The sequence below is a fragment of the Anomaloglossus baeobatrachus genome, chromosome 1, assembly GCF_048569485.1.
Source record: "Anomaloglossus baeobatrachus isolate aAnoBae1 chromosome 1, aAnoBae1.hap1, whole genome shotgun sequence".
Classification (NCBI taxonomy): domain Eukaryota; kingdom Metazoa; phylum Chordata; class Amphibia; order Anura; family Aromobatidae; genus Anomaloglossus; species Anomaloglossus baeobatrachus.
The window spans coordinates 951,358,566-951,500,858 of NC_134353.1; the positions used below are offsets into that span (position 1 = coordinate 951,358,566).

Consider the following 142,293-nt stretch of genomic DNA (forward strand, 5'->3'; position numbering starts at 1 on the left):
TTATGCCGATTATTGAAGGGCCCCCGGTGAGAGTAGGGTATATATTCCCCCGACCTCCGCGGGCGGAATATATAAAACCTCCCCGAATCTCACTGGCCTCCCCACAATAATCCTTGGCACAACTCGCTGCCACCAACCGCTTCACGGTAACTATTAGCCGAACACACGGACGTGGGATTCAAGATCGAGATAACAGAACAGCCCAAGATTAATTATATAATTTAATCAGCCTAAAGCACACTAGAACTACAATATATACAATAGGGAATCTACAGAATATACATATGTCAGAGTACAGTTACAGATAAAGCATGGTTTACAAACAGGTATGCAATTCAATCAGTTACCTTGTGCGTCTGGCCACAGGGGGGCGCTGTAGACCAGGTTTCCAGGAACTCCCACAGATGTTTCCTGCACGTGACCCCCAGCGAAAGAACGCTGGAAAATGGCCGAAGTAGGGTTATCAACCTGGGCAAATCCAGGTCCCCTCCTACCTTCGTGACCTCAGAGGGAGCACTGCTCCACCCCTGGCTGGAGTTATGGACAAAATCCACAACATGGAATATGGCCATAACTTGGCCTGGGAGCGTCGTAGGCGGACGCCAATGCTCTCATTGTGACAGTTATGAATTTAGCTACAGAATGAGAGGTTTCATGACTTGTCTACTAGTTCCACATTGGCTGATATCACGCCTGGGGTATTTCCCAAGCTCCCGCTCCCATAAAAAAGGTGTGCCAGCATCGTCCGCATGCGAAAACACCATTTTTATGGTTGCCGTATTTATCGGAAATATGGCTTGCGAGATATGAACCATTTTTTACTGGAGTCGTTCTGTCTGGCTAGTTCCAGAGCCTTATAATGAGATACAACTCTTGTTACAGGGTGACGGCAGGGAGTCATCCTGTGTCCTTTGTTCCCACATCACCTAATTTCCATATCACAGGAGATGGCCATGGGATGGGTTGCTAAACAAGTTGTGTGAAGGAAAGGGGGGGTGACACCAGGAGAGGGCTTCCTGACATAACTTGAATATCATGATTTATCGTCATATCTCCGGATTTACCTCACACCTCCCCCCTTTTGAGGGCGCTAGGGGGCAGCACACTCCGGTGTTCCCCCGTGCGCCCGTCCGCGACCTCTCCTTGTCGGGACAGCCCGTCTGCGTTACCGTGGTCACGGCCCCTTTTGTGGCGAATGGTGAAGTTGTATTGCTGGAGCGCAAGGCTCCATCGCAACAGTCGCCCATTCGTCCCAGAGACGGTGTGCAACCAGCTGAGGGGGTTGTGGTCCGTCTCCACGATGAAGTGGCGCCCGTATAGATAGGGTTGCAGACGCTGCAGGGCCCACACTATGGCCAGGCACTCCTTCTCCATTGTGGAATAGGCCACTTCCCTCGGTAACAGCTTCCTGCTCAGGTACAAGACTGGGTGCTCTTGGCTCGCAGAGTCCACCTGGCTGAGCACCGCACCGAGGCCGAAGTCACTGGCGTCGGTCTGTACTACAAACGGCCGCGTGAAGTCGGCTGCCTGTAGCACGGGCGGGCTGGACAGGGCGTCCTTTAGGGCCCGGAAGGCTGTCTCGCAGTCCATTGTCCAATCGACTGCAGAGGGCAGCTTCTTCTTGGTGAGGTCCGTCAGGGGCTTTGCCAGGCTACTATAGCATGGAACAAACCTCCTATAGTACCCAGCGGTCCCCAAGAAGGACATCACCTGCTTCTTGGTCCTGGGGGTGGGCCAGGATGCGATGGCCTCCACTTTCTCAGGCTCGGGCTTCAGTGTTCCCCCGCCTACCCGGTGACCGAGGTACTGGACCTCGCTCATGGCCAGCTGACACTTGCCCGGCTTGATGGTCAAACCTGCCCGGTGGACCCGCCTGAGCACCTGTGCTAGATGCTCTAGGTGATCTTCCCAGGTGGGACTGAAGACGGCAATGTCATCCAGGTACGCGGCCGCGTACCCTTCAAGTCCCTTGAGCAGGGTGTTGACCATCCGCTGGAAAGTGGCAGGGGCATTCCTCATCCCGAATGGCATCACCGTGGACTCGTACAGTCCAAATGGGGTAATAAAGGCAGAGCGTTCCCTGGCCTTGCGAGTCAGGGGGATCTGCCAATATCCCCGGCTCAGGTCCATGATGGTCAGGTACTGAGCCCCGGCCAACTGATCGAGCAGGTCATCGATGCGTGGCATTGGGTACGCATCGGCGACCGTGACAGCATTGAGCCCCCTGTAGTCCACGCAGAACCGAGTGGTTCGGTCCTTCTTAGGGACGAGGACTACAGGCGAGGCCCAAGCGCTGTTGGATGCCTGGATCACCCCCAGCTTCAGCATCTCGTCAATCTCCTGGCGCATGTGTTGCTGCACCTCCAGGGAGACCCGATATGCTGAACGCCGGATCGGGGGATGATCCCCAGTGTCCACGTGATGGACAGCCAAGTCAGTCCTTCCGGGCTGGTTGGTAAACAACCCCCGGAAGGGGTGTAGGGTGGCCCACAGCTGGGACCGTTGGTCCTCCAAGAGCTGGTGGCCAACCTCCACATCCTCAATGGATCCGCCTGCCCTAACCTGGGCTAGCATATCCAAGAGGGTTTCCGCTTCTCCCTCCTCGGGCAGGTTGCACACGGGGAGCGCACATGCCTCCCGCTCATGATGTGCCTTCATCATGTTCACATGGAAGGGCTTCCGCCTTCCACGGGCAGGGTCCAGGGTGACCAGGTACGTCACAGGGTTGAGCTGCTGGTACACGAGGTATGGGCCTTCCCAGGCTGCCTGAAGCTTGTCCTGTGGTACGGGGACCAGTACCCACACCTTTTGACCCACTTGGTAGGTCCTCTCACAAGCGTTCTGGTCGTACCAACGCTTCTGATCGGCCTGGGCTTGAGCCATATTGTCGTGTACCAGTTGCGTCAAGGCCTGCATTTTGTCCCGGAAGCGCATGACATACTCGATAACCGACACTCCAGGGGTGGCCAAATCCCCTTCCCAAGCCTCTTTCACCAGAGCCAGGGGGCCCCGCACACGTCGCCCGTACAGGAGCTCAAACGGTGAGAATCCTGTTGAGGCCTGTGGAACCTCCCGGTAAGCAAATAACAGGTGTGGGAGATACCGCTCCCAGTCACGCCCATGGGAGTCGACCAACATCTTAAGCATCTGCTTTAAGGTGCCATTGAACCGCTCGCACAGGCCATTAGTCTGTGGATGGTACGGGCTGGCCACCAGATGTCGCACCTGGACCTGCTTACAGAGGGCCTCCATCAGCTGGGACATGAATTGGGTCCCCCGGTCAGTGAGCATTTCCTGGGGAAAACCCACTCGGGAGAAAATCTCCAGCAATGCGGTGGCCACCTTGTCAGCCCGAATGGACGACAAGGCCACTGCTTCTGGGTACCGGGTGGCATAGTCCACTACCGTCAGTATGAAGCGTTTCCCGGAGCTGCTGGGGATGGCCAGCGGGCCCACCAGATCCACAGCCACCCTCCTGAAAGGCTCATCGATGATTGGCAGAGATACTAGTGGGGCTTTGGGGTGTGGCCCCGCCTTCCCCACTCTCTGACAGGTTTCACACGAACGGCAGTAGGCAGCCACATCGGCCCCCATTTTTGGCCAGTAGAAATGCTGGTTTAACCTGGCCTTGGTCTTAGCGATCCCTAGGTGTCTGGCCATCGGAATCTCATGTGCGATCCGCAACAACTCCGTCCGGAACGGATAGGGTACCACCAACTGTCGGTCCCTGGGCCACGCCTCCGGTGAACCCTGCTGGACCGTGGCCCGGTACAGCCGTCCTTGGTCCCAGACCACTCGCTCCGGGTCCGAGTCCGAGGGAGGCTGGGCCGCCTGCTCCTTAAGAGCTTTCAGGCTGTCGTCAGCTTCTAACGCTGCCTGAAACCCCTGACTAGATGTGGCCAGAATCGACGAGACTGTCACATCTTCAGTCAGTACCCCGGGACCTGTGTCCTGGCCTCCACCTGACTCGGCTGCCACTTGGTCAGAAGGGGAAGAGCTATCGGACCTCCGGGAGGCCCCTTGGCTTCCAGCACTCCCACTGCGGGTGACAGCGGCCACAGCCGCTGCGACCGTGGGTCGTGCCTGCTCCTCCTCCGTTCCTGACCAAGTCGCCGGTTCAGGCAGACCTACCTGGCTTCCTGACACCCCGGTTGTGGGGGAACCATGCACCGAGATCTTACCTGGGAGCACTTCCGCTCCTGGACCGGCCCCAATCTCACCTGCCTGTTCCCCTCCTGCAGCAACAGAACCCCGCTGTGAAATCTCTGGGGACCCCACATTTGCTGTGGTAGCCCCCACCCCACACACTGGTCCTCCCCCTGCAGCACCCTGCTCTCTGCTTATCCCTGCAGAGGGCAACAGATCCCAGCTCACAGGCTGATTACTTGTAGAGGCATTGTCACACCTTTCTCTGACCCCCTCCCCTGTCACAGCTGCAGCTGTGTGTGTGTCTATGGTGTCTATGCAAGCAGAAATATCAGAGTTCACTCCCTCCTCCCTTACATCATTCATAGATAACACATTAACATTGTCCGGAGGCATGTCAGTACTGGCTGAAGGTTCAGCCCTTGGTTGGGGCCCAAACTGGGAGGTTATCTGCCCCAAATCTGTCCCAAGTAGCACGTTTGCGGGGATCCGATCAGTTACCCCCACCTCCCTCACCCCTCGCCCTGCGCCCCAGTCCACATAAATGTCAGCAACAGGCAGCGCCGGGTCAATGCCTCCAATCCCGGAGACAGCGAGGGTTTTTCCAGGGATCAAGTCTTGGGGGGACACCATCTCAGGCCGCACCAGAGTCACCTCCGAGGCGCTGTCTCGCAGTCCTATGGTCACAGACCGGCCGACGGTGACAGGTTGGAAGCTGTCCAGGGACCTACCACCACCCCCACCCACACAATACACCTTGGGCGGCCCTTGGGACGGGGACGGAGCCGGGGCCTTGGGACGCTGAGGGCACATGGCCTTGAAGTGTCCAGGTAGGTTGCACTGGTGGCACCGTCTTGGTTCTGCCACGGGCCTGGAGAGGGGAGTTGAGGGGGACACCCCCTGCAGTCTAGGGGCAGGTGGGGCAGTCGCAGAATTCATCTTACCCCCTCTCCAGGTGCTGCTGGTGGCTGCTCTCCTGGCTTCAGGAGCCCGATTGTTGGTGTAGTCATCGGCCAGGGCAGCTGTAGCCGTGGACCCCTTTGGCTTCTGGTCTCGGATGAACTGGCGGAGATCCTCAGGGCAGTTCCACAAGAGTTGCTCCGTGATGAACAAGTCCAGGATCTCCGGTCCGGTGGAAAGCTGCAGGCCTTGGGTCCAGTGGTCGGCAGCTCGGGCAAGTGCCCGCCTGTGGTCAGCCCAGGAGTCCTTTGGTCCCTTCTGTAGGCTCCGGAACTTCTTGCGGTAGGACTCTGGGGTGAGGTTGTACTGTTGGATCAGGGCCCGCTTGATGGTGTCGTAGCCCTGATCTGCCTCAGCAGGCAAGTCCCCAAGGATATCCAGGGCCTTACCCCTTAAACGGGGGGTCAGGTATTTGGCCCACTGCTCCTTGTCCAGATGGTGCTGCAAGCAAGTCCGTTCAAAAGCAGTCAAGAAAGAGTCCAAGTCTCCATCCTTCTCCAGCACTGGGAAGTCCTCAACACGGACCTTTGGAAGTTTGGTGTCTTGAAGGTCACGTGTGGCTGATGAGGGCCGGAGCTGAGCTAGCTGCAGCTGGTGGTCACGGTCTGCCTGTTGCCGTCGCTCCGCAGCCTCACGCTCTGCCTGGCGCTCTTCACGCGCTGCCTGCCGCTCTGCCCTGCGCTCTGCCAGGAGTTCCTTGTAGCCCTCCTGGTCTCCAGCCTGGAGAAGGGCCATAGCCATTTGAAGAAGGCTATCCGAGCCTCCCAGGCTCGGTGGAATGGCACGTGGTGATCTGCGGCCCGCTGCGGAGCCTGGTGATTCACTGTCCATTGCAGAGCGGAGGGCTGGCATCTGGCTCGTTGAGGACCCTTGGGCGAGCTCCTCCTCATTTTGTCCAGCAGTGCCAGGTTGTGCGATGTCCTCTGCAGAGCTGTTCTCTGGCGTCGGGCTCTTGGAGGGCTCGTGGACAACCTCCTCATCGTCTCTGGCCTGAGCATCGGCCATTCCTTTGGCTTTGCTCCTGGTGCTCTCAGCCATTCTTGCAGACTTTGGTCACTGACACAGAACTGACACCTGATGCCTCCACACACCTTACAGTATCTGCACTCTGACACTCTAGTGTTGAGCTAGTCTGAAGACCCCAGCAGCCACAGCTGCTGCAGGCAGTCTTTAGTGTCTGGGAGTATGGGTCTCACACTCACACACACTATTATCTCGATCCCACCGCTTGCCACCAATATGTCACAAACCACCAGGGGGGTCACTCAGAAATCCCCCGCGCTGGCTACCAGTACGTCACAATCGGGGGGTAACAAGTGGGGGTCACCCCTCCTTTATACCTCCCGACCGACAGACAGAGCACGTGACGCGCTCTCTAGCGCCCCTCTTATAGTCAGGCCAATTATGGAATTGCCCGACAATAAGCAAGGAGGCCGCTATACTACTTATGCCGATTATTGAAGGGCCCCCGGTGAGAGTAGGGTATATATTCCCCCGACCTCCGCGGGCGGAATATATAAAACCTCCCCGAATCTCACTGGCCTCCCCACAATAATCCTTGGCACAACTCGCTGCCACCAACCGCTTCACGGTAACTATTAGCCGAACACACGGACGTGGGATTCAAGATCGAGATAACAGAACAGCCCAAGATTAATTATATAATTTAATCAGCCTAAAGCACACTAGAACTACAATATATACAATAGGGAATCTACAGAATATACATATGTCAGAGTACAGTTACAGATAAAGCATGGTTTACAAACAGGTATGCAATTCAATCAGTTACCTTGTGCGTCTGGCCACAGGGGGGCGCTGTAGACCAGGTTTCCAGGAACTCCCACAGATGTTTCCTGCACGTGACCCCCAGCGAAAGAACGCTGGAAAATGGCCGAAGTAGGGTTATCAACCTGGGCAAATCCAGGTCCCCTCCTACCTTCGTGACCTCAGAGGGAGCACTGCTCCACCCCTGGCTGGAGTTATGGACAAAATCCACAACATGGAATATGGCCATAACTTGGCCTGGGAGCGTCGTAGGCGGACGCCAATGCTCTCATTGTGACAGTTATGAATTTAGCTACAGAATGAGAGGTTTCATGACTTGTCTACTAGTTCCACATTGGCTGATATCACGCCTGGGGTATTTCCCAAGCTCCCGCTCCCATAAAAAAGGTGTGCCAGCATCGTCCGCATGCGAAAACACCATTTTTATGGTTGCCGTATTTATCGGAAATATGGCTTGCGAGATATGAACCATTTTTTACTGGAGTCGTTCTGTCTGGCTAGTTCCAGAGCCTTATAATGAGATACAACTCTTGTTACAGGGTGACGGCAGGGAGTCATCCTGTGTCCTTTGTTCCCACATCACCTAATTTCCATATCACAGGAGATGGCCATGGGATGGGTTGCTAAACAAGTTGTGTGAAGGAAAGGGGGGGTGACACCAGGAGAGGGCTTCCTGACATAACTTGAATATCATGATTTATCGTCATATCTCCGGATTTACCTCACATGCACTTACCGGATTTTGCCGTGGATTTTTTGCGGTTTTGCTGCATGTTTCGCTGCAGAAAATGTTCATAACATCTCTGCAGTGAATCACCAGCAAAACCTATGAGCAAAAAAAATCCTGTGCGCACTATGCGGAATTTGACAGCTGCATGTTTTGCTGCGGGATTCCCGAAGCAAAAACAATTGCATGTCACTTCTTTTCCGCACGTCGCTGCGGGATTTCACTCCATTGACTCCAATGTTAATCGTGAAATCCCGCAGGGAATAACGCAGGCAGCAAATTCTGTGCGGTTCACTGCGTTTTCCTGCGTTATTCCCTGCGGTATTTCGCGGTTTACCTCCGGTAATGTACATCGCTGCCTGCGGTTTTGCAGGGAAGTGATGTCATTACAGGAAGAGGAAGCGGAGCAGAGAGTAAACACACACACATCACACACACAGACACATCGCAGACACAGAACACATAGACACAGAACACAGACACATAGAACACACATAGAAATCAAACGGAAATATAGAAAACAAAGAACGTGGGCTCCACTGCATATTTACCGTCCAGCCGAGGTAAGCACACAGCGGCGGCCCGGCATTCTCAGGCTGGGGAGGGAGAGGGGCAGGGTTAATGTCCCCTGCCTCACTCCCACCTCCCACAGCCGAGAAAATCAGCCGCAGCTGCCCCGGCACTGTCGCATGCATTATGCGGCAGCACCGGCGTGTCCCCGGCTCTTCCTGCCGCCGTGTAGCAGTGGCAGCAGGGTAATACAAGGGGTTAATGGTGGTGGATCACCGCCATTAACTCCAGGCTTGATCATGGCAGCGTCTATGTGACAGCTGACATGATCAACCCATAAGTAAAGTGAATAAAACACAGACACCGAAAAATCCTTTATTTTAAATAAAACAAACAAGCCTCATTCACCCTTTTATTAACCCCTCCCGCACCAAAGCTCCGGCGTAATCCACAGCTCCGACGTCCTGCGCTGCTTACATCCAGCCGCGACTGTCACAGACACAGCGCTGAATGAATGCAGCAGACAGGAGAGGTAATTACCGGTCATTTCCCACGGCCGGTAATGTGAACTCACTGCCGACCGTGGGAAATGCAGCGATCTGTCCTCTATCTATCTATCTATCTATCCCTCTATCTATTCTTCTGTCTATCTATCTACTATCTCAGAATTAAATGACTTTTTTTTTTCAATGTGCTTTATTGCATTGAATGCAATAAAGCACATCCCAACCCGCACGCGGCAAAACCGCGGCAATACCGCGAACAATACCGCAGTGAAACCGCGGCAAACCGCATGCGTTTTTTTACCGCGGGTGCGGTAATCTTTGAGAGCATGCGGAATTTTCTCAAGAAAATTCCATTTCCCAGTGCGCACATAGCCTAAAAGGTGCTTCACACATAGCGAGATCGCTACCGAAATCGCTGCTACGTCACGGTTTTGGTGACGCAACAGTGACCTCATTAGTGATCTCGCTGTGTGTGACACTGAGCAGCGATCTGGCCCCTGCTGCGAGATCACTGCTCGTTACACACAGCCCTGGTTCATTTTTTTATTGTTGCTCTCCCGCTGATAAGCACATATCGCTGTGTGTGACAGCGAGAGAGCAACGAAATGAAGCAAGCAGGGAGCAGGAGCCGGCATCTGGCAGCTGCGGTAAGCTGTAACCAGGGTAAACATCAGGTAACCAAGGTGGTTACCCGATATTTACCTTATTTACCAGCGTCCGCCGCTCTCACGCTGCCTGTGCTGCCGGCTCCGGCTCTCTGCACATGTAGCTGCAGTACACATCGGGTTAATTAACACGATGTGTACTGTAGCTAGGAGAGCAGGGAGCCAGCGCTAAGCAGTGTGCGCGGCTCCCTGCGCTCTGCACATGTAGCGACGTTATGATCGCTGCTGCGTCCCTGTGTTTGACAGCTAAGCAGCGATCATAACAGCGACTTACCAGGTCGCTATTACGTCACAGAAAATGGTGACGTAACAGCGACGTCGTTGTCGCTGTAGCTATGTGTGAACCCAGCCTTAGTATCAAATACAAATATTAAATTCAGGTACCCACAGATAGCTAAGAGGGGAGAAAACAAGCGAAAGACAATTGCTCATTGAGCCCACCAGGGGCGATCGATCCCATCCTAAAAATCCCTGCTGCTTCTTTTTTTATTCTTAGTAGGAATTTATCAAAGTCCCCTCCTCTTACATTAGGTTTGAAAGTTCAATCATGGAAAACCCAATCTGCTTAATATCACCAGAATGTACGCTATTAATCTGCCGTGCAATGGGAGTGTCTCTACCATTGCGTATGTCCGATAAGTGTTCGCCCACCCATTTACTAAGTTCTCGGAAGGTTTTGCCCACATAATCTAAAAGGCATGTACAGGTGGCCCTATACACAACCCCAGATGTCCTACAATTGCCAAAATCCCTTAAAAAAAATAGGTTTTAGGCCTGAAACACACTTCCGCATAAAAAAACGTACGTGTCTCACGTTCCGCTTTTCAGGTCCGTGTTCTGTTTTTTATGGGTGTTTCTCCGGTACGTGTGACATCCGTGTGATGGCGTATGCTTGCCGTGTGTACATGTCTGATGTCCGTGTTGGTGTAAAATATGTACGTGTGGTGTCCATGTGACTTCCGTTTTTCTCGATCCGTTTTCCATTGCAAATTACGTTCGTAACACTAGAACTACTGGACTTGTGACACCTATATAGAAATACATAGTGCAAAGTAGTCAAAATGACTACCTCAGTAGTTCTAGTGTTAATGCATCATCATGAGATACTGCTGTGTTTAATTGGTTAATTACCTCCCATCATTGTTTTTTTGGTCTAAACATTATTTAAACTCATTTTAAATGGATCCTTTCACTCATTATACAGACTCCAAAATGTCTCTATCAAATGAAGCAGCAATGTATTTGCTATGGTTGATATATCGGAGATTTGGTGTTAGGCGACATATGCTTGAATATAACCCAACTGTGGAAAAAAGGATATGGATCCACCCCCTGGTTATGCTTCGGAAATTGCATGGACATTTTCACACTCTTTATGTTGAAATGAGGAAATTTCCCACAAAATTCCATGCCTACTGCCGTATAACCATAACGTCCTTTGATACCATCCTGGGCCTTGTGCATCACCATCTGCAGCATCAGGACACCTGTATGCGTCTCAGCATCTCCCCAGAGGAACGCTTGTTGGTGACTTTACGGTATGTGTTATATTGCCTATTTACACTTGATAAACTTGGTATTTAATGTGGAGTAATTTACAAATATTCAGTATAGACCCATATGTAAATGCTTTATCCTATTTTGTGTAGCTGTCATTTAAATTTAAAAAATAAACAAAACATAAAATCATTGTAATGACATGGTTTGTTACATCAGTCATACCTTTCAGCCATATTATGAATAAAAACAAAGATAATGTAGATCTGATCAAACTTGTCTATTTAACATAAATTAATTAAATTTTCCAATATGGAAAATAATGCATTTCCTTTGTGTTGGTTTATTACATGCATACATCAAAAATAAAGAAATGTTTGTATCCTGACACTGTAATTCTCATTTTAATAAAAAAACATGTTCAAAATAAGTAATACACATACTATTATCATTTCCTTGTCATTTGTAAATTCCTTGCAACTGGACAATCCATCAGCAGTCTCCATTTTGAATATTTATTGGGAAGATCGACAATTGGCCTAATAATACTGCATACCTGCACTGTATGTGCATCCTTTGAGGAAAGCTGGATACCTAGAATGAAAACCAAAGTTACAAAAAAAGGAGACGTACCCAAAGACTCATAATGTCTATTATTAAAAGCAAACCCCGCCAAAAGTAGGTAATCCCCCCCCCCATTCAAGTTATTTGTGAGAACAAAAGCACCTGAGATAAGTTTCCAGTGACTGATTAGTCCCCTCAGAAAGACAGTTCTGTCCCAATCCGACAACAAAAGGCCTTTCAAAACCTGGAAATAAACAGTGAACCTCGCTCAGACACAATAATAACAGTGGCCCAATGCAACCTAACTGTAGTTAATAAACACATTTATCATATCATGGAATGAAGGCAATTGAGGAAAAGTGATGAGATTTCACTGGCGGGAGAAACAATCAACAATAACCCAGATGACGGTCATACCTGCAGAGGCGGGGAGATCAGTAATAAAATCCATTGAAATGTGCGAGCAGGATCGATCTGGAATGGGAAGAGGGAAAAGCTTACCAGCCTGGGAGGAAGCGACACCTTACTCCTGGCGCACACCTCACAGGATCAGACGAAGGCCTCAGCATCCTGAAGTAAAGAAGGCCACCCAAAATCCCGTTTAACCAAATGCATGGCTCCCTTTACCCCTGAGTGGCCAGTAAAAACATAATCATGACAGTCCTGGATAATATGAAGCCTAAGGTTGACGGGCATGAATAACTTATCTTGTAGGTTATCAGTAGCCAAATGTTGTTGTCAAGGTTAAAAATGACGATGAGGATGGTGAGACTCAAAAGGTCTCTCAGGATCTGGCTACTGTTTCAAATCAATGTCATGTGTGCACACGAGAATGAAGAATAACTGGACAGCAAGTCAGTTACATCTATCTCCATGACTGGCTCTTGACCAAGTGATCTTTATTATTTGAAAAAAACTCTAGACCGAGCAGTAAAGGGGTGTAAACAAAAGTTTTAGTCCAATAAAGTATCGCAGGGCTTCATGACGTAGAGAGATCTACACATCCTCCTTGGATTAGTCAGTCCAGGCTCCAGGAATTTCTTTTGTCCATCTGTCTCATGTGCAAAACAGGAAATGGCAGCCATCTTCAAGCTGTATATATATATATATATATACAGCTATATATATATATATATATATATATACATACACACACACACCAGTATATACTGCGTCTTAAGGAAAAATCGCTGAATATGCAATATACATATATACATGTTAGTAAGAAACAAAAGCATTCACAAATATGTGTGTTAGTTCACATCTACTGAACTGTATAACTGAGTCTATGAAATGGCTGAATTAAGTATTTTTGGATACTCAATTCTTGTCCTCAACAGTCCCCCCTAAAGACTTACTTCTGCCATTTCTGAATTCTAAGGGTACTGTGTTCCCTTAGGAAGAGAGGTAGAAAGATCTGTTGAAAAACCTGCATAACTGAACGTTGAAACATGGGCGGAAAGGGGAAACGGGTTTTCTTCACCGGTTTGAGACCAAGGACTCCTAAGAGAGTCCTCACCCTTTGTAGTTGGACTTTCCCATGTCTCAAGGTTCTGTAAGTCCTCTCTTCTAACTGTTCTGGCAATGCTGGTCTAAGACTGTACAGGGTTTTCTGAAAAGGATAAGTATGAGCAGAACGCTCAGTGCAGCTCTGGTTGATCAACCCTTCTACAATTCGAGGCGTGGATCCATAGATGTTTCTGCGGATTGGATCAGCTCCTCTAGTGTTGACTCATGGCTCTTTCTTGCTTGTCCTTTAGGATCAATCAGTCTCCTGACCGAAAACCATATGCTAATAGCTCTGATTTAAGATCTGGAATTGGAAAATACACCTGTTTATCACACTATTCAATCAATTATATAAAAATATACATGTCTGTGCTAAACCAAAAAACATCTTACATAAAAACCTGTTTATTACGAAAAGAAAACAAAACATATACATTTTATACACGATTTACTAGTTTCCACTTTTCTATAAAAATATACACTTTTGTAAACACATTTTTTTTTTTTTTACATACCACCTTCATGTGCTTCTCAACAATAATATCGTTTTCTGCACTGGAATGCCTCTGACCAAACCTGGAGAGAAATTTAGACAACACGCACAGACTTGCATACAACGTGCTCATGATATACATCTATAATCAGTATGCAGTCTCTAAAAAATGGGTAGAGTAGGTGCAGGGTGTTTCTGCGGACTCTTTACAATTCTCCTCCTCACTTCGTTCTAGGCACATGTCTTACGAGACTGGGTGAGTCTACCCACCTGGGTACTGAACCCTGGTGTCACCAAAGCACAAACTGACAATTGTCTTTCACAGATGTTACCTGGGCCATCATTAAGAAGAGCTCTCATAGCAGAGAAAGCTTACCACCCTTTGTCCACAGACCTTCGTCAGTCAGCTGGCTCCCTGCATGTCACACTCCATTCCTTGTTGATTTGCTTGTTCCTGTAGGGATTTAAGAACACAAGGAGTGACAGAAGTCACTGATGTGACCGATGTCACCGAGGCATGGTCTTTATGCATGGTGAAAGACTCTCAACTCTAGGCCCGTTTACTGCTTCTTGGTCAGCTGCACCTGTGCGGGGATCTCCATCCAATTCCATCAGCTCAGATCTAGACTTTCTCTTTAGCATACCTAATTCATTTGACAACAGGAAAAATCTACAACCTACATACACATCTAAAAACTCTTACCCACTCCTGTTCTACCCATCTAGAATACCAAATTATTGGCCCAATCACAACAATGCTAACTCTAGAGTTGAAGGATACCAATGAAAAAACCAGAGTATATAGCGAAACAAATTTTTAAAAAAAGGATTTATTTTATTGAAAATATCTTTTTAAAAATACATTTTATAAGAGAGATATAGGAAAAAAGGGGGATTTTTTGCCACAAACCAATCCCTCCAAGAACCACTTGAATTCACATATGTGTGTATCACAGTAAACCACAAAATATTCACTAAAATTTGTAATTTCTCAATACATATAACATGCTAAAAGCAGGAAAACAAAACCCCTAAGAGAGAATTTTTGCACATCCGCAATGGGATATATTTTTTTTGTGCAATTTCAAGAAAAGGGATATGAGAACCAAACAGTGGTCTGTAAACCTCAAAAATAGTAAATAGTGCTAGCACTTTCCCATAAAAAATATAGTATCAACAAGCAGATAAAAAATATATATATATTGCCAATATGGCTTTTCCAGACAAAAGCATTTATATTAGGATGGAATTCATAAATTTACTTGCCCATATAAGAAAAATAATGCCTATAAGGGAAATATACACAAGAGGGCAGTAAAATTCCAATACAACAATATGTAGCTATTTGTCTTAGAAGAAATATACAAATGCTTGTTTGAATATAGAGGGAAAAATGCCAGTCACAAAAAATATAAGAGGAAAACAAGATACCGGATCCACATGCAGTCAGGGAGAATACTGATACCAGACTGCCGAATACCAACGGAGAGTGGATGGAGGGATAATTACCCTGACGGCCGTTTCGCCTAGGGCTTCTTCGTGAGGGTAGTGAGGGGTGTACAAGGTTGGAGTTTTATATCACTCACCTAAGTGGTAAACTCGGCGCTCATGACCGCGATTCCGGACCGGAAGCACATGCTGCGGCGTCCGACGTCACTTCCGCCCGCTCTAAACAGAGGGGAGGGAAGCAAATTACAGGACGCGTAGGCATGGTAACGGTCACGTGAACCGCGGGCAGAGCGCGCACCACAGGAAAAACAGTGTGCAGCATGAATCGCCGCCCCACTCCCAAAGGGGAGAGATGCAGGGAAAGAGGCAACACAGTGTTGATATATATAACATTGAATAATTAGAATATGGAGTACCGTATATAGACCATACATGAAGAGAAAAGTTACAAAAACCATATAGTGCGATTACAATACAGAACAATACAAATAAACAAGATGCAAGCATGTGCATATATAAATAATTATAAATAGTGTGAATGTGTGCAAGTGATCAACAGATGTGATAGTGAAATGATTATAAGATCATATATAATTAAATAAATAATGATATATGTATTTAAACAAAAATAATATATCTCATGAGAGATTCCCTATGAGATATAAATGTGTAATATAATTAAAAAAGTGAAAAATAATAATAAAAGTGAGTGGATATATAAAAAATATAAAAATATGAAATGAATATGATACATAAAATTGCAAGAATTATTATAATACATATACATGCATATAAATCCACCCTCACATACACATAAATACACACATACAAAAAACACATGCATACACACATATATATACACATACACACATACATACATGTACATATATATATATATACACGTACATACATACACACACATACACATATATATAAAAATTAAAAGTGATATTCTATATGTGTTAATTAATAAAGATATTTCATTTTATATAAATCCATATATGGAACAAAACCGTGCAATTATGTTGTGCACATATAATACACATAATGTTAATAATACCACACAGATATTCACTCAATCGTACGCATCTGTGCACACACACACATGTGCACACATACACACATACAACATGCAACATAGTGTGTAATTGTTCCTCTACACGTAATCAGTCTTCCTTAAAGTCACTATTCCTCCAAGAAAAAATCTAAAAGAAAAAAGGAAAAAGATGAGAATTAAAAACAAGAAAAGCAATGAAAATTAAAATATTTTTATTGAGTTAAAAACTATAAAAAGATAAAAAACGACACCCTACTAGATCAGTGGTTTTATAAAAATGACGCAAAACTGAGTACTTCGTTCAGACCGTTTGGTCGAATACTATCAATAGTCATGATCCATTTTGTTTCTAATTGAGAGAGCTTTTTCTTCATATCCCCTCCTCGTTGATCTTGGGGAATACAATCCATACCAAAGGCCCGTAAAAGGCTGCCATTACAGGCATGTGTCAGTTTGAAATGTTTCGCCAAAGGTTTCAAGGTGGAAATGTCACCAACATCTATAGCATGGTTGATATCCCTGACGTGTTCTCGTATTCGTACTTTGAGAGGTCGGGAAGTCAGTCCTACGTACATCTTCTTACAAGGACAGAAGGCGCAATACACCACATGTGTTGTGTTGCAAGTGATGTGTCTAGTAATCCTAAATTCTCGTATTCCATTTGCAGATGTAAAATGAGTATTCCTAATCATATTAGGGCATGCAATACATGTACCACAAGGATAAAAGCCCCATTTAGGTCCCTTGGATCCAAAAATCACAGACGGTTTCGATCCCTCATAGTTGCTGTGTGTTAGCAAATCCTTTAGATTATTAGACCTCCTATAAGTTATATTAGGTCTATTCATGGTGCATTTACTCAAGGTGTTATCTGCCCGAATGATGGGCCAAAATTTTTGAAGAGCTTCTGCCACCTCCTTCCATCTGCAACTATAGGTTGAAATAAACCTTACCTGCTGTATGGATTCTTCTCGTCGCCTGGGGCAAAGTAACTCATCCCTATTGCTTTTCATAGCACGCTGATATCCTCTCTTGATAGATCTTCTGGAATATCCTCTGTCATGGAATCTGGAAGCCAAATCTTCAGCCTGTTTTAAAAATGTAGATTTAGATGAACATATCCGACGTGTCCTGAGAAATTGGCCTGTTGGAATGCTTTGTATTAAAGCCTGTGGATGGGATGAGGTTGCATGTAAAAACGAGTTTACTGCTGTAACTTTTCTAAATACCTCAGTCTGAAGCATGCCCTCATCATCCTTCTTCAGGCGAACATCCAAGAAATCGATGGTAAACTGGTCATAATGGGAGGTCATCTTTACATTAATTTGATTTTTATTCAATTGTTCCGTAAATGTCAGTAAATCCTCCTCACTACCCTGCCAAATCAAGAAAACATCGTCAATGTATCTTGTCCACATTAACACAAATTCTGTCCCTGATAACGGATGTGACTGAAAGATCTCCCTCTCCCACAGCCCCAGGAACAAATTAGCATATGAGGGCGCAAAAGACGCCCCCATAGCTGTGCCCTGGAGCTGTAGGTAGGGGACATCCTTAAAGAGGAAGAAATTATGCTTGAGGGAGAAGTCAAGCAGAGAAATCAAAAAAGTCTTGAAGGATGGTTCCAAATTCGTGGTGTTCAGAAAAAACCGGACAGCTCCAATGCCATCCTCATGGCGAATTGATGTGTATAATGACTCTACATCGAGTACAACCAGCCACATATCATCCTCCAAATGAATGTTTGACACTTTGTTCAAAAATTCATTGGTATCTTTCAAGAATGAAGGCAATGACTCTACCAAAGGTTTGAGATGAAAATCAAGGAACTTACCCACAATCTCACACATACTGCCATTCCCTGAAACAATTGGCCGGCCAGGTGGCATATGTAGATCCTTATGGATTTTCGGTAAGAGGTACAAACACGCAGTACGTGGAGAGTTCAGAAAAAGACCTTCTTTGGTTTCTTTGTCTATCACACCATTTTGGAAAGCAATATCCAAAATTCCAAGTAATTCCATCTGGAAGGAAGAGGTGGGATTAAAAGTTAGTCTTCGATAGCATTTACCATCCCTCAATTGTTTAAATGCTTCATTTTCATATAGATGGGTGGGCCACAAAACAATGTTCCCACCCTTGTCCGATGGTTTGATAACAACATTTTTAAGATGTTTCAATTCATTAAGGGCCTGTCTCTGATTCATTGAAAGATTATTCCCTATTCTTGAAGTAGATATCTGTTCTAGTTCTCTAGTAACAAGTTGAACAAAAAGTTCTATATTGGGGAACAATTTAAGAGGCGGAAATTTTTTTGCTTTGGAAAAGACAAATTTACCTCGTTGTGGTGATGAATCAGATTCATCACATAATTCTTCAAGAATATCGATGGCTTCTTTTTCTTGTGTACTCCAACATATTTCATCGCCTGATCTCTCATGAAGTTTCTTGAGTACTAGCTTCCGGGCGAATAAATGAAGATCCTTCACTGTGGAGAAAAAATCAAAACTAGATGTTGGTGAAAAAGTCAAGCCGAGGCTTAAAACCTCGGTTTGTGCCGGAGTTAATTGGATGTCAGATAAATTAACTACCTGTAAATTGGTAGTGGGAGGGTTATGTTTCTTCTTAGAAGACCAATTATGATTTTTAGCCTTCCGTTTACCAAATCTCCGAACATTATTAGATCTCCAATCAGAAGATTCAGAATCCTCCTCCATAGATGAAATTGATGAAGCGGTGTTATTTTTCACATTATTACCTTGATTATTTGACTGGCGTGGTTGATACCATTTATAGACACGCTTTTGTTCGTAGTCTTGTATATCTCTTTGAAGCTTGCCAGTTTTCTGATCCTTTATCTCTTTCTCCCATATCACAAATTGTTGTTCCATCTCAGTCTTCAATGCCTCCATAGATGTACTAGTCAGACCCTCTACAAGTTGCTTTCTATTTTCTTCTATTTCAAGTTCCACATCCGCAATTGCTTTGGAGTTAATTTCTATTAATAACTGAATCAGGGATCTGGAGCAGGTATTACAAACCTCTTCCCATCTCAGACGAAAAGTGGAATCCTCAACAGGAAAAGATGGTAAAATCCTCACACGTAAACCTCTTGGAATAAGATTTTTAGCCAGATAATTCTCTAAAAAAGCTCTACTCCACCAAATACGGAGACGTTTCTTAAGGAGATATTTATATGTACTCCTAGTTTCAGCAATGCGCCCACTACCACTGAATATATTCATGGCAGCATCCCCTTTAAAAATGGAGTCAATACTTGATCTCCAGGATTCTTCTCTAGACTTAAAGTCCATTTTTGGCCAAATACTGTAAAAAATACAGAAAGACAAGAATACCAAATTATTGGCCCAATCACAACAATGCTAACTCTAGAGTTGAAGGATACCAATGAAAAAACCAGAGTATATAGCGAAACAAATTTTTAAAAAAAGGATTTATTTTATTGAAAATATCTTTTTAAAAATACATTTTATAAGAGAGATATAGGAAAAAAGGGGGATTTTTTGCCACAAACCAATCCCTCCAAGAACCACTTGAATTCACATATGTGTGTATCACAGTAAACCACAAAATATTCACTAAAATTTGTAATTTCTCAATACATATAACATGCTAAAAGCAGGAAAACAAAACCCCTAAGAGAGAATTTTTGCACATCCGCAATGGGATATATTTTTTGTGCAATTTCAAGAAAAGGGATATGAGAACCAAACAGTGGTCTGTAAACCTCAAAAATAGTAAATAGTGCTAGCACTTTCCCATAAAAAATATAGTATCAACAAGCAGATAAAAAATATATATATATTGCCAATATGGCTTTTCCAGACAAAAGCATTTATATTAGGATGGAATTCATAAATTTACTTGCCCATATAAGATATGCACATGCTTGCATCTTGTTTATTTGTATTGTTCTGTATTGTAATCGCACTATATGGTTTTTGTAACTTTTCTCTTCATGTATGGTCTATATACGGTACTCCATATTCTAATTATTCAATGTTATATATATCAACACTGTGTTGCCTCTTTCCCTGCATCTCTCCCCTTTGGGAGTGGGGCGGCGATTCATGCTGCACACTGTTTTTCCTGTGGTGCGCGCTCTGCCCGCGGTTCACGTGACCGTTACCATGCCTACGCGTCCTGTAATTTGCTTCCCTCCCCTCTGTTTAGAGCGGGCGGAAGTGACGTCGGACGCCGCAGCATGTGCTTCCGGTCCGGAATCGCGGTCATGAGCGCCGAGTTTACCACTTAGGTGAGTGATATAAAACTCCAACCTTGTACACCCCTCACTACCCTCACGAAGAAGCCCTAGGCGAAACGGCCGTCAGGGTAATTATCCCTCCATCCACTCTCCGTTGGTATTCGGCAGTCTGGTATCAGTATTCTCCCTGACTGCATGTGGATCCGGTATCTTGTTTTCCTCTTATATTTTTTGTGACTGGCATTTTTCCCTCTATATTCAAACAAGCATTTGTATATTTCTTCTAAGACAAATAGCTACATATTGTTGTATTGGAATTTTACTGCCCTCTTATGTATATTTCCCTTATAGGCATTATTTTTCTTATATGGGCAAGTAAATTTATGAATTCCATCCTAATATAAATGCTTTTGTCTGGAAAAGCCATATTGGCAATATATATATATTTTTTATCTGCTTGTTGATACTATATTTTTTATGGGAAAGTGCTAGCACTATTTACTATTTTTGAGGTTTACAGACCACTGTTTGGTTCTCATATCCCTTTTCTTGAAATTGCACAAAAAATATATCCCATTGCGGATGTGCAAAAATTCTCTCTTAGGGGTTTTGTTTTCCTGCTTTTAGCATGTTATATGTATTGAGAAATTACAAATTTTAGTGAATATTTTGTGGTTTACTGTGATACACACATATGTGAATTCAAGTGGTTCTTGGAGGGATTGGTTTGTGGCAAAAAATCCCCCTTTTTTCCTATATCTCTCTTATAAAATGTATTTTTAAAAAGATATTTTCAATAAAATAAATCCTTTTTTTAAAAAATTTGTTTCGCTATATACTCTGGTTTTTTCATTGGTATCCTTCAACTCTAGAGTTAGCATTGTTGTGATTGGGCCAATAATTTGGTATTCTTGTCTTTCTGTATTTTTTACAGTATTTGGCCAAAAATGGACTTTAAGTCTAGAGAAGAATCCTGGAGATCAAGTATTGACTCCATTTTTAAAGGGGATGCTGCCATGAATATATTCAGTGGTAGTGGGCGCATTGCTGAAACTAGGAGTACATATAAATATCTCCTTAAGAAACGTCTCCGTATTTGGTGGAGTAGAGCTTTTTTAGAGAATTATCTGGCTAAAAATCTTATTCCAAGAGGTTTACGTGTGAGGATTTTACCATCTTTTCCTGTTGAGGATTCCACTTTTCGTCTGAGATGGGAAGAGGTTTGTAATACCTGCTCCAGATCCCTGATTCAGTTATTAATAGAAATTAACTCCAAAGCAATTGCGGATGTGGAACTTGAAATAGAAGAAAATAGAAAGCAACTTGTAGAGGGTCTGACTAGTACATCTATGGAGGCATTGAAGACTGAGATGGAACAACAATTTGTGATATGGGAGAAAGAGATAAAGGATCAGAAAACTGGCAAGCTTCAAAGAGATATACAAGACTACGAACAAAAGCGTGTCTATAAATGGTATCAACCACGCCAGTCAAATAATCAAGGTAATAATGTGAAAAATAACACCGCTTCATCAATTTCATCTATGGAGGAGGATTCTGAATCTTCTGATTGGAGATCTAATAATGTTCGGAGATTTGGTAAACGGAAGGCTAAAAATCATAATTGGTCTTCTAAGAAGAAACATAACCCTCCCACTACCAATTTACAGGTAGTTAATTTATCTGACATCCAATTAACTCCGGCACAAACCGAGGTTTTAAGCCTCGGCTTGACTTTTTCACCAACATCTAGTTTTGATTTTTTCTCCACAGTGAAGGATCTTCATTTATTCGCCCGGAAGCTAGTACTCAAGAAACTTCATGAGAGATCAGGCGATGAAATATGTTGGAGTACACAAGAAAAAGAAGCCATCGATATTCTTGAAGAATTATGTGATGAATCTGATTCATCACCACAACGAGGTAAATTTGTCTTTTCCAAAGCAAAAAAATTTCCGCCTCTTAAATTGTTCCCCAATATAGAACTTTTTGTTCAACTTGTTACTAGAGAACTAGAACAGATATCTACTTCAAGAATAGGGGATAATCTTTCAATGAATCAGAGACAGGCCCTTAATGAATTGAAACATCTTAAAAATGTTGTTATCAAACCATCGGACAAGGGTGGGAACATTGTTTTGTGGCCCACCCATCTATATGAAAATGAAGCATTTAAACAATTGAGGGATGGTAAATGCTATCGAAGACTAACTTTTAATCCCACCTCTTCCTTCCAGATGGAATTACTTGGAATTTTGGATATTGCTTTCCAAAATGGTGTGATAGACAAAGAAACCAAAGAAGGTCTTTTTCTGAACTCTCCACGTACTGCGTGTTTGTACCTCTTACCGAAAATCCATAAGGATCTACATATGCCACCTGGCCGGCCAATTGTTTCAGGGAATGGCAGTATGTGTGAGATTGTGGGTAAGTTCCTTGATTTTCATCTCAAACCTTTGGTAGAGTCATTGCCTTCATTCTTGAAAGATACCAATGAATTTTTGAACAAAGTGTCAAACATTCATTTGGAGGATGATATGTGGCTGGTTGTACTCGATGTAGAGTCATTATACACATCAATTCGCCATGAGGATGGCATTGGAGCTGTCCGGTTTTTTCTGAACACCACGAATTTGGAACCATCCTTCAAGACTTTTTTGATTTCTCTGCTTGACTTCTCCCTCAAGCATAATTTCTTCCTCTTTAAGGATGTCCCCTACCTACAGCTCCAGGGCACAGCTATGGGGGCGTCTTTTGCGCCCTCATATGCTAATTTGTTCCTGGGGCTGTGGGAGAGGGAGATCTTTCAGTCACATCCGTTATCAGGGACAGAATTTGTGTTAATGTGGACAAGATACATTGACGATGTTTTCTTGATTTGGCAGGGTAGTGAGGAGGATTTACTGACATTTACGGAACAATTGAATAAAAATCAAATTAATGTAAAGATGACCTCCCATTATGACCAGTTTACCATCGATTTCTTGGATGTTCGCCTGAAGAAGGATGATGAGGGCATGCTTCAGACTGAGGTATTTAGAAAAGTTACAGCAGTAAACTCGTTTTTACATGCAACCTCATCCCATCCACAGGCTTTAATACAAAGCATTCCAACAGGCCAATTTCTCAGGACACGTCGGATATGTTCATCTAAATCTACATTTTTAAAACAGGCTGAAGATTTGGCTTCCAGATTCCATGACAGAGGATATTCCAGAAGATCTATCAAGAGAGGAAATCAGCGTGCTATGAAAAGCAATAGGGATGAGTTACTTTGCCCCAGGCGACGAGAAGAATCCATACAGCAGGTAAGGTTTATTTCAACCTATAGTTGCAGATGGAAGGAGGTGGCAGAAGCTCTTCAAAAATTTTGGCCCATCATTCGGGCAGATAACACCTTGAGTAAATGCACCATGAATAGACCTAATATAACTTATAGGAGGTCTAATAATCTAAAGGATTTGCTAACACACAGCAACTATGAGGGATCGAAACCGTCTGTGATTTTTGGATCCAAGGGACCTAAATGGGGCTTTTATCCTTGTGGTACATGTATTGCATGCCCTAATATGATTAGGAATACTCATTTTACATCTGCAAATGGAATACGAGAATTTAGGATTACTAGACACATCACTTGCAACACAACACATGTGGTGTATTGCGCCTTCTGTCCTTGTAAGAAGATGTACGTAGGACTGACTTCCCGACCTCTCAAAGTACGAATACGAGAACACGTCAGGGATATCAACCATGCTATAGATGTTGGTGACATTTCCACCTTGAAACCTTTGGCGAAACATTTCAAACTGACACATGCCTGTAATGGCAGCCTTTTACGGGCCTTTGGTATGGATTGTATTCCCCAAGATCAACGAGGAGGGGATATGAAGAAAAAGCTCTCTCAATTAGAAACAAAATGGATCATGACTATTGATAGTATTCGACCAAACGGTCTGAACGAAGTACTCAGTTTTGCGTCATTTTTATAAAACCACTGATCTAGTAGGGTGTCGTTTTTTATCTTTTTATAGTTTTTAACTCAATAAAAATATTTTAATTTTCATTGCTTTTCTTGTTTTTAATTCTCATCTTTTTCCTTTTTTCTTTTAGATTTTTTCTTGGAGGAATAGTGACTTTAAGGAAGACTGATTACGTGTAGAGGAACAATTACACACTATGTTGCATGTTGTATGTGTGTATGTGTGCACATGTGTGTGTGTGCACAGATGCGTACGATTGAGTGAATATCTGTGTGGTATTATTAACATTATGTGTATTATATGTGCACAACATAATTGCACGGTTTTGTTCCATATATGGATTTATATAAAATGAAATATCTTTATTAATTAACACATATAGAATATCACTTTTAATTTTTATATATATGTGTATGTGTGTGTATGTATGTACGTGTATATATATATATATATATATGTACATGTATGTATGTGTGTATGTGTATATATATGTGTGTATGCATGTGTTTTTTGTATGTGTGTATTTATGTGTATGTGAGGGTGGATTTATATGCATGTATATGTATTATAATAATTCTTGCAATTTTATGTATCATATTCATTTCATATTTTTATATTTTTTATATATCCACTCACTTTTATTATTATTTTTCACTTTTTTAATTATATTACACATTTATATCTCATAGGGAATCTCTCATGAGATATATTATTTTTGTTTAAATACATATATCATTATTTATTTAATTATATATGATCTTATAATCATTTCACTATCACATCTGTTGATCACTTGCACACATTCACACTATTTATAATTATTTATATATGCACATGCTTGCATCTTGTTTATTTGTATTGTTCTGTATTGTAATCGCACTATATGGTTTTTGTAACTTTTCTCTTCATGTATGGTCTATATACGGTACTCCATATTCTAATTATTCAATGTTATATATATCAACACTGTGTTGCCTCTTTCCCTGCATCTCTCCCCTTTGGGAGTGGGGCGGCGATTCATGCTGCACACTGTTTTTCCTGTGGTGCGCGCTCTGCCCGCGGTTCACGTGACCGTTACCATGCCTACGCGTCCTGTAATTTGCTTCCCTCCCCTCTGTTTAGAGCGGGCGGAAGTGACGTCGGACGCCGCAGCATGTGCTTCCGGTCCGGAATCGCGGTCATGAGCGCCGAGTTTACCACTTAGGTGAGTGATATAAAACTCCAACCTTGTACACCCCTCACTACCCTCACGAAGAAGCCCTAGGCGAAACGGCCGTCAGGGTAATTATCCCTCCATCCACTCTCCGTTGGTATTCGGCAGTCTGGTATCAGTATTCTCCCTGACTGCATGTGGATCCGGTATCTTGTTTTCCTCTTATATTTTTTGTGACTGGCATTTTTCCCTCTATATTCAAACAAGCATTTGTATATTTCTTCTAAGACAAATAGCTACATATTGTTGTATTGGAATTTTACTGCCCTCTTGTGTATATTTCCCTTATAGGCATTATTTTTCTTATATGGGCAAGTAAATTTATGAATTCCATCCTAATATAAATGCTTTTGTCTGGAAAAGCCATATTGGCAATATATATATATTTTTTATCTGCTTGTTGATACTATATTTTTTATGGGAAAGTGCTAGCACTATTTACTATTTTTGAGGTTTACAGACCACTGTTTGGTTCTCATATCCCTTTTCTTGAAATTGCACAAAAAATATATCCCATTGCGGATGTGCAAAAATTCTCTCTTAGGGGTTTTGTTTTCCTGCTTTTAGCATGTTATATGTATTGAGAAATTACAAATTTTAGTGAATATTTTGTGGTTTACTGTGATACACACATATGTGAATTCAAGTGGTTCTTGGAGGGATTGGTTTGTGGCAAAAAATCCCCCTTTTTTCCTATATCTCTCTTATAAAATGTATTTTTAAAAAGATATTTTCAATAAAATAAATCCTTTTTTTAAAAATTTGTTTCGCTATATACTCTGGTTTTTTCATTGGTATCCTTCTACCCATCTAGAGAAGTATTTAATACGTCACTGCCTCCTGTATCGATAAGAGGGGAGATAGTGGCTTAAATTTAACTACCTCATGTTGTGTAACCTGTAGCATATCCAGTGCAGAATCGACCACCATCTGGTTTCATCTATAAAAACAAAACTAAAAGAAATATAGATTAGATCATTTTTATAACTTTAACTCTGACCATAATACAGTTAGTGGTCATCTATACTTCACATGACTGAGAATACTAAATAAATAAACAAAGAAATAAACATATAAAACAAGATTTTTCCCATTTCAGTTATCAGATATACCTCATAGTAATATAATAAACATAGCTTGTGGGAAAAAGGTTAGCTTCAAAACCTATCTAATATGCCTGCTGCACCCTCGAAGAAACTGGAGAATATAATTAATACCTTATTCCCCCCTTGTTTAATTGTTTATTTACCAATATGGCAAAATTCAGAGTTTTTATACTGGTATTCCCTAAAAGAAAAGATAAAACAGCAGGTAATAAATTAGCTACATACTAAAACCTAAAATGAACAAACACTGAAAATAACCTATATCTTACAACAATATACATTGCTGGGGAATTTTAAAACCTTACAATAAACACTGCATCCATAAAGAAAAGAAAAACCTTTCATAATAGAAATAACTGAGACATGATTAAATGACAGCTGTGACTGGGCGACTAACCTGCAAAAATATATAAATTGTTTAGAAATAATCATAAAAACAGAAAAGGTGATAGTCACAAAATAAAAATATATTGTTCAAATAAATCGCCATTAAAAAACAAAACAACACAGAAATTAAATCGCACATCCCATGAAATCTAATATTCCCTATTCAGGTATAAGCAGTAAACTAAAAATGGGAAATCCTGAACTCTAAGGGTTAAACTAAACTTACGTCACTATTGGGGAAAGACACATTCCATTCTTATCTCTGACTATTTATCAATTCAGTAAAAATTTCACTTACTTATCTTTGACTTGCATGTATGAGATAGCTGAGTAAACAAATATACTATTTATACTTATTCAAATGTGTTAGTCATTTATACCACAGAACACCTCCCACCGGGGATGAGTGGAGAGCTTTGAACAAAGAGCCATTGCGAGGGGCGTGGCTTATGAGGTATACTGCCATCAGAGGTGCAGCAAGACGGCTGCCACAGGAAGTTCCAGGCACCTGACTTCCGGGTGTAGCATCCATGTTGTGACTCCCTGGGTGTACTGGGAGTGGCTGGAACTACGTAGTAAACCAGGGATACTTTTAGTGCCTGTAAATTTGCATTCCAGCATACAAAGGAGAGCTTTGATTAGCACCAGATATGATGACTTCTAAAGGAAAACAACGAAGCACAGCAAGAGAAAAACATTTAGTGATTCTACAAACAGCAACACACAGTGAATAGGGTCTTTGTCCTCCAGTATACTCTCACTGGAGATTAATCTGAACTTCAGTACATGGGTTGCAGCCTGCCATCTAGTGGTACTCCAACGATTTTACACAAGTTTTTACAATCTTTTATATATTTTCCCACTTTTTTTTTTTTTTTTGTAACTAGGGCGACAGCGTTCTCAGCTCCTACTAAAAACAATCTCTTCTTGAACAGAGTATACAGTGCTCTAATTGGATTGGCCAAATCCAACTGAACCCTTTTCCCTCGTCCCCTGCTATGTAATAAGGACACACTTAGGCGTCCAACGTAGAATACAAACCGTTCCTCGTACGTTCCTTTTTCCGGCATCTCACATAGCAGTGCATGAGTTAATATTCAGGGGAAATACGCTGATTCAAAACACTTATTTACCACCACCGGAATCCCTCAACCTCTTTCCCGTGTATAGAAGACGCACATTTCGGCGTCCAACACGTGGATACTAATACCGTTCTCCACGTGTTCCTATTACCGGCTATAAACACAAGAATCGATGTGTTATAAAAAACACTGGGGGACACGCCGATTCCCTTATCTCTTTGTTCCAAAAACAAACCAACAATTACAAAATGCTGAAAAACGCATAAACCAGTTAATTTCTCTCTAATCCAAACCAAAATAACACTTGTCTTTCTTTCAAATCATTACAACTCCTCCGTTTGCTTTACTATACAAAGGCTGCAGCCACCTCCTGTATGTTAGCCCACTGACCCCTCCTTTCTCCTCTCTGCAAGCAGCTATGGGTATATGACACCTTCTTTCTCCCTTTCAATGCAAAGACCACGGCAGTGGGGGATTACTAACACACACTGACCCCCCTTCTCCTCTACAGAACAAAGACAGCAGCTGCGTCTGTGTGGGCTTCCACTTCACCCCTCCCCCTGCCTCTTCACTCCTAGCAGCAATGGGTTTCATCAACCCCCCTTCTTTCTAACACACACAGACTTTCCTCCCTGCTGCCCTCTTAGCAAAAAGACAGGGACATAGCTGTGTAATTCGATCTCCGCTCTGTCTCAAGCAGCCGGTGGACATATGGCCCCCACCTTTTAGCTTCCTCTGAGTGTAAGAATGTAAGCTGCTTCTGTGGGATTCTGCTCCCCCCTCTCGCATTCTTTGTTCTCAATAGAAAGACTGTCATGGATGTCCCTGGGCTCTACCAGACCCCCGCAGTCTGCCTCTTCGCTCTCAGTGAAGAAGAAAAAAACTGCAGGCGCTGGACTTTTCTCCACCGTCTCCATAGGTAGCAGCAGGCAATTAACTCTTTGAGAACCAAACAGAGTAATCACAAGCCTGATTAACCATACACTATATACAAATCAACAGCTACTCAAAAAGCCCCCCATTTCTACCTTACTTACAGCAAATCAATAATACAGACAGCCAGATCCTTTAATACCTACGCCTAGCCCCTATGGGGGCTGGGTCCTTCTCTAGGTCACCGGCGAGTGACAGTCACACCGTTAGGTCTCCGGTGCACTACCATTCTCCGGACTAGTGACCACCCCCTTTCGCCAGGTGTCTCTCGAACCACAGGCAAAACAGCACACACAATGTATATGATGCTTACCGCGGAATGGAGGGGGATCAATCCTATCGAGCGACACCTGGATACTTCTGGAGTAGCCCCCAGATGTCCGGAAAATGGAAGCTCTGACTCACCCTTCTCGGTGGCCCCACGTTGGGCGCCAACTGTCAAGGTTAAAAATGACGATGAGGATGGTGAGACTCAAAAGGTCTCTCAGGATCTGGCTACTGTTTCAAATCAATGTCATGTGTGCACACGAGAATGAAGAATAAATGGACAGCAAGTCAGTTACATCTATCTCCATGACTGGCTCTTGACCAAGTGATCTTTATTATTTGAAAAAAACTCTAGACCGAGCAGTAAAGGGGTGTAAACAAAAGTTTTAGTCCAATCAAGTATCGCAGGGCAGGGCTTCATGACGTAGAGAGATCTACACATCCTCCTTGGATTAGTCAGTCCAGGCTCCAGGAATTTCTTTTGTCCATCTGTCTCATGTGCAAAACAGGAAATGGCAGCCATCTTCAAGCTGTATATATATACAGTGCCTACAAGTAGTATTCAACCCCCTGCAGATTTAGCAGGTTTACACATTCAGAATTAACTTGGCATTGTGACATTTGGACTGTAGATCAGCCTGGAAGTGTGAAATGCACTGCAGCAAAAAAGAATGTTATTTCTTTTTTTATTTTTTTTTTTAAATTGTGATAAGTTTATTCAGAGGGTTATTATTCAACCCCTCAAACCACAAGAATTCTGTTTGGTTCCCCTAAAGTATTAAGAAGTATTTCAGGCACAAAGAACAATGAGCTTCACATGTTTGGATTAATTATCTATTTTTCCAGCCTTTTCTGACTAATTAAGACCCTCCCCAAACTTGGTCAACATGGGAAAGACAAAGGAGCATTCCAAGGCCATCAGAGACAAGATCGTGGAGGGTCACAAGGCTGGCAAGGGGTACAAAACTCTTTCCAAGGAGTTGGGCCTACCTGTCTCCACTGTTGGGAGCATCATCCGGAAGTGTAAGGCTTATGGAACTACTGTTAGCCTTCCACAGCCTGGACAGCCTTTGAAAGTTTCCACCCGTGCCGAGGCCAGGCTTGTCCGAAGAGTCAAGGCTAACCCAAGGACAACAAGGAAGGAGCTCCGGGAAGATCTCATGGCAGTGGGGACATTGGTTTCAGTCAATACCATAAGTAACGTACTCCACCGCAATGGTCTCCGTTCCAGACGAGCCCGCAAGGTACCTTTACTTTCAAAGCGTCATGTCAAGGCTCGTCTACAGTTTGCTCATGATCACTTGGAGGACTCTGAGACAGACTGGTTCAAGGTTCTCTGGTCTGATGAGACCAAGATCGAGATCTTTGGTGCCAACCACACACGTGACGTTTGGAGACTGGATGGCACTGCATACGACCCCAAGAATACCATCCCTACAGTCAAGCATGGTGGTGGCAGCATCATGCTGTGGGGCTGTTTCTCAGCCAAGGGGCCTGGCCATCTGGTCCGCATCCATCGGAAGATAGATAGTACGGCCTACCTGGAGATTTTGGCCAAGAACCTCCGCTCCTCCATCAAGGAACTTAAGATGGGTCGTTATTTCATCTTCCAACAAGACAACGACCCAAAGCACGCAGCCAAGAAAACCAAGGCCTGGTTCAAGAGGGAAAAAATCAAGGTGTTGCAGTGGCCTAGTCAGTCTCATGACCTTAACCCAATTGAAAACTTTTAGAAGGAGCTCAAGATTAAAGTCCACATGAGACAGCCAAAGAACCTAGATAACTTGGAGAAGATCTGCATGGAGGAGTGGGCCAAGATAACTCCAGAGACCTGTGCTGGCCTGATCAGGTCTTTTAAAAGACGATTATTAGCTGTAATTGCAAACAAGGGTTATTCCACAAAATATTAAACCTAGGGGTTGAATAATAATTGACCCACACTTTTATGTTGAAAATTTATTAAAATTTAACTGAGTAACATAACTTGTTGGTTTGTAAGATTTATGCATCTGTTAATAAATCCTGCTCTTGTTTGAAGTTTGCAGGCTCTAACTTATTTGCATCTTATCAAACCTGCTAAATCTGCAGCAGGGTTGAATACTACTTGTAGGCACTGTATATATATATATATACATATATATATATATATACACACACCAGTATATACTGCGTCTTAAGGAAAAATCACTGAATATGCAATATACATATATACATATATACATGTTAGTAAGAAACAAAAGCATTCACAAATACGTGTGTTAGTTCACATCTACTGAACTATATAACTGAGTCTATGAAATGGCTGAATTAAGTATTTTTGGATACTCAATTCTTGTCCTCAACATTGTGATTTAACTATTTACCATTCAACATTGGTAGCAGCAATCACCATTTCTGGGGGTATAATAGGGTATAGACTAACGTCCTCCCACTGGACGGGACACAAGCTTCAAAAAAAGAGCATCTGCATGAGTATTCTTAGACCAAGGAATATAAGAAATGAAAAAATGAAATTGAGAAAATAATAAGGTCCAACTGGCCTCTCTGGGATTAAACCTATTGGCATTTTCCAAGTAAATTACATTTTTATGGTCAGCGAGATCCACGAACGGATGTCTAGCCAACCAAGAAAGTGCCTCTTTTCCTTGAGAGCCCACTTAATGGCCAACAACTCCGGGTTACCCACATCATAATTTAATTCAGCAGAATAAAATTTCCTAGAAAAAAAAAAAGCACAAGGCTGAAGGTGGGTGAGAGAAGGGAACCCCTGAGATAATACTGCATTACTTCTACTTTTCATGCATCCACTTCAACAACAAATGATCTATCAAGGTCAGGTTGAACCAGGACTGGGGCAGAGGTAAATGCCTCCTTGAGACAAGAAAATGCCCTGGCAGCCTCAACCCCCTACCCAAACAATCTTAGAAAATCCCTTGATAAATCTTATGTAGTAGTTAGCAAAACCCAAAAATCACAGGAGGATGACAAGATCACCCCAAAAAATCCAATCTTCTCCACCTCAAAGGAACATTTGGGTAAACTAACATACAAAAAAACTGTCTTGGAGCCTTCTGAGGACAATACAAACATGGACCTTGTGCGATGACACATCTTTGGAGAAACTTATGATATCGTAAATATATACAACGACGAATACCACCAGAATATCTTTAAAGAGATCATTAACCAAAGCCTTAAACACTGCAGGAGCATTGCAAAGACCAAAAGAGATTATGAGGTATTCATAATGTCTTTCAGGCATATTAAAGGCTGTATCCACTCATTCCATGACTTAATATGCACAAGGTTATAGGCCCCCTTGAGATCCAATTTAGTAAAGATCATGGCCCCAATGAGTTGGTTAAACAAATTGAGGATGAGAGGAAGGGGATACTGATTTCTAACCGTAATCTTATTTAGCTCCTGATAATCGATGCATGGTCTTAAACCTCCATCAAAAAAGAAACCAGCTCCCACTGGAGATTTTGAGGGACAAATTAAACCTTTGACAACATTATATCTTACATAATCCCTAATAGCTTCCCTCTAGGGTTCAGAAAGATTAAGAATTCTACCCTAAGGCAGGGGAGCTCCCACAATCAATTGTATCTCACAATCATAAAGCCGATTTGGTGGTAATACCGAGCTTCATTCTTCAGAGAATACCTCAGGATACTCCTCCAAGTACCAAGGGACCTAAACTGTGGAGCACCCAGCATGAGAAATTTCCTGGAGGCATTTACCCAGACACTTCTCACTCCAACTAATGATGTTACCACTGACCCAGTTAATATTGGGTTGTCACGGACCCCGGGCCAGGGTGGTCACTTGGCCTAACCCGCTCGGTCGCGACCCTGTCAATCTGTGACCTGTGACGAAACCGCACCTCGCAGCCCCACCCTGACATCTCTAATACGTCTGGGGCCACTTGAGACGTCCTCGTCACTTCTGCCAAAACGCGACGTTCCACACCTCCAAGGAGTGCGTAAGATCCGCTTGGCACAAGGCAGCACTGACACCTCCTCTTCTCACGGGAACAGAGAGGCATGGGGAGTGGAACTGAGTCCGCCGCGCAACACCCAGCTTTCCCACAGCCCTGACAGGCTGACAGGGAGTTTCCACTAGCCTTCAGTGAAACAGAATTCTGCTGGTCTGGTACAGTACAGTATTATTAAGGAATAACGTTTGGAACTCCATTCTATGTCTGAACTGGGTGCAAAAAACCTAAAAAACATCACTATGGGGAGATAAGGTATGCACACCAGTGACTATGGAAGGGGAATTCCCCTTCCATAGTCACTGGTGTGCATACCTTATCTCCCCATGGTACAGTACAGTAGACTGCCACCAGTTCCTCGTTAGATATAGGCATGGTCTTTTAGTTAGATATGACCATTATATTTCTGCTTATTATTTGGTCTATGCATAGACAGTAAATATGATATGTCTGTGGGCTTCCTTCGGCGAGTTTTTAATTATTGATAGCTATGCACGTCACACAATTTTGCCGAAAATAGGATTTAACTACCTACCGGTAATGATGTTTCCAGGAGCCCATCATGACAGCACCACAGGAGTTGCTTCCTCCGACCTTTACAGGGACAGGAACACAAAACATTAAAAGCCCCTCCCCTCCCCACCTCTCCAATGGCTTTTCCAAGTAGCACACCAGGATGGGTATAACGCAATTTTATTTGCTCATGATTGTTACATATAATGTTAATGCACACCAACCAGAAGAACGTCAGGAAGGGAAATAAGGGTGCTGTCATGATGGGCTCCTGGAAACATCATTACTGGTAGGTAGTAATTGCTATTTTCCAGGACGCCACATGACAGCACCACAGAATACCAAATTAATCTACCCTTAGGGGGGACCACGGCCTGAAGAATTTGCCTACCAAATGAGATTTCATGGGAAGTAAGTATGTCTAATTTGTAGTGTCTGCAAAATGTGTTTGGGCCAGACAACGTGGCTGTTCTGCAAATCTGGTCTAGAGAGGCCCCGGCCCTTTCTGCCCATGTGGTAGATAGAGATCTAGTTGAGTGGGCACTTAGTCGTTCTGGCGGGGCCTTCCCCACCGCCTGATAGGTAGAGGTTATGGCTGCCCTAACCCACCGAGATAGGGTTGCCTTTGATGCTGTTGTCGCGGGCGGAGGGGTTGGGAACGCCGCTCGCCTGGGGGTTCGCTGGTGCTCGGGTCCGGTGCTTCTGGTCCTCGGTGGCTCGAGCACGGGACCGGACCCGGGGGCTCGAGCAGCGCCTCCTCGCCCACGAGTGAAAGGGGAGGTTTGTGGTGGGATGTCAGTCGTGACGCCACCCACGGGTTGTGGTGATGGTGGGCACCACCGCTGCTGGTGACGGGGAATCCCGGGAGCGATGCCGGAGAGCAGCTAAGGTGTTGAACCCTCCGTGGGTAGGGGCTGTTGGTCCCGGGGCCCCGGTTAGGGAGTAGGGAGGAGGTATAGGGGCAGCGTGGGTGCGGGTGCAACGTTGCGGTGCAGCGCGGTGCCAGATTGCGCTGTTGTACTCACTCAGGTAGACAAGGACAGAGTCTCTGGTAAACCAAACGGCTGGATGGACAGGGCCCACAGTCGGCTGCGGTGTTTTCACTCTCCCCGGACGGGTTGATGGTGGCTGTCGTTTCCTGCACCTATGTGTGTGTGTTTGACTCCTATGGCTTCCCACGGGTAGTCCGCTCCCCAGCGTGTACGTGTCGGGAGAGCCCGTTTTGCCCGCAGGCGCTGGCCCTTGGATCTCTGGCCCTTGGCGGTGGCTCTTATCCGGACGGGTTGGGCTGTTGCCTTCTGACTGGACTTGTTTGGGAATGAACCTCTGAGGTCCAGACCGCAATCAGAGAATTTGACCTTTACAACGGCTCCTAGCCTAGTCGGGGTCTGAGTACCCTGCCTTGGTGCTTGGCTTCAATCTGCTCCCCGATTCGGTACCGGCGGGCTACCGCCCGACCCCGGTCCTACGGTTCTGCTGACCTTCACCAACTCCTGCAGACGGCCACCACCATCTGTCGACCTTGCTGATTGTGCCTGGGCTCCGACCCAGACACATACAGTCTTTGCTCCACTCACTTCCACCTCTCCACTTCAACTCCTAAACTTGACTGACTACTTTTCCCGCCTCCAGGCCTGTGAACTCATCGGTGGGTGGGGCCAACCGCTTGGCTCCGCCCCACCTGGTGTGGACATCAGACCCTGGAGGGAGGCAACAAGGATTTTGTTTGACTGATGTACCTAACCAGGGGAGGGTGTGTGTGTGTATGTGGTGTTATTCTGTGACCCCTGGGGTCCAGGGCGTCACACTCCCCCTAGGTAAAACGTAGACCGTCCGTGGGCTGCCCGTCCATCACCAATTTTATTTTTCTGAAAAATATAAAAATAAACTGTACGCATATTTCAAATCTTCCCTTACGGGAGGCATGGTACTTTGAACGTTACAAACGGTAATAAAAACACTTTTAATAACAACGGACGGGTCCCGGTTCTTCCGCTTTCCCACCCAAACAACCTAAACTTTGATGCTGCCCCTAAGAAGCGGGCAGCACCCCTTTTCCCCGGTCCAGAAAACAGAACCTGGTTCAGGTTGCCCAAGCGGGAACGGGTACAGTGTCTCGCACCCGGCTGTCATTCAGGGGGCCCCACGTCCAGGGGGACCCCTGACCCCAGAGGATGGTCACCGGTCCCGGTGGTGACCGGACCCCAGCCTGCTCTACTGCGGGTCCTTCCTCCAACCTGCCTCTCCGGAGGCGGTTAACAGAACTCCAGCCCGGAATTATTTACAAGCCCACAAGTTCGTGGGTGGCCTGCTAGTTCTCGGCCATGTTCATGAGCAGTTTCTCATGTGGGCTGCTCCAGGGAGGTAACGTGGCAAAAAGGGGACAACAACATACTGATGGTCCCAACGGGGACAACGGTTCTTCTGCAAATCAGGTCAGAATGCAGCTACCACCGCAGCGACCCGGATTGGCCGATGGTCAGACGATCAATCAGGTTCCCCATTCAGGTGCAACGGGTTCCGGGGCTGTAGGCCGTTACCGGGAACGGTGGCGGAGGCAGCGTACTTGGGACCCCTTCCTCCATCAACTGCATCATCTCGGTCTCACCTGCTGCGGCGTGGCCGGGTCCCGACTCCCACTCTATCAGGGCCGGCTCGGGGGCCTGCGTTGGTTGATCGCGGTGCTGCACGGCCGGGGCGGCCCCTTGCTCATTGGCCCACACCATGGCAACCATCCTGCGTACCTCCGCCTTCCAATCCAGCAGCTGCTGCAGGCTCTGCATCCTCACCTTCATACAGAACCGGCCTAGCTCCCGCTCCAACCAAGCAGTGGTCCCGATGGGGAGCTCGCCCGGGCCGCAGTCTTCAAAGGCTACTCCTCCTCTGCTTCTTCCAAGCCCCGCCGCTCTAGTGGCGGGCGCCCCTGCGCTCCCTTCCGGGAACGCCAACATTTTTCCATCTGCACCCCCCCTTGGTTCTCTCCAGCACCTCCTTCTCCTGGGAGCGGGGCCTCACTTTCGCGCCTTCCCTGCTCGGGGAAGACGACTCGAACGGGAACTTTCGAACTCAAGATGGCGGACTTTCAAATTTTTTGCGGCTGGACACCTCTGGCGGGGGACTGCAAGGCGCACTTCTACTGGTAAGTAGACGGGTAGGATCCTGTTCGTGACGCCAAGTTGTCGCGGGCGGAGAGGTTGGGAACGCCGCTCGCCTGGGGGTTCGCTGGCGCTCGGGTCCGGTGCTTCTGCTCCTCGGTGGCTCGAGCACGGGGCCGGACCCGGGGGCTCGAGCAGCGCCTCCTATCCCACGAGTTAAAAGGGGAGGTTTGTGGTGGGATGTCGGTCGTGAAGCCACCCACGGGTTGTGGTGATGGTGGGCACCACCGCTGCTGGTGACGGGGAATCCCGGGAGCGATGCCGGAGAGTAGCTAAGGTGTTGACCCCTCCGTGGGTAGGGGCTGATGGTCCCGGGGCCCCGGTTAGGGAGTAGGGAGGAGGTATAGGTGCAGGTGCCGATGAGGAGAGGCAGCGTGGGCATGGGTGCAACCTTGCGGTGCAGCGCGGTTCCAGATGGCACTGTTGTACTCACTCAGTTAGACAAGGACAGAGTCTCTGGTAAACCAAACGGCTGGATGGACGGGGCCCACAGTCGGCTGCGGTGTTTTCACTCTCCCCTGACGGGTTGATGGTGGCTGTCGTTTCCTGCACCTATGTGTGTGTGTTTGACTCCTATGGCTTCCCACGGGTAGTCCGCTCCCCGGCGTGTACGTGTCGGGAGAGCCCGTTTTGCCCGCGGGCGCTGGCCCTTGGATCTCTGGCCCTTTGCGGTGGCTCTTATCCGGACGGGTTGGGCTGTTGCCTTCTGACGGGACTTGTTTGGGAATGAACCCCTGAGGTCCAGACCGCAATCAGAGAATTTGACCTTTACGGCGGCTCCTAGCCTAGTCGGGGTCTGAGTACCCTGCCTTGGTGCTTGGCTTCAATCTGCTCCCCGGTTCGGTAGTGGCGGGCCACCGCCCGACCCCGGTCCTACGGTTCCGCTGACATCCACCAACTCCTGCAGACGGTCACCACCGTCTGCGGACCTTGCTGATTGTGCCTGGGCTCCGACCCAGACACACAGTCTTTGCTCCACTCACTTCCACCTCTCCACTTCAACTCCTAAACTTGACTGACTACTTTTCCCGCCTCCAGGCCTGTGAACTCCTCGGTGGGTGGGGCCAACCGCCTGGCTCCGCCAAACCTGGCGTGGACAGACCCTGGAGGGAGGCAACAAGGATTTTGTTTGACTGATGTACCTAACCAGGGGATGGGGTGTGTGTGTATGTGGTGTTATTCTGTGACCCCTGGGGTCCAGGGCGTCACACTGTTGTACCCCAATTTTTTTTCCCTGAACTGAATGAACAAGGTAGAGTCTATTCTCCAGTTCCTGGTAGCCTCCAAGTAGCAAAGCACTGTCCATCTCACATCGAAGGAATGCATATGCTGTTCCTTCTGGTTCCTGTAGTCATGACAAAATGATGGTAAAGCAACTTCTTGTTCAAGATTAGCTGAAAATACCACTTTGGGGCAAAATCACTGTCCGTCTCACATCTAAGGAATGTATATGCTGTTCCTTCTTGTTCCTGTAGTCGTGACAAAATTATGGTAAGGCAACTTCTTTTTCAAGATTAGCTGAAAACACCACTTTGGGGCAAAATGTTGGATCAATTTTCAGAATTATTTTGTCATCCAAGATCTGTAGATATGGGTCTCTGATGAACAATGCCTGGACTTCTCCAATTCTCTTAGCTGTTGTTATTGCCACCAAAAACACTGTTTTGAAGGATAATTTTTCCATTGATATTTCGGCCAAGGGTTCAAATGGATGATCACAAAGACCATTGAGTACCAATGTCAGATCCCAAGGAGGCACTGTAAATCTGATTGTAGGTCTCAGCCGCTGAATGCCTTTTACAAATCGTGCGAGCCATGGATTGGAGGCCAATAGTGTGTCTTAGAAAACACTCAGTGCTGAGATTTGGACTTTCAATGTACTAGGTTTCAGTCCCCTGCAGAATCCCATTTGAAGAAAATCCAAGATTTTAGCAATGTTTGGATGAGCACTGTCCTTGGGTTCTTCTCCTAAAAATTAGCAGAATTTTTTCTAGATCTTCCTATAGATTGTTCTCCAATTCTGTGGCAGCGCTCCCCGTAGTAATGATTTTAAAACCTCTTGTCCACAAATGGAATTTATTACTCAAACATACGGAAATAAAAAATGGATACAACGCTTTTCGGCGGGAACAACCGCCTTCCTCAGGTATCAGATTTCCGTTTTATTTCCCCACCCTGTACTTACTCCCCATAGTACACAAAAATGAGAGAAATCCACCGGGAAGACCGATAATATCCGGCATTGGGAGCTTAACTGATAATGTTTCCAAATACATTGATAGTCAGTTACAGGATTTGGTTGAAAGTTTGCCCTCATATTTGAAGGAACATCCGAATTCTTGAGAAAGATTGATGGTTTGTATATCGATGATGACATGCTTCTCGTCACTTGTGACGTAGAAGCACTGTATACCAGCATTCGCCACTCTGATGGTATCCAGGCAACTAAATTCTTTTTGCAAACTGGCAATATGGAGGATGTTCAGGTGGATTTTCTGGTTGGATTGTTGGATTTTATATTGCATCACAGTTTTTTTACTTTTAATGGCTCCTTCTTCCTACAGCTCCAGGGAAATGCGATGGGCGCGGCTTTCGCGCCGGCGTATGCAAATTTATTCCTGGGGCTGTGGGAAAGGGAGCTGTTCTCAGATGAGTCTGTGGTATCAATGGAGCGGGTCATATTTTGGACCCGCTTCATTGATGACATTTTTTTTATTTGGAAGGGCTCATCTAGAGAATTGGAAACATTCTTTTGTGCACAACAACAAATTGAATATCCGCCTGACCTTTCATTATGATCCAGTCAGAGTTGATTTTCTGGATGTCATCGTCAAACGTGACCCTCTTAATCTTCTCCAGACGGATGTTTTCCGCAAAAAAACAGCTGTCAACTCTCTCCTCCATGCTGGCTCGTCACATCCCCGCCATATCATAAAAGGGATACCCACTGGACAATTTCTCCGGATTCGGCGCATATGTTCCAGTGAGGATGATTTTGAATTTCGGGCTAGTGAGTTGAGACAGCGCTTCAAAAACCGTGGATATTAGAAGGAGTTTGTTGATAGGGCCTATGAGATGGCTAAAGAAGGGAATTTTGTTACTTACCGTAAATTCCTTTTCTTCTAGCTCCAATTGGGAGACCCAGACGATTGGGTGTATAGCTACTGCCTCCGGAGGCCACACAAAGTATTACACTAAAAAGTGTAAGGCCCCTCCCCTTCTGCATATACACCCCCCGTGGATCACGGGCTGCTTCAGTTTTAGTGCAAAAGCAAGAAGGAGGAAAGCCAATAACTGGTTAAACAATTCAATCCGAAGGAACATCGGAGAACTGAAACCATTCAACATGAACAACATGTGTACCCGAACAAACCAAAAATCCCGAAGGAAACAGGGGCGGGTGCTGGGTCTCCCAATTGGAGCTAGAAGAAAAGGAATTTACGGTAAGTAACAAAATTCCCTTCTTCTTCGGCGCTCCATTGGGAGACCCAGACGATTGGGACGTCCAAAAGCAGTCCCTGGGTGGGTAAATTAATACCTCAAGTTTGGACTGTAAAAACAGCCCTTCCCTACATGGAGGCAACCGCCGCCTGCAGGACTCTTCTACTTAGGCTGGCATCCGCCTAAGCGTAGGCATGCACCTGATAACGCTTGGTGAAGGTGTGCAGACTCGCCCAGGTAGCCGCCTGGCACACCTGCTGAGCCGTAGCCTGGTGCCGTAATGTCCAGGACGCACCCACGGCTCTGGTAGAATGGGCCTTCAGCCCTGATGGAACCGGAAGCCCAGCAGAACGGTAGGCTTCAAGAATTGGTTCCTTGATCCATCGAGCCAGGGTGGATTTGGAAGCCTGCGACCCTTTGCGCTGACCAGCGACAAGTACAAAGGGTGCATCCGATCGGCGCAGGGGCGCCGTGCGGGAAATGTAGATTCTGAGCGCTCTCATCAGATCCAACAAATACAAATCCAATTCATATCGATGAACTGGATGAGGACAAAAGGAAGGTAAGGAGATATCCTGACTGAGATGAAAAGGGGGATACCACCTTAGGGAGAAACCCCGGAATCAGGCGCAGCACTACCTTGTCTTGGTGAAACACCAAGAAGGGAGCTTTGGATGACCGCGCTGCGAGCTCGGACACTCTCTGAAGAGACGTGACCGCTACCAAAAAGGCCACTTCCTGTGAAAGTCGAGAAAGTGAAACATCCCTCAGAGGCTCAAGGGGCGGCTCCTGGAGAGCAATTAGTACCCTGTTCAGATCCCATGGGTCTAACGGCCTCTTGTACGGAGGGACAATGTGACAAACCCCCTGCAGGAACGTGCGTACCTGAGGAAGTCGCCCTATGCGCTTCTGAAAGAATACAGACAGCGCTGGGACTCGTCCGTTAAGGGAGCCGAGCGACAAACCTTTTCCCAAACCAGATTGCAGGAAGGAAGGAAAAGTAGGCAATGCAAATGTCCAGGGAGATACTCCCTGAGCAGAGCACTAAGATAAGAATATCTTCCACGTCTTGTGGTGGATCTCGGCAGACGTCGGCTTCCTAGCCCGTCTCATGGTGACAATGACCTCTTGAGATAATCCTGAAGACGCTAGGATCCAGGACTCAATGGCCACACAGTCAGGTTCAGGGCTGTAGAATTCAGATGGAAAAAACGGCCCTTGGGACAGTAAGTCTGGCCGGTCTGGTAGTGCCCACGGTTGGCCGACCGTGAGATGCCACAGATGCAGGTACCACGACCTCCTCGGCCAGTCTGGGGTGACGAGGATGGCGCGGCGGCAATCGGAGCTGATCTTGCGTGGCCCTCTGGGCAACAGTGTCAGAGGGGGAAACACATAGGGTAGCTGGAACTGCGACCAATCCTGAACTAAGGCGCCTGCCGCCAGAGCTCTTTGATCGTGAGACCGCGCCATGAAAATCGGGCCCTTGTTGTTGTGCCGAGACGCCATTAGGTCGACGTCCGGCCTCCCCCAGCGGCCACAGATTTCTTGAGACCCGTCCGGGTGCAGAGACCATTCCCCTGCGTCCATGCCCTGGCGACTGAGGAAGTCTGCTTCCCAGTTTTCTACGCCCGGGATGTGAACTGCGGATATGGTGTATGCTCTGTCTTCCACCCACATCAGAATCCGCCGGACTTCCTGGGAGGCTTGCCGACTGCGTGTTCCGCCTTGGTGGTTGATGTATGCCACCGCTGCGAAGTTGTCCGACTGAATTCGGATCTGTTTGCCTTCCAGCCTCTGCTGGAAGGCTTGCAGGGCAAAATACCCTGCCCAGATTTCCAGAACATTGATCTGAAGGGTGGACTCCTCTGAAGAGAGTCCTTGCCCGTCTGAGAAAGGGGTACGTTCCTGTCTAGGGACGTTGACTTCCCATCCCATTGGCGAAGAATGTCCTATAGAAGTGGACGCAGATTAAACTGCGCGAAAAGGACTGCCTCTGCATGAGGCGTCTTAAGGGGTGTGACTGGCCTTGAAGGAGAGACTGCACCCCCGTCTGTAGTGAACGCTGTATGTCCAGCGGGAGCTGCACTATCGCTGAGAGAGAGTGAAGCTCCATGCCAAGATATGTCAGCGATTGGGTCGGTGTCAGATTTAACTTTGAAAAGTTTATGATCCACCCGAAACTCTGGAGAGTCTCCAGCGCCACGTTCAGGCTGTGTTGGCATGCCTCTTGAGAGGGTGCCTTGACAAGTAGATCGTCCAAGTAAGGGATCACAGAGTGACCCTGAGAGTGCAGGACTACTCCCACTGCTGCCATGAACTTGTGAAAAGCCGTGGGGCTTTCGCCAGACCGAAGGGCAGGGCTACGAACTGAAGATGCTCGTCTTCAATAACGAATCGTAGCCAACACCGGTGCTCTGGAGCAATCGGCACGTGGAGATAAGCATCCTGATGTCTATTGACGCTAGGAAATCTCCTTGAGATATGGAGGCAATGACGGAGCGGAGGGATTCCATCCGGAACCGCCTGGTTTTCACGTGCTTGTTGAGCAGGTTTAGGTCCAAAACGTAACGGAAGAGCCGTCGTTTTTTGGTACCACAACCAGATTGGAGTAAAAACCGTATCTTGTTCCTGAGGAGGAACAGGGATTACCACTCCTTCTGCCTGCAGAAGAGCATCGGCTCGGTCGGGAGGTGAGGAAGTTCTGAAAATCTAGTCGGAGGACGAGAACAGAACTCTATCCTGTACACGTGAGACAAAATGTCTCTCACCCGCCGGTCTGTGACCTGTGGCAGCTAAATGTCGCCAAAGCGGGAGAGTCTGCCACCGACCGCGGATGCGGAGAGAGAGAGCTGAACGTCATGAGGAAACCGCCTTGGTAGCGGTTCCTCCGGCTGCCTTCCTTGGGCGTGATTGAGCCTGCCAGGAATCTGCGCCTCTCTGAGCTTTTTGAGTCCTTTTGGACGAGGACAATTGGGACCTGCCCGAGCCTGGGAAGGACCGAAACCTCGACTGTCCCTTCCTCTGTTGGGTGTTGTTTGATCTGGGCTGGTGTAAGGAAGAGTCCTTACTCTTGGACTGTTTAATGATTTCATCCAATCGCTCACCAAACAGTCTGTCACCAGATAACGGCAAACTGGTTAAGCACTTTTTTGGAAGCAGAATCTGCTTTCCATTCCCTCAACCACAAGGCTCTGCGTAAAACCACGGAGTTGGCGGACGCCACTGACGTACGGCTCGTAGAGTGCAGGACAGCATTAATAGCGTAAGTCGCAATGCAGACATTGCGAGGTTAAGGACGCCATCTGCGGCACAGATGTACATGTGACAGTGTCCACGTGCGCAAGACCAGCTGAAAAAGCTTGGAATGCCCATACGGCTGCGAATGCCGGAGCAACCGACACGCCGATAGCTTCATAGACAGAATTCCACCAGAGGACCATCTGTCTGTCAATGGCATCTTTAAGTGAAGTCCCATCTTCCACTGCAACTATGGATCTAGCCGCAAGCCTGGAGATAGGGGAATCCACCTTTGGACACTGGGTCCAGCGCTTGACCACGTCAGGGAGAAAAAAGGATAACGTGTATCCTTAATACGATTGGAGAACGCTTATCTGGATAAGTGTGGTGTTTCCGGATTGCTTCTCTGAAGTCAGAGTGGCCAGAAAAGTACTCAATATACGCTTGAGATACTGAAAAGGGATTTCTCCTGCTGTGAAGCTGACTCCTCCACCGGAGGAGCTGAGGGAGAAATATCCAACATTCCCTTGATGGACGCTAGAAGATCATTCACTATGGCGTCACCATCCGGAGTATCCGGATTGAGAGCGGTCTCAGGATCAGAGTCCTGATCAGCTACGTCTGCCTCATCATACAGAGAGTCCCGCTGGGACCCTAACCAGTGATGAAGCCGAGTGCCGCTCCCAGCGAGCTCGCTTAGACTGTCTGGGACTGTCGTCCGTGTCAGAGCCTGCGCCCTGGGATGCATGGGCCAAATGAGGGCGGCCAGGGAGCATTGTATCAACATTGCCCATGGTCCGTCTGGACTGCAAAGTCTCTAAGATGTTAGTCACAGTCACAGACCTATCAGCCGAAACTGCAACTCCGTCCCTGTCCCTGGACAGGGTTCACAGGTGGTTCCTTTAGCCACCTCTAGCAGAGACCCCGGCTGACCAAGTGCTACAGGGGAGCATTGCACACAATGGGGACAGTGGAACCTGCCGTGTGGAACAGTATCACGTGCAGTACAAGCAGCGTAGAAAGCCTGTGCCTTGGCACCCTTTCTTTTTTGCTGCTGTTGTCTAGCCATCTAGAAGCATATAGCCAAGAATAGCGACCGTACAGTGCAATGTATAGCATACAAGCAGAAAGTACAAATGAACACTTCAGCACATGCAGTACAAGCAGCATAGAAAGCCTGTGCCTTAGCACCCTTGCTTTTTTGCTGCTGTTGTCCAGCCATCTAGGAGTACATAGCCAAGAATAGCGACCGTACAGTGCAGTGTATAGCATACCAGCATAAAGTACAAATGAACACTTCAGCACATGCAATACAAGCAGCCTAGAAAGCCTGTGCCTTAGCACCCTTGCTTTTTGCTGCTGTAGTCTAGCCATCTAGGCATATACAAATGGCATTAGTGGGGTCAGCACTTCAGGTGCTGCTTACCGCCCGCCCAACGGCGGGTGTGTGGTCGCCCGAATCCTGTGACTGGTTGCCCAGAGCTTGTCTCCCTTCTCCAGCCCAGACTGCGTGCAGGAATGGCTGCCGGCGTCTTGTGAAGAGGGGCGGGCCGTGGGCGTGCCCCAGACAAGAGCGGGAAACTGGCGTCCCACTGTGTCCAGTGAAGGGGGCTGGAGAATGCAAAGCAGACTCCAGCTCTCGGCGCTGACTGTCTGTACAGCGTCCCGCCCCTCCCCTGACTGGCAGGGCTGGGGGCGGGAACGAAGCGAAAACTAGGCCGCAAAGCCGGGGACTCGAGTAATAAGCGCGGCCGTCCTATGTGCACGGCCAGCGCGGAAGTCCCCGGCGCACCACAAGTCCCAGCCGCGCCACAGTGTAAAAACACCCCGCAGCGGCCGGCGCGGCAGTTTCTAACACATAAATTCACTCAGCTAAGCTGCAGTGAATAATAGCACAAGCGCTCCGCGCTGTTGTCCCCGGCGCACTAGCACTCCCAGCAATGCTGGTGTGTGTGTGCGCGATGTGTACGGGGACACAGAGTACCTTAATGTAGCAGGGCCCTGTCCCTGACGATACCCAGCTCCATATCCAGCAGGATCTCCGGGTCTGTGGATGGAGCCCGGTCTCAGTGCCTGGAGACCGGTAAGATCCCACTTCACCCAGAGCCCCGAGGGGGGATGGGGAAGGAAAACAGCATGTGGGCTCCAGCCTCCGTACCCGCAATGGGTACCTCAACCTTAACAAACACCGCCGACAAAAGTGGGGTGAGAAGGGAGCATGCTGGGGGCCCTATATGGGCCCACTTTTCTTCCAACCGACATAGTCAGCAGCTGCTGCTGACTAAAAACAGTGGAGCTATGCGTGGATGTCTGACCTCCTTCGCACAAAGCATGAAAACTGAAGCAGCCCGTGATCCACGGGGGGTGTATATGCAGAAGGGGAGGGGCCTTACACTTTTTAGTGTAATACTTTGTGTGGTCTCCGGAGGCAGTAGCTATACACCCAATCGTCTGGGTCTCCCAATGGAGCGCCGAAGAAAACTCTAATCGCCATGAGCTGTTGTATAACCTTAGAAAACAGAATACGTCTGGCCCAATTCGACTTGTTATGGATTATCATTCTCATTGGTTTAAGATGCAAAAAAGTATTGAAAAGTTTTGGCCTATTCTAATGACCGATCCTATTATCAAGCAGTACGTCTTGCCTCGAACGAGCATCATGGCGAGAAGAAGTCGCAATATTGGTGATGTTCTGACTTCCAGTCATTATGTCCCAACCCCTTCTAGGCCCTTTTCACAATTACCAGGACCAAGATGGGGGTGCAAACCCTGCGGCAAGTGTGTGGCCTGTCCCAATGTGGAGACGGCCTTTGATTTCACTAATTCTTCTGGGACTAAGACTTTCAAAATCACTCACAGTATCACCTGTACGACAAAAGCTGTAACTTATTATGCTACATGCCCATGCGGCCTTATATATGTAGGTCTCACCACGAGGGAACTTAAGGTAAGAGTTCGTGAGCATGTCCGTGACATTAATGCAGCCAAAACCGCCACGGACACCGGTAATTTAAAGACCATACCCCGACACTTCTTGGAACACCACCAAGGGGATTCTTCTCTGTTCAAAGTGAGGGGTATAGATCACATTATTTCCGGCATCCGGGGGGGTAATGTTATGAGGAGGCTTGCACAGCAAGAATGTCGCTGGATTTGGCTACTGGATACCATACACCCCAAAGGACTTAATGAAACCATTAGTTTTGGGTCATACTTACATTCCAACCAATGAGGTGTCCTGATTAATTGTATGAATTATTAATATTTTCCTGACCACTATCTTTTAAACTGGTTGTGTTTATATTATGTGATGTTGTGTACTTTTTATTATGTTTTTTATACTTGGGGCTACCTGGTATGGTCCGTGTTGATTTTAACATTTTATTTTTTACTTCTTTCATAGTTCCTTTTCTCACTTATTGATGGGACTTTCTTTGTGGCTGCTGAGAATTCTATGATCTGGATTTAAGTGGATGTCCTCTGTACAGCGAAAGAGTTATACTAGACATATATATATATAATGATATTTTGTATATTTATACCAACTTAATTATATATAAATTAACTTTTTTTGTTATTGTATTATAATTTTTAATGTATCTATTTATTGTACATGTTTTCATATATACATTATTTTTCTTCACATTTGTATTTTCTGTCATATTTTAATATGTATATCATGATTCCTTTTATATATATATATATATATATATATATATACTCACACTACATTGCACATACACATTTGTTTTTGCACTTTATATTTTAATTTTTTTTTCACTTTTTTCGTTTATCTCATACCTATGTGTATACATACATTTATGCTCTTTCATTATCACATTTATTTGTCGTATATGTGTATTCACATATATTCATATTTGTGCACATATACAAATTCAGCATTATTTTTTCACCTGTCATGTTATAGGTGCAATTTTTATATTGTCTTCGTTTTTATTTTTTAGATTCACTTATTTTTATTATTGTTTTTTATGTCCATCACTAGATTTGCATATTAACTTACACTTATATGTGTGCACGTCTTCACTTTATATAGTATTTATGTGCAGACATGGACGTTCATGTCCTCTTAATAACTATTTGCTGTTATGAGAGTCACCCATTCATCAACTTTAAACTCATTTTGTCACTCAGTCCCATTATCTTTACCTTCCGGGATGCACGCATGCGGGGATGGTGCCGGGGAGCGTCACTGCCTGGGGCGTCTCTATCTGGGGTGGGTTGGATCGCGTGACCGGCCTGCGTCCATGTGATCTATCACGTGGTGGCGGCCGCTCGCGTCATCCTTCTCATCTCTGGATGACGTCTCCGGTCAGGTGGCGCTTCTCCTGGCAGCGTCCCGCGCATGCGCCCTGTAATAAATCTCGGTTCCTAATTTTCCTGTGACCTGATTGGTTTATCATTATTTATAAGTGCTCATACCAGCTGTCCCATTACACACGCCCCCTGACGAAGGTACTTCCGAAACACGTGTAGTACTCAGTATTGTGTGTCAGCCTTCTTTTCTTTTTATCACCATTTTCTAAACCTTTTCATCTATGTTTTTACGAATTTTTGGTCAATAATGTTCATTTTACTATAGATGGTTGTTGGCTATTTTTTTGAATCGGTCATTGTCTGAGAGTACCCGAATATGCTGGTCCAGGAATAGATGATGACCTTTCTTCAGAGCCTGCCATACCGCATTCAATTCTCTGAAATTTGATGACTGGAACGACGCTTGTGGTGGCCACTTCCTCTGGAAGTATAGGGAGTTCACATGGGCGCCCAAGCCCATCTGACTTGCGTCAGTGGTGAGAGTGACACAGGGAGAGGAGTCCCACAGAACACCAACCCGAAGATTGCTCCTGTTTATCCATCATTGCAGATCCTGTATGATGTGAGTTGTCAAGGAAATCTTGGTATGAAGGGACCAGCGGGACCACACCATGGAGGTTAGGACCAGTTTTTGGAGAGCCTGGGAATTAAATTGACTCCATCGAACACAAGGGATGCATGAAGTCATCATGCCCAGAACATTCATTGCCTCCCTGATGGAACATTTTTTTCTTCCGTCTGAAGGCTTGAATCTTGTTCCTGATCCCTTCTACCTTTTGAGACAGTAAGAAGGATGTTCGCACATCCCGAGTCCAGTAGGATGCCCAGAAATATCTTCCTTGTTTCCGCACAGAGATTGGATTTTTGCTCGTTTATTATCCAGCCGAGGGATTGTAGTGAACTCAATGTGGTGGCAACCTTTCGTGAGAGCTCCTCTGGAGAATCCGCCATCAGAAGCAGGTCATCTAAGTAAGTTACGATGGAGATGTTGGATCTTCTGAGATGTGCCACTACTTCCGTCATCATGTTGGTGAACACTCTGGGTGCAGATGAGAGGCCGAATGGCAGGCACCAGAACTGGAAATGACATATCGTCCCTTCTTTCTCTAGTGCAAATCTCAGGTATTTCTGATACTGCGGGTGAATGGCTATGTGGTAGTATGCATTATTTAGGTCTACCGTAGCCATGACTGTGTGTGTGTTGAGGAGTGGGATGGTAGATTTTATTGATTCCATCCAGAACCTCTTGTAGTGGACCCATTGACTGAGGGACTTTAAATTTATAATAGTCATAAAGTCACCGGAGGGTTTCGTGACAGAGAACAGGGATGAATAGTGGCCCTGGAACTGTTCTGAAACTGGAATCGGACAAATTGCTTTTGCGTGCAGTAAGGTATCTAGATCGGTCCAAAGGCGGGTGGAAAGGGACCTGGACTGGGGTTTTCTCAATAGGAACCTGTCGTGAGGAGAACTCTATTTGGAGACCGTTCCTTACTACCTGTAGGACCCACGGATTGGAGGTTATGTTCCTGCACCTCCCCAGAAAGTAGCTGAGCCTCCCCCCTATGGTCATGGCATCAGGATCTATCCGGTCTTTTCCTGGGGTCGAAGTGGGGGATTTTATCTGATCCCCTCTGTGGTAACTCCATCTCCCAGATTTCTCCTTGTCTTTATATTCCTGCCTTCTAGATGACCGAAACCTCTGGGGATAGAATGATGAGGTCTGACCTCCGGGAACCCCCCTTTTTTTATCAGAAGCCTTCTCTAGAATTTCATCTAGAACTGGCCCAAAAACCTGAACACCTGAGAAAAGGATGGAGCAAAGCTTATTTTTTGAGGCTCTGTCGCCTGACCAAGTTTTTAGCAATATTTCCCTGCGGGCTGAATTAGTTAGGGCCTCATTCCTGGCAGAAAACCTAACCGACTCTGCTGAGGCATCCGCCATGAATCCTGTTGCTATTTTTAACATAGTAATGGAGTCTAAAATGGTTTCTTTAGGGGCCTTATCTCTAATCTGAGTCTCTAGGTCATTTAACCAGCAAGACATGGATCTGGCTACTGTTAGCCTTAATGGTGGCTGCTGAAGCCTCCCAAGCTTTTTTGAGGAGGCCATCCGCCTTCCTGTCCATGGGGTCCCTAAGACCCGAGGAGTCCTTGAATGGGATAGATGTCTTTCTTGCGACTTTTGCCACCATGACGTCAATCTTGGCAATGTCATCCCACTCCTTAATGTCCTCGGGTTTGAACGGAAGACTCACTCTGAAGTCTCTGAAGTTTCTTTTCAGCTTCTTCCATTCCTCCAGTATCATCGCCTGCACATGCTGGTTGACTGGAAAGACCCTATGTCGCTAATATCTGAGACCCCCGAACATTTCGTCTAGTATGGATCTCGGATTCTCTGTGTCCTCTACCATAATGGTCTTCTGGACTGCTCGGAGAAGTTCGTCTGTGTCACCTGCTGAGAATAGGTAACGCCTCCCTTCCTCAGGTAGAGACCCTGGGATCTCGTCCTCCATCTGTGAGTCAGAGTCACCGGACTTCTCCTCCTCCTCAGTGGAATTCACCAAGGTATAACGCTGTCGCTTCTTAAGGGCTGCCGAGGGTTCTGGCTTAGGAGCCTTGCTAGTCATTGCTGCCTCCACCTCTTCCTGTATAATGGACCGTATGTCAGACAGGAGGGTTGTCTGCTCTTCTGAGAAAAGTTCTGTTATACAGGCCTCGCAGAGCTTTTTAACATAGGCGTCAGGTAATTTTACATTGCAGACTGTTTTGCGTTTGGATTTTGCTGGAGCTTGCTTAGGTTCTTTTTTGGGGATGTTGCCTGAGCCCGCAGAGGAACTTCCACCGTGTAACATACAAGGCTCAGAGAATTCAATACACCACTCTCATTAAGGGCACTAACCGACGCGCTGCCACTTACATGGACCTGGGCTTCTTCAGGGGATTTAATGTCTGAATGTTCACCCTCATCCATGGCCAGATTATGACAGCACTACTGTACCCTGCCTGCAGAGATTAGCGGTGTCTAAATCCCCCCCTTTTTCAGGTTTTTATTACCTGACTAAAGGTGCCTCCAGGTCGTTGTCCCATCTTCGGAATTCCATTTTTCTAAATTTGCGCCATCATCCGGGAGCCGCACTTACCCGTAAACCGGAAGTGCGACTTCTGTGAATGCGCCATAATGTGCTCCAGACTGGAACACATACCACACCTCCCGGAAGTGCCTCGTGGATGCGGCTGCGGCAGGATGTTGAGAGCCTTCAGTGGAAGGAACTGGCAAGCGCCGGGAGCTCCAGCTCTGCCAGCGTGGCTGAGGGACCTCTCACCGAGAGGTGTCGGCCTGGGGCATCTTGACTGTCTGGAAGGAGAAAGTGAGCACCCCCGATCCACCTGGACCCCGTACATCCAACGGTAAATTCCTGCATCTGTCCTGTACAGGGACAGGAAAAACACTGGAGAGGTGAGGAGGAGAGGGGATTTTAACCTCTTGTGGTCCTGTCCCTGTAGAGGTCGGAGGAAGCAACTCCTGTGGTGCTGTCATGTGGCATCCTGGAAATAAGCGTTACGTGCATCTGCCCACCAGGAATCTGAAAATATGCCTATCTAATTTGTGGGGGATGACGCACTTCCCAATATTGGATTTTGACACCTTCCCAGTTTCTGATCTCTGGCATAGCAGGGTGTGTGTTCTGGCTACGCTGCAGGGAGGTTGGGTGTATGTACAGTGCCAGCTGACTGACCTCTGTCATATTCCCATATTTCTCAGCATAATCCTCACAAGGGGTTATGTTGCTAAATCATGGAAGACCCAAAACCACTGGAGTTGGAAGGGCTTTAAGGGCCAAGAAGATAATTGCTGGTTCTAAAGGTATGGGGGATATTTCCAAGGCCTTGGCCATGGAGGTGTCTAAAAATTTACTTCTGCCTCGCAATCGACAAAATCACAACCCTCCACCTCCCTCCCCCGAAAAGTCAACACAATAGGGGAAAAAAAAAACTTTAACAGGGGTACCTGTGTGCCTAGTTGGGGAGCCCTATATAGGAGACCGTATTGATGCTGTGAGTGACGCTAGAGGTGAAGTGAGAAGGGTTTAGAAAGAGTTACAAGTCTGTGCTCACCGCTGGCCTACTGCCCAGCACAAAGGTTGATGAGAAATGTATTCAGAATAGAGGAATTTGGAAGAGGAGGTGGTCACTGACAACAGAGCTGATGCTGGGGGCAGGAAGAGAAGCAGAAAGGCATAAAACAGCATTAAACTAGCAAAGACGGTTCAGGGGGAACTTTAATGGCACTATTCCTCAGCATTTAAAGGCACTTATGGAAAAACCATAATTGAGCCACTCTAATGTGAGAGATGGACTCTGACTCTCTCTGCTTTTCTATTACAAGCTTCTTTTTATCTTGATGACGGTGGTAACATTATACTTCCACCACAACCTCAAATGTCTATTCCTACTATGCAAACCTAAAGATAATTATCAAATATTAGAAAGTGTGCTAACAAATTGTCAAACACTCATATTTATACACAATATACCGACCAATTCAACGTCAACTCCGCAGGTTCTGATGAAATATCGGACCATCAAAACGACAACATGTAAATAAACCCGACTATTTTATAGGAAATGGTTGATTGGTAATAAGATTTAGGATACAATGCTACATTAATGTATAATGTTCTGTGCACATGGCTGGATATATAGATGCTATTCAGATTCTATTTGCGGTTTGTGATGTTTATTGACAACTGCATACAGAATCCTCATCTCTATTGTATGACATGCTCCTTTACTTTGAAAGTAACTGTTGTAGTAGTTGTTTTACTTCTTGTACTGCTTCTCAATTTTTTTTTTTATTTTACTCACTTATTACCATGTTGACTATGGGATAATGGGGAATCAGAGAACCTGAGCTGTTCCCTCAAACTAGGAGGGCTTATGCTATCCCTAATCTCAGTAATACTCCTGATGGTGGAGAGGCATGAGTCTTTTTTTTTTTTTTTGTCCCTGCTCCTGACCATTTCTGATCTGATTTCCCCTCCACCTGGCACAGGAGAGTGATGAAATCCACAGATAAAGTCAGACAAGGGAAAACCAAAACTCTGTCACTAAGCACACACAAAGGTAAAGACAATAAGAGATGTAGGAGGAAAAATTAGAGCAGGAAGGCATCTACAAAACAAGAGGGGAGAACTTTCACAACCACAAGCAAATATCACAACTTTCAACAAAGGGTTTAGAACATCACACCTCTCGGACCAACAAATTATAGCTGGCATGGATAGAAGAATTCCTCCAGCCTAAATAGGAGGGGAGCATATGTCATAGACCTCTCCACAACATGTGATAAGAGGAGCAAGCAGACAAGTAGAGGTTAACTTTTGCTAGTCTGCCTATGAATTAGCACACAACAGGTCAATGCCTGAGTCTGCTTGTGTTGAGCCCGGACACCAGAAAAACTGTTCAGCGGAGTGTCAGAATCTGCAATCTGAACACAGCCCACTGCTGCCATGACAGTTGGCAAAGTTTTTACAAAACTCTGTCAAACATATATAGCGCCATTAATTCCACAGCCCTACATACATTATCACCACTGTCCCCATAGGGGCTCACAATCTACATTCTGTGGAAAAGGAAAAAAGACACTATACTTGTAGTGGTGAGTGAAGAATTTTGTTCTTACCTGGGAGTAGTATATACAGTGCCTTGCAAAAGTATTCGGCCCCCTTGAATTTTTCAACCTTTTCCCACATTTCAGGCTTCAAACATAAAGACAAAAAATGTAATGTTATGGTGAAGAATCAACAAGTGGGGCACACTTGTAAAATTGAACGAAATTTATTGCTTATTTAAATTTTTTTTTTAAAAAATACTGAAAAGTGGGGAGTACAATATTATTCGTCCCCTCCCCCCCATTTTGATACCAGCAAGGGTAAAGCCACACAGCTGAAGGCTGGTATTCTCAGGATGGGAAGCTCCACGTTATGGGGAGCCTCCCAGCCTAAAAATATCAGCCAGCAGCCGCGTGGAATTTCCACATCCATTAGATGCGACTGTCCCGGAACTCTACCAAGCTCATCCCGAATTGCCCTGGTGCGGTGGCAATCGGGGTAATAAGGAGTTAATGGCAGCCCATAGCTACCACTAAGTCCTTGGTTAATCATGGCAGGCGTCTCCCCGAGATACCTTCCATGATTAACCTGTAAGTTAAAGAAAATAAACATATACACCCAAAAAAAATCCTTTATTTAGAATAAAAGACAAAAAAAACCACCCTCTTTCACCACTTTATTAATCCCCAAACACCCATCCAGGTCCAGCGTAATCCACACGACATCCCACGACGCTCTCAGCTCTGCTAGATGAAGCTGACAGGAGCGGCCACAGACCACGACCGCTCTGTCAGCTCCACGCAGCAACTGAAGTGAGCCGCACGATCAGCGATGACATCACTCAGGTTACCCGTGGCCACCGCTGGATCCTCCAACTGTGACAGCAAGTCGTCCGAGTGACTGAAGTGAGCTGCGCGATCAGCGATGGCGTCACAGGTGAGTTGCGGTCTCGGGTGGAGGACTCCAGGTGGCCGCGGGTAACCTGAGTAACGGCACCGCTGATCGCGCTGCTCACTTCAGTCACTCGGGATTTGCGGTCACCAGTGAGTCCTTCACGGGTGACCGCTAATAATGACGCAACACAAGGACAGAGCCACGGTATGACAACGAAGTCGGGTGAAGTTCATCCGAGTTTATTCTCATCGCACGACTCTGTCTGTCTGCTGTCAGCGGGCATATAGCAGAGCTGAATTGCCGTGCGACCGCACTGCAAAAAGTGCATCCAAAACGCATGCAAAATGCATCCAAAATGCATGTGTTTTGAATGCATTTTTTTTGACAAACGCAGTGTTTACAGTTGTCCAGGCTGCCAGAGGGTGCGTTCTTTTTCGCACTGCACAGAACGCAACGTGCGCACATACCCTTACTTTCAGTGCAGCAAACTCACTCCAGAAGTTCATTGAGGATCTCTGAATGATCCAATGTTGTCCTAAATGACTGATGATGATAAATATAATCCACCAGTGTGTAATCAAGTCTCCATATAAATGCACCTGCTCTGTGATAGTCTCAGTGTTCTGTTTAAAGCACAAATAGCATCATAAAGACCAAGGAACACCACAGCCAGGTCCATGATACTGTTGTGGATAAGTTTAAAGCCGTATTTGGTAACAAAAAGATTTCCAAAACTTTAAACATTCCAAGGAGCACTGTGCAAGCAATCATAATGAAGGAGTATCATACCACTGCAATTCTACCAAGACCCGGCCGTCCATCCAAACTTTCATCTCAAGCAAGGAGAGGACTGATCAGAGATGCAGCCAAGAGGCCTATGATCACTTTGAACTGTAGAGATCCACAGCTGAGGTGGGAAAGTCTGTCCATAGGACAACAATCAGTCGTACACTGCACAAATCTGACCTTTATGGAAGAGTGGCAAGAAGAAAGCCATTTCTCAAAGATATCCATAAAACTTGTCATTTAAAGTTTCCCACAAGCCACCTGAGAGACACATTAGACATGTGGAAGAAGGTGCTCTGGTCAGATGAAATAAAAATTGAACTATTTGAGCACAATGCCAAATGATATGTTTGGCGTAAAAGCAACACAGCTCATCACCCTGAACACACCATCCCCACTGACAAACATGGTGGTGGCAGCATCTTGATTTGGGCCTGCTTTTCTTCAGCAGGGACAGGGAAGATGGTTAAAATTGATGGGAAGATGGATGCAGCCAAATACAGGACCATTCTTGAAGAAAACCTGATGGACTCTGCAAAAGACCTGAGACTGGGATGGATATTTGTCTTCCAACAAGACAATGATCCCAAACATAAAGCAAAATCTACAATGGATGGTTCACAAATAAACGTATCCAGGTGTTAGAATGGCAAAGTCAAAGTCCAGACCTGAATCCAATCGAGAATCTGTGGAAAGAGTTGAAAACTGCTGTTCACAAACGCTCTCCATCCAACCTCACTCAGTTCCAGCTATTTGCAAAGGAAGAATGGGCAAGAATTTCAGTCTCTCGATGTACAAAACTGATAGACACATACCCCAAGCAACTTGCAGCTGTCATCGCAGCAAAAGGTGGCGCTACAAAGTATTAACTTAAAGGGGACGAATAATATCGCACGCCCCACTTTTCAGTTATTTTTTAAAAAAGTTTAAAATAAGTAATACATTTCATTCAACTTCACAATTGTGTCTCACTTGTTGATTCTTCACCATAATATTAAAAATGTTATCTTTATGTTTGAAGCCTGAAATGTGGGAAAAGGTTGAAAAATTCAAGGTGGCCAAATACGTTTGCAAGGCACTGTGCATGTGATCAAAAAGTCATTGCAGGAATCTGGTAGATCGAAGCGCTGCTTCTCCAATGTACTGCAGTAAAATCCTCCAGTGAAGATATAAACAGAAGAAATACTCCAGAAAAAGATTGTTAATAGTGCTCTCCCTCTCCAATGGCAATGTAGTTGTGGAATCAATATCTGAGATTTCCAGAACTATTTATTAAAATTAATAAAATACAATGCAATGCGGCTGTGAACCGACCTTCTTCAAGCTTATAACTCAATATATTTATTTTTCTCACTTATATAACGCCATTAATTCCGCAGCTTTGCAGACAGTATCACCACTGTCCCCATTGGGGCTCACAATCTACATTCTCCATCAGTCTTTGGAGTGTGGGAGGAAACCGGAGGAAATATGGGCAGACAATACAGACTCATTATAGATTTCATCTTTCAAGGAATATGTCAAAATCAGCTAGAAAAAAATGTATGCTTCCTTGTGTGCGAGTTTTGTGGTGTATAAAAAATTTAAGTTATGGATATGTTTTTATTGATGTGAGTTTTTGATGTGAAATCAGACGTGACCTTTACTGATAACACTTTCCACATACAGAACATAAAAATAGCTTCTCTCCTGCGTGAATTCTATGATGTCTGACAGATCTGATTTCTGGGTAAATCTTTTCCCACATTCTGAACATGAATACGGCTTCTCCCCTGTGTGACTTCTTAGATGTTCAGTAAGAGTTGATTTACTGCTATTACATTTTCCACATTCTAAAACAAATGTCTACTACCTTGAGTGAATTCTCATGTGTCTAACAAAAGCTGATTTGTGAGCAAAGCATTTCCCACATTGTGAACAAGAAAATGGCTTCTCCCCTGTGTGAGTTCTTACATGTATAACAAGCTGTGAATTCTCTTTTTTTCCCCCCATATTCTGAACATGAAAATAGCTTCTCCCCCGTGAGAGTTCATACAGTTAGGTCCAGAAATATTTGGACAGTGACACAATTTTCGCGAGTTGGGCTCTGCATGCCACCACATTGGATTTGAAATGAAACCTCTACAACAGAATTCAAGTGCAGATTGTAACGTTTAATTTGAAGGTTTGAAGTAAAAATATCTGATAGAAATTGTAGGAATTGTACACATTTCTTTACAAACACTCCACATTTTAGGAGGTCAAAAGTAATTGGACAAATAAACCAAACCCAAAAAACAAAATTTTATTTTCAATATTTTGTTGCGAATCCTTTGGAGGCAATCACTGCCTTAAGTCTGGAACCCATGGACATCACCAAACGCTGGGTTTCCTCCTTCTTAATGCTTTGCCAGGCCTTTACAGCCGCAGCCTTCAGGTCTTGCTTGTTTGTGGGTCTTTCCGTCTTAAGTCTGGATTTGAGCAAGTGAAATGCATGCTCAATTGGGTTAAGATCTGGTGATTGACTTGGCCATTGCAGAATGTTCCACTTTTTTGCACTCATGAACTCCTGGGTAGCTTTGGCTGTATGCTTGGGGTCATTGTCCATCTGTACTATGAAGGGCCATCCGATCAACTTTGCGGCATTTGGCTGAATGTATATCCCGGTACACTTCAGAATTCATCCGGCTACTCGTCTGCTGTTATGTCATCAATAAACACAAGTGACCCAGTGCCATTGAAAGCCATGCATGCCCATGCCATCACGTTGCCTCCACCATGTTTTACAGAGGATGTGGTGTGCCTTGGATCATGTGCCGTTCCCTTTCTTCTCCAAACGTTTTTCTTCCCATCATTCTGGTACAGGTTGATCTTGGTCTCATCTGTCCATAGAATACTTTTCCAGAACTGAGCTGGCTTCATGAGGTGTTTTTCAGCAAATTTAACTCTGGCCTGTCTATTTTTGGAATTGATGAATGGTTTGCATCTAGATGTGAACCCTTTGAATTTACTTTCATGGAGTCTTCTCTTTACTGTTGACTTAGAGACAGATACACCTACTTCACTGAGAGTATTCTGGACTTCAGTTGATGTTGTGAACGGGTTCTTCTTCACCAAAGAAAGTATGCGGCGATCATCCACCACTGTTGTCATCCGTGGATGCCCAGGCCTTTTTGAGTTCCCAAGCTCACCAGGCAATTCCTTTTTTCTCAGAATGTACCCGACTGTTGATTTTGCTACTCCAAGCATGTCTGCTATCTCTCTGATGGATTTTTTCTTTTTTTTCAGCCTCAGGATGTTCTGCTTCACCTCAAGTGAGAGTTCCTTAGACCGCATGTTGTCTGGTCACAGCAACAGCTTGCAAATGCAAAACCACACACCTGTAATCAACCCCAGACCTTTTAACTACTTCATTGATTACAGGTTAACGAGGGAGACGCCTTCAGAGTTAATTGCAGCCCTTCGAGTCCCTTGTCCAATTACTTTTGGTCCCTTTAAAAAGAGGAGGCTATGCATTACAGAGCTATGATTCCTAAACCCTTTCTCCGATTTGGATGTGAAAACTCTCATATTGCAGCTGGGAGTGTGCACTTTCAGCCCATATTATATATAATTGTATTTCTGAACATGTTTTTGTAAACAGCTAAAATAACAAAACTTGTGTCACTGTCCAAATATTTCTGGACCTAACTGTAGATGTACATCAAGCTGTGATTTAAAAAAAACATTTCTCACATTCTGAACATGAATACAGCTTCTTCCCTGTGTGAGCTCTTTGTTGTTAATCGCCCATCTTGTGGCTCTTATTTTGCTGAACATTCTGGGACGTCTCCCGTGTGTGAGTTTTTATATGCACATCAAGCTGTGATTTCCGAATAAAACATTTCCCACATTCTCTACATGAAAATGGCTTCTTTCCTGTGTGAGTTTTTAGATGGTCATTAAGGTTTGATTTCGCACTAAACAATTTCCCACATTCTGAACACGAAAATGACTTCTCACTAATGTGAGTTTTTATATGGTCATAAAGGTCATCATTCTGAATAAAATGTTTCCGACATATTGGACATGAATATGACTTCTCCCCCATGTGAGTATTTAGATGTACAACAAGATGTGATTTATAACTAAAACATTTTCCACATTCTGAGCATGAAAATGGTTTTCCTTTGTGAATTATTTCATGTGAAATTAGAGCAGACTTTTCGGTAAAACACTTTCCACATTGATTACATAAATACTGCTTCTCCCTAGTATGAGTTCTTAGATGTACATCAAGCTGTGATTTAAAAAGAAAACATTTCTGACATTCTGAACATGGATACGGCTTCTTCTCTGTGTGAGCTCTTTGTTGTTGATCCCCACTCTTGTGGCTCTTATTTTGCTGAACATTCTGTAGCTTCTCCCCCTTGTGAGTTTTTATATGCAGATCAAATTGTGATTTCCAAATAAAACATTTCCCACATTCTGAACATGAAAATGACTTCTCCCCTGTGTGAGTTCTTATATGCCGATCAACCTGTGATTTCCGAATAAAATATTTCCCACATTCTGAACATGAAAATGGCATTTCCCCTGTGTGACTTTTCATATGGTCATCAAGCTGTGCTTTCCGAATAAAACGTTTCCCACATTCTGAACATGAAAACGGCTTCTCCCCTGTGTGAGTTTTTATATGGTTATAAAGCTTTGATTTCCCACTAAAACATTTCCCACATTCTGAACATGAAAATGGCTTCTCTGTAATGTGAATTTTAACATGATCATAAAGGTCTGCGTTCTGAATAAAATGTTTCCCACATATTGGACATGAATATGACTTCTCCCCCATGTGAGTATTTAGATGTACAACAAGATGTGATTTGTAACTAAAACATTTTCCACATTCTGAGCATGAAAATGGTTTTCCTTTGTCAATTATTTCATGTAAAATTAGAGCAGACTTTTCGGTAAAACACTTTCCACATTGATTACATGAATATAACTTCTCCCCTGTGTGAGCTCTTTGTTGTTGATTTCCCCTCGTGTGACTTCTATTTTGCGGAATAATCTGTGGTGAATCAGGAGATTGTTTAAAAGCATCAGCTGACGGATCTTGGGTTTGAAGGGATGAGGGTTTGTCTAGGATAATGACTTGATCTTCACCTGTATTATGTATAATGCCAAAGTCTTCTGTCAAAAAAATAAAACAGATTTTCTAAATTTTAAAAATAGATTCTTAAAACTTGGTTTTCACTGATAACTCAGGTCCCTAACTGCAATATCGTTGTGCTTCACAGATAGTGATGGTCTTATTACAAAGACAACTCTTCTACAATTCCAAAAAGAAATCACATGGAAAACTACAATAGATAATATTGATATCCTGAATGTCATACCTGGTACCACAAGCACAGGGTCCATGACTGCCTTATACAAGGCAACATAAGAGGAATTACACTTTTTTAACAACATAAAACTATGTGTAAATACTCTATAAAAAGAAAAGGACAGAGGACAGCGCTCTGTGTGTGAAACGGCAAAGCACGACAACCAAAATATTGTCTACAGCGCTCACCGCAGCAAGTTGTGCTACAACACTGGAAACAGCCCAGGAAAATCCTCCAAAGCCGCTGCACCGACCGCCGGCTCCAACCGCCCAAGGCAGGGAGATAATCATGGAAGGAAAGGGCCTGCAGAGCGGGATGATCTCTGCAGCCCCTTTCCTTCTATAAATCCTGTATAAGATTGAGGCGTCAGCAAAAGAAATGAGCAACCAAGGAGAGATTTGTTACATTTCAGCATCTTGTGATTAAAAAGAAAATAAATCTGAACATTTTCTCTCCTAGAAGAAAATTAGAAAATACAAATACTTTATCCTTTTTCCGATTTTGAAACTTGTCTCCGGCACATTCACTGATGAAATTACGTCAGTAGAAGAATCGCTCAAGAATCCCACCCCCCAATATCAGGATTAAATTGCTGGACCCCGACATCCTATCAGGACACAATGAGTTATATATAAGAGGTGACGCTCGTCTTTCATGTAACCATATTTGTTATGTGATAATAACGCTCTGCCATATCTGTCTCTTCCTCCTCCCTGGTGAGCAGCATTACCGACCCTCAGAGGAGTAATCTCCATCCGCTCCTGTTATTTGGGTTTATGTCTCCATGTTCTGTATCTGTCACACACTGACATGAATGTAATAGGAGATAATGGATTATTAGTCCCTAAACTAGAGAAACCCCTCATCAGCCCTGACAAGCGGATAATAGGAAAGAGCTGGAGCTCGTCCTCGCTCACATCGGCAGAATTCATGTCCAGCTGTATTTCTCCTCTATAACATAACTGCACATCCCGTGTTATCACCTACACCGGGATCACAGATTCATTCACATTTCATGTGTATTTAACATGAAGGGTTAATATACCGCTGGAGAAACTGATACAGCAAAGAGCGGAAAAACAGGAATGTGTGACTTGTATGCATTATTGGGTGGTCTGTACTCACCGGGGCGGTGATCTGTAGGAATCTCCTCTTTAATCCGCTGATCCCCCCTCACATTTCTCTCTGGAGAATTAATATTGTTCAGATCTTTATCCGGATCCAAAAGCTGCAAAACAAAATATTGTAAAAGTCCCCAGGAATAATGGTGATAAGATCCGGACATGTGAGGTCTGTGGTCAGCTGTGATCCTGCCGTCTCCACCGCTCTCAATACACAAGTATAAACATCTAATACTGGAGGAGAAAACAAGACTGAACACAAGGAGGTCACAGCCGTCTACACCTCATAGGTGAGATCTCCATCTACCTGAGGATCCTGTGGAGGAGGAGGAGCGGGACATCTCTCTGGGGTCGTCCTTGTACTGGAGAGACCTGCAGGAGACACAGACAGGACGGACATCATTATTACATACAGATAATTATAGGCCGGGTGTATTCAGTCCTGTCTATTACCTGCTGATGTGCGGGGCTGGTGCTCCTCCATCATCACCTCCTTGTATCGGTCCTTGTGTCCTTCTAGATACTCCCACTCCTCCATGGAGAAATAGACGCTGACGTCCTGACACCTTATAGGAACCTGACAACAGAATGATACCGTCATCACCCAGAATCCTCCAGTGCCGTCCTGTATAATGTCCCAGCATTCCCAGCAGTGTCACCTCTCCAGTCAGCAGCTCCAGCATCTTGTGGATGAGTTCTAGGATCTTCTGGTCATTGATGTCCTCATGTATCCGAGAGTGAGGTGGAGGCCCCGGGATTGGGTTCAGAGTTCCTAACCATCCTTCAGACATAGGGACCTGACAGTGCTCACTAGAGGTCTTCTTCACTACTGTGTAATCCTGAGTGTGGAGACATTAATAATATCACTGCAGACATTTCCAAAGTCCATCATCTCCCCGGTCATATCCTCTGTTATTCCTATAGATAATGATGTAATGTTATTACATCAGAACCTTTCACCTCCCCGGTCATATCCTCTGTTATTCCCATAGATAATGATGTAATGTGATGATATCAGAACCTCTCACCTCCCTAATTATATCCTCTGTTATTCCCATAGATAATAATGTAATGGGATGACATCGGAACCTTTCACCTCCCCCGTCAAAGCCTCTGATATTCCCATAGATAATGGTGTAATGTTATGAAACCAGAATCTCTCACCTCCCCAGTCATATCCTCTGATATTCCCATAGATAATGATGTAATGTGATGAAACCAGAATCTCTCACCTCCCCGGTCATATCCTCTGTTATTCCCATAGATAATGATGTAATGTGATGACATCAGAACCTCTCACCTCCCTAATTATATCCTCTGTTATTCCCATAGATAATAATGTAATGGGATGACATCGGAACCTTTCACCTCCCCCGTCAAAGCCTCTGATATTCCCATAGATAATGGTGTAATGTGATGAAACCAGAATCTCTCACCTCCCCAGTCATATCCTCTGATATTCCCATAGATAATGATGTAATGTGATGAAACCAGAATCTCTCACCTCCCCAGTCATATCCTCTGATATTCCCATAGATAATGATGTAATGTGATGACATCAGAACCTCTCACCTCCCCGGTCATAGTACCATAGTTTCATAGTTTCTAATGCTGAAGGAAGACCTTATGTCCATCTAGTTCAGCCTATTTTAGTGCCGCTGTTCTGCAGTGTTGAACCTGTGGAAGGTAAAAACCCACAGAGTAGAAGCCAATTTTCTTCATAGGGAAAAACATTATTTCCCGACTCCTAAGCTGGGTCACCTATCTACCTGTAATATTATTATGCTATTTATAACCTTCTATACTGTTACTAACAAGAAAAGCATCCATTCCTCTCTTAAATTCAGTGAGTTGGCCATCACCACTTCCCCATGAAGAGAGTTCCAGAGCCTCACTGCTCTTACCGTGAATAACCCTCTTCTATGCTAGTGCAGAAATTTTCTTTGCTCCAAACGCAGAGAATGCCCCCTTGTTCTTGTTACAGTCCTTGGTACAAACCGACCATGGGAGTGATCTCTGTATGGCCCTCTTATATACTTAGACATATTTATTAGGTCTCCTCTAAGTCTTCTCTTTTCTAGAGTAAATAGACCTAATTTTGAAAACCTTTCTGGGTATTGTAATGCACCCACTCCATTTATTATTTTAGTATCCCGCCTCTGAACCCTTTCAAGTTCAGTAATGTCTTTCTTGAGCACCGGCGCCCAAAATTGCACACAATACTCCAAGTGTGGTCTGACGAGTGATTTGTACTGAGTGGGAATGATGTTTCCACCTCGTGCCCACAGACCTCTTCTAATGCAAGCCATGACCCTATTTGCTTTGGAGGCAGCTGCCTGACACTGGGTACTCCAGTTTAGCTTCTTATTGACTAAGATGCCTAAGTTTTTTTTCATGTCTGACTTCCCCAGCAGTTTCCCATTTAGTAAGTAATCGTAGCATCTGTTTCCCCTTCCCATGTGCATAACCTTACACTTATCTGTGTTAAGCCTCATTTGCCATTTTTCAGCCCAATTCTCCAATTTACTCAACAAATCCATGTGGAGTTGCAAACTGTCCTCCTTTGTGTTAACTACCTTACATAGTTTTGTATCATCTACAAATACTGATTATTTTTTTTTTAACCAATAATTTTTATTGCTTTAAATATTATAACATGTACAAGAGATAGACAGTTATCACAACAGGGTTATAATGACATTATCCACTCATTTGTATTTTCTCTCTTTAATCTATAAATCCACAACCTTGAACTTCCCTAACCCCCCCCCCCCACAGCTAGCTTTGTTCTGGCATTTTAGAAGCGGTTCACTCCCCCCCCCCAAAGAACATCTTCACCAATTCCTTATATCTTTTCCAGCCTAGGTTCTTCCTCTAAGTATCCATGGGTACTTTCAACTTTCCCAACGATCCACTTATGTCCTCCAGTAAATACCATGTTGTTAATCTGAACAGTGTCATATAGTTAATTACTTCTCCATCAGTGTGATAACTCAGTAGAAATGCCTTCCATTTAGTTATGAATGTTTTAATTCCTTGCTCCTTGTTTCGTTCTGCCTCCCGCCATTCTAGATTGAGTAAGGCTTTAAGCTGCCCGATAATCTCGCCAAATTCAGATACCCGGTCATCCAGCCAGTGTTTTAGTATAGTTCGTTTAACCCCTTCACCCCCAGCCACTAAAACACCCTAATGACCGGGCCATTTTTTGCAATTCTGACCAGTGTCACTTTGACAGGTTATAACTCTGGAACACTTCAACGGATCCTGGCGATTCTGAGATTGTTTTTTCGTGACATATTGTACTTCATGTCAGTTGTAAATTTAGGCCGATACTTTTTGCGTTTATTTATGAAAATTTAGGAAATTGTGCGAAAATGTTGAAAATTTCGCAATTTTCAAACTTTGAAAATTTATGCCCATAAATCTGAGAGATATGTCACACAAAATAGTTACGAAATAACATTTCCCACTTGTCTACTTTACACCAGCGCAATTTTCGAAAGAAATTTTTTTTTCGTTAGGAAGTTAGAAGGGGTCAAAGTTCATCAGCAATTTCTAATTTTTCCAACAAAATTTACAAAATAATTTTTTAGGGACCACATCACATTTGAAGTGACTTTGGGAGGCCGAGGTGACAGAAAATACCCAAAAGTGACCCCATTCTAAAAACTGCACCCCTCACACTGCTCAAAACCACATCCAAGAAGTTTATTAACCCTTTAGGTGCTTCACAGGAACCAAAGCAATGTGGAAGGAAAAAATGAAAATTTTACTTTTTAACACAAAAATGTTACTTTGGCCATAAAATTTTCATTTTTACAAGGGAGAAAAGAGAAAGTGCACCCTACAATTTATTGTGCATTTTCTCCTGAGTACGCTGATACCCCATATGGGGTAAAAATCAATTGTTTGGGTGCACGGCAGAGGTCGAAAAGCAAGGTGCGCCATTTGAATTTTTGAACGCACAATTAGCTGCACTCATTAGCGGACGCCATGTCGGGTTTGAAGACCCCCTGAGGTGCCTAAACAATGGAGCTCCCCCACAAGTGACCCCATTTTGGAAACTAGAGCCCTCAAATAATTTTTGTAGATGTTTGGTGAGCACTTTGAACACCTGGGGGCTTCACAGAAGTTTATAACGTTGAGCCGTGAAAAGAAAAAAAATTTGTTTTACCACAAAACTGTTGCTTCAACTAGGTAGCTATTTTTTTCACAAGGGTATCGGGAAAAAAAGCAACATAAAATGTATTGTCCATTTTCTCCTGAGTACGCAGATACCTCATATGTGGTGGAAATCAAATGTTTGGGCACACGGCAGATCTCGAAAGGGAAGGAGCGCCATTTGAATTTTTGAACGCACAATTAGCTGCACTCATTAGCGGACGCCATGTCAGGTTTGAAGACCCCCTGAAGTGCCTAAACAATGGAGCTCCCCCACAAGTGACCCCATTTTGGAAACTAGACCCCTCAAGGAGTTTATCTAGATGTTTGGTGAGCCCCAAGGGGCTCCACAGAAGTCGATAATGTTGAGCCATGAATACAATTTTCTTTTGTTTTACCACAGAACTGTTACTTGAACCAGGTAGATTTTTTTTCACAAGGGTATCAGGAAAAAATGCACCATAAAACGTATTGTGCAATTTCTCCTGAGAACACAGATACCTCACATGTGGTGGAAGAAGGGAATTTTGTTTACTTACCGTAAATTCCTTTTCTTCTAGCTCCAATTGGGAGACCCAGACAATTGGGTGTATAGGCTATGCCTCCGGAGGCCGCACAAAGTATTACACTAAAAGTGTAAAGCCCCTCCCCTTCTGCCTATACACCCCCCGTGCTCCCACGGGCTCCTCAGTTTTGGTGCAAAAGCAAGAAGGAGGAAAAAAATTATAAACTGGTTTAAAGTAAATTCAATCCGAAGGAATATCGGAGAACTGAAACCATTCAACATGAACAACATGTGTACACAAAAAAACAGGGGCGGGTGCTGGGTCTCCCAATTGGAGCTAGAAGAAAAGGAATTTACGGTAAGTAAACAAAATTCCCTTCTTCTTTGTCGCTCCATTGGGAGACCCAGACAATTGGGACGTCCAAAAGCAGTCCCTGGGTGGGTAAAATAATACCTCGTAATAGAGCCGTAAAACGGCCCCTTCCTACAGGTGGGCAACCGCCGCCTGAAGGACTCGTCTACCTAGGCTGGCATCCGCCGAAGCATAGGTATGCACCTGATAGTGTTTCGTGAAAGTGTGCAGGCTCGACCAGGTAGCCGCCTGACACACCTGCTGAGCCGTAGCCTGGTGCCTCAAAGCCCAGGACGCGCCCACGGCTCTGGTAGAATGGGCCTTCAGCCCTGAGGGAACCGGAAGCCCAGCAGAACGGTAAGCTTCGAGAATTGGTTCCTTGATCCACCGAGCCAGGGTTGCTTTGGAAGCCTGTGACCCTTTACGCTGGCCAGCGACAAGGACAAAGAGTGCATCCGAGCGGCGCAGGGGCGCCGTCCGAGAAATGTAGAGTCTGAGTGCTCTCACCAGATCTAACAAGTGCAAATCCTTTTCACATTGGTGAACTGGATGAGGACAAAAAGAAGGTAAGGAGATATCCTGATTGAGATGAAAGGGGGATACCACCTTAGGGAGAAATTCCGGAACCGGACGCAGAACCACCTTGTCCTGGTGAAACACCAGGAAAGGGGCTTTGCATGACAACGCTGCTAGCTCAGACACTCTCCGAAGAGAAGTGACTGCTACTAGGAAAACCACTTTCTGCGAAAGGCGTGAGAGAGAAATATCCCTCATTGGCTCGAATGGTGGTTTCTGAAGAACCATCAGCACCCTGTTCAGATCCCAGGGTTCTAACGGCCGCTTGTAAGGAGGAACAATGTGACAAACCCCCTGCAGGAACGTGCGTACCTGTGGAAGTCTGGCTAGGCGCTTCTGGAAAAACACAGAGAGCGCTGAGACTTGTCCCTTAAGGGAGCCGAGCGACAAACCCTTTTCCAGTCCAGATTGAAGGAAGGACAGAAAAGTGGGCAAGGCAAAAGGCCAGGGAGAAAAACCCTGAGCAGAGCACCACGATAGGAAAATTTTCCACGTCCTGTGGTAGATCTTGGCGGACGTTGGTTTCCTAGCCTGTCTCATAGTGGCAATGACCTCTTGAGATAATCCTGAAGACGCTAGGATCCAGGACTCAATGGCCACACAGTCAGGTTGAGGGCCGCAGAATTCAGATGGAAAAACGGCCCTTGAGATAGCAAGTCTGGTCGGTCTGGTAGTGCCCACGGTTGGCCGACCGTGAGATGCCACAGATCCGGGTACCACGACCTCCTCGGCCAGTCTGGAGCGACGAGGATGACGCGGCAGCAGTCGGCCCTGATCTTGCGTAACACTCTGGGCAACAGTGCCAGCGGAGGAAACACATAAGGGAGCTGAAACTGCGACCAATCCTGAACTAAGGCGTCTGCCGCCATAGCTCTGGGATCTTGAGACCGTGCCATGAACGTCGGTACCTTGTTGTTGTGCCGGGACGCCATGAGGTCGACGTCCGGCACCCCCCAGCGGCAACAGATCTCCTGAAACACGTCCGGGTGAAGGGACCATTCCCCTGCGTCCATGCCCTGGCGACTGAGATAATCTGCTTCCCAGTTTTCCACGCCTGGGATGTGAACTGCAGAGATGGTGGAGGCCGTGGCTTCCACCCACATTAAAATCCGCCGGACTTCCTGGAAGGCTTGCCGACTGCGTGTGCCGCCTTGGTGGTTGATGTATGCCACCGCTGTGGAATTGTCCGACTGAATTCGGATCTGCTTGCCTTCCAGCCACTGCTGGAACGCTTTCAGGGCAAGATACACTGCCCGTATTTCCAGAACATTGATCTGAAGTGAGGACTCTTGCTGGGTCCACGTACCCTGAGCCCTGTGGTGGAGAAAAACCGCTCCCCACCCTGACAGACTCGCGTCCGTCGTGACCACCTCCCAGGATGGGGGTAGGAAGGATTTCCCCTTCGATAATGAAGTGGGAAGAAGCCACCACCGAAGGGAAGCTTTGGTCGCCTGAGAGAGGGAGACGTTCCTGTCGAGGGACGTCGGCTTCCTGTCCCATTTGCGTAGGATGTCCCATTGAAGAGGACGCAGGTGAAACTGCGCGAAAGGGACTGCCTCCATTGCTGCCACCATCTTCCCCAGGAAGTGCATGAGGCGCCTCAAGGGAGCCTTATCACCATCAGCGGGAATTCACTCATTGTAAGTAAATGGATTGTTTTTTATGGCTGCTCTCCTGTGTGTTATCTAGTGGTTAGCTCCGGTCCTTATTGACTGATCGTATTTGTTGATATAAACACGTTAGTGTTAAGGTCCAGTCACACTAAGCAACTTACCAGTGATCCCAACAACGATAGGGATCGCTGGTAAGTTGCTAGGAGGTTGCTGGTGAGCTGTCACACTGCGACGCTCCAGCGATCCCACCAGCAACCTGACCTGGCAGGGATCGCTGGAGCGTGGCTACACGAGTTGCTGGTGAGCTCACCAGCAACCAGTGACCAGCCCCCAGTCTCCTAGTTACAGCACACATCAGGTTAATTAACCCGATGTGTGCTGCAGCTAAATGTGCACAGAGCAGGGAGCAGCGCACACTGCTTAGTGCTGGCTCCTTGCTCTCCTAGTTACAGCACACATCGGGTTAATTGCCTGATGTGTGCTGCAGCTACATGTGCACAGAGCAGGAGCCGGCAGCACAGGCAGTGAGAGCGGAGGAGGCTGGTATCAAAGGTAAATATCGGGTAACCAAGGACAGGGCTTCTTGGTTACCCGATGTTTACATTAGTTACCAGCCTCAGCAGAAGCTGGCTCCCTGCTCACTGCACATTAGTTGTTGCTGTCTCGCTGTCACACACAGCGATCTGTGCTTCACAGCAGGACAGCAACAACTAAAAAATGGCCCAGGACATTCAGCAACAACCAACGACCTCACAGCAGGGGCCAGGTTGTTGCTGGATGTCACACACAGCAACATCGCTAGCAACGTCACAAAAGTTGTTCGTTACCAGCGATGTTGCTAGCGATGTTGCTTAGTGTGACGGGGCCTTTAGATAGGGAGCCACCATTAACTAGGTGAGAATTATATACACTCACATAGTTATAGTGACACCTAGTGGCGTCCCATATAATGATTTCCCTATGAACCTTGAGTTGTAACCATGAATGGGGAGCTTTATCACCATTAGCGGGAATCCACTTATTGCAAGTAAATAGATTGTTTTCCTGTGCTTTATCTAGCGGTTAGCTCTGGTTCATATTGACTGATCGCATCTATTGATGCTAATACGTTTAGTGATAGATAGGGAGCTACTATTAACCAAATACGAGTTATATATACCCACATGGTTATAGTGACACCTAGTGGCGTCCCGTATAATGACTACCTTAGGAACCTTGAGCTGTAACCATGAATGAGATGGGGACTCCGTACTTTTACATGCTTTTAGGTTCTCCAATATGAAGTATATGGTTATCTATCTAACCTTGGTATAAACATATATATTATAAGGATTGTGCTATTGGATTTGTATATATACATGATATCAATTGGAGTGCCTTGTATGTACAGATACTAGAGTCCTCTCTTTGAATATTGCATATAAGTTGCAGGAATGTGCAGCCTTATGTAATTAATTGTATTGACTGAACTATGATTTTTTCCGCTGTATGTATACATTGGCGTATGTTTGTTCTGCCCACACTCACACTTGTTATATTTATATGAAAAATACATAATAAAATATTAATAAAAAGTACATTGTACTGTAATTCCTGTTTATTGGTCTTTTGGGCTTTCATGATCGCCTCTTTCTCTCTTTTTTCTGCCTCAAGGGGTGTGCCTGACCTTGAAGGAGAGATTGTACCCCTTTCTGTAGTGACCGCTGCTTGATCAGCGGAAGCTTCACTATCGCTGAGAGGGTATGAAACTCCATGCCAAGATATGTCAGCGATTGGGCCGGTGTCAGATTTGACTTTGGAAAATTGATGATCCACCCGAAACTCTGGAGAGTCTCCAGAGTAGCGTCGAGGCTGTGTTGGCATGCCTCTTGAGAGGGTGCCTTGATCAGCAGATCGTCCAAGTAAGGGATCACCGAGTGACCCTGAGAGTGGAGGACCGCTACTACAGTAGCCATAACCTTGGGGAAAACCCGTGGGGCTGTTGCCAGGCCGAACGGCAGTGCCACGAACTGCAGGTGTTCGTTTCCTATGGCGAAGCGCAAGAAGCGCTTATGCTCTGGAGCAATCGGTACGTGGAGATAAGCATCTTTGATATCGATCGATGCAAGGAAATCTCCTTGGGACATTGAGGCGATGACGGAGCGGAGGGATTCCATCCGGAACCGCCTGGTCTTTACGTGTTTGTTGAGCAGTTTCAGGTCCAGGACAGGACGGAAAGACCCGTCCTTCTTTGGGACCACAAACAGGTTGGAGTAAAAACCGTGACCCTGTTGCTGAAGAGGAACAGGGACCACCACTCCTTCTGCCTTCAGAGTGCCCAGCGCCTGCAGAAGAGCCTCGGCTCGCTCGGAAGGCGGGGATGACCTGAAGGACCGAGTCGGGGGACGAGAGGTGAACTCTATCTTGTAACCGTGAGACAGAATGTCTCTCACCCAACGGTCTTTTACCCGTGGCAGCCAGGTGTCGCAAAAGCGGGAGAGCCTGCCACCGACCGAGGATGCGGATTGAGGAGGTCGAAAGTCATGAGGAAGCCGCTTTGGTAGCGGCACCTCCGGTGGTCTTTTTAGGACGTGACTTAGACCGCCATGAATCAGAGTTCCTTTGATCTTTCTGAGGCCTTTTGGACGAGAATTGGGACCTGCCCGCGCCCCGAAAGGACCGAAACCTCGACTGCCCCCTCCTCTGTTGGGGTATGTTCGGTTTGGGCTGGGGTAAGGATGTATCCTTTCCCTTGGATTGTTTGATGATTTCATCCAAACGCTCGCCAAACAATCGGTCGCCAGAAATTGGCAAACTGGTTAAGCGCTTTTTGGAAGCAGAATCTGCCTTCCATTCCCGTAGCCACAAGGCCCTGCGGAGTACCACCGAATTGGCGGATGCAACCGCCGTACGGCTCGCAGAGTCCAGGACAGCATTAATAGCGTAAGACGCAAATGCCGACGTCTGAGTGGTTATGGACGCCACCTGCGGCGCGGACGTGCGTGTGGCTGCGTCAATTTGCGCTTGACCTGCTGAGATAGCTTGTAGCGCCCATACGGCTGCGAATGCTGGGGCAAAAGAAGCGCCGATAGCTTCATAGATGGATTTCAACCAGAGCTCCATCTGCCTGTCAGTGGCATCTTTGAGTGAAGCCCCATCTTCCACTGCAAGTATGGATCTAGCCGCCAGTCTGGAGATTGGAGGATCCACCTTGGGACACTGAGTCCAACCTTTGACCACGTCAGGGGGAAAGGGATAACGTGTATCCTTAAGGCGCTTAGAAAAACGCTTATCTGGACAAGCATGGTGATTCTGGACTGCCTCTCTGAAATCAGAGTGGTCCAGAAACATACTCGGTGTACGCTTGGGAAACCTGAAACGGAATTTCTCCTGCTGAGAAGCTGACTCCTCCGCCGGAGGAGCTGAGGGAGAAATATCCAGCATTTGATTGATGTACGCAATAAGATCGTTCACTATGGCGTCCCCGTCAGGAGTATCAAGATTGAGAGCGGCCTCAGGATCAGAATCCTGATCAACTGTCTCCGCTTCATCAACCAGAGATTCCCCCCGCTGAGACCCTGAACAATATGATGATGTCGAGGGAAATTCCAAGCAAGCTCGCTTAGTCGGTCTGGGGCTGGGGTCTGTGTCAGAGCCCTCAGCCTGGGATCTATGAGACACCCCGGGAGGACATTGTTGGTCCAACTGAGGGGGGCCAGGGAACAATGATTCAACAGAGTCCCTGTGCTGAGATACCGGTCTGGACTGCAAGGCTTCTAGTATCTTAGCCATAGTCTCAGAGAGTTTATCCGTAAAGACTGCAAACTCCGTCCCCGTCACCTGGACAGTGTCAGCAGGTGGCTCCCCCTTGGCCCCTCTTAGCAGAGGCTCTGGCTGAGTAAGTGCCGCAGGGGCCGAACAGTGCACACAATGAGGGTCAGTGGAACCTGCCGGTAGCGGGGTCGTACATGCGGCGCAGGCAGCATAATAAGCCTGTGTTTTGGCACCCCTGCCTTTTGTGGGCGCCATGCTATTGTCTTCCCTGAGCAACACAATAGGGTATATAGCCAGAAATCAACTGTGCACCATACAGTGTAAAGTATATACCATAAACATATAATGTATAATTACACTACTGCACAATGGGGCTAGCACCACAGGTGCTGCTTACCACCCGCTTAAAGCGGTTGTGTGGCCACCAGAATCCCTGCCTGGGTCCCCCAGAGTTTGTCTCCCCTCTGCAGCGTCCGAGGAGCTGACAGGAATGGCTGCCGGCGTCCTGAGGAGAGGAGGGAGCCGTGGGCGTGACCCAGAAAGTGCGGGAACTGGTGCCCCACTGTGCACATTGAGAGGGGTGGAGTATGCAAAGCATGCTCCAGCCCTCAGTGCTGCTCGTTCTGTGCAGCGTCCCGCCCTTCCCCTGCCTGTCAGGGCTGGGGGTGGGAGGAAAAAAGACTAGGCCGCAAAAGCCGGGGACTCGAGTAATAAGCGCGGCCGCCGTATAAGCGCGGCCGGCGCGGAAGTCCCCGGCGCACTACAAGTCCCAGCCGCGCCGCAGTGTTTCCATGGCAGCGGCGGTCAGCGCGGTAGTCCCTATACACAAACACACTCAGCGACGCTGAGTGTGTAATGGCACATTTAACCCGGTCAGCGCCGCGGTCCCCGGTGCACTAGCACACCCAGCAATGCTGGAGTGTTGCTGTGCGCGGTCCCCACAGGGACACAGAGTACCTCCAAGTAGCAGGGCCATGTCCCTGAACGATACCCGGCTCCTATCCAGCAGGCTCCACAGGAGTTGTGGATGAAGCACGGTCTCAGTGCCTGGCGACCGATAGGATCCCACTTCACCCAGAGCCCTAAGGGGGATGGGGAAGGAAAACAGCATGTGGGCTCCAGCCTCCGTACCCGCAATGGATACCTCAACCTTAACAACACCGCCGACAAGAGTGGGGTGAGAAGGGAGCATGCTGGGGGCCCTATATGGGCCCACTTTTCTTCCATCCGACATAGTCAGCAGCTCCTGCTGACCAATCTGTGGAGCTGTGCGTGCATGTCTGCCTCCTTCGCACAAAGCATAAAAACTGAGGAGCCCGTGGGAGCACGGGGGGTGTATAGGCAGAAGGGGAGGGGCTTTACACTTTTAGTGTAATACTTTGTGCGGCCTCCGGAGGCATAGCCTATACACCCAATTGTCTGGGTCTCCCAATGGAGCGACAAAGAAAGTAATTGTTGGGCGCATGGCGTGGCTCAGAAGAGAAGGGTACCATTTGACAGCAAAATTGGTTGGAATCATTAGCGGACGCCATGTCACGTTTTTAGACCCCCCCTATGGTGCCTAAACAGTGGAGCTCCCCCACAAATTACCCCATTTTGGAACTAGACCCTTCAAGGAATTTATCTAGATGTTTAGTGAGCCCCTTGTACCCCCAGGGGCTCCACTGAAAGTTGATAACGTTGAACCGTGAAAATTATTTATTTTTTTTTACATTTTTGCAGCAACAAGGTAGCTTTTTTTTTTTCTTTTTACAACGGTATCAGGAAAAAATGCACCATAAAACGTATATAAGTGCAATTTTTCCCGAGTACGCAGATACCTCATATGTGGTGGAAATCAATTGTTTAGGCGCATGGCAGGGCTCAGAAGACAAGGAACGCCATTTGACTTTTCAAATGCACAGACGCAGTGCACTGATCGGCCGCTGCAGGAGGCACGGTCGGATGAGATACAAAAAGCGCTGGGATACGGAAAAAAAAAACAAAAGTCACGCCAAAAATTGAGCAGGGATGCTGATCCGCGCTCAGCGGGACACACGGACAGATGCGATACTTTTTTTTCCGTATCCCCAAGGCTTTTTGTATCACATCAGTCCGTGCGTCCCGCCGAGCGCTGATCAGGGATGCACATAACGGATCGGCATCCCTGCTCAATTTTTGGCATGACAAAAAGCATCGGGGATACGGAAAAAAAAGTCACGTCAAAAATTGAGCAGGGATGCAGATCCGTTATGTGCATCCCTGATCAGCGCTCGGACTGATGCAATACAAAAAGCGTCGGGGATACGGAAAAAAAAGTATCGCATCAGTCCGTGCGTCCCGCCGAGCGCTGATCAGGGATGCACATAACGGATTGGCATCCCTGCTCAATTTTTGGCGTGACTTTTTTTTCCGTATCCCCGATGCTTTTTGTCACGCCAAAAATTGAGCAGGGATGCCGATCCGTTATGTGCATCCCTGATCAGCGCTCGGCGGGACGCACGGACTGATGCGATACAAAAAGCGTCGGGGATATGGGAAAAAAAAAAGTCCCACCGAAAACTGACCACGGATGCAGATACGTTATCTGCATCCCTGATCAGCGCTCGGCGGGACGCACGAGGTGTAAAAATGGACAGGGGATAGAGGAAAAAAAAAGAAAAAAAAAAACTTATACTCACAGTACCCAGAGGATTAGCAGGAGGAACAGCTTTACAGGAGCAGCAGGCAGGAAGTTGGACAGCTCAGCAGAAGACCCAGGAAGAAGGACCCAGCGATGGAGGCAGATGTGATCGGCCGGTGAAGACAGGTAAGAGGACGTCGGGGGGACAGCAGAGGGAGAGGGGGACAGCAGAGGGAGAGGGGGACAGCAGAGGGAGAGGGGGACAGCAGAGGGAGAGGGGGACAGCAGAGGGGGAGGGGGACAGCAGAGGGGAAGGGGGAGAGCAGAGGGGGAGGGGGAGAGCAGAGGAGCAGGGAGATACCGGAGGAGCTGCAGAATAGAGATCACGGGGGAGGCCAGCAGATTGGGATGTCGGGGGGCAGATCGCGATGTCGTGGGGCAGATCGGGATGTCGAGGGGGCAGATCGCAGGGGGGCACGGGCAGGGGCCATTACGGGAGCGCGCAGGAGCAATCACAAGAGCGCGCAGGGGCTGCAAGGAGAGCAGAGGAGGAGGGAGATACTGGAGGAGCTGCAGAATAGAGATGGCGGGGGGCAGATCGGGATGTTGGGGGGGGCAGATCGCAGGGGGGCACGGGCAGGGGCCATTACGGGAGCGCGCAGGAGCAATCACGAGCGCGCAGGGGCTGCAAGGAGAGCAGTGGAGGAGGGAGATACCGGAGGAGCTGCAGAATAGAGATGGCGGGGGGCAGATCGGGATGTCGGGGGGAAGATGTCGGGGGGGAAGATCGCAGGGGGGCACGAGCAGGGGCCATTACAAGAGCGCGCAGGGGCTGCAAGGTGAGCACAATACTCACCGCTCCTGCTCCGTGACAGCAGCGGCAGCAGCAGCGGTGGCGTGGTACCACTAGTACCAGCCAGTGCTGCACGCTGCAGACATGTTGGGGGAGGGTCCCCAGACCAGCACAGGCCTGGGGAGGGCGGCCACCGGCAGATCAGACCGCCCCACTGCACACTGATTGGAGCGATTGCGCGTCATAGCACGATCGCTCCAATCAGTGCTGCAGGGGCTGGGGGCGGCATGTTTGAGATCCACCTATGATCTGCTGTAACTGCTACAGCACATCATAGCCGGATCTCACAGTATCGCACTATTTCCGGCATTATTTTTACCGAAATCAGTGCGAAAGATGTGGTTGGCGGTTCAGATTTGAACAGCCAATCACATCGATCGTCGATGGGGGGGTGGCGATGCCACCCCCCCTGGGGTGAAGCAAAGGTCCCCTGCTGTAAGAAACAGCAGGGGACATCATTTGAAAGCCGTTGCTATGGCCACGGCAATCAAATGAACTTTAGGCCGTAAAATTACGTCCCTGGTCGTTAAATCACGTTAAAATAGGACGTAATTTTACTGCCCGCGGTCGTGAAGGGGTTAACTATTAGGCATATAGAGTGGAACAGAATCGGACTAGATCCCACCCCCTCTATAGGTTCCTCAACTTTACTCGACTCACAGTGGAACAGGTATCTCAGAGGACTCAGAGGTATGTTTTTCTTCCATAACCTTTCCGCCATACACTTTGTGTTTTCCCATAGAACCCTTACTTTTGGATAGTCCCAAAAACCATGGAAGAGATCTGCTTCCCCGAGCCTACACTTTGGGCAATTAATTTTGCGTTCTCTCATAGCAGCTGATATCGGAATGTTGAATACTATGATGATTGCCCTGTGCATAATTCGGAATTGCGTATCCCTCCACACCTCGCTCAGTACGCTTTTCCTCAGAACTCTCCATCCATCTAAAATTTGCTGTCCTACCTCTACACCTGGTTCACCCAATTGCCGTACCCAGCCTTTAAAAATTTGATCTGGCTCTTTCTGGATAAAGATCCCTCTGAACCGTTTATATAATATAGTTATGGAGGGTTTTTCTCCCATGGTAAGAATAAAGTCGTCCATGGCATTATTATGTGTTTCTTCCTCAACCCGTGTCAGTAGGGACATTACCGAACCCTTTATTTGCCCGTATTGTAGCGCTTGGTGTCTCCTCAACCCATATTTATCTACTATCTCCTCCTGCTTCATCCATCTGTTTTCTTCCTTATGAAGCAAATGCGCCACCTTTTGTATCCCTTTTCCCTCCACTGCTGAAGCAAGCTGTTTTCCCCCCAGAGTCATGAAGGTTGGATTCGCCCATAATGGCAAATGCTTGGAGATTCGCCATGATAGTTTTAGTTTCTTCCTTATTTCTTTCCACCCTGCTATTGTATCTCGGAAGATCACAGTTTGCTTAATTTTAGTGGGAAGCAGTCCCTTGTGGCGTATGTAAGAGTGCTACTATGTTCCACGGGTGAGCATACGCTTTTTCCAATTCCACATCCGAATGCCAGGCAGTATCTTTCAACCAGTCTACTATGTGTCTAGCCATACAAACTAGATTGTACCCCCGTATATTTGGGACATTTGTGCCTCCCTCCTCCCTGGCCATCATAAGGGTTTGCAGTTTTATTCGGGGGCGACGACCTTTCCATATGAATTTTCTAATTGCTGCTTCTATTTTCCGTATGTTGTTATGCTTTAGCAACATTGGGATGGTTTGTAAGGGATATAGTAGTTTTGAGATACTCATCATCTTCAATAGGTGTATCCTCCCCAGGAGACTAAAGCTGGTGTCACACACAGCGACAACGACATTGCTGCTACGTCACCATTTTCTGTGACGTTGCAGCGACGTCCCGTCGCTGTCGCTGTGTGTGACATCCGGCAACGACCCGGCCCCTGCTGTGAGGTCGCCGGTCGTTGCTGAATGTCCAGCTTCATTTTTTGGTCGTCATTCTCCCGCTGTGACACACACATCGCTGTGTGTGACAGCGAGAGAGCGACGAAATGAAGCGAGCAGGGAGCAGGAGCCGGCGTCTGGCAGCTGCGGTAAGCTGTAACCAGCGTAAACATCGGGTAACCAAGGGAAGACCTTTCCCTGGTTACCCGATATTTACCTTCGTTACCAGCCTCCGCCCTTGCTGCCAGCGCCGGCTCCTGCTCTGTGCACATGTGGCTGCAGTACACATCGGGTAATTAACCCGATGTATACTGTAGCAAGGAGAGCAAGGAGCCAGCGCTAAGCAGTGTGCGCGGCTCCCTGCTCTCTGCACTGTGACATGTAGCTGCAGTACACATCGGGTTAATTAACCCAATGTGTACTGTACCTAGGAGAGCAAGGAGCCAGCGCTAAGCGCGGCTCCCTGCTCTCTGCACATGTAGCACAGCGACGTTATGATCGCTGCTGCGTCGCTGTGTTTGACGGCTAAGCAGCGATCATAACAGCGACTTACAAGGTCGCTGTTACGTCACAGAAAATGGTGACGTAACAGCGACGTCGTTGTCGCTGTCGCTTAGTGTGAACCCAGCTTTAGAGTTAGGTTCTGCCATCTCTCCAGCTCTGTAACTATTTTAGTAATTACCGGGGGGAAATTTAGATTATAAACCCAGTCTATTTTCCGCCCCACTTTTATATCCAAGTATTTTATGCTTTTTTTGGCTAGGGGGATCCCACACACTTTTTCACCTCTGTTTTTCTGTTCATCTTTTTCCCTGAGATAAAGTATCTCACACTTTGCTTTATTTAACACAAACCCAGAAAAAGTTCCAAACTCCTCAAAAAGTCAAGTACCCTCGGCAGGTCGCTCTCCACTTCGGCCATATAGAGTATAATGTCATCCGCAAAGTATGCAGCTTTTAGAGTTTTGCTCCCTATCTTAATTCCTTTAAATGGTCCTTGTTGTTCTAGTAACCGTGCCAGCGGTTCCAACGCCAGGTCAAAGAGTAAAGGAGATAATGGGCAACCTTGACACGTTCCCTTTTGCAACGAGAAAGCGCTCAAGTGTCCCGGTATTTGCACTCTTGCCAGTGGGGTGGTGTAAATCGCTCTTATATAAGCTCTGAACTGACTTTCCAATCCCACCTTGTCCAGTACTTGTTCCAACCAGTTCCACTGCACATTGTCGAACGCCTTCTCCACATCGAGGGTCACTAGCGCCGGCTTCCCTCTCTCCTCCGCATCCTTGCCCACTGCGTCAATCGCCAACAACGTCCGCCTGATATTTGTAACTGCGCTTCTACCTTTAACGAAGCCCACCTGCGTCGGAGCTACTATTGTTGGCAAGACTTCTGCTAGTTTATTTGCCATAATTTTGGAAATTATTTTTACATCTTGGTTGATGACGGAAATTGGCCTATATGATGCTGGGTCTTCTGGATTTTTCCCATCTTTTGGTATAAGGTTGATATGTACTAGGTTTGACCCCTCTAGCAAAGTACTGCCCTGCAGTAAATCATTATTCCATCTTGTTAGTGTTGGGGTTATCTGCTGGGTCATGAGTTTATAAAAGTCCCCTGTATACCCGGTCCGGCCCCGGTGATTTACCCGCCGGCAAAGATTTTAAGGCCACTTGTACCTCTTCTTCTGTGACAAGTCTATTTAAATCACTTAGTTGGTCCGCTGTTAGATTTATGCTCTCAAGGAAAGCATTGCCGTCTCGCGACCCGGCCTCCCCCTGGGTGTAAAGTTTTGAGTAAAAGCTTTGTAATTCATTAACTATCTCTATTGGGTTAGTAACAATACTACAATCTTTCCTTTTTAGCTTTAGGATAGTGCTCCTAGTTTGCCTCCCCTTAGCTAAATTAGCTAGAAGTTTACCCGCCTTATCCCCAAAGCGCCGCAAATCTGTCTAGTTGTGTTTTCCTCATGAGAGCTCGTTTTTCTGCCCACATATCAAAAGGTTTTTTTGCTTGTTTCCATTTTTCTCTATTTTCTGCTGAAGCATCAGTCAATAATTCTGTATACGCAGCACGTAATTGGGTACTTATGGTATTAAACTTTGCATTCACTTGTTTTTTAAGCCCAAATACTCGTGCCATCAAGTGCCCTCTCATTACCACCTTTCCAGCCTCCCAATATAGCTGTGGCTTTATCTCTTCTGACGCATTGTGGTTTTCAAAGTCACTCCACCACCCCTGCATTACTGTTACAAACTGCTGATCCCTAAGCAAGAAGGAGGGGAACCTCCAAATAAAGTCAGTACTCCTAGGATAATGGTCAGCTAAGTCTAATGATATCGGTGCGTGGTCGGATATTACCAAGTCCTCTATCTTGGCCCCCCTGCATCTATCTGTTAAATCATTACTCGTCAACAGGTAGTCAATTCTAGACCATGTTTGATGCGGATTTGAATAGAAAGAATGCTTGGGAACTCCTTTCTCCAGACATCTACCAGACCTAGATCTACCACCAGCTCCGACAGGGGTGTTGGTCTGTCCCTACGATCTATATGTCCGTCCTTTATTCCTTTTCTATCCTCTACCAGAGAGGACACTGCATTAAAGTCTCCTCCCACAACTATCTTTTGTCCTTCTCCCTGGAGCAATCTTGTCCGCAGTTTAGTATAGAAGGGCCTCTGTTCAGTGTTTGGGGCGTATACATTATGGATTGTTAGTGTGCCTTCCACCCCCTCTAACGTGAGCGCCATCCACCTGCCCTCTGAGTCCCGCTCCACTCCTTTCGCCTTGTATGCTAAATTTTTGTGCAAGAGTACCCCTGCTTTCCTCCCTTCTGAGGGTGATCCCACTACCTCCCCCACCCATAATTTCTTCATCCTGAAAAGGTCCTCCTCCCTCAGGTGCGTTTTCCTGTAGTAGCGCTATGTCTGCTCTCAATTTTTTGAGGTGTCTTAATACCATCATCCGTTTCCCTGGCGCTTTCAACCCTTTAACATTCCATGAGATGACCTTCATATTACGTGATTAATATCTCTGCGCTACTTATGTAATTGATGTTCCCTTTGGTGGGTAAACGTCCCCTATGGTTTCCTATTTGTCTATATTTGTGCTGCTGCGTGATTCCCCCTTTTAACCCCCCCCACTGACAACATACCCCAACTGTCAATAATACCACAAACTTTAACATTACCATCAAATATCAATGTGTCTTAGCACTTCCTTTTTTCTGGCTTTGTATCCAACTTCCTCATACTCCCCTCCCCCGACCTTGTGATACGTAATTAAGCAAAGTAAAGGAGAGAGAGAGGGAAGGAAAAAAAAAAAAGGAAGGGGCTGGAGGAGCAATCTCCCCTTCCCCCCCACATCAAAAAGTCAAAAAACGTGAACCCCCTCTCACGTGTCCTTGCATTTTTCTTCTCCACCGCATCTTTATCACCGATTACTATTTGCTCTCTCTTTGGTGCTGGTTGTTGTCGCCCTTGTGGAATGTCTTGGGAGGTCTTTGCATCTTTGGCGATAGGTTGTTGGAACTTTGACGGTTTACATCTTCCGCAACTTGTTCTTTTCCTCTGGGCTGGTCTGGCGATGTCCTCCTTTTTGCCTGCCGATCCTCGTCCTCCTTTTCCAAGAAGGAATCTATGTAGAGCTCAGCAGCTTTAGGGTCCTGGAAGTTTTTTGTTGTGTCATCCGTGCACCATATTTTCAGGGTGGCCAGGTAGATCAGTTGAAATTGCACCTGATTTCTATATAATTTGGTGCAGCTCGAAACTGAACTTTCTGCGACCCTTAGTAACCTCTACTTAAAAGTCATTGAAGAGGACAATTTTGTAATCCTGGTACATCAGGGACTCTTTGCATTTCCGAAATGCTCTTATGTCCTCTTTATCATTAAAATCTAGGTATTTTGCAATAGCTTGTCTCGGCTTCTGGGGCCCAGCTTTATCTGCGTTTTTTCTCGGCGGCCCCACTCTATGCGCTCTTTCCACTCTTCTCTTAGGTTCCAGACCCAGGGCGGACGGAAGGTCATCCTCAAAGATTCTTTGCAGCTGTCTTTGCTGTATTGTTTCTGGGAGACCTGTGACGACATGGACTCCGATGGGTTAAAGTTTCTTAAAATTCAGCCAGACAGGATGATAGATTGTTTATAGATGGGGGATAAGTCCCTCATTGTTTTTACAAGACTCTTGTTGACTCATTTAATTGTACTTTAGTACCCATTGTCTAGTCGGTGACTTGCAGACTTCATGTAGATACCCTCAGTCTTTCTATGCAGACCATTTAAATGAACATTATCCATGCAGCTTGAAATTCATCCAATGGGAGAAGCAATCTTGTCCAACCAATCCGATGAGGACGCAGTGTATCCAAGTGGAAAGCTGTCAAGCACTAAGGTGGGTTCCATGAGTTGGGCCTGCACAAATCTCCCACTATCAATCCTCCCCCAGTCAATAGTCACAGTGTGGTTAGGCTTACTCACGGTTCTTGGTTCAGAAGTGGATGATGGAGACCGGGAATGCAAACCATCCCTGGAAAAGATGTTAGAAAGATCCACATCAGGGTCCTGCTTGGCTTGGAGGTGGGTGATGGCTGCTTCAAACTGACTGGATGGTCCGTGTCCTAGGTCATTCTCCAAAATGACTGGTGTGAGCAGGTAATTCACAAGCCCCACTTTCACTTTCCTTTGAGTGGTATCCAAAACAACAGGCTTGGTGGGGCCATCTATGAACCCCACTTCAACTTCCTCCTGGCTAGTCCCCGAAACAACAGGTGTGGGGAGGCTGTCCATAAACTCCATATGGACCTCTTCCTGGTCAGACCCCAAAGTAACTGGTGTGGGGATGGTGTCCATAAGCTCCACATCAGCCTTGCTCTGATTAGTCTCCACAATGACAGGTGTGGGGAGGCTGTTCACAAGTCTCACATCAACCTCTCCCTGGTCCTTTCCCAAAATAACTGGTGTGGGGACGGTGTCCATAAGCTCCACATCAGCCTTGCTCTGGTCAGTCTCCACAATGACAGGTATGGGGAAGCTGTTCACAATTCCCACATCGATCACTTCCTGGTTGGTCCCCAAAATACCAGGTGTGGGGAGGCCCTCAGCCAGGGAGATGGATAATTGGGAATCTGGTACAGGGTCTTCTGGGGAAACAATAACTGGGCTTACCAGGGTAATGGAGGAACTAGTGTCTCGTAGTCCCTGGCTCTTGACCGGCTGAGCTGGTAGATGGGCTCCAAGCATGCGGCCTTGGTTTTGGAGACAATCTTTATCTATATGTCCATGGCGCCCACATGTATAACAGCGCCATAGATTGGGGGAGTCACAGGCCCTGTTTGTAGTCCTTTGTTTTGGCGCAGCTTCTGCTGGGTAGCGGGACCATCCTTCTCGACCGGCTGGTGTTAGCAGTACTGCAGCTGGAATCCCATAAACATATTCCAGAACATAAGCCCTCTCTTCTCTTGAGGATCTAGGCCCCATGGCATCCAACAACTCTGTGGCTTGGGCCATTTTGGACAAAGTTGATTCCCGATTGTCACTAGATCCATGATGTGGCACATAGTCTAAATCCTCTGGGTCAATATCGGCGAGATCCTCATCGTCCTCTGCATCATTCTGGGCATCCCAACGGACTAATTTCTGGATCAAGTCTGACCGAGTCTCAGCGTTCCAGTAGATAATCTTTCGCCTCTGGCACAGATCCTGTAGCATCCATTTACTGCAGCGGTCGTAACTCCTCTCTTGTCCTTGTCCCATGGCTGAGCTGGTGGGGTTGGACATGGCAGCGTCCGAAACCTGAATGCCTCCCCTATGGCCTGCTGGGTATGCTTATGTGCCTTCCTGGTTGTTGAGCCCTGGACGGTGTCTGAAAACACCAGGCCGCTGCAGCTCCCCTGGGTAAACCAGGCTGAGTAGTATCCCACTGCTGCCACCAATTGTGGGGACACGGGGCTCAGTGGGTGCTCTCGTCCGCTAAAACCCGCCGCCTTTAGAAAGACCGCGTGGCTCAGGGCTCATCCCAACTGAACGCCGGCCTCCTTAACCGTGGGCGTAACACTACTCAGACAACACAGGCTGAGGGAACCACAATAATTAGACTTTATTGGATGCCCAAAATATTAAACGGCACATAACACATAACCAGCAAAACACAAATGTAACAGGCAACAGAGTCTCACCCTTCCGCTGGCTCACCAGGGATTAGAATGTCCATGCCTCAGAGCTTCCAGGGCCGCTTATTCCAATCCAGCAGCACCCCGCTTTTGGCGGGCACCCACCGAGAAAGGAATAGTGCCATATTTAGGAAGCTGTGTGAGGTCTGCAAAGTCTGTACCAGGTGACTGAACTGTTCCAACCTGTGTGTCCTCCTTAGGTAGTCCTGATATGATGTTACAATCCTGGCAGCCGGAGTCGAAATCCCTAGGCTGTGGATATGATCTCCAACCGGACCCGGAGTCCCTAGATTGAAGCCATAAGATGTCCTGATCCTCTAGTCAGCTCCAAAGAGCTTAGACTGGATCCATCAGCATCCATCAACAACCTGGTGGCTTAAAGAAGTCCTTTTTATAGCCACAGCTTTCCACTTGGATACACTGCGTCCTCATCGGATTGGTTGGACAAGATTGCTTCTCCCATTGGATGAATTTCAAGCTGCATGGATAATGTTCATTTAAATGGTCTGCATAGAAAGACTGAGGGTATCTACATGAAGTCTGCAAGTCACCGACTAGACAATGGCTACTAAAGTAATCACATTAGCAATACACAACTACAATACAATGGTTACTGGAAAAGTCTGGAGGAACAATACGTTTGGCTTTCAGTGGCCAACACAATTAAATGAGTCAACAAGAGTCTTGTAAAAACAATGAGGGACTTATCCCCCATCTATAAACAATCTATCATCCTGTCTGGCTGAATGTTAAGAAACTTTAACCCATGAGAGTCCATGTCGTCACAAGACCCACTATCCGCAAGTTGTTCCTGCGGGGTCTATTTTCAAGGTCTTCTGTCCGATCCAGCAGGATGTGCACGTTCTTTTCTAAGAGATCCACATCTCTACTCCTTTGTTCAACCTCATCCTCCAGTCTGCTCACACGGCATTCTGCTTCATCTAATCTGGCACCTTGCTGCCCAACCTCATCTGTTAACCCCTTCAGGGTATCTTGAATTGCTGAGGCTATGATCGGGGCTATTTCTGCTTTTAAATATTTTGCAACCTCCTGGGCCATGTCTTTATAGTTTATTACTACAGGAAATTCGTTTGTTTTTTATGCCATGTGTTTCTTCATGTGCTTCACTCTCTCCACTTTCACTTTTGTTGTCACATTCCTGCATAGAGAGTGTGTTAGAAGCTGCAGCACTGTTTGTCAAAGTCTGCAGCCTCCTGCTCTGTCTCTGCACTCAACTACATGCCTGGATCTGTTTCCCTATTGTGTGGTTCTACCTGCCCCCAGACTTCTGCGGTGCTGAGCTCCAGGTCTCCTTCATCTCCCCTGCTTCCTCCATGGCCCGCCTTTTCACCGGCCCTGCTTACCTCCGTGCCATGCAGAGTGGGATCCCTCACTGCTGCTTTCCTTATCTCCTGCGATCTGCTGCAGGGGCTGTCAGCACGCCTGACTGCCGACAGCCCTCTGCCATTTTGGGAGTTCCCCTTGCTGCCGGCTCTGTTTTCTCTCTCATGTGCTCCCACGCCGCTCCGGAGGACATACCACTCCATCACTTGGCCGGTAAGGTAATCAGTTGTCACAGTGCCCGACTTGTGGGCGGGGTTTGCGGTGTTTGCCGTTTGAGGGGTGTTTTTCGGTCGGGGTGCTGCGGAGCTCCTCACTTTCACTCCTCTTCAGTCAGCGCCGGAAGTCTCAAATACTGATATTTTACTCTGTAAGCCATCCACCAGATCATTAATAAATATATTAAATAGTAGGGGGCCCAATACAGAACCCTGTGGTGCCCCACTAGTAACCCTGGACCAATCTGAGTATGCACTATTAATAACCACTTTATGTTTTCTATCACTAAGCCAGCTACCTTCCCATCTACACACATTTTCCCCGAGCCCAAGCTTTTTCATTTTATTTATCAATCTTTTATGTGGGACAGTGTCAAATGCTTCACAGAAGTCGAGATAAAGGACATCCAAAGATTTTCCTCGGTCCATTTGAGAGCTTACATCCTCATAGAAGCTGATCAGGTTAGTGTGACAGGAGCGATCCTTCATAAATCCATGCGGATATGGAGTTAAACATTTATTAATATTGAGACAGTCCATAATATTTTAATTTTATTAAATATGTCTTAAAAATTCCCAAGTGATTCACCTATCTAGAATTTATCAAGGGTAGTATAAATATACACCAGGGTAGCCACCCCTATACAAAATGCAATCAGAGGCAGAAAAATGGGGTATGGGATCCCAAATGGGATTAAACTGGCCCTATCAGGACCTAGCACCTCACACCTTCCTACCGACGGAGGTAAATCACCTTAACTTAGCCGGGCGCCCCCGTTCCTCGGTGGCTATCCCTCACTTACCCTAATATATTCCCTACCATATGAGGAGAAATGCCTGAGCAAGTTACCTCTAATTATTGGTTGGACTTTTTTTTACTCCACTATGCACTTTAAAGAGAGGGCAATTATAGCTTCACCTGTTTAATATGCTCAAGATCAGCTGATCAATTATTCATGTACGGGGGAAATAGATACCATTACACCCTGTCCAGTTAATACAGTTAGGTCCAGAAATATTTGGACAGTGACACAATTTTCGCGAGTTGGGCTCTGCATGCCACCACATTGGATTTGAAATGAAACCTCTACAACAGAATTCAAGTGCAGATTGTAACGTTTAATTTGAAGGTTTGAACAAAAATATCTGATAGAAATTGTAGGAATTGTCACATTTCTTTACAAACACTCCACATTTTAGGAGGTCAAAAGTAATTGGACAAATAAACCAAACCCAAACAAAATTATTTTTATTTTCAATATTTTGTTGCGAATCCTTTGGAGGCAATCACTGCCTTAAGTCTGGAACCCATGGACATCACCAAACGCTGGGTTTCCTCCTTCTTAATGCTTTGCCAGGCCTTTACAGCCGCAGCCTTCAGGTCTTGCTTGTTTGTGGGTCTTTCCGTCTTAAGTCTGGATTTGAGCAAGTGAAATGCATGCTCAATTGGGTTAAGATCTGGTGATTGACTTGGCCATTGCAGAATGTTCCACTTTTTTGCACTCATGAACTCCTGGGTAGCTTTGGCTGTGTGCTTGGGGTCATTGTCCATCTGTACTATGAAGCGCCGTCCGATCAACTTTGCGGCATTTGGCTGAATCTGGGCTGAAAGTATATCCCAGTACACTTCAGAATTCATCCGGCTACTCTTGTCTGCTGTTATGTCATCAATAAACACAAGTGACCCAGTGCCATTGAAAGCCATGCATGCCCATGCCATCACGTTGCCTCCACCATGTTTTACAGAGGATGTGGTGTGCCTTGGATCATGTGCCATTCCCTTTCTTCTCCAAACTTTTTTCTTCCCATCATTCTGGTACAGGTTGATCTTGGTCTCATCTGTCCATAGAATACTTTTCCAGAACTGAGCTGGCTTCATGAGGTGTTTTTCAGCAAATTTAACTCTGGCCTGTCTATTTTTGGAATTGATGAATGGTTTGCATCTAGATGTGAACCCTTTGTATTTACTTTCATGGAGTCTTCTCTTTACTGTTGACTTAGAGACAGATACACCTACTTCACTGAGAGTGTTCTGGACTTCAGTTGATGTTGTGAATGGGTTCTTCTTCACCAAAGAAAGTATGCGGCGATCATCCACCACTGTTGTCATCCGTGGACGCCCAGGCCTTTTTGAGTTCCCAAGCTCACTAGTCAATTCCTTTTTTCTCAGAATGTACCCGACTGTTGATTTTGCTACTCCAAGCATGTCTGCTATCTCTCTGATGGATTTTTTCTTTTTTTTCAGCCTCAGGATATTCTGCTTCACCTCAATTGAGAGTTCCTTAGACCGCATGTTGTCTGGTCACAGCAACAGCTTTCAAATGCAAAACCACACACCTGTAATCAACCCCAGACCTTTTAACTACTTCATTGATTACAGGTTAACGAGGGAGACGCCTTCAGAGTTAATTGCAGCCCTTAGAGTCCCTTGTCCAATTACTTTTGGTCCCTTGAAAAAGAGGAGTCTATGCATTACAGAGCTATGATTCCTAAACCCTTTCTCCGATTTGGATGTGAAAACTCTCATATTGCAGCTGGGAGTGTGCACTTTCAGCCCATATTATATATATAATTGTATTTCTGAACATGTTTTTGTAAACAGCTAAAATAACAAAACTTGTGTCACTGTCCAAATATTTCTGGACCTAACTGTATGCTCAAATTCAGCTGGTCATTAATTCATATACAGGCAATTATAGCTCCACCTGTTTAATATGCTCAAAATCAGCTGATCAATTAATCATATACAGGGAAAATAGATACCATTACACCCTGGTTAATATACTCAAATTCAGCTGGTCATTAATTCATATACAGGGATAATAGATACCATATCAACCTGTCCAATTAATATGCTCAAATTCAGCTGGTCATTGATTCTTATATAGGGAAAATCGATACCATAACAACCTGTCCAGTTCATATACTCAAAATCAACTGATCATTAATTCATATATTGAGATAACAAAACGCCATAGTACCCTGTTATTAATTCAAAAACAGACATAACAGTTGAAATGTTCCAATTCCACTGGTCATCTGTTAATATACAGGGACAACGGGTACCATAGCACCCCACTATCTAGATCAGGTTGATATGCCCCAATTCAACCAGAATAAATTCAAATGCAGGGGGAAAAAAAAAAATCCAAATACCAAGTTATCCTAATGAATTAAGAAGAAGGGAATTTTGTTTACTTACCGTAAATTCCTTTTCTTCTAGCTCCAATTGGGAGACCCAGACAATTGGGGTGTATAGCTTCTGCCTCCGGAGGCCACACAAAGTATTACACTTAAAAGTGTAAAGCCCCTCCCCTTCTGCCTATACACCCCCCGTGCATCACGGGCTCCTCAGTTTTGGTGCAAAAGCAGGAAGGAGGAAAAGTTATAAATTGGTTTAAAGTAAATTCAATCCGAAGGAATTTCGGAGAACTGAAACCATTCAACATGAACAACATGTGTACACAAAGAACAACAGCCCGAAGGGAACAGGGGCGGGTGCTGGGTCTCCCAATTGGAGCTAGAAGAAAAGGAATTTACGGTAAGTAAACAAAATTCCCTTCTTCTTTGTCGCTCCATTGGGAGACCCAGACAATTGGGACGTCCAAAAGCAGTCCCTGGGTGGGTAAAGTAAAACCTCGTAATAGAGCCGTAAAACGGCCCCTTCCTACAGGTGGGCAACCGCCGCCTGAAGGACTCGCCTACCTAGGCTGGCATCTGCCGAAGCATAGGTATGCACCTGATAGTGTTGCGTGAAAGTGTGCAGGCTCGACCAGGTAGCTGCCTGACACACCTGCTGAGCCGTAGCCTGGTGCCGCAATGCCCAGGACGCACCCACGGCTCTGGTAGAATGGGCCTTCAGCCCTGAGGGAACCGGAAGCCCAGAAGATCGGTAAGCTTCGAGAATTGGTTCCTTGATCCACCGAGCCAGGGTTGATTTGGAAGCCTGTGACCCTTTACGCTGGCCAGCGACAAGGACAAAGAGTGCATCCGAGCGGCGCAGGGGCGCCGTACGAGAAATGTAGAGTCTGAGTGCTCTCACCAGATCTAACAAGTGCAAATCCCTTTCACATTGGTAAACTGGATGAGGACAAAAAGAGGGTAAGGAGATATCCTGATTGAGATGAAAGGGGGATACCACCTTAGGGAGAAATTCCGGAACCGGACGCAGAACCACCTTGTCCTGGTGAAACACCAGGAAAGGTGCTTTGCATGACAGCGCTGCTAGCTCAGACACTCTCCGAAGTGATGTGACTGCTACTAGGAAGACCACTTTCTGCGAAAGGCGTGAGAGAGAAATATCCTTCATAGGCTCGAAAGGTGGTTTCTGAAGAGCCATCAGCACCCTGTTTAGAACCCAGGGTTCTAACGGCCGCTTGTAAGGAGGGACTATGTGACAAACCCCCTGCAGGAACGTGCGTACCTGTGGAAGTCTGGCTAGGCGCTTCTGAAAAAACACAGAGAGCGCTGAGACTTGTCCCTTAAGGGAGCCGAGCGACAAACCTTTTTCCAATCCGGATTGAAGGAAGGAAAGAAAAGTGGGCAAGGCAAATGGCCAGGGAGAAAAACCCTGATCAGAGCACCAAGATAAGAATATCCTCCACGTCCTGTGGTAGATCTTGGCGGACGTTGGTTTCCTAGCCTGTCTCATAGTGGCAATGACCTCTTGAGATAACCCTGAAGACGCTAGGATCCAGGACTCAATGGCCACACAGTCAGGTTGAGGGCCGCAGAATTCAGATGGAAAAACGGCCCTTGAGACAGCAAGTCTGGTCGTCTGGTAGTGCCCACGGTTGGCCCACCGTGAGATGCCACAGATCCGGGTACCACGACCTCCTCGGCCAGTCTGGAGCGACGAGGATGGCGCGGCGGCAGTCGGACCTGATCTTGCGTAACACTCTGGGCAACAGTGCCAGAGGAGGAAACACATAAGGGAGTTGAAACTGCGACCAATCCTGAACTAAGGCGTCTGCCGCCAGAGCTCTGTGATCTTGAGACCGTGCCATGAATGTCGGGACCTTGTTGTTGTGCCGGGACGCCATTAGGTCGACGTCCGGCATCCCCCAGCGGCAACAGATCTCCTGAAACACGTCCGGGTGAAGGGACCATTCCCCTGCGTCCATGCCCTGGCGACTGAGAAAGTCTGCTTCCCAGTTTTCTACGCCCGGGATGTGAACTGCGGATATGGTGGAGGCTGTGGCTTCCACCCATAGCAGAATCTGCCGGACTTCCTGGAAGGCTTGCCGACTGCGTGTTCCGCCTTGGTGGTTGATGTATGCCACCGCTGTGGAGTTGTCCGACTGAATTCGGATCTGCTTGCCTTCCAGCCACGGCTGGAACGCCTTTAGGGCAAGATACACTGCCCTTATCTCCAGAACATTGATCTGAAGGGAGGACTCTGGCTGAGTCCAAGTACCCTGAGCCCTGTGGTGGAGAAAGACCGCTCCCCACCCTGACAGACTCGCGTCCGTCGTGACCACCGCCCAGGATGGGGGTAGGAAGGATTTCCCCTTCGACAATGAAGTGGGAAGAAGCCACCACCGAAGGGAAGTTTTGGCTGCCTGAGAAAGGGAGACGTTCCTGTCGAGGGACGTCGAATTCCTGTCCCATTTGCGGAGAATGTCCCATTGGAGTGGACGCAGATGAAACTGCGCAAAAGGAACTGCCTCCATTGCTGCTACCATCTTCCCTAGGAAGTGCATGAGGCGCCTCAGGGGGTGTGACTGACCTTGAAGGAGAGATTGCACCCCTGTCTGTAGTGAACGCTGTTTGTCCAGCGGAAGCTTCACTATCGCTGAGAGAGTATGAAACTCCATGCCAAGATATGTCAGTGATTGGGCCGGTGTCAGATTTGACTTTGGAAAATTGATGATCCACCCGAAACTCTGGAGAGTCTCCAGAGCAATGTTCAGGCTGTGTTGGCATGCCACTTGAGAGGGTGCCTTGACAAGCAGATCGTCTAAGTAAGGGATCACCGAGTGTCCCTGAGAGTGCAGAACTGCTACTACTGTTGCCATGACCTTGGTGAAGACCCGTGGGGCTGTCGCCAGGCCGAAAGGCAGTGCCACGAACTGAAGGTGTTCGTCCCCTATGGCGAAACGCAGGAAGCGCTGATGCTCTGGTGCAATCGGTACGTGGAGATAAGCATCTTTGATGTCGATTGATGCTAGGAAATCTCCTTGGGACATTGAGGCGATGACGGAGCGGAGCGATTCCATCCGGAACCGCCTGGTTTTTACGTGTTTGTTGAGCAGTTTTAGGTCCAGAACAGGACGTAAGGATCCGTCCTTTTTCGGCACCACGAAAAAGTTGGAGTAAAAACCGTGACCCTGTTGCTGAAAAGGAACAGGGATCACCACTCCTTCTGCCTTCAGAGTGCACACCGCCTGAAGAAGAGCATCGGCTCGCTCGGGGGGCGGAGATGTTCTGAAGAATCGAGTCGGAGGACGAGAGCTGAACTCTATCCTGTAACCATGAGACAGAATGTCTCTCACCCAACGGTCTTTTACCTGTGGCAGCCAGGCATCGCAAAAGCGGGAAAGCCTGCCACCGACCGAGGATGCGGTGTGAGGAGGCCGAAAGTCATGAGGAGGCCGCTTTGGGAGCGGTTCCTCCGGCGGTCTTTTTAGGACGTGACTTAGACCGCCATGAATCGGAGTTCCTCTGATCCTTCTGAGGCCTTTTGGACGAGGAGAATTGAGACCTGCCCGCGGACCGAAAGGACCGAAACCTCGATTGTACCTTCCGTTGTTGAGGTCTGTTTGGTTTGGACTGGGGTAAGGATGAGTCCTTTCCCTTGGATTGTTTAATGATTTCATCCAATCGCTCACCAAACAGGCGGTCGCCAGAAAATGGCAAACCGGTTAAGAACTTTTTGGAAGCAGAGTCTGCCTTCCATTCACGTAGCCACATGGCCCTGCGGACTGCCACCGAATTGGCGGATGCTACCGCCGTACGGCTCGCAGAGTCCAGGACAGCATTAATGGCGTAGGACGCAAACGCCGACGCCTGAGAGGTTAAGGACACCACTTGCGGAGCAGACGTACGTGTGACTGCATTAATCTGCGCATGACAAGCTGAGAGATAGCTTGGAGTGCCCATACGGCTGCGAATGCTGGAGCAAAAGACGCGCCGATAGCTTCATAGATGGATTTCAACCAGAGCTCCATCTGTCTGTCAGTGGCATCTATGAGTGAAGCCCCATCTTCCACTGCAACTATGGATCTAGCCGCCAGTCTGGAGACTGGAGGATCCACCTTGGGACACTGAGCCCAGCCCTTGACAACGTCAGGGGGGAAGGGATAACGTGTATCCTTAAGGCGCTTGGAAAAACGCTTATCTGGACAAGCTCGGTGTTTCTGGACTGCCTCTCTGAAGTCAGAGTGATCCAGAAACGTACTCATTGTACGCTTGGGAAACCTGAAACGGAATTTCTCCTGTTGAGAAGCTGACTCCTCAATTGGAGGAGCTGGGGGAGAAATATCCAACACCTGATTGATGGTCGCTATAAGGTCATTCACTGTGGCGTCACCTTCAGGTGTATCTAGGTTGAGAGCGGCCTCAGGATCAGAATCCTGATCTGCTACCTCCGCTTCATGATCCAGAGAGTCCTCCTGCTGAGACCCTGAACAGTGTGATGAAGTCGAGGGAATTTCCCAGCGAGCCCGCTTAGGCGGTCTGGGACTGCGGTCCGTGTCAGAGACCTCACCCTGGGAGCTATGGGTCACCCCAGGAGCACTTTGCTGCTCCAACTGAGGGGGGCCTGGGGTCAATGATTCAACAGTGCCCGGGGCCTGAGTCACCGGTCTGGACTTTAAGGCTTCTAGTATCTTAGCAGACCATTTATCCATACTCTCAGACAGTTTGTCAGCAAATACTGCAAACTCCGTCCCTGTCACCTGGACAGTGGTAGCAGGTGGATCCATTTGGGCCACCAGTAGCAGAGGCTCCGGCTGAGTAAGTGCCACAGGGGCCGAGCATTGCACACAATGAGGGTCGGTGGAACCTGCCGGTAGTATAGCCGCACATGAGGTACAGGTTGCAAAGTAAGCCTGTGCTTTGGCACCCTTGCTTTTTGCGGACGACATGCTGTTGTCTCCTCTGAGTACAATCCAGGAGGGTATATAGCCAAAAATCAACAGTGCGACCGTACAGTGTAAATGTATAGCATATAAGCATATATATATATGTACACTTCGGCACTCAGTGGGGCCAGCACCTCAGGTGCTGCTTACCGACCGCTCAAAGCGGTTGTGTGACCACCAGATCCCTGCCTAGGCCTCCCAGAGCCGTGTAGTCTCTCCTCTCCAGCGTCAGAAGAGCTGACAGGAATGGCTGCCGGCGTTCTGTGGGGAGGAGGGGGCCGTGGGCGTGCCGTAGAAAGTGCGGGAATCTGGTGCCCCACTGTGCTGAGTGAGGGGGGAGGAGGATACAAAGTATGCTCCAGCCCTCAGCGCTGACGTCCTGTGCAGCGTCCCGCCCTTCCCCTGACTGGCAGGCCTGGGGGCGGGAATATGCGATACTAGGCCGCAAAAGCCGGGGACTAAAGTTATAAGCGCGGCCGGCAGATAAGCGCGGTCGGCGCGGTAGTCCCCGGCGCACTAACACACCCAGCAGTGCTGCAGTGTGTATGGCACAAGCGCTCCATGCGCGGTCCCCCAAGGGGACACAGAGTACCTCACAGTAGCAGGGCCTTGTCCCTGACGATACCCGGCTCCTGTCCAGCAGATTCCCCAGGGGCTGCGGAGGGAGCACGGTCCCCGTGCCTGGAGACCGATTAGGATCCCACTTCACCCAGAGCCCTTAAGGGATGGGGAAGGAAAACAGCATGTGGCTCCTGCCTATGTACCCGCAATGGGTACCTCAACCTTAACAACACCGCCGACCAGAGTGGGGTGAGAAGGGAGCATGCTGGGGGCCCTGTTATGGGCCCTCTTTTCTTCCATCCGACATAGTCAGCAGCTGCTGCTGACTAAGATGTGGAGCTATGCGTGGATGTCAGCCTCCTTCGCACAAAGCATAAAAACTGAGGAGCCAGTACGGGGGGTGTATAGGCAGAAGGGGAGGGGCTTTACACCTTTAAGTGTAATACTTTGTGTGGCCTCCGGAGGCAGAAGCTATACACCCCAATTGTCTGGGTCTCCCAATGGAGCGACAAAGAAAACACAATTAACTTGCTTTAAGCAATTCCTAACCTCTGGAACAATGCCAGTATGTATACTCATTATAAATGAATAGATATCATTTTAAAGCTGATAAATTAACTTCCCTTTATCAAGTGCATCCGCACTGCCCCTGAGGCAGTGCGGATGCACTTGATAAAGGGAAGTTAATTTATCAGCTTTAAAATGATATCTATTCATTTATAATGAGTATACATACTGGCATTGTTCCAGAGGTTAGGAATTGCTGAAAGCAAGTTAATTGTGTTTTCTTAATTCATTAGGATAACTTGGTATTTGGATTTTTTTTTTTCCCCCTGCATTTGAATTTATTCTGGTTGAATTGGGGCATATCAACCTGATCTAGATAGTGGGGTGCTATGGTACCCGTTGTCCCTGTATATTAACAGATGACCAGTGGAATTGGAACATTTCAACTGTTATGTCTGTTTTTGAATTAATAACAGGGTACTATGGCGTTTTGTTATCTCAATATATGAATTAATGATCAGTTGATTTTGAGTATATGAACTGGACAGGTTGTTATGGTATCGATTTTCCCTATATAAGAATCAATGACCAGCTGAATTTGAGCATATTAATTGGACAGGTTGATATGGTATCTATTATCCCTGTATATGAATTAATGACCAGCTGAATTTGAGTATATTAACCAGGGTGTAATGGTATCTATTTCCCCCGTACATGAATAATTGATCAGCTGATCTTGAGCATATTAAACAGGTGAAGCTATAATTGCCCTCTCTTTAAAGTGCATAGTGGAGTAAAAAAAAGTCCAACCAATAATTAGAGGTAACTTGCTCAGGCATTTCTCCTCATATGGTAGGGAATATATTAGGGTAAGTGAGGGATAGCCACCGAGGAACGGGGGCGCCCGGCTAAGTTAAGGTGATTTACCTCCGTCGGTAGGAAGGTGTGAGGTGCTAGGTCCTGATAGGGCCAGTTTAATCCCATTTGGGATCCCATACCCCATTTTTCTGCCTCTGATTGCATTTTGTATAGGGGTGGCTACCCTGGTGTATATTTATACTACCCTTGATAAATTCTAGATAGGTGAATCACTTGGGAATTTTTAAGACATATTTAATAAAATTAAAATTTTAAAGGGATTGTTTTTTTTCACTATATATGTACCTTTTGACTATCCTGAAATTATTTTGATTGTTAGCCTGACAGTCCATAATAGTAAAATCCTTCAAACATTTCACCCACAACAGATGTTAAGCTTACCGGCCATAGATAATAGCTTAATAGCTTACCGGTAATATCCTCTATTATTCCTATAGATAAAAATGTAATGTGATGACATCAGAGCCTCTCACCTCCCCGGTCATATCCTCTGTTATCCCCATAGATAATGATGTAATGTGATGACATCAGAGCCTCTCACCTCCCCGGTCATATCCTCTGTTATTCCCATAGATAATGATGTAATGTGATGACATCAGAACCTCTCACCTCCCCGGTCATATCCTCTGTTATCCCCATAGATAATGATGTAATGTGATGACATCAGAGCCTCTCACCTCCCCGGTCATATCCTCTGTTATTCCCATAGATAATGATGTAATGTGATGACATCAGAGCCTCTCACCTCCCCGGTCATATACTCTGTTATTCCCATAGATAATGATGTAATGTGATGACATCAGAGCCTCTCACCTCCCCGGTCATATCCTCTGTTATCCCCATAGATAATGATGTAATGTGATGACATCAGAGCCTCTCACCTCCCCGGTCATATCCTCTGTTATTCCCATAGATAATGATGTAATGTGATGACATCAGAGCCTCTCACCTCCCCGGTCATATCCTCTGTTATCCCCATAGATAATGATGTAATGTGATGACATCAGAGCCTCTCACCTCCCCGGTCATATCCTCTGTTATTCCCATAGATAATGATGTAATGTGATGACATCAGAGCCTCTCACCTCCCCGGTCATATACTCTGTTATTCCCATAGATAATGATGTAATGTGATGACATCAGAGCCTCTCACCTCCCCGGTCATATCCTCTGTTATTCCCATAGATAATGATGTAATGTGATGACATCAGAGCCTCTCACCTCCCCGGTCATACCCTCTGTTATTCCCATAGATAATGATGTAATGTGATGACATCAGAGCCTCTCACCTCCCCGGTCATATCCTCTGTTATTCCCATAGATAATGATGTAATGTGATGACATCAGAACCTCTCACCTCCCCGGTCATATCCTCTGTTATTCCCATAGATAATGATGTATTGTGATGACATCAGAACCTCTCACCTCCCCGGTCATATCCTCTGTTATTCCCATAGATAATGATGTAATGTGATGACATCAGAGCCTCTCACCTCCCCGGTCATACCCTCTGTTATTCCCATAGATAATGATGTAATGTGGTGACGTCACAGCCTCTCACCTCCCCGGTCATACCCTCTGTTATTCCCATAGATAATGATGTAATGTGATGACATCAGAACCTCTCACCTCTCCGGTCATATCCTCTGTTATTCCCATAGATAATGATGTATTGTGATGACATCAGAACCTCTCACCTCTCCGGTCATATCCTCTGTTATTCCCATACATAATGATGTATTGTGATGACATCAGAACCTCTCACCTCTCCAGTAAGATGGAAGATTATCTCCAGACTCAGGTTTAATATCTTCTCCATAATTTGGACTTTGTCCTTAGTCATCTTTTATGGGTCAATCAGGAAAAGTCTGAAGAAAACAACAGAAGATCCTTTATTGTAAAGAAAATCATCTAAAAGAAAAATCACAAAAAATAACTGAAGAGAATAAGGCTATGTCCACACTGTGCATCTTTTACTGCGTTTTTGAGGTCACAAAGATGCACCTAAATGCATGTATTTCCTTCTCCCAGCAAAGTCTATGAGATTTCTATTTTGCTGTATTCACAGTGCATCTTTTTTGGCTGCGTTTTTTACGATGCAACATGTAAATTTTGTGTTTTTCCAGCGTTTTTAAGCCCTTCCAGTCAAAAGATCTGACTTAAAAAACGCATTGGGCACAATGCGGTAAAATTGCATCAACAAGGCACAGCATTTTTTGCCGCGATGCAATTGGTGCGTTTATTGGGACAAAAACGCGGCATCTTTGTGGTAAAAAAAAACAAAACAATGAACTGTGTGAACATACCCATAGAGGAAATAATTCTGTGCAGAAGATCAGGCGACTGCAATACTTTATTCTTGGTCCTAAAATTCCCAGGCTTTAAAACAGTTAATCATAAACCATGTGTCGCTCTCTCTCCCATGTGTAGTGCGGGGTCTGTCGCTCTCTCTCCCTCATGTGTAGTGCGGGGTCTGTCGCTCTCTCCCTCATGTGTAGTGCGGGGTCTGTCGCTCTCTCTCCCTCATGTGTAGTGCGGGGTCTGTCGCTCTCTCTCCCTCATGTGTAGTGCGGGGTCTGTCGCTCTCTCTCCCTCATGTGTAGTGCGGGGTCTGTCGCTCTCTCTCCCTCATGTGTAGTGCGGGGTCTGTCGCTCTCTCTCCCATGTGTAGTGCGGGGTCTGTCGCTCTCTCTCATGTGTAGTGCGGGGTCTGTCGCTCTCTCCCCCTCATGTGTAGTGCGGGGTCTGTCGCTCTCTCCCTCATGTGTAGTGCGGGGTCTGTCGCTCTCTCCCTCATGTGTAGTGCGGGGTCTGTCGCTCTCTCCCTCATGTGTAGTGCGGGGTCTGTCGCTCTCTCTCCCTCATGTGTAGTGCGGGGTCTGTCGCTCTCTCCCTCATGTGTAGTGCGGGGTCTGTCGCTCTCTCTCCCATGTGTAGTGCGGGGTCTGTCGCTCTCTCTCCCTCATGTGTAGTGCGGGGTCTGTCGCTCTCTCCCTCATGTGTAGTGCGGGGTCTGTCGGTCTCTCTCCTCCATGTGTAGTGCGGGGTCTGTCGCTCTCTCTCCCTCATGTGTAGTGTGGGGTCTGTCGCTCTCTCTCCCTCATGTGTAGTGCGGGGTCTGTCGCTCTCTCTCCCTCATGTGTAGTGTGGGGTCTGTCGCTCTCTCTCCCTCATGTGTAGTGCGGGGTCTGTCGCTCTCTCTCTCCCCCATGTGTAGTGCGGGGTCGGTCGCTCTCTCTCTCCCCCATGTGTAGTGCGGGGTCGGTCGATCTCTCTCCCCCATGTGTAGTGCGGGGTCTGTCGCTCTCTCCCCCTCATGTGTAGTGCGGGGTCTGTCGCTCTCTCCCCCTCATGTGTAGTGCGGGGTCTGTCTCTCTCCCTCATGTGTAGTGCGGGGTCTGTCGCACTCTCACCCTCATGTGTAGTGCGGGGTCTGTCGCACTCTCCCCCTCATGTGTAGTGCGGGGTCTGTCGCACTCTCCCCCTCATGTGTAGTGCGGGGTCTGTCGCTCTCTCTCCCTCATGTGTAGTGCAGTGTCTGTCGTTCTCTCTCTCCCTCATGTGTAGTGCGGGGTCTGTCGCTCTCTCCCCCTCATGTGTAGTGCGGGGTCTGTCGCTCTCTCCCCCTCATGTGTAGTGCGGGGTCTGTCTCTCTCCCTCATGTGTAGTGCGGGGTCTGTCGCACTCTCACCCTCATGTGTAGTGCGGGGTCTGTCGCACTCTCCCCCTCATGTGTAGTGCGGGGTCTGTCGCACTCTCCCCCTCATGTGTAGTGCGGGGTCTGTCGCTCTCTCTCTTTCATGTGTAGTGCAGTGTCTGTCGTTCTCTCTCTCCCTCATGTGTAGTGCGGGGTCTGTCGCTCTCTCCCCCTCATGTGTAGTACGGGGTCTGTCTCTCTCCCTCATGTGTAGTGCGGGGTCTGTCGCACTCTCACCCTCATGTGTAGTGCGGGGTCTGTCGCACTCTCCCCCTTATGTGTAGTGCGGGGTCTGTCGCTCTCTCTCCCTCATGTGTAGTGCAGTGTCTGTCGTTCTCTCTCTCCCTCATGTGTAGTGCGGGGTCTGTCGCTCTCTCCCCCTCATGTGTAGTACGGGGTCTGTCTCTCTCCCTCATGTGTAGTGCAGTGTCTGTCGCTCTCTCTCCCTCATGTGTAGTGCGGGGTCTGTCGCTCTCTCCCCCATGTGTAGTGCGGGGTCTGTCGCTCTCTCCCCCATGTGTAGTGCGGGGTCTGTCGATCTCTCCCTCATGTGTAGTGCGAGGTCTGTCGCTCTCTCCCCCATGTGTAGTGCGGGGTCTGTCGCTCTCTCCCTCATGTGTAGTGCGGGGTCTGTCGCTCTCTCCCCCATGTGTAGTGCGGGGTCTGTCACTCTCTCTCCCTCATGTGTAGTGCGGGGTCTGTCACTCTCTCTCCCCCATGTGTAGTGCGGGGTCTGTCACTCTCTCTCCCTCATGTGTAGTGCGGGGTCTGTCACTCTCTCTCCCCCATGTGTAATGCGGGGTTTGTCACTCTCTCCCTCATGTGTAGTGCGGGGTCTGTCGCTCTCTCTCCTCCATGTGTAGTGCGGGGTCTGTCGCTCTCTCTCCTCCATGTGTAGTGCGGGGTCTGTCACTCTCTCTCCCCCATGTGTAGTGCGGGGTCTGTCGCTCTCTCTCCCTCATGTGTAGTGCGGGGTCTGTCGCTCTCTCCCTCATGTGTAGTGCGGGGTCTGTCGCTCTCTCCCTCATGTGTAGTGCGGGGTCTGTCGCTCTCTCTCCCCCATGTGGAGTGCGGGGTCTGTCGCTCTCTCCCCCTCATGTGTAGTGCGGGGTCTGTCGCTCTCTCCCCTTCATGTGTAGTACGGGGTCTGTCGCTCTCCCTCATGTGTAGTGCGGGGTCTGTCGCTCTCTCCCCCTCATGTGTAGTGCGGGGTCTGTCGCTCTCTCCCCTTCATGTGTAGTGCGGGGTCTGTCGCTCTCTCCCTCATGTGTAGTGCGGGGTCTGTCGCTCTCTCCCTCATGTGTAGTGCGGGGTCTGTCGCTCTCTCTCCCCCATGTGGAGTGCGGGGTCTGTCGCTCTCTCCCCCTCATGTGTAGTGCGGGGTCTGTCGCTCTCTCCCCTTCATGTGTAGTACGGGGTCTGTCGCTCTCCCTCATGTGTAGTGCGGGGTCTGTCGCTCTCTCCCCCTCATGTGTAGTGCGGGGTCTGTCGCTCTCTCCCCTTCATGTGTAGTGCGGGGTCTGTCGCTCTCTCCCCCTCATGTGTAGTGCGGGGTCTGTCGCTCTCTCCCCTTCATGTGTAGTGCGGGGTCTGTCGCTCTCTCCCCTTCATGTGTAGTGCGGGGTCTGTCTCTCTCCCCCTCATGTGTAGTACGGGGTCTGTCGCTCTCCCTCATGTGTAGTGCGGGGTCTGTCGCTCTCTCTCCTCCATGTGTAGTGCGGGGTCTGTCGCTCTCTCTCCTCCATATGTAGTGCGGGGTCTGTCGCTCTCTCCCTCATGTGTAGTGCGGGGTCTGTCGCTCTCTCTCCCTCATGTGTAGTGCGGGGTCTGTCGCTCTCTCCCCCATGTGTAGTTCGGGGTCTGTCGCTCTCTCTCCCTCATGCGTAGTGCGGGGTCTGTCGCTCTCTCTCTCCCCCATGTGTAGTGCGGGGTCTGTCGATCTTTCTCCCCCATGTGTAGTGCGGGGTCTGTCGCTCTCTCCCCCTCATGTGTAGTGCGGGGTCTGTCGCTCTCTCCCCTCATGTGTAGTACGGGGTCTGTCTCTCTCCGTCATGTGTAGTGCGGGGTCTGTCACACTCTCACCCTCATGTGTAGTGCGGGGTCTGTCGCTCTCTCCCCCTCATGTGTAGTGCGGGGTCTGTCGCACTCTCCCCCTCATGTGTAGTGCGGGGGTCTGTCGCACTCTCCCCCTCATGTGTAGTGCGGGGTCTGTCGCACTCTCCCCCTCATGTGTAGTGCGGGGTCTGTCGCACTCTCCCCCTCATGTGTAGTGCGGGGTCTGTCGCTCTCTCTCCCTCATGTGTAGTGCGGTGTCTGTCGTTCTCTCTTTCCCTCATGTGTAGTGCGGGGTCTGTCGCTCTCTCCCCCATGTGTAGTGCGGGGTCTGTCGCTCTCTCTCCCTCATGTGTAGTGCGGGGTCTGTCGCTCTCTCTCCCTCATGTGTAGTGCGGGGTCTGTCGCTCTCTCCCTCATGTGTAGTGCGGGGTCTGTCGCTCTCTCTCCCTCATGTGTAGTGCGGGGTCTGTCGCTCTCTCTCCCTCATGTGTAGTGCGGGGTCTGTCGCTCTCTCCCTCATGTGTAGTGCGGGGTCTGTCGCTCTCTCCCTCATGTGTAGTGCGGGGTCTGTCGCTCTCTCCCTCATGTGTAGTGCGGGGTCTGTCGCTCTCTCCCTCATGTGTAGTGCGGGGTCTGTCGCTCTCTCTCCCATGTGTAGTGCGGGGTCAGTCGCTCTCTCTCCCTCATGTGTAGTGCGGGGTCTGTCGCTCTCTCTCCCTCATGTGTAGTGTGGGGTCTGTCGCTCTTTCTCCCTCATGTTTAGTGCGGGGTCTGTCGCTCTCTCTCTCCCTCATGTGTAGTGCGGGGTCTGTCGCTCTCTCTCCCCCTCATGTGTAGTGCGGGGTCTGTCGCTCTCTCCCCCTCATGTGTAGTACGGGGTCTGTCGCTCTCCCTCATGTGTAGTGCGGGGTCTGTCGCTCTCTCTCCTCCATGTGTAGTGCGGGGTCTGTCGCTCTCTCTCCTCCATATGTAGTGCGGGGTCTGTCGCTCTCTCCCCCATGTGTAGTGTGGGGTCTGTTGCTCTCTCTCCCAAGTGCAGTGCGGGGTTTGTCGCTCTCTCTCCCCCCATATGTAGTGCGGGGTCTGTCGCTCTCTCTCCCTCATGTGTAGTGCGGGGTCTGTCGCTCTCTCCCTCATGTGTAGTGCGGGGTCTGTCACTCTCTCTCCTCATGTGTAGAGCGGGCTCTGTCGCTCTCTCATGTGTAGTGCGGGGTCTGTCGCTCTCTCTCCCCCATGTGTAGTGCGGGGTCTGTCACTCTCTCCCCCTCATGTGTAGTGCGGGGTCTGTCGCTCTCTCCCCCTCATGTGTAGTACGGGGTCTGTCGCTCTCCCTCATGTGTAGTGCGGGGTCTGTCGCTCTCTCCCCCTCATGTGTAGTGTGGGGTCTGTCGCTCTCTCCCCTTCATGTGTAGTGCGGGGTCTGTCGCTCTCTCCCCCTCATGTGTAGTACGGGGTCTGTCGCTCTCCCCCATGTGTAGTGCGGGGTCTGTCGCGCTCTCTCCTCCATGTGTAGTGCGGGGTCTGTCGCTCTCTCTCCTCCATATGTAGTGCGGGGTCTGTCGCTCTCTCCCCCATGTGTAGTGCGGGGTCTGTCGCTCTCTCTCTCCCCCATGTGTAGTGCGGGGTCTGTCGCTCTCTCTCCCTCATGTGTAGTGCGGGGTCTCTCGCTCTCTCTCCCCCATGTGTAGTGCGGGGTCTGTTGCTCTCTCTCTCAAGTGCAGTGCGGGGTTTGTCGCTCTCTCTCCCCCCATATGTAGTGCGGGGTCTGTCGCTCTCTCTCCCTCATGTGTAGTGCGGGGTCTGTCGCTCTCTCCCTCATGTGTAGTGCGGGGTCTGTCGCTCTCTCTCCTCATGTGTAGAGCGGGCTCTATCGCTCTCTCCTCATGTGTAGTGCGGGGTCTGTCGCTCTCTCTCCCTCATGTGTAGTGCGGGGTTTGTCGCTCTCTCCCCCTCATGTGTAGTGCGGGGTCTGTCGCTCTCTCCCCCTCTTGTGTAGTACGGGGTCTGTCGCTCTGCCTCATGTGTAGTGCGGGGTCTGTCGCTCTCTCCCCCTCATGTGTAGTGCGGGGTCTGTCGCTCTCTCCCCTTCATGTGTAGTGCGGGGTCTGTCGCTTGCTCCCCTCATGTGTAGTACGGGGTCTGTCGCTCTCCCTCATGTGTAGTGCGGGGTCTGTCGCTCTCTCTCCTCCATGTGTAGTGCGGGGTCTGTCGCTCTCTCTCCTCCATATGTAGTGCGGGGTCTGTCACTCTCTCCCTCATGTGTAGTGCGGGGTCTGTCGCGCTCTCTCCCTCATGTGTAGTGCGGGGTCTGTCGCTCTCTCCCCCATGTGTAGTTCGGGGTCTGTCGCTCTCTCTCCCCCATGTGTAGTGCGGGGTCTGTCGCTCTCTCTCTCCCCCATGTGTAGTGCGGGGTCTGTCGCTCTCTCCCCCTCATGTGTAGTGCGGGGTCTGTCGCTCTCTCCCCTCATGTGTATTACGGGGTCTGTCTCTCTACGTCATGTGTAGTGCGGGGTCTGTCGCTCTCTCCCCCTCATGTGTAGTGCGGGGTCTGTCGCTCTCTCCCCTCATGTGTATTACGGGGTCTGTCTCTCTCCGTCATGTGTAGTGCGGGGTCTGTCGCACTCTCACCCTCATGTGTAGTGCGGGGTCTGTCGCACTCTCACCCTCATGTGTAGTGCGGGGTCTGTCGCACTCTCCCCCTCATGTGTAGAGCGGGGTCTGTCGCACTCTCCCCCTCATGTGTAGTGCGGGGTCTGTCGCACTCTCCCCCTCATGTGTAGTGCGGGGTCTGTCGCACTCTCCCCCTCATGTGTAGTGCGGGGTCTGTCGTTCTCTCTCTCCCTCATGTGTAGTGCGGGGTCTGTCGCTCTCTCCCCCATGTGTAGTGCGGGGTCTGTCGCTCTCTCCCCCATGTGTAGTGCGGGGTCTGTCGCTCTCTCCCTCATGTGTAGTGCGAGGTCTGTCGCTCTCTCTCCCTCATGTGCAGTGCGGGGTCTGTCTCTCTCTCTCTCTCCCCCATGTGTAGTGCGGCGCTGTCGCTCTCTCTCCTCCATATGTAGTGCGGGGTCTGTCGCGCTCTCTCTCTCCTCCATGTGTAGTGCGGGGTCTCTCGCTCTCTCTCTCCATGTGTAGTGCGGGGTCTGTCGCTCTCTCCCTCATATATAGTGCGGGGTCTGTCGCTCTCTCTCCTCTATGCGTAGTGCGGGGTCTGTCGCTCTCTCTCCTCCATGCGTAGTGCGGGGTCTGTCGCTCTCTCTCCTCCATGCGTAGTGCGGGGTCTGTCGCTCTCTCTCCTCCATGCGTAGTGCGGGGTCTGTCGCTCTCTCTCCACCATGCGTAGTGCGGGGTCTGTCGCTCCCTCTCCTCTATGCGTAGTGCGGGGTCTGTCGCTCTCTCTCCTCCATGCGTAGTGCGGGGTCTGTCGCTCTCTCTCCTCCATGTGTAGTGCGGGGTCTGTCGCTCTCTCTACTCCATGCGTAGTGCAGGGTCTGTCTCTCTCCACCATGCGTAGTGCGGGGTCTGTCCCTCTCTCTCCCTCATGCGTAGTGCGGGGTCTGTCGCTCTCTCTCCCTCATGCGTAGTGCGGGGTCTGTCGCTCTCTCTCCCTCATGCGTAGTGCGGGGTCTGTCGCTCTCTCTCCCTCATGCGTAGTGCGGGGTCTGTCGCTCTCTCTCCCTCATGCGTAGTGCAGGGTCTGTCGCTCTCTCTCCCTCATGCGTAGTGCGGGGTCTGTCGCTCTCTCTCCCTCATGTGTAGTGCGGGGTCTGTCGCTCTCTCTCCCCCATGTGTAGTGCGGGGGTCTGTCGCTCTCTCTCCCCCATGTGTAGTGCGGAGGTCTGTCGCTCTCTCTCTCCCTCATGTGTAGTGCGGGGGGTCTGTCGCGCTCTCTCTCCCTCATGTGTAGTGCGGGGTCTGTCGCTCTCTCTCCCTCATGTGTAGTGCGGGGTCTGTCGCTCTCTCTCCCTCATGTGTAGTGCGGGGTCTGTCGCTCTCTCTCCCTCATGTGTAGTGCGGGGTCTGTCGCTCTCTCTCCCTCATGTGTAGTGCGGGGTCTGTCGCTCTCTCTCCCTCATGTGTAGTGCGGGGTCTGTCGCTCTCTCTCCCTCATGTGTAGTGCGGGGTCTGTCGCTCTCTCCCTCATGTGTAGTGTGGGGTCTGTCGCTCGCTCTCCCTCATGTGTAGTGCGGGGTCTGTCGCTCTCTCTCCCTCATGTGTAGTGCGGGGTCTGTCGCTCTCTCTCCCTCATGTGTAGTGCGGGGTCTGTCGCTCTCTCTCCCCCCATGTGTAGTGCGGGGTTTGTCACTCTCTCTCCCTCATGTGTAGTGCGGGGTCTGTCGCTCTCTCCCCCTCATGTGTAGTGCGGGGTCTGTCGCTCTCTCTCCCTCATGTGTAGTACGGGGTCTGTCGCTCTCTCTCCCTCATGTGTAGTGCGGGGTCTCTCGCTCTCTCTCCCTCATGTGTAGTGCGGGGTCTCTCGCTCTCTCTCCCACATGTGTAGTGCGGGGTCTGTCGCTCTCTCTCCTTCATGTCTAGTGCGGGGTCTGTCGCTCTCTCTCTCCCTCATGTGTAGTGCAGGGGTCTGTCGCGCTCTCTCTCCCCCATGTGTAGTGCGGGGGTCTGTCGCTCTCTCTCCCCCATGTGTAGTGCGGGGGTCTGTCGCACTCTCTCCCCCATGTGTAGTGCGGGGTTTGTCGCTCTCTCTCCCTCATGTGTAGTGCGGGGTCTGTCGCTCTCTCCCCCTCATGTGTAGTGCGGGGTCTGTCGCACTCTCCCCCTTATGTGTAGTGCGGGGTCTGTCGCTCTCTCTCCCTCATGTGTAGTGCAGTGTCTGTCGTTCTCTCTCTCCCTCATGTGTAGTGCGGGGTCTGTCGCTCTCTCCCCCATGTGTAGTGCGGGGTCTGTCGCTCTCTCCCCCATGTGTAGTGCGGGGTCTGTCACTCTCTCTCCCTCATGTGTAGTGCGGGGTCTGTCGATCTCTCCCTCATGTGTAGTGCGAGGTCTGTCGCTCAATCCCCCATGTGTAGTGCGGGGTCTGTCGCTCTCTCCCTCATGTGTAGTGCGGGGTCTGTCGCTCTCTCCCTCATGTGTAGTGCGGGGTCTGTCGCTCTCTCCCCCATGTGTAGTGCGGGGTCTGTCACTCTCTCTCCCTCATGTGTAGTGCGGGGTCTGTCACTCTCTCTCCCCCATGTGTAGTGCGGGGTCTGTCACTCTCTCTCCCTCATGTGTAGTGCGGGGTCTGTCACTCTCTCTCCCCCATGTGTAATGCGGGGTTTGTCACTCTCTCTCCCTCATGTGTAGTGCGGGGTCTGTCACTCTCTCTCCCCCATGTGTAATGCGGGGTCTGTCACTCTCTCTCCCTCATGTGTAGTGCGGGGTCTGTCACTCTCTCTCCCCCATGTGTAGTGCGGGGTCTGTCACTCTCTCTCCCTCATGTGTAGTGCGGGGTCTGTCACTCTCTCTCCCCCATGTGTAGTGCGGGGTCTGTCACTCTCTCTCCCTCATGTGTAGTGCGGGGTCTGTCACTCTCTTTCCCCCATGTGTAGTGCGGGGTCTGTCGCTCTCTCTCCTCCATGTGTAGTGCGGGGTCTGTCGCTCTCTCTCCCCCATGTGTAGTGCGGGGTCTGTCGCTCTCTCTCCCTCATGTGTAGTGCGGGGTCTGTCGCTCTCTCCCTCATGTGTAGTGCGGGGTCTGTCGCTCTCTCCCTCATGTGTAGTGCGGGGTCTGTCGCTCTCTCTCCCCCATGTGGAGTGCGGGGTCTGTCGCTCTCTCCCCCTCATGTGTAGTGCGGGGTCTGTCGCTCTCTCCCCCTCATGTGTAGTACGGGGTCTGTCGCTCTCCCTCATGTGTAGTGCGGGGTCTGTCGCTCTCTCCCCCTCATGTGTAGTGCGGGGTCTGTCGCTCTCTCCCCTTCATGTGTAGTGCGGGGTCTGTCGCTCTCTCCCCCTCATGTGTAGTACGGGGTCTGTCGCTCTCCCTCATGTGTAGTGCGGGGTCTGTCGCTCTCTCTCCTCCATGTGTAGTGCGGGGTCTGTCGCTCTCTCTCCTCCATATGTAGTGCGGGGTCTGTCGCTCTCTCCCTCATGTGTAGTGCGGGGTCTGTCGCTCTCTCTCCTCCATATGTAGTGCGGGGTCTGTCGCTCTCCCCCTCATGTGTAGTGCGGGGTCTCTCGCTCTCTCTCCCACATGTGTAGTGCGGGGTCTCTCGCTCTCTCTCCCCCATGTGTAGTGCGGGGTCTGTCGCTCTCTCTCCCTCATGTCTAGTGCGGGGTCTGTCGCTCTCTCTCTCCCTCATGTGTAGTGCAGGGGTCTGTCGCGCTCTCTCTCCCCCATGTGTAGTGCGGGGGTCTGTCGCTCTCTCTCCCCCATGTGTAGTGCGGGGGTCTGTCGCGCTCTCTCTCTCCCCCATGTGTAGTGCGGGGTTTGTCGCTCTCTCTCCCTCATGTGTAGTGCGGGGTCTGTCGCTCTCTCCCCCTCATGTGTAGTGCGGAGTCTGTCGCTCTCTCTCCCTCATGTGTAGTGCGGGGTCTGTCGCTCTCTCTCCCTCATGTGTAGTGCGGGGTCTCTCGCTCTCTCTCCCTCATGTGTAGTGCGGGGTCTCTCGCTCTCTCTCCCACATGTGTAGTGCGGGGTCTCTCGCTCTCTCTCCCCCATGTGTAGTGCGGGGTCTGTCGCTCTCTCTCCCTCATGTGTAGTGCGGGGTCTGTCGCTCTCTCTCTCCCTCATGTATAGTGCAGGGGTCTGTCCCGCTCTCTCTCCCCCATGTGTAGTGCGGGGGTCTGTCGCTCTCTCTCCCCCATGTGTAGTGCGGGGGTCTGTCGCTCTCTCTCTCCCTCATGTGTAGTGCGGGGTCTGTCGCTCTCTCTCCCTCATGTGTAGTGCGGGGTCTGTCGCTCTCTCTCCCTCATGTGTAGTGCGGGGTCTGTCGCTCTCTCTCCCTCATATGTAGTGCGGGGTCTGTCGCGCTCTCTCTCCCTCATGTGTAGTGCGGGGTCTGTCGCTCTCTCTCCCTCATGTGTAGTGCGGGGTCTGTCGCTGTCTCTCCCTCATGTGTAGTGCGGGGTCTGTCGCTCTCTCTCCCTCATGTGTAGTGCGGGGTCTGTCGCTCTCTCTCCCTCATGTGTAGTGCGGGGTCTGTCGCTCTCTCCCTCATGTGTAGTGCGGGGTCTGTCGCTCTCTCCTCATGTGTAGTGCGGGGTCTCTCTCCCTCATGTGTAGTGCGGGGTCTGTCGCTCTCTCTCCCACATGTGTAGTGCGGGGTCTGTCGCTCTCTCTCCCTCATGTGTAGTGCGGGGTCTGTCGCTCTCTCTCCCTCATGTGTAGTGCGGGGTCTGTCGCTCTCTCTCCCTCATGTGTAGTGCGGGGTCTGTCGCTCTCTCTCCCTCATGTGTAGTGCGGGGTCTGTCGCTCTCTCCCTCATGTGTAGTGTGGGATCTGTCGCTCACTCTCTCCCTCATGTGTAGTGCGGGGTCTGTCGCTCTCTCTCTCCCTCATGTGTAGTGCGGGGTCTGTCGCTCTCTCTCCCTCATGTGTAGTGCGGGGTCTGTCGCTCTCTCTCCCTCATGTGTAGTGCGGGGTCTGTCGCTCTCTCCCTCTTGTGTAGTGCGGGGTCTGTCGCTCTCTCTCCCTCATGTGTAGTGCGGGGTCTGTCGCTCTCTCATGTGTAGTGCGGGGTCTCTCTCCCTCATGTGTAGTGCGGGGTCTGTCGCTCTCTCCCTCATGTGTAGTGCGGGGTCTCTCTCCCTCATGTGTAGTGCGGGGTCTGTCGCTCTCTCTCCCCCATGTGTAGTGCGGGGGTCTGTCGCTCTCTCACCCCCATGTGTAGTGCGGGGTCTGTCGCTCTCTCTCTCCCTCATGTGTAGGGCGGGGTCTCTCGCTCCCTCTCCCTCATGTGTAGTGCGGGGTCTGTCGCTCTCTCTCCCTCATGTGTAGTGCGGGGTCTGTCGCTCGCTCTCCCTCATGTGGAGAGCGGGGTCTGTCGCTCTCTCCCCCTCATGTGTAGTGCGGGGTCTGTCGCACTCTCCCCCTCATGTGTAGTGCGGGGTCTGTCGCTCTCTCCCCCTCATGTGTAGTGCGGGGTCTGTCGCACTCTCCCCCTCATGTGTAGTGTGGGGTCTGTCGTTCTCTCCCCCTCATGTGTAGTGCGGGGTCTGTCGCTCTCTCTCCCTCATGTGTAGTGCAGTGTCTGTCGTTCTCTCTCCCTCATGTGTAGTGCGGGGTCTGTCGCTCTCTCCCCCATGTGTAGTGCGGGGTCTGTCGCTCTCTCCCCCATGTGTAGTGCGGGGTCTGTCGCTCTCTCTTCCTCATGTGTAGTGCGGGGTCTGTCGCTCTCTCTCCCTCATGTGTAGTGCGGGGTCTGTCGCTCTCTCCCTCATGTGTAGTGCGAGGTCTGTCGCGCTCTCTCCCCCATGTGTAGTGCGGGGTTTGTCACTCTCTCCTCCATGTGTAGTGCGGGGCCTGTCACTCTCTCTCCCCCATGTGTAGTGCGGGGTCTGTCGCTCTCTCTCTCTCCTCCATGTGTAGTGCGGGGTCTGTCGCTCTCTCTCTCCCCCATGTGTAGTGCGGGGTCTGTCGCTCTCTCTCCTCCATATGTAGTGCGGGGTCTGTCGCTCTCTCCCCCCCCCATGTGTAGTGCGGGGTCTGTCATTCTCTCTCTCCCCCATGTGTAGTGCAGGGTCTGTCGCTCTCTCCCTCATATATAGTGCGGGGTCTGTCGCTCTCTCTCCTCCATGCGTAGTGCGAGGTCTGTCGCTCTCTCTCCACCATGCGTAGTGCGGGGTCTGTCGCTCTCTCTCCCCCATGCGTAGTGCGGGGTCTGTCGCTCTCTCTCCCCCATGCGTAGTGCGGGGTCTGTCGCTCTCTCTCCCCCATGCGTAGTGCGGGGTCTGTCGCTCTCTCTCCCTCATGTGTAGTGCAGGGTCTGTCGCTCTCTCTCCCCCATGTGTAATGCGGGGTCTGTCGCTCTCTCTCCCCCATGTGTAGTGCGGGGTCTGTCGCTCTCTCTCCCTCATGTGTAGTGCGGGGTCTGTCGATCTCTCTCCCCCATGTGTAGTGCGGGGTCTGTCGCTCTCTCTCTCCCATGTGTAGTGCGGGGTCTGTCGCTCTCTCTCTCCCTCATGTGTAGTGCGGGGTCTGTCGCTCTCTCTCCCTCATGTGTAGTGCGGGGTCTGTCGCTCTCTCTCCCTCATGTGTAGTGCGGGGTCTGTCGCTCTCTCTCCCTCATGTGTAGTGCGGGGTCTGTCGCTCTCTCTCCCTCATGTGTAGTGCGGGGTCTGTCGCTCTCTCTCCCTCATGTGTAGTGCAGGGTCTGTCGCTCTCTCTCCCTCATGTGTAGTGCGGGGTCTGTCTCCCTCATGTGTAGTGCGGGGTCTGTCGCTCTCTCTCTCTCTCTCCCTCCCTCATGTGTAGTGCGGGGTCTGTCGCTCTCTCCCTCATGTGTAGTGCGGGGTCTGTCTCCCTCATGTGTAGTGCGGGGTCTGTCGCTCTTTCTCCCTCGTGTGTAGTGCGGGGTCTGTCGCTCTCTCTCCCTCGTGTGTAGTGCGGGGTCTGTCGCTCTCTCTCCCTCATGTGTAGTGCGGGGTCTGTCGCTCTCTCTCCTCCATGTGCAGTGCAGGGTCTGTCGCTCTCTCTCCCTCATGTGTAGTGCGGGGTCTGTCTCTCTCTCCCTCATGTGTAGTGCGGGGTCTGTCTCTCTCTCCCTCATGTGTAGTTCGGGGTCTGCCGCTCTCTCTCCCTCATGTGTAGTGCGGGGTCTGTGGCTCTCTCTCCCTCATGTGTAGTGCGGGGTCTGTCGCGCTCTCTCCCTCATGTGTAGTTCGGGGTCTGCCGCTCTCTCTCCCTCATGTGTAGTGCGGGGTCTGTCGCTCTCTCCTCATGTGTAGTGCGGGGTCTGTCGCTCTCTCCTCATGTGTAGTGCGGGGTCTGTCGCTCTCTCTCATCCATGTGTAGTGCGGGGTCTGTCGGTTTCTCTCCCCCATGTGTAGTGAGGGGTCTGTCGCTCTCTCCTCATGTGTAGTGAGGGGTCTGTCGCTCTCTCCTCATGTGTAGTGAGGGGTCTGTCGCTCTCTCCTCATGTGTAGTGAGGGGTCTGTCGCTCTCTCCTCATGTGTAGTGAGGGGTCTGTCGCTCTCACTCTCATCCATGTGTAGTGCGGGGTCTGTCGCTCTCTCTCTCATCCATGTGTAGTGCGGGGTCTGTCGCTCTCTCTCTCATCCATGTGTAGTGCGGGGTCTGTCTCTCTCTCCTTCATGTGCAGGGTCTGTCGCTCTCTCTCCCTCATGTGTAGTGCGGAGTCTGTCTCTCTCTCCCCCATGTGTAGTGCGGGGTCTGTCTCTCTCTCCCTCATGTGTAGTGCGGGGTCTGTCGTTCTCTCTCCCTCATGTGTAGTGCGGGGTCTGTCGTTCTCTCTCCCTCATGTGTAGTGCGGGGTCTGTCGCTCTCTCTCCCTCATGTGTAGTGCGGAGTCTGTCACGCTCTCTCCCTCATGTGTAGTGCGGGGTCTGTCGCGCTCTCTCTCATCCATGTGTAGTGCGGGGTCTGTCTCTCTCTCCTTCATGTGCAGGGTCTGTCGCTCTCTCTCCCTCATGTGTAGTGCGGAGTCTGTCTCTCTCTCCCCCATGTGTAGTGCGGGGTCTGTCTCTCTCTCCCTCATGTGTAGTGCGGGGTCTGTCGTTCTCTCTCCCTCATGTGTAGTGCGGGGTCTGTCGTTCTCTCTCCCTCATGTGTAGTGCGGGGTCTGTCGCTCTCTCTCCCTCATGTGTAGTGCGGAGTCTGTCGCGCTCTCTCCCTCATGTGTAGTGCGGGGTCTGTCGCTCTCTCTCCCTCATGTGTAGTGCGGGGTCTGTCGCTCTCTCTCCCTCATGTGTAGTGCGGGGTCTGTCGCTCTCTCTCCCTCATGTGTAGTGCGGGGTCTGTCGCTCTCTCTCCCTCATGTGTAGTGCGGGGTCTGTCGCTCTCTCTCCCTCATGTGTAGTGCGGGGTCTGTCGCTCTCTCTCCCTCATGTGTAGTGCGGGGTCTGTCGCTCTCTCTCCCTCATGTGTAGTGCGGGGTCTGTCGCTCTCTCCTCATGTGTAGTGCGGGGTCTGTCGCTCTCTCCTCATGTGTAGTGCGGGGTCTCTCTCCCTCTCCTCATGTGTAGTGCGGGGTCTGTCGCTCTCTCTCCCTCATGTGTAGTGCGGGGTCTGTCGCTCTCTCTCCCTCATGTGTAGTGCGGGGTCTGTCGCTCTCTCTCCCTCATGTGTAGTGCGGGGTCTGTCGTTCTCTCTCCCTCATGTGTAGTTCGGGGTCTGTCGGTCTCTCTCCCTCATGTGTAGTGCAGGGTCTGTCGCTCTCTCTCCCTCATGTGTAGTGTGGGGTCTGTCTCTCTCTCCCTCATGTGTAGTGCGGGGTCTGTCGCTCTCTCTCCCTCATGTGTAGTGCGGAGTCTGTCGCGCTCTCTCCCTCATGTGTAGTGCGGGGTCTGTCGCTCTCTCTCCCTCATGTGTAGTGCGGGGTCTGTCGCTCTCTCTCCCTCATGTGTAGTGCGGGGTCTGTCGCTCTCTCTCCCTCATGTGTAGTGCGGGGTCTGTCGCTCTCTCTCCCTCATGTGTAGTGCGGGGTCTGTCGCTCTCTCTCCCTCATGTGTAGTGCGGGGTCTGTCGCTCTCTCTCCCTCATGTGTAGTGCGGGGTCTGTCGCTCTCTCTCCCTCATGTGTAGTGCGGGGTCTGTCGCTCTCTCTCCCTCATGTGTAGTGCGGAGTCTGTCGCGCTCTCTCCCTCATGTGTAGTGCGGGGTCTGTCGCTCTCTCTCCCTCATGTGTAGTGCGGGGTCTGTCGCTCTCTCTCCCTCATGTGTAGTGCGGGGTCTGTCGCTCTCTCTCCCTCATGTGTAGTGCGGGGTCTGTCGCTCCCTCTCCCTCATGTGTAGTGCGGGGTCTGTCGCTCTCTCCTCATGTGTAGTGCGGGGTCTGTCGCTCTCTCCTCATGTGTAGTGCGGGGTCTCTCTCCCTCTCCTCATGTGTAGTGCGGGGTCTGTCGCTCTCTCTCCCTCATGTGTAGTGCGGGGTCTGTCGCTCTCTCTCCCTCATGTGTAGTGCGGGGTCTGTCGCTCTCTCTCCCTCATGTGTAGTGAGGGGTCTGTCGCTCTCTCCCTCATGTGTAGTCTGGGGTCTGTCGCTCTCTCTCCCTCATGTGTAGTGCGGGGTCTGTCGCTCTCTCCCCCATGTGTAGTGCGGGGTCTGTCGCTCTCTCTCCCTAATGTGTAGTGCGGGGTCTGTCGCTCTCTCCCTCATGTGTAGTGCGGGGTCTGTCGCTCTCTCCCTCATGTGTAGTGCGGGGTCTGTCGCTCTCTACCTCATGTGTAGTGCGGGGTCTGTCGCTCTCTCTCTCCCTCATGTGTAGTGCGGGGTCTGTCGCTCTCTCTCCCCCATGTGTAGTGCGGGGTCTATCGCTCTCTCTCCCTCATGTGTAGTGCGGGGTCTGTCGCTCTCTCCCTCATGTGTAGTGCGGGGTCTGTCGCTCTCTCTCTCCCTCATGTGTAGTGCGGGGTCTGTCGCTCTCTCTCCCCCATGTGTAGTGCGGGGTCTGTCGCTCTCTCCCCCATGTGTAGTGCGGGGTCTGTCGCTCTCTCTCTCCCTCATGTGTAGTAGGGGGTCTGTCGCTCTCTCTCCCTCATGTGTAGTGCAGGGTCTGTCGCTCTCTCCCTCATATGTAGTGCGGGGTCTGTCGCTCTCTCTCCCTCATGTGTAGTGCGGGGTCTGTCACTCTCTCTCCCTCATGTGTAGTTCGGGGTCTGTCGGTCTCTCTCCCTCATGTGTAGTGCAGGGTCTGTCGCTCTCTCTCCCTCATGTGTAGTGCGGGGTCTGTCTCTCTCTCCCTCATGTGTAGTGCGGGGTCTGTCGCTCTCTCTCCCTCATGTGTAGTGCGGAGTCTGTCGCGCTCTCTCCCTCATGTGTAGTGCGGGGTCTGTCGCTCTCTCTCCCTCATGTGTAGTGCGGGGTCTGTCGCTCTCTCTCCCTCATGTGTGGTGCGGGGTCTGTCCCTCTCCCCCATGTGTAGTGCGGGGTCTGTGGCTCTCTCTCCCTCATGTGTAGTGCGGGGTCTGTCTCTTTCCCTCATGTGTAGTGCGGGGTCTGTCGCTCTCTCCTCATGTGTAGTGCGGGGTCTGTCGCTCTCTCCTCATGTGTAGTGAGGGGTCTGTCGCTCTCTCTCCCCCATGTGTAGTGAGGGGTCTGTCGCTCTCTCCTCATGTGTAGTGAGGGGTCTGTCGCTCTCTCCTCATGTGTAGTGCGGGGTCTGTCGCTCTCTCCCTCATGTGTAGTGCGGGGTCTGTCGCTCTCTACTCATGTGTAGTGAGGGGTCTGTCGCTCTCTCCTCATGTGTAGTGAGGGGTCTGCCGCTCTCTCATGTGTAGTGCATGGTCTGTCGCTTTCTCCTCATGTGTAGTGCGGGGTCTGTCGCTCTCTCTCTCATCCATGTGTAGTGCGGGGTCTGTCGCTCTCTCTCTCATCCATGTGTAGTGCGGGGTCTGTCGCTCTCTCCTCATGTGTAGTGCGGGGTTTGTCGCTCTCTCTCTCATCCATGTGTAGTGCGGGGTCTGTCGGTCTCTCTCCCCCATGTGTAGTGTGGGGTCTGTCGCTCTCTCCTCATGTGTAGTGAGGGGTCTGTCGCTCTCTCTCCCTCATGTGTAGTGCGGGGTCTGTCGCTCTCTCACTCTCATGTGTAGTGCGGGGTCTGTCGCTCTCTCTCTCCCTCATGTGCAGTGCGGGGTCTGTCGCTCTCTCCCCCCCATGTGTAGTGCGGGGTCTGTCGCTCTCTCTCCCTCATGTGTAGTGCGGGGTCTGTCGCTCTCTCTCCCTCATGTGTAGTGCGGGGTCTGTCTCTCTCTCTCCCTCATGTGTAGTGCGGGGTCTGTCGCTCTCTCCCTCATGTGTAGTGCGGGGTCTGTCGCTCTCTCCCTCATGTGTAGTGCGGGGTCTGTCGCTCTCTCCCTCATGTGTAGTGCGGGGTCTGTCGCTCTCTCCCTCATGTGTAGTGCGGGGTCTGTCGCTCTCTCTCTCCCTCATGTGTAGTGCGGGGTCTGTCGCTCTCTCTCCCCCATGTGTAGTGCGGGGTCTATCGCTCTCTCTCCCTCATGTGTAGTGCGGGGTCTGTCGCTCTCTCCTCATGTGTAGTGCGGGGTCTCTCTCCCTCATGTGTAGTGCGGGGTCTGTCGCTCTCTCGCCCTCATGTGTAGTGCGGGGTCTGTCGCTCTCTCTCCCTCATGTGTAGTGCGGGGTCTGTCGCTCTCTCTCCCTCATGTGTAGTGCGGGGTCTGTCGCTCTCTCTCCCTCATGTGTAGTGCGGGGTCTGTCACTCTCTCTCCCTCATGTGTAGTGCGGGGTCTGTCGCTCTCTCCCTCATGTGTAGTGTGGGATCTGTCGCTCACTCTCTCCCTCATGTGTAGTGCGGGGTCTGTCGCTCTCTCTCTCCCTCATGTGTAGTGCGGGGTCTGTCGCTCTCTCTCCCTCATGTGTAGTGCGGGGTCTGTCGCTCTCTCTCCCTCATGTGTAGTGCGGGGTCTGTCGCTCTCTCCCTCTTGTGTAGTGCGGGGTCTGTCGCTCTCTCTCCCTCATGTGTAGTGCGGGGTCTGTCGCTCTCTCCTCATGTGTAGTGCGGGGTCTCTCTCCCTCATGTGTAGTGCGGGGTCTGTCGCTCTCTCCCTCATGTGTAGTGCGGGGTCTCTCTCCCTCATGTGTAGTGCGGGGTCTGTCGCTCTCTCTCCCCCATGTGTAGTGCGGGGGTCTGTCGCTCTCTCACCCCCATGTGTAGTGCGGGGTCTGTCGCTCTCTCTCTCCCTCATGTGTAGGGCGGGGTCTCTCGCTCCCTCTCCCTCATGTGTAGTGCGGGGTCTGTCGCTCTCTCTCCCTCATGTGTAGTGCGGGGTCTGTCGCTCGCTCTCCCTCATGTGTAGTGCGGGGTCTGTCGCTCGCTCTCCCTCATGTGTAGTGCGGGGTCTGTCGCTCTCTCCCCCATGTGTAGTGCGGGGTCTGTCGCTCTCTCTCCCTCATGTGGAGAGCGGGGTCTGTCGCTCTCTCCCCCTCATGTGTAGTGCGGGGTCTGTCGCACTCTCCCCCTCATGTGTAGTGCGGGGTCTGTCGCTCTCTCCCCCTCATGTGTAGTGCGGGGTCTGTCGCACTCTCCCCCTCATCTGTAGTGTGGGGTCTGTCGTTCTCTCCCCCTCATGTGTAGTGCGGGGTCTGTCGCTCTCTCTCCCTCATGTGTAGTGCAGTGTCTGTCGTTCTCTCTCCCTCATGTGTAGTGCGGGGTCTGTCGCTCTCTCCCCCATGTGTAGTGCGGGGTCTGTCGCTCTCTCCCCCATGTGTAGTGCGGGGTCTGTCGCTCTCTCTCCCTCATGTGTAGTGCGGGGTCTGTCGCTCTCTCTCCCTCATGTGTAGTGCGGGGTCTGTCTCTCTCTCCCTCATGTGTAGTGCGAGGTCTGTCGCGCTCTCTCCCCCATGTGTAGTGCGGGGTTTGTCACTCTCTCCTCCATGTGTAGTGCGGGGTCTGTCACTCTCTCTCCCCCATGTGTAGTGCGGGGTCTGTCGCTCTCTCTCTCTCCTCCATGTGTAGTGCGGGGTCTGTCGCTCTCTCTCTCCCCCATGTGTAGTGCGGGGTCTGTCGCTCTCTCTCCTCCATATGTAGTGCGGGGTCTGTCGCTCTCTCCCCCCCCCCATGTGTAGTGCGGGGTCTGTCATTCTCTCTCTCCCCCATGTGTAGTGCAGGGTCTGTCGCTCTCTCCCTCATATATAGTGCGGGGTCTGTCGCTCTCTCTCCTCCATGCGTAGTGCGAGGTCTGTCGCTCTCACTCCCCCATGCGTAGTGCGGGGTCTGTCGCTCTCTCTCCCCCATGCGTAGTGCAGGGTCTGTCGCTCTCTCTCCCCCATGTGTAGTGCGGGGTCTGTCGCTCTCTCTCCCCCATGTGTAGTGCGGGGTCTGTCGCTCTCTCTCCCTCATGTGTAGTGCGGGGTCTGTCGATCTCTCTCCCCCATGTGTAGTGCGGGGTCTGTCGCTCTCTCTCTCCCATGTGTAGTGCGGGGTCTGTCGCTCTCTCTCTCCCTCATGTGTAGTGCGGGGTCTGTCGCTCTCTCTCCCTCATGTGTAGTGCGGGGTCTGTCGCTCTCTCTGCCTCATGTGTAGTGGGGGGTCTGTCGCTCTCTCTCCCCCATGTGTAGTGCGGGGTCTGTCGCTCTCTCTCCCTCATGTGTAGTGCAGGGTCTGTCGCTCTCTCTCCCTCATGTGTAGTGTGGGGTCTGTCGCTCTCTCCCTCATGTGTAGTGCGGGGTCTGTCTCCCTCATGTGTAGTGCGGGGTCTGTCGCTCTCTCTCTCTCCCTCCCTCATGTGTAGTGCGGGGTCTGTCGCTCTCTCCCTCATGTGTAGTGCGGGGTCTGTCTCCCTCATGTGTAGTGCGGGGTCTGTCGCTCTCTCTCTCTCTCTCTCTCCCTCGTGTGTAGTGCGGGGTCTGTCGCTCTCTCTCCCTCGTGTGTAGTGCGGGGTCTGTCGCTCTCTCTCCCTCATGTGTAGTGCGGGGTCTGTCGCTCTCTCTCCTCCATGTGCAGTGCAGGGTCTGTCGCTCTCTCTCCCTCATGTGTAGTGCGGGGTCTGTCTCTCTCTCCCTCATGTGTAGTGCGGGGTCTGTCGCTCTCTCTCCCTCATGTGTAGTGCGGAGTCTGTCGCGCTCTCTCCCTCATGTGTAGTTCGGGGTCTGTCGCTCTCTCTCCCTCATGTGTAGTGCGGGGTCTGTGGCTCTCTCTCCCTCATGTGTAGTGTGGGGTCTGTCGCTCTCTCCTCATGTGTAGTGCGGGGTCTGTCGCTCTCTCCTCATGTGTAGTGCGGGGTCTGTCGCTCTCTCTCATCCATGTGTAGTGCGGGGTCTGTCGGTTTCTCTCCGCCATGTGTAGTGAGGGGTCTGTCGCTCTCTCCCCCATGTGTAGTGAGGGGTCTGTCGCTCTCTCCTCATGTGTAGTGAGGGGTCTGTCGCTCTCTCCTCATGTGTAGTGAGGGGTCTGTCGCTCTCTCCTCATGTGTAGTGAGGGGTCTGTCGCTCTCTCCTCATGTGTAGTGAGGGGTCTGTCGCTCTCTCTCTCATCCATGTGTAGTGCGGGGTCTGTCGCTCTCTCTCTCCCCCATGTGTAGTGCGGGGTCTGTCTCTCTCTCCCTCATGTGTAGTGCGGGGTCTGTCGTTCTCTCTCCCTCATGTGTAGTGCGGGGTCTGTCGTTCTCTCTCCCTCAAGTGTAGTGCGGGGTCTGTCGCTCTCTCTCCCTCATGTGTAGTGCGGAGTCTGTCGCTCTCTCTCCCTCATGTGTAGTGCGGGGTCTGTCGCGCTCTCTCTCATCCATGTGTAGTGCGGGGTCTGTCTCTCTCTCCTTCATGTGCAGGGTCTGTCGCTCTCTCTCCCTCATGTGTAGTGCGGAGTCTGTCTCTCTCTCCCCCACGTGTAGTGCGGGGTCTGTCTCTCTCTCCCTCATGTGTAGTGCGGGGTCTGTCGTTCTCTCTCCCTCATGTGTAGTGCGGGGTCTGTCGCTCTCTCTCCCTCATGTGTAGTGCGGGGTCTGTCGCTCTCTCTCCCTCATGTGTAGTGCGGGGTCTGTCGCTCTCTCTCCCTCATGTGTAGTGCGGGGTCTGTCGCTCTCTCTCCCTCATGTGTAGTGCGGGGTCTGTCGCTCTCTCTCCCTCATGTGTAGTGCGGGGTCTGTCGCTCTCTCTCCCTCATGTGTAGTGCGGGGTTTGTCGCTCTCTCTCCCTCATGTGTAGTGCGGGGTCTGTCGCTCTCTCCTCATGTGTAGTGCGGGGTCTGTCGCTCTCTCCTCATGTGTAGTGCGGGGTCTCTCTCCCTCTCCTCATGTGTAGTGCGGGGTCTGTCGCTCTCTCTCCCTCATGTGTAGTGCGGGGTCTGTCGCTCTCTCCTCATGTGTAGTGCGGGGTCTGTCGCTCTCTCCTCATGTGTAGTGCGGGGTCTCTCTCCCTCTCCTCATGTGTAGTGCGGGGTCTGTCGCTCTCTCTCCTCCATGTGCAGTGCAGGGTCTGTCGCTCTCTCTCCCTCATGTGTAGTGCGGGGTCTGTCTCTCTCTCCCTCATGTGTAGTGCGGGGTCTGTCGCTCTCTCTCCCTCATGTGTAGTGCGGAGTCTGTCGCGCTCTCTCCCTCATGTGTAGTTCGGGGTCTGTCGCTCTCTCTCCCTCATGTGTAGTGCGGGGTCTGTGGCTCTCTCTCCCTCATGTGTAGTGTGGGGTCTGTCGCTCTCTCCTCATGTGTAGTGCGGGGTCTGTCGCTCTCTCCTCATGTGTAGTGCGGGGTCTGTCGCTCTCTCTCATCCATGTGTAGTGCGGGGTCTGTCGGTTTCTCTCCGCCATGTGTAGTGAGGGGTCTGTCGCTCTCTCCCCCATGTGTAGTGAGGGGTCTGTCGCCCTCTCCTCATGTGTAGTGAGGGGTCTGTCGCTCTCTCCTCATGTGTAGTGAGGGGTCTGTCGCTCTCTCCTCATGTGTAGTGAGGGGTCTGTCGCTCTCTCCTCATGTGTAGTGAGGGGTCTGTCGCTCTCTCTCTCATCCATGTGTAGTGCGGGGTCTGTCGCTCTCTCTCTCCCCCATGTGTAGTGCGGGGTCTGTCTCTCTCTCCCTCATGTGTAGTGCGGGGTCTGTCGTTCTCTCTCCCTCATGTGTAGTGCGGGGTCTGTCGTTCTCTCTCCCTCAAGTGTAGTGCGGGGTCTGTCGCTCTCTCTCCCTCATGTGTAGTGCGGAGTCTGTCGCTCTCTCTCCCTCATGTGTAGTGCGGGGTCTGTCGCGCTCTCTCTCATCCATGTGTAGTGCGGGGTCTGTCTCTCTCTCCTTCATGTGCAGGGTCTGTCGCTCTCTCCCTCATGTGTAGTGCGGGGTCTGTCGTTCTCTCTCCCTCATGTGTAGTGCGGGGTCTGTCGCTCTCTCTCCCTCATGTGTAGTGCGGGGTCTGTCGCTCTCTCTCCCTCATGTGTAGTGCGGGGTCTGTCGCTCTCTCTCCCTCATGTGTAGTGCGGGGTCTGTCGCTCTCTCTCCCTCATGTGTAGTGCGGGGTCTGTCGCTCTCTCTCCCTCATGTGTAGTGCGGGGTCTGTCGCTCTCTCTCCCTCATGTGTAGTGAGGGGTCTGTCGCTCTCTCCCTCATGTGTAGTCTGGGGTCTGTCGCTCTCTCTCCCTCATGTGTAGTGCGGGGTCTGTCGCTCTCTCCCCCATGTGTAGTGCGGGGTCTGTCGCTCTCTCTCCCTCATGTGTAGTGTGGGGTCTGTCGCTCTCTCCCTCATGTGTAGTGCGGGGTCTGTCGCTCTCTCCCTCATGTGTAGTGCGGGGTCTGTCGCTCTCTCCCTCATGTGTAGTGCGGGGTCTGTCGCTCTCTCCCTCATGTGTAGTGCGGGGTCTGTCGCTCTCTCTCTCCCTCATGTGTAGTGCGGGGTCTGTCGCTCTCTCTCCCCCATGTGTAGTGCGGGGTCTATCGCTCTCTCTCCCTCATGTGTAGTGCGGGGTCTGTCGCTCTCTCCCTCATGTGTAGTGCGGGGTCTGTCGCTCTCTCTCTCCCTCATGTGTAGTGCGGGGTCTGTCGCTCTCTCTCCCCCATGTGTAGTGCGGGGTCTGTCGCTCTCTCCCCCATGTGTAGTGCGGGGTCTGTCGCTCTCTCTCCCTTATGTGTAGTGCAGGGTCTGTCGCTCTCTCCCTCATATGTAGTGCGGGGTCTGTCGCTCTCTCTCCCTCATGTGTAGTGCGGGGTCTGTCGCTCTCTCTCCCTCATGTGTAGTGCGGGGTCTGTCGGTCTCTCTCCCTCATGTGTAGTGCAGGGTCTGTCGCTCTCTCTCCCTCATGTGTAGTGCGGGGTCTGTCGCTCTCTCTCCCTCATGTGTAGTGCGGAGTCTGTCGCGCTCTCTCCCTCATGTGTAGTGCGGGGTCTGTCGCTCTCTCTCCCTCATGTGTAGTGCGGGGTCTGTCGCTCTCTCTCCCTCATGTGTGGTGCGGGGTCTGTCCCTCTCCCCCATGTGTAGTGCGGGGTCTGTGGCTCTCTCTCCCTCATGTGTAGTGCGGGGTCTGTCTCTTTCCCTCATGTGTAGTGCGGGGTCTGTCGCTCTCTCCTCATGTGTAGTGCGGGGTCTGTCGCTCTCTCGTCATGTGTAGTGCGGGGTCTGTCGGTTTCTCTCCCCCATGTGTAGTGAGGGGTCTGTCGCTCTCTCCTCATGTGTAGTGAGGGGTCTGTCGCTCTCTCCTCATGTGTAGTGCGGGGTCTGTCGCTCTCTCCCTCATGTGTAGTGCGGGGTCTGTCGCTCTCTCCTCATGTGTAGTGAGGGGTCTGTCGCTCTCTCCTCATGTGTAGTGAGGGGTCTGCCGCTCTCTCATGTGTAGTGCATGGTCTGTCGCTTTCTCCTCATGTGTAGTGCGGGGTCTGTCGCTCTCTCTCTCATCCATGTGTAGTGCGGGGTCTGTCGCTCTCTCATCCATGTGTAGTGCGGGGTCTGTCGCTCTCTCCTCATGTGTAGTGCGGGGTCTGTCGCTCTCTCTCTCATCCATGTGTAGTGCGGGGTCTGTCGGTCTCTCTCCCCCATGTGTAGTGTGGGGTCTGTCGCTCTCTCCTCATGTGTAGTGCGGGGTCTGTCGCTCTCTCTCTCTCATGTGTAGTGCGGGGTCTGTCGCTCTCTCTCCCCCCCATGTGTAGTGCGGGGTCTGTCGCTCTCTCTCCCTCATGTGTAGTGCGGGGTCTGTCTCTCTCTCTCCCTCATGTGTAGTGCGGGGTCTGTCGCTCTCTCTCCCTCATGTGTAGTGCGGGGTCTGTCGCTCTCTCCCTCATGTGTAGTGCGGGGTCTGTCGCTCTCTCCCTCATGTGTAGTGCGGGGTCTGTCGCTCTCTCCCTCATGTGTAGTGCGGGGTCTGTCGCTCTCTCCCTCATGTGTAGTGCGGGGTCTGTCGCTCTCTCTCTCCCCCTCATGTGTAGTGCGGGGTCTGTCGCTCTCTCTCTCCCTCATGTGTAGTGCGGGGTCTATCGCTCTCTCTCCCTCATGTGTAGTGCGGGGTCTGTCGCTCTCTCCCTCATGTATAGTGCGGGGTCTGTCGCTCTCTCTCCCTCATGTGTAGTGCGGGGTCTGTCGCTCTCTCTCCCCCATGTGTAGTGCGGGGTCTGTCGCTCTCTCCCCCATGTGTAGTGCGGGGTCTGTCGCTCTCTCTCTCCCTCATGTGTAGTGCGGGGTCTGTCGCTCTCTCTCCCTCATGTGTAGTGCAGGGCCTGTCGCTCTCTCCCTCATATGTAGTGCGGGGTCTGTCGCTCTCTCTCCCTCATGTGTAGTGCGGGGTCTGTCGCTCTCTCTCCCTCATGTGTAGTGCGGGGTCTGTCGGTCTCTCTCCCTCATGTGTAGTGCAGGGTCTGTCGCTCTCTCTCCCTCATGTGTAGTGCGGGGTCTGTCTCTCTCCCCCATGTGTAGTGCGGGGTCTGTGGCTCTCTCTCCCTCATGTGTAGTGCGGGGTCTGTCTCTTTCCCTCATGTGTAGTGCGGGGTCTGTCGCTCTCTCCTCATGTGTAGTGCGGGGTCTGTCGCTCTCTCCTCATGTGTAGTGAGGGGTCTGTCGCTCTCTCCTCATGTGTAGTGAGGGGTCTGTCGCTCTCTCCTCATGTGTAGTGAGGGGTCTGTCGCTCTCTCCTCATGTGTAGTGCGGGGTCTGTCGCTCTCTCCTCATGTGTAGTGCGGGGTCTGTCGGTTTCTCTCCCCCATGTGTAGTGAGGGGTCTGTCGCTCTCTCCTCATGTGTAGTGAGGGGTCTGTCGCTCTCTCCTCATGTGTAGTGCGGGGTCTGTCGCTCTCTGCCTCATGTGTAGTGCGGGGTCTGTCGCTCTCTCCTCATGTGTAGTGAGGGGTCTGTCGCTCTCTCCTCATGTGTAGTGAGGGGTCTGCCGCTCTCTCATGTGTAGTGCGGGGTCTGTCGGTTTCTCTCCCTCATGTGTAGTGCGGGGTCTGTCGCTCTCTCTCTCATCCATGTGTAGTGCGGGGTCTGTCGCTCTCTCTCTCATCCATGTGTAGTGCGGGGTCTGTCGCTCTCTCCTCATGTGTAGTGCGGGGTCTGTCGCTCTCTCTCTCATCCATGTGTAGTGCGGGGTCTGTCGGTCTCTCTCCCCCATGTGTAGTGTGGGGTCTGTCGCCCTCTCCTCATGTGTAGTGAGGGGTCTCTCTCTCTCTCCCTCATGTGTAGTGCGGGGTCTGTCGCTCTCTCTCTCTCATGTGTAGTGCGGGGTCTGTCGCTCTCTCTCTCCCTCATGTGCAGTGCGGAGTCTGTCGCTCTCTCTCTCTCATGTGTAGTGCGGGGTCTGTCGCTCTCTCCTCATGTGTAGTGCGGGATCTGTCGCTCTCTCTCCCCCATGTGTAGTGCGGGGTCTGTCGCTCTCTCCCCCCCATGTGTAGTGCGGGGTCTGTCGCTCTCTCTCCCTCATGTGTAGTGCGGGGTCTGTCGCTCTCTCTCCCTCATGTGTAGTGCGGGGTCTGTCTCTCTCTCTCCCTCATGTGTAGTGCGGGGTCTGTCTCTCTCTCTCCCTCATGTGTAGTGCGGGGTCTGTCTCTCTCTCTCCCTCATGTGTAGTGCGGGGTCTGTCGCTCTCTCTCTCCCTCATGTGTAGTGCGGGGTCTGTCTCTCTCTCTCTCTCCCTCATGTGTAGTGCGGGGTCTGTCGCTCTCTCTCCCTCATGTGTAGTGCGGGGTCTGTCGCTCTCTCTCCCTCATGTGTAGTGCGGGGTCTGTCGCTCTCTCTCTCCCTCATGTGTAGTGCGGGGTCTGTCGCTCTCTCTCCCTCATGTGTAGTGCGGGGTCTGTCGCTCTCTCCTCATGTGTAGTGCGGGGTCTGTCGCTCTCTCTCATCCATGTGTAGTGCGGGGTCTGTCGGTTTCTCTCCCCCATGTGTAGTGAGGGGTCTGTCGCTCTCTCCTCATGTGTAGTGAGGGGTCTGTCGCGCTCTCCTCATGTGTAGTGTGGGGTCTGTCGCTCTCTCTCTCTCATCCATGTGTAGTTCGGGGTCTGTCGCTTTCTCCTCATGTGTAGTGCGGGGTCTGTCGCTCTCTCCCTCATCCATGTGTAGTGCGGGGTCTGTCGCTCTCTCTCTCATCCATGTGTAGTGCGGGGTCTGTCGGTTTCTCTCCCCCTTGTGTAGTGAGGGGTCTGTCGCGCTCTCCTCATGTGTAGTGCGGGGTCTGTCGCTCTCTCTCTCTCATCCATGTGTAGTTCGGGGTCTGTCGCTTTCTCCTCATGTGTAGTGCGGGGTCTGTCGCTCTCTCTCTCATCCATGTGTAGTGCGGGGTCTGTCGCTCTCTCTCTCATCCATGTGTAGTGCGGGGTCTGTCGCTCTCTCTCTGATCCATGTGTAGTGCGGGGTCTGTCGGTTTCTCTCCCCCATGTGTAGTGAGGGGTCTGTCGCGCTCTCCTCATGTGTAGTGCGGGGTCTGTCGCTCTCTCTCTCTCATCCATGTGTAGTTCGGGGTCTGTCGCTTTCTCCTCATGTGTAGTGCGGGGTCTGTCGCTCTCTCTCTCATCCATGTGTAGTGCGGGGTCTGTCGCTCTCTCTCTCATCCATGTGTAGTGCGGGGTCTGTCGCTCTCTCCTCATGTGTAGTGCGGGGTCTGTCGCTCTCTCTCTGATCCATGTGTAGTGCGGGGTCTGTCGGTCTCTCTCCCCCATGTGTAGTGTGGGGTCTGTCGCTCTCTCCTCATGTATAGTGAGGGGTCTGTCGCTCTCTCTCCCCCCCATGTGTAGTGCGGGGTCTGTCGCTCTCTCTCTCTCCCCCATGTGTAGTGCGGGGTCTGTCGCTCTCTCCTCATGTGTAGTGCGGGGTCTGTCGCTCTCTCCCTCATGTGTATTGCGGGGTCTGTCGCTCTCTCCCTCATGTGTAGTGCGGGGTCTGTCGCTCTCTCCCTCATGTGTAGTGCGGGGTCTGTCGCTCTCTCCCTCATGTGTAGTGCGGGGTCTGTCGCTCTCTCCCTCATGTGTAGTGCGGGGTCTGTCGCTCTCTCTCCCTCATGTGTAGTGCGGGGTCTGTCGCTCTCTCTCCTCCATGTGTATTGCGGGGTCTGTCGCTCTTTCCTCATGTGTAGTGCGGGGTCTGTCGCTCTCTCTCCCTCATGTGTAGTGCGGGGTCTGTCGCTCTCTCTCCCCCATGTGTAGTGCGGGGTCTCTCTCCCCCATGTGTAGTGCGGGGTCTCTCTCCCCCATGTGTAGTGCGGGGTCTCTCTCCCCCATGTGTAGTGCGGGGTCTCTCTCCCCCATGTGTAGTGCGGGGTCTCTCTCCCCCATGTGTAGTGCGGGGTCTCTCTCCCTCATGTGTAGTGCGGGGTCTCTCTCCCTCATGTGTAGTGCGGGGTCTCTATCCCTCATGTGTAGTGCGGGGTCTGTCGCTCTCTCTCCCTCATGTGTAGTGCGGGGTCTGTCGCTCTCTCTCCCTCATGTGTAGTGCGGGGTCTGTCGCTCTCTCTCCCCCATGTGTAGTGCGGGGTCTCTCTCTCCCTCATGTGTAGTGCGGGGTCTCTCTCCCTCATGTGTAGTGCGGGGTCTCTCTCTCTCATGTGTAGTGCGGGGTCTCTCTCCCTCATGTGTAGTGCGGGGTCTCTCTCCCTCATGTGTAGTGCGGGGTCTCTCTCCCTCATGTGTAGTGCGGGGTCTCTCTCCCTCATGTGTAGTGCGGGGTCTCTCTCCCTCATGTGTAGTGCGGGGTCTCTCTCCCTCATGTGTAGTGCGGGGTCTCTCTCCCTCATGTGTAGTGCGGGGTCTCTCTCCCTCATGTGTACTGCGGGGTCTCTCTCCCTCATGTGTAGTGCGGGGTCTCTCTCCCTCATGTGTAGTGGGGGGTCTCTCTCTCCCTCATGTGTAGTGCGGGGTCTCTCTCCCTCATGTGTAGTGAGGGGTCTGCCGCTCTCTCATGTGTAGTGCGGGGTCTGTCGGTTTCTCTCCCTCATGTGTAGTGCGGGGTCTGTCGCTCTCTCTCTCATCCATGTGTAGTGCGGGGTCTGTCGCTCTCTCTCTCATCCATGTGTAGTGCGGGGTCTGTCGCTCTCTCCTCATGTGTAGTGCGGGGTATGTCGCTCTCTCTCTCATCCATGTGTAGTGCGGGGTCTGTCGGTCTCTCTCCCCCATGTGTAGTGTGGGGTCTGTCGCCCTCTCCTCATGTGTAGTGAGGGGTCTGTCTCTCTCTCCCTCATGTGTAGTGCGGGGTCTGTCGCTCTCTCTCTCTCATGTGTAGTGCGGGGTCAGTCGCTCTCTCTCTCCCTCATGTGCAGTGCGGAGTCTGTCGATCTCTCTCTCTCATGTGTAGTGCGGGGTCTGTCGCTCTCTCCTCATGTGTAGTGCGGGATCTGTCGCTCTCTCTCCCCCATGTGTAGTGCGGGGTCTGTCGCTCTCTCCCCCCCATGTGTAGTGCGGGGTCTGTCGCTCTCTCTCCCTCATGTGTAGTGCGGGGTCTGTCGCTCTCTCTCCCTCATGTGTAGTGCGGGGTCTGTCTCTCTCTCTCCCTCATGTGTAGTGCGGGGTCTGTCTCTCTCTCTCCCTCATGTGTAGTGCGGGGTCTGTCTCTCTCTCTCCCTCATGTGTAGTGCGGGGTCTGTCTCTCTCTCTCCCTCATGTGTAGTGCGGGGTCTGTCGCTCTCTCTCTCCCTCATGTGTAGTGCGGGGTCTGTCTCTCTCTCTCTCCCTCATGTGTAGTGCGGGGTCTGTCGCTCTCTCTCCCTCATGTGTAGTGCGGGGTCTGTCGCTCTCTCCCTCATGTGTAGTGCGGGGTCTGTCGCTCTCTCTCTCCCTCATGTGTAGTGCGGGGTCTGTCGCTCTCTCTCCCTCATGTGTAGTGCGGGGTCTGTCGCTCTCTCCTCATGTGTAGTGCGGGGTCTGTCGCTCTCTCTCATCCATGTGTAGTGCGGGGTCTGTCGGTTTCTCTCCCCCATGTGTAGTGAGGGGTCTGTCGCTCTCTCCTCATGTGTAGTGAGGGGTCTGTCGCGCTCTCCTCATGTGTAGTGTGGGGTCTGTCGCTCTCTCTCTCTCATCCATGTGTAGTTCGGGGTCTGTCGCTTTCTCCTCATGTGTAGTGCGGGGTCTGTCGCTCTCTCCCTCATCCATGTGTAGTGCGGGGTCTGTCGCTCTCACTCTCATCCATGTGTAGTGCGGGGTCTGTCGCTCTCTCCTCATGTGTAGTGCGGGGTCTGTCGCTCTCTCTCTGATCCATGTGTAGTGCGGGGTCTGTCGGTTTCTCTCCCCCATGTGTAGTGAGGGGTCTGTCGCGCTCTCCTCATGTGTAGTGCGGGGTCTGTCGCTCTCTCTCTCTCATCCATGTGTAGTTCGGGGTCTGTCGCTTTCTCCTCATGTGTAGTGCGGGGTCTGTCGCTCTCTCTCTCATCCATGTGTAGTGCGGGGTCTGTCGCTCTCTCTCTCATCCATGTGTAGTGCGGGGTCTGTCGCTCTCTCCTCATGTGTAGTGCGGGGTCTGTCGCTCTCTCTCTGATCCATGTGTAGTGCGGGGTCTGTCGGTCTCTCTCCCCCATGTGTAGTGTGGGGTCTGTCGCTCTCTCCTCATGTATAGTGAGGGGTCTGTCGCTCTCTCTCTCCCCCATGTGTAGTGCGGGGTCTGTCGCTCTCTCCTCATGTGTAGTGCGGGGTCTGTCGCTCTCTCCCTCATGTGTATTGCGGGGTCTGTCGCTCTCTCCCTCATGTGTAGTGCGGGGTCTGTCGCTCTCTCCCTCATGTGTAGTGCGGGGTCTGTCGCTCTCTCCCTCATGTGTAGTGCGGGGTCTGTCGCTCTCTCCCTCATGTGTAGTGCGGGGTCTGTCGCTCTCTCTCCCTCATGTGTAGTGCGGGGTCTGTCGCTCTCTCTCCTCCATGTGTATTGCGGGGTCTGTCGCTCTCTCCTCATGTGTAGTGCGGGGTCTGTCGCTCTCTCTCCCTCATGTGTAGTGCGGGGTCTGTCGCTCTCTCTCCCCCATGTGTAGTGCGGGGTCTCTCTCCCCCATGTGTAGTGCGGGGTCTCTCTCCCCCATGTGTAGTGCGGGGTCTCTCTCCCCCATGTGTAGTGCGGGGTCTCTCTCCCCCATGTGTAGTGCGGGGTCTCTCTCCCCCATGTGTAGTGCGGGGTCTCTCTCCCCCATGTGTAGTGCGGGGTCTCTCTCCCTCATGTGTAGTGCGGGGTCTCTCTCCCTCATGTGTAGTGCGGGGTCTCTCTCCCTCATGTGTAGTGCGGGGTCTCTCTCCCTCATGTGTAGTGCGGGGTCTGTCGCTCTCTCTCCCTCATGTGTAGTGCGGGGTCTGTCGCTCTCTCTCCCTCATGTGTAGTGCGGGGTCTGTCGCTCTCTCTCCCCCATGTGTAGTGCGGGGTCTCTCTCTCCCTCATGTGTAGTGCGGGGTCTCTCTCCCTCATGTGTAGTGCGGGGTCTCTCTCCCTCATGTGTAGTGCGGGGTCTCTCTCCCTCATGTGTAGTGCGGGGTCTCTCTCCCTCATGTGTAGTGCGGGGTCTCTCTCCCTCATGTGTAGTGCGGGGTCTCTCTCCCTCATGTGTAGTGCGGGGTCTCTCTCCCTCATGTGTAGTGCGGGGTCTCTCTCCCTCATGTGTAGTGCGGGGTCTCTCTCCCTCATGTGTAGTGCGGGGTCTCTCTCCCTCATGTGTACTGCGGGGTCTCTCTCCCTCATGTGTAGTGCGGGGTCTCTCTCCCTCATGTGTAGTGGGGGGTCTCTCTCTCCCTCATGTGTAGTGCGGGGTCTGTCGCTCTCTCTCCCCCATGTGTAGTGCGGGGTCTGTCGCTCTCTCTCCCTCATGTGTAGTGCGGGGTCTGTCGCTCTCTCTCCCTCATGTGTAGTGCGGGGTCTGTCGCTCTCTCTCCCCCATGTGTAGTGCGGGGTCTGTCGTTCTCTCTCCCCCATGTGTAGTGCGGGGTCTCTCTCCCTCATGTGTAGTGCGGGGTCTGTCGCTCTCTCTCCCTCATGTGTAGTGCGGGGTCTGTCGCTCTCTCTCCCTCATGTGTAGTGCGGGGTCTCTCTCCCTCATGTGTAGTGCGGGGTCTCTCTCCCTCATGTGTAGTGCGGGGTCTCTCTCCTTCATGTGTAGTGCGGGGTCTGTCGCTCTCTCTCCCTCATGTGTAGTGCGCGGTCTCTCTCCCTCATGTGTAGTGCGGGGTCTCTCTCCTCATGTGTAGTGCGGGGTCTCTCTCCCTCATGTGTAGTGCGGGGTCTCTCTCCCTCATGTGTAGTGCGGGGTCTCTCTCCCTCATGTGTAGTGCGGGGTCTCTCTCCCTCATGTGTAGTGCGGGGTCTCTCTCCCTCATGTGTAGTGCGGGGTCTCTCTCCCTCATGTGTAGTGCGGGGTCTGTCGCTCTCTCTCCTTCATGTGTAGTGCGCGGTCTCTCTCCCTCATGTGTAGTGCGGGGTCTCTCTCCTCATGTGTAGTGCGGGGTCTCTCTCCCTCATGTGTAGTGCGGGGTCTCTCTCCCTCATGTGTAGTGCGGGGTCTCTCTCCCTCATGTGTAGTGCGGGGTCTCTCTCCCTCATGTGTAGTGCGGGGTCTCTCTCCCTCATGTGTAGTGCGGGGTCTCTCTCCCTCATGTGTAGTGCGGGGTCTCTCTCCCTCATGTGTAGTGCGGGGTCTCTCTCCCTCATGTGTAGTGCGGGGTCTCTCTCCCTCATGTGTAGTGCGGGGTCTCTCTCCCTCATGTGTAGTGCGGGGTCTCTCTCCCTCATGTGTAGTGCGGGGTCTCTCTCCCTCATGTGTAGTGCGGGGTCTCTCTCTCCCTCATGTGTAGTGCGGGGTCTCTCTCTCCCTCATGTGTAGTGCGGGGTCTGTCGCTCTCTCTCTCCCTCATGTGTAGTGCGGGGTCTGTCGCTCTCTCTCCCTCATGTGTAGTGCGGGGTCTGTCGCTCTCTCTCCCCCATGTGTAGTGCGGGGTCTGTCGCTCTCTCTCCCCCATGTGTAGTGCGGGGTCTGTCGCTCTCTCTCCCCCATGTGTAGTGCGGGGTCTGTCGCTCTCTCTCCCTCATGTGTAGTGCGGGGTCTGTCGCTCTCTCTCCCCCATGTGTAGTGCGGGGTCTCTCTCTCCCTCATGTGTAGTGCGGGGTCTCTCTCCCTCTCTCCCTCATGTGTAGTGCGGGGTCTGTCGCTCTCTCTCCCTCATGTGTAGTGCGGGGTCTGTCGCTCTCTCTCTCATCCATGTGTAGTGCGGGGTCTGTCGCTCTCTCCTCATGTGTAGTGCGGGGTCTGTCGCTCTCTCTCTGATCCATGTGTAGTGCGGGGTCTGTTGGTTTCTCTCCCCCATGTGTAGTGAGGGGTCTGTCGCTCTCTCCTCATGTGTAGTGAGGGGTCTGTCGCGCTCTCCTCATGTGTAGTGCGGGGTCTGTCGCTCTCTCTCATCCATGTGTAGTTCGGGGTCTGTCGCTTTCTCCTCATGTGTAGTGCGGGGTCTGTCGCTCTCTCTCTCATCCATGTGTAGTGCGGGGTCTGTCGCTCTCTCTCTCATCCATGTGTAGTGCGGGGTCTGTCGCTCTCTCTCTCATCCATGTGTAGTGCGGGGTCTGTTGCTCTCTCTCTCCTCATGTGTAGTGCGGGGTCTGTCGCTCTCTCTCTGATCCATGTGTAGTGCGGGGTCTGTCGGTCTCTCTCCCCCATGTGTAGTGCGGGGTCTGTTGCTCTCTCTCTCCTCATGTGTAGTGCGGGGTCTGTCGCTCTCTCTCTGATCCATGTGTAGTGCGGGGTCTGTCGGTCTCTCTCCCCCATGTGTAGTGTGGGGTCTGTCGCTCTCTCCTCATGTATAGTGAGGGGTCTGTCGCTCTCTCCCTCATGTGTAGTGCGGGGTCTGTCGCTCTCTCCCTCATGTGTAGTGCGGGGTCTGTCGCTCATGTGTAGTGCGGGGTCTGTCGCTCTCTCTCCTCCATGTGTATTGCGGGGTCTGTCGCTCTCTCCTCATGTGTAGTGCGGGGTATGTCGCTCTCTCTCCCTCATGTGTAGTGCGGGGTCTGTCGCTCTCTCTCCCCCATGTGTAGTGCGGGGTCTCTCTCCCCCATGTGTAGTGCGGGGTCTCTCTCCCCCATGTGTAGTGCGGGGTCTCTCTCCCCCATGTGTAGTGCGGGGTCTCTCTCCCCCATGTGTAGTGCGGGGTCTCTCTCCCCCATGTGTAGTGCGGGGTCTCTCTCCCTCATGTGTAGTGCGGGGTCTCTCTCCCTCATGTGTAGTGCGGGGTCTCTCTCCCTCATGTGTAGTGCGGGGTCTCTCTCCCTCATGTGTAGTGCGGGGTCTCTCTCCCTCATGTGTAGTGCGGGGTCTCTCTCCCTCATGTGTAGTGCGGGGTCTCTCTCCCTCATGTGTAGTGCGGGGTCTCTCTCCCTCATGTGTAGTGCGGGGTCTCTCTCTCCCTCATGTGTAGTGCGGGGTCTCTCTCCCTCATGTGTAGTGCGGGGTCTCTCTCCCTCATGTGTAGTGCGGGGTCTCTCTCCCTCATGTGTAGTGCGGGGTCTCTCTCCCTCATGTGTAGTGCGGGGTCTCTCTCCCTCATGTGTAGTGCGGGGTCTCTCTCCCTCATGTGTAGTGCGGGGTCTCTCTCCCTCATGTGTAGTGCGGGGTCTCTCTCCCTCATGTGTAGTGCGGGGTCTCTCTCCCTCATGTGTAGTGCGGGGTCTCTCTCCCTCATGTGTAGTGCGGGGTCTCTCTCCCTCATGTGTAGTGCGGGGTCTCTCTCCCTCATGTGTAGTGCGGGGTCTCTCTCCCTCATGTGTAGTGCGGGGTCTCTCTCCCTCATGTGTAGTGCGGGGTCTCTCTCCCTCATGTGTAGTGCGGGGTCTCTCTCCCTCATGTGTAGTGCGGGGTCTCTCTCCCTCATGTGTAGTGCGGGGTCTCTCTCCCTCATGTGTAGTGCGGGGTCTCTCTCCCTCATGTGTAGTGCGGGGTCTCTCTCCCTCATGTGTAGTGGGGGGTCTCTCTCTCCCTCATGTGTAGTGCGGGGTCTGTCGCTCTCTCTCCCCCATGTGTAGTGCGGGGTCTGTCGCTCTCTCTCCCTCATGTGTAGTGCGGGGTCTGTCGCTCTCTCTCCCTCATGTGTAGTGCGGGGTCTGTCGCTCTCTCTCCCTCATGTGTAGTGCGGGGTCTGTCGCTCTCTCTCCCCCATGTGTAGTGCGGGGTCTGTCGTTCTCTCTCCCCCATGTGTAGTGCGGGGTCTCTCTCCCTCATGTGTAGTGCGGGGTCTGTCGCTCTCTCTCTCCCTCATGTGTAGTGCGGGGTCTGTCGCTCTCTCTCCCTCATGTGTAGTGCGGGGTCTCTCTCCCTCATGTGTAGTGCGGGGTCTCTCTCCTTCATGTGTAGTGCGGGGTCTGTCGCTCTCTCTCCCTCATGTGTAGTGCGCGGTCTTTCTCCCTCATGTGTAGTGCGGGGTCTCTCTCCTCATGTGTAGTGCGGGGTCTCTCTCCCTCATGTGTAGTGCGGGGTCTCTCTCCCTCATGTGTAGTGCGGGGTCTCTCTCCCTCATGTGTAGTGCGGGGTCTGTCGCTCTCTCTCCCTCATGTGTAGTGCGGGGTCTCTCTCCCTCATGTGTAGTGCGGGGTCTCTCTCCTCATGTGTAGTGCGGGGTCTCTCTCCCTCATGTGTAGTGCGGGGTCTCTCTCCCTCATGTGTAGTGCGGGGTCTCTCTCCCTCATGTGTAGTGCGGGGTCTCTCTCCCTCATGTGTAGTGCGGGGTCTCTCTCCCTCATGTGTAGTGCGGGGTCTCTCTCCCTCATGTGTAGTGCGGGGTCTCTCTCCCTCATGTGTAGTGCGGGGTCTCTCTCCCTCATGTGTAGTGCGGGGTCTCTCTCCCTCATGTGTAGTGCGGGGTCTCTCTCCCTCATGTGTAGTGCGGGGTCTCTCTCCCTCATGTGTAGTGCGGGGTCTCTCTCCCTCATGTGTAGTGCGGGGTCTCTCTCCCTCATGTGTAGTGCGGGGTCTGTCGCTCTCTCTCCCTCATGTGTAGTGCGGGGTCTGTCGCTCTCTCTCCCTCATGTGTAGTGCGGGGTCTCTCTCCCTCATGTGTAGTGCGGGGTCTCTCTCTCCCTCATGTGTAGTGCGGGGTCTGTCGCTCTCTCTCCCCCATGTGTAGTGCGGGGTCTGTCACTCTCTCTCCCTCATGTGTAGTGCGGGGTCTGTCGCTCTCTCTCTCCCTCATGTGTAGTGCGGGGTCTGTCGCTCTCTCCCCCATGTGTAGTGCCGCGTCTGTCGCTCTCTCTCCCCCATGTGTAGTGCGGGGTCTGTCGCTCTCTCTCCCTCATGTGTAGTGCGGGGTCTGTCGCTCTCTCTCCCTCATGTGTAGTGCGGGGTCTGTCGCTCTCTCTCCCTCATGTGTAGTGCGGGGTCTGTCGCTCTCTCTCCCTCATGTGTAGTGCGGGGTCTGTCGCTCTCTCTCCCTCATGTGTAGTGCGGGGTCTGTCGCTCTCTCTCCCTCATGTGTAGTGCGGGGTCTCTCTCTCCCTCATGTGTAGTGCGGGGTCTCTCTCTCCCTCATGTGTAGTGCGGGGTCTCTCTCCCTCATGTGTAGTGCGGGGTCTCTCTCCCCCATGTGTAGTGCGGGGTCTCTCTCCCTCATGTGTAGTGCGGGGTCTCTCTCCCTCATGTGTAGTGCGGGGTCTCTCTCCCTCATGTGTAGTGCGGGGTCTCTCTCCCTCATGTGTAGTGCGGGGTCTCTCTCCCTCATGTGTAGTGCGGGGTCTCTCTCCCTCATGTGTAGTGCGGGGTCTCTCTCCCTCATGTGTAGTGCGGGGTCTCTCTCCCTCATGTGTAGTGCGGGGTCTCTCTCCCTCATGTGTAGTGCGGGGTCTCTCTCCCTCATGTGTAGTGCGGGGTCTCTCTCCCTCATGTGTAGTGCGGGGTCTCTCTCCCTCATGTGTAGTGCGGGGTCTCTCTCCCTCATGTGTAGTGCGGGGTCTCTCTCCCTCATGTGTAGTGCGGGGTCTCTCTCCCTCATGTGTAGTGTGGGGTCTCTCTCCCTCATGTGTAGTGCGGGGTCTCTCTCCCTCATGTGTAGTGGGGGGTCTCTCTCTCCCTCATGTGTAGTGCGGGGTCTGTCGCTCTCTCTCCCCCATGTGTAGTGCGGGGTCTGTCGCTCTCTCTCCCTCATGTGTAGTGCGGGGTCTGTCGCTCTCTCTCCCTCATGTGTAGTGCGGGGTCTGTCGCTCTCTCTCCCTCATGTGTAGTGCGGGGTCTGTCGCTCTCTCTCCCCCATGTGTAGTGCGGGGTCTGTCGTTCTCTCTCCCCCATGTGTAGTGCGGGGTCTCTCTCCCTAATGTGTAGTGCGGGGTCTGTCGCTCTCTCTCTCCCTCATGTGTAGTGCGGGGTCTGTCGCTCTCTCTCCCTCATGTGTAGTGCGCGGTTTCTCTCCCTCATGTGTAGTGCGGGGTCTCTCTCCTCATGTGTAGTGCGGGGTCTCTCTCCTCATGTGTAGTGCGGGGTCTCTCTCCCTCATGTGTAGTGCGGGGTCTCTCTCCCTCATGTGTAGAGCGGGGTCTCTCTCCCTCATGTGTAGAGCGGGGTCTCTCTCCCTCATGTGTAGTGCGGGGTCTCTCTCCCTCATGTGTAGTGCGGGGTCTCTCTCCCTCATGTGTAGTGCGGGGTCTCTCTCCCTCATGTGTAGTGCGGGGTCTCTCTCCCTCATGTGTAGTGCGGGGTCTCTCTCCCTCATGTGTAGTGCGGGGTCTCTCTCCCTCATGTGTAGTGCGGGGTCTCTCTCCCTCATGTGTAGTGCGGGGTCTCTCTCCCTCATGTGTAGTGCGGGGTCTCTCTCCCTCATGTGTAGTGCGGGGTCTCTCTCCCTCATGTGTAGTGCGGGGTCTGTCGCTCTCTCTCCCTCATGTGTAGTGCGCGGTCTTTCTCCCTCATGTGTAGTGCGGGGTCTCTCTCCTCATGTGTAGTGCGGGGTCTCTCTCCCTCATGTGTAGTGCGGGGTCTCTCTCCCTCATGTGTAGTGCGGGGTCTCTCTCCCTCATGTGTAGTGCGGGGTCTCTCTCCCTCATGTGTAGTGCGGGGTCTCTCTCCCTCATGTGTAGTGCGGGGTCTCTCTCCCTCATGTGTAGTGCGCGGTCTCTCTCCCTCATGTGTAGTGCGGGGTCTCTCTCCTCATGTGTAGTGCGGGGTCTCTCTCCCTCATGTGTAGTGCGGGGTCTCTCTCCCTCATGTGTAGTGCGGGGTCTCTCTCCCTCATGTGTAGTGCGGGGTCTCTCTCCCTCATGTGTAGTGCGGGGTCTCTCTCCCTCATGTGTAGTGCGGGGTCTCTCTCCCTCATGTGTAGTGCGGGGTCTCTCTCCCTCATGTGTAGTGCGGGGTCTCTCTCCCTCATGTGTAGTGCGGGGTCTCTCTCTCCCTCATGTGTAGTGCGGGGTCTGTCGCTCTCTCTCCCCCATGTGTAGTGCGGGGTCTGTCACTCTCTCTCCCTCATGTGTAGTGCGGGGTCTGTCGCTCTCTCTCTCCCTCATGTGTAGTGCGGGGTCTGTCGCTCTCTCCCCCATGTGTAGTGCCGCGTCTGTCGCTCTCTCTCCCCCATGTGTAGTGCGGGGTCTGTCGCTCTCTCTCCCTCATGTGTAGTGCGGGGTCTGTCGCTCTCTCTCCCTCATGTGTAGTGCGGGGTCTGTCGCTCTCTCTCCCTCATGTGTAGTGCGGGGTCTGTCGCTCTCTCTCCCTCATGTGTAGTGCGGGGTCTGTCGCTCTCTCTCCCTCATGTGTAGTGCGGGGTCTGTCGCTCTCTCTCCCTCATGTGTAGTGCGGGGTCTGTCGCTCTCTCTCCCTCATGTGTAGTGCGGGGTCTGTCGCTCTCTCTCCCTCATGTGTAGTGCGGGGTCTGTCGCTCTCTCTCCCTCATGTGTAGTGCGGGGTCTGTCGCTCTCTCTCCCTCATGTGTAGTGCGGGGTCTGTCGCTCTCTCTCCCTCATGTGTAGTGCGGGGTCTGTCGCTCTCTCTCCCTCATGTGTAGTGCGGGGTCTGTCGCTCTCTCTCCCTCATGTGTAGTGCGGGGTCTGTCGCTCTCTCTCCCTCATGTGTAGTGCGGGGTCTGTCGCTCTCTCTCCCTCATGTGTAGTGCGGGGTCTGTCGCTCTCTCTCCCTCATGTGTAGTGCGGGGTCTGTCGCTCTCTCTCCCTCATGTGTAGTGCGGGGTCTGTCGCTCTCTCTCCCTCATGTGTAGTGCGGGGTCTGTCGCTCTCTCCCCCATGTGTAGTGCGGGGTCTGTCGCTCTCTCTCCCTCATGTGTAGTGCGGGGTCTGTCGCTCTCTCTCCCTCATGTGTAGTGCGGGGTCTGTCGCTCTCTCTCCCTCATGTGTAGTGCGGGGTCTGTCGCTCTCTCTCCCTCATGTGTAGTGCGAGGTCTGTCGCTCTCTCTCCTCCATATGTAGTGCGGGGTCAGTCGCTCTCTCTCCCTCATGTGTAGTGCGGGGTCTGTCGCTCTCTCCCCCTCATGTGTAGTGCGGGGTCTGTCGCTCTCTCCCCCATGTGTAGTGCGGGGTCTGTCGCTCTCTCTCCCTCATGTGTAGTGCGGGGTCTGTCGCGCTCTCTCCCCCATGTGTAGTGCGGGGTCTGTCGCTCTCTCCCCCATGTGTAGTGCGGGGTCTGTCGCTCTCTCTCTCCCCCATGTGTAGTGCGGGGTCTGTCGCTCTCTCTCTCCCTCATGTGTAGTGCAGGGTCTGTCGCTCTCTCTCCCTCATGTGTAGTGCGGGGTCTGTCTCTCTCTCCTCCATGTGCAGTGCAGGGTCTGTCGCTCTCTCTCCCTCATGTGTAGTGCAGGGTCTGTCGCTCTCTCTCCCTCATGTGTAGTGCGGGGTCTGTCGCTCTCTCTCCCACATGTGTAGTGCGGGGTCTGTCGCTCTCTCTCCCCCATGTGTAGTGCGGGGTCTGTCGCTCTCTCTCCCTCATGTGTAGTGCGGGGTCTGTCGCTCTCTCTCCCTCATGTGTGGTGCGGGGTCTGTCGCTCTCTCCCCCATGTGTAGTGCGGGGTCTGTGGCTCTCTCTCCCTCATGTGTAGTGCGGGGTCTGTCTCTCTCTCTCCCTCATGTGTAGTGCGGGGTCTGTCGCTCTCTCCTCATGTGTAGTGCGGGGTCTGTCGCTCTCTCCTCATGTGTAGTGCGGGGTCTGTCGCTCTCTCCTCATGTGTAGTGCGGGGTCTGTCGCTCTCTCTCCCCCATGTGTAGTGAGGGGTCTGTCGGTTTCTCTCCCCCATGTGTAGTGAGGGGTCTGTCGGTTTCTCTCCCCCATGTGTAGTGAGGGGTCTGTCGCTCTCTCCTCATGTGTAGTGAGGGGCCTGTCGCTCTCTCCTCATGTGTAGTGAGGGGCCTGTCGCTCTCTCCTCATGTGTAGTGAGGGGTCTGTCGCTCTCTCATGTGTAGTGAGGGGTCTGTCGCTCTCTCCTCATGTGTAGTGAGGGGTCTGTCGCTCTCTCCTCATGTGTAGTGAGGGGTCTGTCGCTCTCTCCTCATGTGTAGTGAGGGGTCTGTCGCTCTCTCCTCATGTGTAGTGAGGGGTCTGTCGCTCTCTCCTCATGTGTAGTGAGGGGTCTGTCGCTCTCTCATCCATGTGTAGTGCATGGTCTGTCGCTCTCTCTCTCATCCATGTGTAGTGCATGGTCTGTCGCTCTCTCTCTCATCCATGTGTAGTGCATGGTCTGTCGCTCTCTCTCTCATCCATGTGTAGTGCGGGGTCTGTCGCTCTCTCTCTCATCCATGTGTAGTGCGGGGTCTGTCGCTCTCTCTCTCATCCATGTATAGTGCGGGGTCTGTCGCTCTCTCCTCATGTGTAGTGCGGGGTCTGTCGCTCTCTCCTCATGTGTAGTGCGGGGTCTGTCGCTCTCTCCTCATGTGTAGTGCGGGGTCTGTCGCTCTCTCTCATCCATGTGTAGTGCGGGGTCTGTCGGTTTCTCTCCCCCATGTGTAGTGAGGGGTCTGTCGCTCTCTCCTCATGTGTAGTTAGGGGTCTGTCGCTCTCTCCTCATGTGTAGTGAGGGGTCTGTCGCTCTCTCCTCATGTGTAGTGAGGGGTCTGTCGCTCTCTCCTCATGTGTAGTGAGGGGTCTGTCGCTCTCTCCTCATGTGTAGTGAGGGGTCTGTCGCTCTCTCCTCATGTGTAGTGAGGGGTCTGTCGCTCTCTCCTCATGTGTAGTGAGGGGTCTGTCGCTCTCTCCTCATGTGTAGTGAGGGGTCTGTCGCTCTCTCCTCATGTGTAGTGAGGGGTCTGTCGCTCTCTCCTCATGTGTAGTGAGGGGTCTGTCGCTCTCTCCTCATGTGTAGTGAGGGGTCTGTCGCTCTCTCCTCATGTGTAGTGAGGGGTCTGTCGCTCTCTCATGTGTAGTGCGGGGTCTGTCGCTCTCTCCTCATGTGTAGTGCGGGGTCTGTCGCTCTCTCCTCATGTGTAGTGCGGGGTCTGTCGCTCTCTCTCTCATCCATGTGTAGTGCGGGGTCTGTCGCTCTCTCTCTCATCCATGTGTAGTGCGGGGTCTGTCGGTCTCTCTCCCCCATGTGTAGTGTGGGGTCTGTCGCTCTCTCCTCATGTGTAGTGAGGGGTCTGTCGCTCTCTCTCCCTCATGTGTAGTGCGGGGTCTGTCGCTCTCTCTCTCTCATGTGTAGTGCGGGGTCTGTCGCTCTCTCTCTCCCCCTCATGTGTAGTGCGGGGTCTGTCGCTCTCTCCCCCCCATGTGTAGTGCGGGGTCTGTCGCTCTCTCTCCCTCATGTGTAGTGCGGGGTCTCTCTCCCTCATGTGTAGTGCGGGGTCTCTCTCCCTCATGTGTAGTGCGGGGTCTCTCTCCCTCATGTGTAGTGCGGGGTCTCTCTCCCTCATGTGTAGTGCGGGGTCTCTCTCCCTCATGTGTAGTGCGGGGTCTCTCTCCCTCATGTGTAGTGCGGGGTCTCTCTGCCTCATGTGTAGTGCGGGGTCTCTCTCCCTCATGTGTAGTGCGGGGTCTCTCTCCCTCATGTGTAGTGCGGGGTCTCTCTCCCTCATGTGTAGTGCGGGGTCTGTCGCTCTCTCTCCCTCATGTGTAGTGCGCGGTCTCTCTCCCTCATGTGTAGTGCGGGGTCTCTCTCCCTCATGTGTAGTGCGGGGTCTCTCTCCCTCATGTGTAGTGCGGGGTCTCTCTCCCTCATGTGTAGTGCGGGGTCTCTCTCCCTCATGTGTAGTGCGGGGTCTCTCTCCCTCATGTGTAGTGCGGGGTCTCTCTCCCTCATGTGTAGTGCGGGGTCTCTCTCCCTCATGTGTAGTGCGGGGTCTCTCTCCCTCATGTGTAGTGCGGGGTCTCTCTCCCTCATGTGTAGTGCGGGGTCTCTCTCCCTCATGTGTAGTGCGGGGTCTCTCTCCCTCATGTGTAGTGCGGGGTCTCTCTCCTTCATGTGTAGTGCGGGGTCTGTCGCTCTCTCTCTCCCTCATGTGTAGTGCGGGGTCTGTCGCTCTCTCCCTCATGTGTAGTGCGGGGTCTCTCTCCCCCATGTGTAGTGCGGGGTCTGTCGCTCTCTCTCCCTCATGTGTAGTGCGGGGTCTGTCGCTCTCTCTCCCTCATGTGTAGTGCGGGGCCTGTCGCTCTCTCTCCCTCATGTGTAGTGCGGGGTCTGTCGCTCTCTCTCCCCCATGTGTAGTGCAGGGTCTGTCGCTCTCTCTCCCTCATGTGTAGTGCGGGGTCTGTCGCTCTCTCCCTCATGTGTAGTGCGGGGTCTGTCGCTCTCTCTCCCTCATGTGTAGTGCGGGGTCTGTCGCTCTCTCTCCCTCATGTGTAGTGCGGGGTCTCTCTTCCTCATGTGTAGTGTGGGGTCTCTCCCTCATGTGTAGTGTGGGGTCTGTCGCTCTCTCTCCCCCATGTGTAGTGTGGGGTCTGTCGCTCTCTCTCCCTCATGTGTAGTGCGGGGTCTGTCGCTCTCTCTCTCCCCCATGTGTAGTGCGGGGTCTGTCGCTGTCTCCCCCATGTGTAGTGCGGGGTCTGTCGCTCTCTCTCCCTCATGTGTAGTGCGGGGTCTGTCGCTCTCTCTCCCTCATGTGTAGTGCGGGGTCTGTCGCTCTCTCTCCCTCATGTGTAGTGCGGGGTCTGTCGCTCTCTCTCCCTCATGTGTAGTGCGGGGTCTGTCTCTCTCTCCTCCATGTGCAGTGCAGGGTCTGTCGCTCTCTCTCCCTCATGTGTAGTGCAGGGTCTGTCGCTCTCTCTCCCTCATGTGTAGTGCGGGGTCTGTCGCTCTCTCTCCCACATGTGTAGTGCGGGGTCTGTCGCTCTCTCTCCCCCATGTGTAGTGCGGGGTCTGTCGCTCTCTCTCTCATCCATGTGTAGTGCATGGTCTGTCGCTCTCTCTCTCATCCATGTGTAGTGCGGGGTCTGTCGCTCTCTCTCTCATCCATGTGTAGTGCGGGGTCTGTCGCTCTCTCTCTCATCCATGTGTAGTGCGGGGTCTGTCGCTCTCTCCTCATGTGTAGTGCGGGGTCTGTCGCTCTCTCCTCATGTGTAGTGCGGGGTCTGTCGCTCTCTCCTCATGTGTAGTGCGGGGTCTGTCGCTCTCTCCTCATGTGTAGTGCGGGGTCTGTCGCTCTCTCTCATCCATGTGTAGTGCGGGGTCTGTCGGTTTCTCTCCCCCATGTGTAGTGAGGGGTCTGTCGCTCTCTCCTCATGTGTAGTGAGGGGTCTGTCGCTCTCTCCTCATGTGTAGTGAGGGGTCTGTCGCTCTCTCCTCATGTGTAGTGAGGGGTCTGTCGCTCTCTCCTCATGTGTAGTGAGGGGTCTGTCGCTCTCTCCTCATGTGTAGTGAGGGGTCTGTCGCTCTCTCCTCATGTGTAGTGAGGGGTCTGTCGCTCTCTCCTCATGTGTAGTGAGGGGTCTGTCGCTCTCTCCTCATGTGTAGTGAGGGGTCTGTCGCTCTCTCCTCATGTGTAGTGAGGGGTCTGTCGCTCTCTCCTCATGTGTAGTGAGGGGTCTGTCGCTCTCTCCTCATGTGTAGTGAGGGGTCTGTCGCTCTCTCCTCATGTGTAGTGAGGGGTCTGTCGCTCTCTCCTCATGTGTAGTGAGGGGTCTGTCGCTCTCTCCTCATGTGTAGTGAGGGGTCTGTCGCTCTCTCCTCATGTGTAGTGAGGGGTCTGTCGCTCTCTCCTCATGTGTAGTGCGGGGTCTGTCGCTCTCTCCTCATGTGTAGTGCGGGGTCTGTCGCTCTCTCCTCATGTGTAGTGCGGGGTCTGTCGCTCTCTCTCTCATCCATGTGTAGTGCGGGGTCTGTCGCTCTCTCTCTCATCCATGTGTAGTGCGGGGTCTGTCGGTCTCTCTCCATGTGTATTGTGGGGTCTGTCGCTCTCTCCTCATGTGTAGTGAGGGGTCTGTCGCTCTCTCTCCCTCATGTGTAGTGCGGGGTCTGTCGCTCTCTCTCTCTCATGTGTAGTGCGGGGTCTGTCGCTCTCTCTCTCCCCCTCATGTGTAGTGCGGGGTCTGTCGCTCTCTCCCCCCCATGTGTAGTGCGGGGTCTGTCGCTCTCTCTCCCTCATGTGTAGTGCGGGGTCTGTCGCTCTCTCTCCCTCATGTGTAGTGCGGGCTCTCTCTCCCTCATGTGTAGTGCGGGGTCTCTCTCCCTCATGTGTAGTGCGGGGTCTCTCTCCCTCATGTGTAGTGCGGGGTCTCTCTCCCTCATGTGTAGTGCGGGGTCTCTCTCCCTCATGTGTAGTGCGGGGTCTCTCTCCCTCATGTGTAGTGCGGGGTCTCTCTCCCTCATGTGTAGTGCGGGGTCTCTCTCCCTCATGTGTAGTGCGGGGTCTCTCTCCCTCATGTGTAGTGCGGGGTCTCTCTCCCTCATGTGTAGTGCGGGGTCTCTCTCCCTCATGTGTAGTGCGGGGTCTCTCTCCCTCATGTGTAGTGCGGGGTCTCTCTCCCTCATGTGTAGTGCGGGGTCTCTCTCCCTCATGTGTAGTGCGGGGTCTGTCGCTCTCTCTCCCTCATGTGTAGTGCGCGGTCTCTCTCCCTCATGTGTAGTG

At 50.4% G+C, this 142,293-nt stretch overlaps 1 protein-coding gene across 2 annotated transcripts; it reads right to left on the reverse strand.

The window, feature by feature from the left end:
• Nucleotides 1-57,557: 57,557 nt before the first annotated feature.
• Nucleotides 57,558-97,987, reverse strand: LOC142302722 (uncharacterized). 2 transcript variants are annotated; one of them, XM_075343847.1, is made up of 7 exons: nucleotides 97,913-97,987; nucleotides 97,372-97,474; nucleotides 62,172-62,351; nucleotides 61,966-62,089; nucleotides 61,820-61,884; nucleotides 61,517-61,619; nucleotides 57,558-60,191 (listed from the first exon to the last, which is right to left on the reverse strand). In XM_075343847.1, exons 2-7 carry the CDS (start codon nucleotides 97,447-97,449, stop codon nucleotides 58,804-58,806), a joined length of 1,938 nt encoding a protein of 645 aa, XP_075199962.1. In that variant the 5' UTR covers nucleotides 97,450-97,474; nucleotides 97,913-97,987; the 3' UTR covers nucleotides 57,558-58,803. The 2 variants fall into 2 exon arrangements, with proteins under 2 accessions (XP_075199962.1, XP_075199955.1); XM_075343840.1 differs by having other exon boundaries at nucleotides 57,558-60,194.
• Nucleotides 97,988-142,293: the final 44,306 nt, after the last annotated feature.

What these genes read in the sequence shown, in the direction of transcription:
- LOC142302722 (XM_075343840.1), bottom strand. Translation starts at nt 97,449, where the DNA reads ATGACTAAGGACAAAGTCCAAATTATGGAGAAGATATTAAACCTGAGT. An exon ending in TCTTCCATCTTACTGGAGAG is followed by an intron (nt 62,352 to 97,371) that starts GTGAGAGGTTCT and finishes CTCCACACTCAG; the next exon opens with GATTACACAGTAGTGAAGAA. An exon ending in CTCCTCCACAGGATCCTCAG is followed by an intron (nt 61,620 to 61,819) that starts GTAGATGGAGAT and finishes TTTGTTTTGCAG; the next exon opens with CTTTTGGATCCGGATAAAGA.